The 122152-nt window shown below is 40.6% G+C and overlaps 1 protein-coding gene across 1 annotated transcript; it reads right to left on the bottom strand.

The window, feature by feature from the left end:
- Positions 1-524: 524 nt before the first annotated feature.
- Positions 525-85423, bottom strand: LOC124616392 (class E basic helix-loop-helix protein 22; the record flags this gene model as incomplete). Its single annotated transcript, XM_047144698.1, has 4 exons — positions 525-1338; positions 43181-43469; positions 85282-85381; position 85423. Coding segments are annotated over 4 exons (591 nt in total), but the record flags the coding sequence as incomplete, so codon positions are not given.
- Positions 85424-122152: the final 36729 nt, after the last annotated feature.

Here is a 122152-nt window from a genome sequence, read left to right as displayed (position 1 = left end):
TAACAGCAATCCATTATGCCTTTCCACAACACTAATTCAGTGATTGAATGGTATCATATTCTAATGCTGAAATAACATTGTGAACCCATGTAAGCACTTCATAATTTTATCTGCAGTTGAATTTGCATTATAATTGAATGTATAATTTTATATTGTATGGATGAAGAGAAGTTTTGCATTTAGAACTAAATCTCATTAATTAGAGATGTTTTAGCAGTGGTGAAGGCAATGAATAAACAACAATTTTTTCCTTTATTCTACTTACTTACTTAATGAACCATTACTAGTTTTGAGACATTTAATGGACTATTGGATAGTTCTATTTATCCACTAGATCATACAAGTATCTCTTTCACCAATCATAATCCACTTTCAGCCACCACCATTCCAAGAAATCAGTCTGTCATCAGACCATCATTTTTTGCATAAACAGGAAAATGCAGGCTATGGTTCATTAAATTAGCAGTAAATTAATTTAAAACTACAAAAGAGGTAACAGGTTGTTTTTTTATATTCTGGCTATATTTTTGCAATATTTACTGTACCAGGTACATTCATGACAGTGCCAGGCAGTTACAAAGACTTAAGCAGAGCATTACATTGTATAGAATACTGCAATTGAGTAGGTACTAAATATTTACATCTTATCTAAAACATGTGCGACAAAGTCACAGCCAGTGCCCTGACAGTAATTTTAGAAATTATCATAGTAATACACTACCAGCTTATAGATTGAAAATACTGCTTTCAGAATTTTCTGAGCACAGTTGTGGATTCATCAGAGTGATAACACAAAAATAGCTGTCCCATTCTTCACTCCTACAAAGTTATCAGATTTAAATGATGTCCCACGTAGGCTTCAGCAAAATATGAGTGTATCAACTGAACACTTCCTAATAAAAATATACCTACCACTATTTTATTGCCTCCTAGATGTATTCCATTTCCACAGTTTTAAAAATTATATTGAGAGCACCATTTCCTGTGGCCACTTACGATGGTACTTCATCATACAGCTATCACTGCTATTTGCCAACATTACACTAAATTCAAATTGTCCATTGTATGAGCCTTGAATCCAAAAAGAAAGTACTGTGCACCACCTATGAGTCCACTCAGATCCACTTATATTGGGTCCTATCCACTGACTGCTGGTCTAGGAGCAGGTGAGCCTGATGAGGTAGAGACGGCAGCTGCAGCAGCGGCAGCTGCTGCTGCTTGCCTCTGCAGTTTGTTGTCAGTGGGTGTTGTAGGGAATCCAGGAGGCAGCTCATACAGGCTCCCAGCCTGAGCCTGAAGCCATGCCACCAGCCGTCGAAGCTCATCAAGGGCATTTGCCTAAACACAAGAGGAGACACTTGATTACTCTACACTTTAGCTACTCTGAGTACTGTCCTTTCACTCTATGTGTGTGTGTGTGTGTGTGTGTGTGTGTGTGTGAGAGAGAGAGAGAGAGAGAGAGAGAGAGAGAGAGAGAGAGAGAGAGAGAGAGGAATGGATGCAGATGTAAATGTTGTTATCATGTGCAGATGTACAATGTATGCACTTGTGTAGCTTCAGACTGCACTGTGTATCTTCAGAACAACTATTTACATTTTTGATGCCAGTTCAGTAGTGAGACATTTGCAAGTAATATGTGCCGAATTTATGATTTCACATCCAACAACAATGTATGCAAAAAGCTATGACATCAAAAGTAAGCTATTAGTTACTGCTGATACAGTCCTGACAAATATGGGTAGGATTGTGAAAGTCTTACTCTTCTCTTGAAACTTCATTCACTCATTCATTCATTCAAGGAGAGGTATGCATTAACAAAAGACAAGGAAATCATAGAAACATAATCTTTCACCTTTGTTAACAATAAACTATCACTGAATTGCTCAATGTTATTTGTGGTTACGCCAGCTAAATGTAAGTAAACGCTATAAATAAATCTGCTACTTTGGGGAAAAAACTGGTGCTTCCCCAGTTATATTACACAGCTGCTGTTTATCCCCAATTGGTAGCTTTTGTATGTGCTTGATTACATTGATATTTTTCAAAGAAATACTTACATTCATAAATCCAGTGTCCAGTGTCCAGTGGCCTGTTCATAATATGTTACTTTACAATGAGTACTGCTACTTCCCATTTGGCTAACAGAACATTTCAGTCCTTGGATCAAGATAAACAAATAATTTGCAGAAGGGATGACTAATAAGGTATGTTTCTAGTTTTTAACTACGCGGGATTTCCAGTTTTTTGCTTTATGTTAGATGGAAGCCTGTTGAATACCTTGCATCAGAGTACACAACACTACTCTGAACCCTCCACAAGGAAGCAAAGTCTACATTAAAATTACTTATGGTGTCTTTTACTGTGTTTGTGCTGATCCAGTTGAGCTGAAACTGATTTTCACTGACAATAACAAAAATTAGTAGCACATTTATCTACTTTACTGCTCACTTCTGCTGGATAAAATACTTTATTTACTTTAGATACACTGCCCCAGACTTCCTTGAGATAAGAGGATCTGAAAGTATTATTAATGAGTCAAGACTTTTGTGTTTAGGTCAGTACAATGAGAGATATTTCTACAGGCAATACTTCAGCAAATGAGATTAGTTTATCTATGTATTGGTTCCATTTTAATGTGTTGGCAATTACACCCCAAAAATTTTACTCATAGTATTCCATTTTATATGTGATCTTAAATGTCTACTTCTGCAATTAACAGCTCATTATTGCTTATATGAGTCTTCTGGAGATTAAGGCTTAAACCATTATCTTTGAACCACTTGTAGGCCCAGCCAACTACCATATGAGCAATGCCTTCTAAGTTTCAGTTTGGGACTATAATTAATATGTTTGTGTCACCAGCAAGAAAACAAATGTAGTTTTTGAATTGCTCTTTTAAGTTGTTGGAAAACATTTTTGTAAGTCAGGAATAAGAGTGGGTTCAGTACTGACCCTTTTCGCATCCCACACATTATGTTCCCCTTCCTGAGGTTAGTTTCGCACCTATGACATACGCTGTTCACATGATCCTATACTTTCTTTTATGAAGGTAAGACTCCACCCATACAAGATACTATAAAACATTTTTTTCTAAGTAGAATTTTGTGATTCACACACTCAAAGGCTTTAGGAAGGTCACAAAAAAAAAAAAAAAACACCCTGAGAGGCAATCAACAAAGTCTTCTCAGATTAATTAATCCATATACAGCATGCTATATAGGTCACTTTCTCAAAATCTTTTGAATAGACTGAGAGACTTGAAGGAATGCAAAGGTTTGTAATTAGAGGTGTTCTATTTATAGGTAATTATTGCTATGGTTTGCTGAAATCTTTTGGGATATATTCTTTGACCCATTGATTACACAAAGAGCAAGTGTGGTCTTATCAAGCCAGCACAATATTTTAATTTTGTACTACAAACACAGTCATATGTAGCAGAATTACTACATTTTAGTGACCTTATGAATACTGTAATCTCCTTGAAGGTTATGTTTTTTGAAAATAATATATGTTGATAGTTCATGTAGTGTCTGTGTAAATAAATTTAGTGCAGTTGTATTCTATTTATTACTGGGTTTAATGTTTGCTGCCACTGAATTTGTTTGACAGTGTTTTAAATATATCAATACATAAAGTAAGGGAAAGGCCTTTTGCCTTTCTCCTATTTTATTTATTCTTCCATTCAGGAATCTCTATTATTGTTGCACATTGTCAATTTGGCTCTCTTCCATCCCATACTCTTTAACTTTTCTTTACCCATCTACAATCAATTTTTGCCTTTCCATTATTTTACATATTCTTCCACCCAGGAATTTCCATTATTTTTAAATGTGTCACCATTTCTACAAGAGCTATACTGTGAGTACTCAATTTCATTTGTACTGCTATTATAGGTTGTTTCTTTTTCAATAGTCTTCTGGTAGGTTTCTGTCTTACTTGTAGTGTTTTAATTTTTGACCGTCTTACATGTATTTCACCTTTCTTCAATAACAGATTGGAGGATTTTAGAACAATAAGGTTCTCTGAATTAAACAAAACTTGCTCATCCTAGGATTAGATACTATAATACTAGAAGTTGCGCATCCCTTATAATCGCTTCTATTCAATTTTACCCTTGTTTGTTTTAGGGGAACACAAGACAGTTCTCTAGAAACATGTCTAAGAAACAGAAAATTTTTCCATATACACTATCTGCTTTATGAATCTCTTGCCAGCATTATTCTTGTTATTTCTCTCTAAATTCTGTGGTGGCATTATTATTTACACTTTTGGGATAAAACACTTTTCTACTATGACCTGGGGCTAAAAGGTCATTAGTTTTTATTGTTAACTTTTGACCATCATTGACTACGATTTGACATTTGAATTACTGAAAATTGTCAGGGGAGAAACAAATTGTCAAAGACTGTTGTACTATGTCTTTCAGTCCTTGTGGTGAATTTTATTGTGGTAAATAATACAAAACTAAATTTAACCAACTTGAAGTGCCCTCAATGAGTACTATCTGATAGAAAATTGACATTAAAGATTCAACAAACAATGGTTTCTCAGTTTGATCTGCCTATGTCATTAAAATTACTTCTAATTCCTTTATGAAGGTTAAGATATTTCATGCTGGTGGCCTTCCAACTGTCTGATCTACAAGCATGTGTGTTTCATGAGCCAGTATTGTGTCACAGCATTCAAAGAGTTTTCAACACAATATTCATTGACCAGAAGGGTGTGGGACTTCACACAATTTTTTTTTTGCATGTACAACCACTCATCTTTTCTTTTACTGGTACTATAGTAGTCCAATATTAGCTTATGGCCATTAAGTTGGATATGTTCAGTTTCAGTAATTTCCTCATCAAGCTATGATATTCACTACGTATATGCTGACTTTACATTTGTCCTTTCATTCTTCTGTGAAGATTATGAGAGTCGAACTTTTATATCAATGAGCCTTCAAAAGTTGTAACTGAAGGCACCAAATATGTTTTCTTTAATATCTATGGTTTTGTCCAGGCAACAATAGTTTGTTTTGCAAGTATCTGTTTCAAGTGTACTGCATTTGTCGTGCAATTCTGTCTTAGAGGTAAATTTACCCACTGCTTTGGTTAGCCTGTTTCCTGCACCCCTACAATTGTTGCACGATCTTTTTTTTGAAGGGCCTTCCCCAAAGACCTAAATCACGAGTGACACTACTAAGCCCTCCACTTGGTTTAAAAATATTAGTTACCTGGTAATCATTTCCTAGAGACTTTTGTAACAGTTCTGTCATTCCCCTCCAGTGATTCTGGCTACACAATAAGACAATCTTAAGACTTTGGTTCCTAGCCTTAACTTACACTTCGAGTCCTGTACTTGTCAGACTGCTTCTAAATTTTTGAGTGTCTGGATGTTTTTGTCCACAGTATCCAAATCAAGGAAGCTATTAGTATTAGTAACCTGTAACTATCAGACTTCTCAGTCCCCTGGAACACTTCACTGATTTAAAAGATTTTACTGTTTATCCACACTTACGGTCTATGATTGACATTACTACTGCAACTTGCAGCTCACAGTCATGCTAATTCAACTTGTGCTACTGCCAAAGCAGTTCAAAGTTGCAAGATAAGGTGCTATTTTTCCTGTATTGCGTAGCAGTAGTGATGGTCTCTGGGTCTGTAGAAGTTGCTAGCGTCATTACTCATATTGATTGTAATACAATACCCTATACAAATAATATGCTGCCATTTATCACACTGATTGTCATTTCTAATGATTCTGTGGTGGTTCCTTAAAGCACAACTATATCCTGCCTGTCAAATGTCTACTCTCAGATATGTAAATTTGCAAGCTCTCTTTACCCTTACCTTTGCACTCCTAATCCCATGATGACCTCGTGCTATTAACGTCAAAAGTTTTAAGAGCACATTCTTTTCTTGCTTGGCTATGATTGGAACATATATCTTCTTCTCAGATATATAAATTGAAGTCACTTGCTCATGTTCATCCTTATATGATGCAGGCTAATTGGAGGAACTGTCATAGGGATTCCAATCCAGTTTTGACTAATAGATATGTTGACTCATGAGAAACATTTGTGTGTATAATGTATAAATATTTCACACAATTTGTCTGAATTATGATGGATTAAAGTGAAGTTGTTAAAATGACACCATTGCTACCATGTCGACAACCACCATAACTTGAGAGAGAAGCACTGCATTGAGAGAGCAGCAGGCATGGCCAAATTTTCATCTGGTGTTGTGGTCTAGTGGTGACTGGATCAAATCCCAGCTGGGTCCCTTTTTTTACTCTGTCTTTTAACCTAGCATTTACCTCTCAGTGATATGGAGATATGCATTTCAAAATAAGATGACAATTTCAGACTGCCAATTTCTACTTCTGTCAAATTAGCAATAACAACTTGCACTCTCTTAATGCACTGCAAATTCTTTGTAACAGTGGGCAGTAAGTTAATCAACTTTGAAGTATCATAATAAAAATAACCAATAACAAAAAGGTTATCACCTCATCATCAGGCTATGATACGAGATTTACAGTTTGAAAGAACAAAATATTTTTAACTAATAGTTTTCCTGCAATCATTTTAGAGCAGTTGCATAGTGAAAAAAACATGTGAATCCAAAATATGTGATGTTTTGTTTTTTATGCTATAAGCAAAAACATTTCAGCAACTTTACAAACTTTGCTTCATTTACATACAGTACATTCTTCTGGCAACAGCAGATGACTCAACATTCAGCTTTCTGCCTACCTTGAATCAAACCTAGGTGTAGATATGGTTTTTTGCATGGCACAGTGAAAACGTCCGCCATAAAGAGTCCTTGACAAAGAATTGTGACAATGAGTTTCAACAGTGCATCACAGTGTGTACTAAGCTTCGTAAGTGGAATGGTGTAACATGAGCTAAACATGTACATCATGCTTATTTTTTTCTTTTATCTCTGCCAGCTCTTCCAGCCTCTGATACATATCTCCTTCTCTATCTATATAAATAGAAGTCACTTGCTCACATCTGTCTGTATATGGAGGCTAATCTCAGAAACAGCTGTAGGGATTTTGATCTTGTCTTTACTAAAAGGTAGACTGATTTACAAGGAAGGTTTTGTATGCTGATACCCATTCTCTGTATATATACATTGAAATTGCCTGCTCACTTCTGGCTGTAGATCTGGGCTAATCTCAGAAACGAATGAAGGAATTCTAATTTAGTTTTTACTGCTAGATTGATTCATGAGGAAAGTTCATGTATATGATTTACAAATACTTCGTGGAAATTTGCTGAACTCTGATGAATAAAGTTCACCACTGCTGTGAAACTTTTGCTATGGCCATCTAGCGGTGAATGGTCAAACTTGGAAGTACAGCTCCATGTGCCTTGATGTAGCCACAGCCAAACAGCACCCATGAATGCTGCAGCTGCTTTGATGTACTGACAATAGGTGGTTCTTGTTTGGCATGATGCAGTACAGTCAGTGTGGATTTGACTTAATTGTTCACATAGTACATCTTTGGATACTTTGAAATTGTACATAAAACTGGTAAATGGATCTTCACAACTACAGGCTTATAAACATTGAGGGATTTGTGAGCTTCTTGAAGAAGGAAATAGACATTGGCCCGATCTTGACACCTTAAATTCATAGGATGAAATGGGATTCAGAAATTCCTTCTAGATGACAGCAGATGATTTTGAAAGACTTCTATGGATAGTTGGGGATGCATTTTGGAAAAAGATGACTATTTCATAATGTCAGTGTCAATTTACATTGTTATTGTTGTTGTTGTTGTTGTTGTTGTCTTCAGTCCTGAGACTGGTTTGATGCAGCTCTCCATGCTACTCTATCCTGTACAAGCTTCTTCATCTCCCAGTACTTACTGCAATCTACATCCTTCTGAATCTGCTTAGTGTATTCTGCATGCCCTCGGGAAAAATTACGGCTGTAGTTTCCCCTTGCTTTCAGCCGTTCACAGTACCAGCACATTAAGGCCGTTTTGGTTAGTGTTACAAGGCCAGATCAGTCAATCATCCAGACTGTTGCCCCTGCAACTACCGAAAAGGCTGCTGCTCCTCTTCAGGAGCCACACGTTTGTCTGGCCTCTCAACAGATACCCCTCCATTGTGGTTGCACCTATGGTACGGCCATCTGTATCACTGAGGCACGCAAGCCTCCCCACCAACAGCAAGATCCATGGTTCATGGGGGTAGGCAATTAGCAATCACAATTCACTCTCATAATTCACTGCACATCCTTCAAACAACAGGCAGTACCGTAACTTCGAAATGCTGCAAGCAATTCATCGTGAACAATTGCACAGCGAAAAAACTTGACATTTAGCAGCAGGGCATGGTGAAAAAGTCAGCCACTAAGAAGGAATTGTGACAATGAGTCTCAGAAATGAATCATTGTGCACTAAAGTTTACAAGAGGAGTGCTGTCATGGGCTATGTACCTAGATCAAGTGTGGTTTTTTCTTTTCATTTTCATTTTTTTCCTTTGTGGCCTTCAGACATGATCACTCAGCCAGCCTCAGATATATGATACACTACAAATTAAAAGATGTATACAATAACACATACACACACATACAGCCATGAGTCACACAGAAAACTTACATTGCTTGTAATGTATTAATTTCATCACATTATGTGTAAACGGACTGAACTACAATGAACTGAAGTCCCCTGCCATGTATATGAAGTCTGGTCCCTACTGTAGGGATTTTGACATGGTTTCCATTAGTAGATAGACTGAGACATGAGGAATGCTTCTGTACATCATTATTAACTCTACAATGGACAAGTCATCTGGCCATAGATACATAGTGTAACATGTGCAAAGCTGAGGTGGGTTGCTAGTATTCCATAAATTGGTGACCTAAATTGAAGCTTCACAGTTTCATATGCCACCGCTGACTTCATTGTAATTAGCACTAGTGAACCAGAAGGAGCAGGAAATTGGTTGTGGTCTTTTCGAAGACACCACTTCTGTATTACCATAACATGACTTCAGAGGACCAAATAATCTTGATCAAGATAGTCACATGAAAATTGGAGCTCAACTCCTCTGAATACCAGTTGGTAAGGAAGATAAAGCAGGGACAGAAATTTGCAGAGGTCAAAGTTTTGGAGTAGGGTAGGGTTGGACTGATATATTGTGAAGGAGTCAATGGGCTTTATGGACTAGTGAAGAAAAGTGAAGTGGAGTACTCCAGATTTTCGAAACAGAATTTTAAAAATACAGCATTTTTGAAACAGTTTAAGGAGATTGATTTTAAGCCATCATCATCATAATGTGCCCCCCCCCCTCTCCCCCATCTGCCTGTGCTATTCCCTTTTGGTTGTGGCTCTGTTTCCATTTTCCCACTGGCTTATGAGTATACAAGCATACTCCACTAGAAAAAGTGTGATATATACCACAGTCTACCTGATAAAACTGGCATTTATTATTCTTCTTGCTTCTGATTCTTCAGATGTACTAAGAGAAAAAAGGTTGCTTTTAAAATTATTAATTTGCCTCAATCTCTCAAATTTTAGTGTTTTGATAACTAAATAACAGATAAAACAATGGGGAATAACATATGTTTTGAATATTCTGTGATACAGAATCGTCCGCAGCTCGTGGTCGTGCGATAGCGTTCTCGCTTCCCGCGCCCGGGTTCCCGGGTTTGATTCCCGGCGGGGTCAGGGATTTTCTCTTCCTCGTGATGACCGGGTGTTGTGTGCTGTCCTTAGGTTAGTTACGTTTAAGTAGTTCTAAGTTCTAGGGGACTGATGACCATAGATGTTAAGTCCCATAGTGCTCAGAGCCATTTGAACCATTTTTGATACAGAATCTCAGACTTTTAGTGCAGTCATTCACATAATCCAAAACACTTTAGTTGCATCAACTGCCAGTACCTTTTGATAAGCATTTCAACAGATTTTTCACCTTGAACAAATGATCATATGAACAGCCATTTCATTTCTTTGAACCTGATTTTGAAGCATCTTTCCAGCCTGTTTTGAATAATAGACCGAAAGCAATGGGTTACACATATTTTTTGCAGGCAAACTTTTTAATAGATTTATCTGACATTCTATTAACTCCATCAATGAATCAAATAAATGAATGAACTCTGGCATTTGGCTCATTTATTAAACTCTGTAGAAAATTTTGGTCTGTACTCCAACATATACACTGAATGGGCAAAATGAGCTTAATAGTGCATTGGTCGACAGGCAATCAGTTTAAATTACAGACAAACAGTTTTTGTGTACAGAGGTGGTGCCTACTAACACCATACTAGATGTGTCATGTTGGGTTCAGATCAAGCGAATTTCGTGGCCATGACAACCTCATAAGTTCACTATCAAGCTCCTCAAACTGGCCTTGTGACATGGATAATTAGTGTTCTGAAATATGCCACTGCCATCAGGAAAGACATCAATTGTCAAGGGATGGAAGTGGTCTGCAATAATGTTTATGCAGTTCACAACTGTCAGTGTGCCTTCGGTTCCTGTCACGGGTCCCATGAAAGCCTAGGTGAATTGGGCAGTCATTTGCCTTGACAATAGTGTATCTAGACACAACCACTGATCTTATGTAACAAGAAATGTGATACATTTGTGCATTCAACACATCTGCATTGATTCACCATCCTGTACCCATTGCAATAATTACTGATAATGTCATTAGGAGAACATAGGGATTTTATGCTGTGGACCACCATATTTAACAAGTGCACTGAATGATGTGCTCTGAAGCACTTATGCTGGCAGCAGCACTATACTCTCTAGTCAGATCTGCCACAGATTGCCACTCTTCCTACTTTATGGAATGGGAAGCCTCTGACCTCAATATTCTTTGATAAGGCATGGACATCTACCACTACATCACCTACCTGGCCTTAACCACTTTCCCTTGATCCTCAAGACAACATAAAGTGAAAAGAAACTAGTTTCACCTTTTCCCAGACCCCTGTTCCAAGGTGCTGGGCCATAACAATCTGCTCTTTGTCAACGTCACTTATGTCAGTGTATTTCCCCATTTGCTAGAATGATTTCCCATTTGCCTCTGCTCTGTTTGTATACTTTCATTACTAAATCGCATGCCTGCAATGCTGCCAAAGAACATTCAAACTCTTGGTGGGCTGTGGTCCTAACATTTTGACTCATTGATATGTGTTGCCTTGATTAGGCAAGTAAAGATACATGGCTAACGAGCAGCCTCAAGTAGTTTTTGATTTATGCTTTACTCAGTTAATATTAAGGCTTTTTCCTATTTATGTACATTATGTTGTATTGCATCAGTTTTTGTACTATTTTAGTTACAATGTTTTATTTATGTATGCTTCCTGGATGCATTTTTTATTAGTAATATTTTGTTGTTTATACAACTCTTCTTGCATTGAATTTCACATTTTTAATTATGTTTATCATATCCAAAAATGAGTCAGACAAATCAGTAACTAAAAACTATTCTCATGGAAAGAAAAAACAGTGTAAAGCAGTATGTCAAAAATTGTAAAAGGCTACTAAATATTTCAGTGCACAGTGCATTTGAAAAGGCAGAAGAAGATGCACATGTAAAATTGAGGCTGTGTATCATAACAGAAATCCTGGCAACTCATGGACAGAGCAGGACTTTGTTTCAAGATTTTCTCAAGGTATATTACACTGAAAGATAATTTTTACTGATCATTTATGTTTTAAACGTAATAAAGGTCTATCATGAACAATTTCTAAAAATTCCCTAATTGTTGGCAAATAATTCCTGAACCAGTGCTAATCGAATAAAATGTTGTGTTCCTATACCAGTCAGTCACAAGTACCAGCAGTAGACTAAGCATGAACATGGAAACTACCAGTTTGAAGGGTTAAAACAGTGTACCAGACTGAGACTCAAATTCTGAACCTTAGTTTTTGCAGACAAGTTTCTTACCAACTTAGCAGTCCAGTCACAGCTTAACATACACTCCCTTAGTTTAAATTGTCCCATTCCATCTCTCCTACTTTCAAACTTCACACAGGCTTTCCTGCATACACTGCTGTACAAGCAATGTCTTCTAGTCAACACACTGATAGGTACTTCAGTCTTTGTGGGACTCTATATTTTATATTCTCCTGTTTCCCTTTTATGAGTGGTTGCATCAACAAGGCATAGCCTTTTGAAGAAATGAATGTGTTTAGTTTTCTCCCATGGTGCAGTTTGTTAATATTGACCATGTGTTATTTTCAGCAGGTAATACTCCATCTATGTAATGGAATATGATTAATACTATTAACATTTTCTTTTTCTGAGCAAAATTTTATAGTCCACATAATCAAAGGCAATAGTGCATACAAACAAATATTTTTTGTGGCTTATCTCTGCCAGAACTTCACATGTGAGGCATTTAATGATTTTCTATATGAAATATCAGACTAGGAGATACAGTAGTCCTGCTCTGAAAAATAAGACAGCATCATATTGAACCCAAAACTCTCAAGAATTTTTTATATAGCTGGATAGAGTCAGATGAGCCTGTAAGCGAAGATGAATTGCTGTATCTCAATTCTGATATATAATACCATGATAGCATATTCTCTCTCTCAGAAAGTGTGTTCTTAGACACTGACTGGTTACAAAGATTACTTTGTGATTGCCCTTTCAAGCAAGCACAAAGATTTTAAGGTCCTGATACAAACACTGACATAACCAGAAGTATTATCACTAGATAATCTCCTTATCTACAACTTCTGTCCCCTTGCATTCATCAGTAGCAGTATCAGAAACTTCATCTGCTGATGACTTTCCATCAGTGGCTCAAGACTTCTCATCAGTATTAGACCCTCCACAATCTTCAGCACTGCAAGCACCACCTGATGTGTCTTCACCATAATCAGTATTAACAGAGGTATGCAGAAGAAGCGCAAGAACCAGGAGACGCATAGCACTACAGGATTATTGGTACCCAGCCTCAATTACAGAACTAACTTAAGTCAGAAACCTGCAGGAAGACGTCCTATAATCTCTAATTGCAATTTACAACAATACAGTGGCATCAGAACAAAGAGTTTAGGACACAGAAAACTTTGTATTTTTCACCAAAAAGTAATGGGCCTAAGAAACAAACTGAACCAGTTGTCTGTCTGCTTTAATTACCATGATACAATAGACAATGCCCATATATTATGTTTTGCTGAACACCATTTGAAGGAAAGGACTGAAATTATGTAACTATACAAGTACAGATTAGCAGCTTATTACACTAGGAATACAATCAATAAAGATAGAGTAATAATGTGTGTTAAAAATAATATTGAAAAAAGTATTGTGTTGGTCAACCCTTTGAGGCTTGCTGCATTTAACTCTATGTTAATACCCTGGCTATTTATGTGATTACTGTTTACAGAGCTCCTTCAGGAAAACTTAGTATATTCATCAAGCAAGTAGAATCACTTATAACTCACGTGTTCTAAAAAACCAAGGAAATAATCATGCTTCATGACTTCAATGTAAATTTTTGTACTTTTAATAATGATAGAGCAGATTTTGAGAATGTAATGAGCTCTTTTAACATGAGGATTGTTGTTGACTTTTCCAAAAGAGTGACAAAGGACTGCACAGGTCTGATTGACAAGATTTTTGTAGCCAGTAACAAAACTGATAACATATGTTTCCATATGTGTTACAAAAATCTGAAATGGCCCTTCTGGCCATGGTGGGCAGCTGTTGAAAATTCAACATGTATGTCCTGCTAACAACAATAATTTTTATTAATAAATCTTTTAGACTAATCAACAGTGAGAATCTGGAAACCTTCAGCAGACATTTGCATCTGCTACAATGGGGCACAGCATATAAGGCTAAAAATGTCAACAACAAATTTAACCTATTCCTGAATGAATTTATTATCCTTTTTGAAGCTGTATTTCCTAAAAGAATGTCAAAAAATCCCAGCTTAAGTGATTACAGGAGACAATGGTTTACTAAGGGAATCAAAACAGACTGTAAAACAAAGAGAATGCTTTGTTTTTCACTCAGAAATTCTAACAAACCCCAGGATACGGAGCACCACAAATTATAGTGTCGTATCCTAAAGAATGTAATTTAAAAAAATCAAAGAGCATGTTTGTTAAATCTGAAACCGACAGTTCAAATGATAAATTAAAAACAGTATGGAAAGTGGTCGAAAGGGAGACAGGAAAATTTTCAGAAGATACAGTGTCGAAATATGTCATAATGGAAGTATGGTAGATGATGATGATATGACTGACAATATCTTCAACAACCATTTTTTGATAGAGTGGATCAAACTGGTTGTAAAGGGTCTATGCTTGAAGCCACTAACCCCCTACAAAAAGCAGTGCAGAATGAAATTAGTCAGATGTGTATACTCTATTTTACAATTAATGAGACTGAGAAGGTTGAAAGCCAAATGAAAAATAAAAATTCCATTGGTGTGGATAATATGTCTATGAAATTACTGTAGCACTGCTGCAAATTTATTCTTAATGTTCTCTGTCACATATATAATGAGTCTATAAATCAAAGTACTGATTCAAATATGCAATTGTTAAACCATTGTTCAAACAAGGTGATAAAGCTGAGGTTTCCAACTAACAGCCAATTTAAATGCTAACAAGTCTTTCCAAAATCCTAAAGAAATTTGTGTTCAAGAGAATCATAGATCATCTTAATAAACATAAATCCTCAGTACAAATCAGTTTGGATTCCAAAAGGGCATTTCACCTGAACTTGCCATTTTCTCACTTGTCAAACAACTCCTCAAATCCATAAATGATGAAATTTCAGCAGATGGAATTTTTTGTGATCTGTCTAAAGTATTTGACACCATAGATCACAAAATTCTACTTACAAGGCTGAGCATTATGGCTTAAATGGTAAAGTAAGGATGTGGCTCGAGTCAAATCTAGAGGTCACAAGGCAGAAGGTAATATTGAATAATACTGCAGTGCCACCTGTCTGCTTTGATTCAGATACAGTGACATGTGGAGTACCACAGGGCTCAGTGCTTGGTCCTGTATTTTGCTAATCTTCATCAATGATTTGCGATAGTATTTGACACAAAAAGCACACTTCTCCTTATTTGCAGATGACACACCCAGTGTGATTGACAAAGCACCCAACTGCACAAGATAACTCTGTGACCACTACATTCAAAGAAATTCTTCATTGGTTCATTTCAAATGATCTGTACCTCATTGTTAACAAGACTCAAACATTCAGATTCAAAGAGCAAACAAAAAGTTGGAAAATATTGAAACAAAATGTGGTGACAAAGAAATGTTATGAGCTGATTCTTCCGAATTCCTGGGATACACACTAATATCAATCTAAACTGGTCAGTTCATATCACTGGCCTATGTAAAAGACGGAATTCAGCAGCATTTGCCATTTGCTCAGTTTAATCTGTTTGTGACTTGGAAACAATCAAAGTTGCATACTTTGGATATTTCCATTCACTTATTGTGTTCTGGGGAAACCAATCATGAGCAAATAAAGTCTTTATTGCACAAAAGAGAGTCATCAGAGTACGGATAGAGTGCACTCTAGATGCTCTTGCAGAAAAACAGTTAGGGATCCTCCCCATGCCATGCTAGTACATTTTTTCACTAATGTGCTTTGTGAACAATAATCATACAATTTACAGAACAAATACTGAATACTATGATCATGATACAAGAAGTAAACATGATCTTCACAAAGATATAAAAAATCTCAGCATGTTAAAGAAAGCAGTACATTATTCATGTATAAAAGTATACAATAAACTTTGAGTTTGGTCTAACAGTCACTGGGGATAAGACTAAATACAAAAACAGCTAAAATGTTATCTTTTGAATAGTTCTTTCTATTCTTTACAGGAATTTTTGACAGTGTGTAATAACTAGTGGAATGTGTTTAACTTTAAGCATTCCTATAAGAAATGACTATTAGAAATTCCTATAAGAAATGTCACACTGGAATATCAATTGTTGAAAGAATGCTTTTTATATGAATACAGTGTAAGCCTATAATTTTTTTGTGTAACCATCTGTGTTCTTATTTGAACACTTGAACCTGATGTATCAATTTACATTTGATTTAGATTGTAAGCCTCATGACCATTTACATATGGTTATTACTGTAATAATGTGACAAAGTCTACATCCCAGTGATACAATCACATCAAGGATCCATGGAACTCATAAATAAATAATGAAATAAAAATAAGTCCTTATTCCTCATATTTTTGTAAGTAATGTCTGCCTGTGGTGTAAACTGAATTTTTCAAAGTATGTTTGAAACACTCCTACTTGGTTATTTATTAGCAAGGGCAATGTTTGCTGCTGCTCCTTTTCATGACTAATGACGTCCCCCTCCCCCTCCCCGTCCTTCTCTCTCAATACCTTTATCTTTCTTGTAATGTCCTTTTCCTTTTTTATTTATCACTTATTTCCTCTTTGTGCCAGCAATAAGGAATAAAACTATGAGCGGGTACAACACAAGGGAAGTTCTGGCCAAAACTTGTAGTGGTCTGGTTTGGCTGATGATTATAAACCAGCTGACACCAAATCTACAGAACAAGAGCTTCTTCTTCAATATTTAAATGATAATGGTGAAAAGAAGAGACAAAGCAGAAATTAAAACAGAAAGAGTATTGACACTGGGACAACAGAGCCTCAAAGTAGAGGAATCAAATAAAAATCATGCAATGAAACAGAAAGAAAGAGAATGTAACAATGTAAACTCTTAAGTAGGAGGCTACCACTCATTAAAAACATTAAGCATATAACAGTGGGCTAGATAAACATAATTTGGAACTAGTGACATGAAATGCAAGAATAGTTATTAAAACAACAAATATAAGGAATGAGAAAAAAATAAATCCATGATGAATGCATAAATAAGACGTTAGTAGCTGAAATAGTATTAGTACTGTATGATATCCATGGACCTGAATGAATTCATCAAAGATGAGTGTTCATTAAGGATTTGAGGATATTCACCAAAATATACAAATTTAGGAGGCACTTTAAGAAAATACTGAACACTATTTCTGGAAGAGGAGGAATTTTTCAGAACATTTACAGTTACTACCTCAAGCACATTGTCTTTGTTATTATTTGTATATCATTGACCATTTTTACCCTTTACAAACTTAATTATGTCCACAATGCATTAACTGTATACAATAACTGTGAATATCAGTTCAAGCTGATTTACAACTTTATCAGAACATGTAAGGTTCGTTGTTTCTTGTTTCAAACTAAAGAAAATTTTGCAAAACTTTTTTATATTTAATCAGTTTCATTATTGTACATTGGATCCACAATTTTTAATGGTTACAAGTAAATAACATGCATCAATATTTTTTGTTTTTCTGTGTAGTGATTCAGTAAAACTAAGAACACAAATCACAAAAAAAAAAAAAAACTAATTCTTCTTTGGAAAATAAGGCAACTCTCATGAATAACTGGTGTGAAAATGGGTTCTCAACTGCAAGAAGAGAACCAAAGTGTGTGAAAAACAACCAGTTTATGGCCAAAAACCAATTTGAGATTCTTTCCCTGAGTGAAGCAAATGGAGTGGAAAGTAAAAACAAACCTTTAAAACAATTATAAAGTAAGATCTCTAATAAACAAAGATTAAAACAACACTGGTTAGAAATTATGATGGGCAAGTACTTCATATGTCAAAAGATAGAAACAGCATCAAAAACACAAGCCCCCCCCCCCCCCCCCCACAGCAAAAGCAGTAGCTTCATCAGAGGCAATACCATCAACAACAAACAATACAGACATGGAAGCTTCATTGGCAAATTCAGTATCAACACTAGCAGCAGCTTCATAGTCATCAATAGCAGCGCAGCATCACAAATTAATGGAGTAGCACACATGGGAAAAGGGTGCCCCTTCCCATCTGCTGAATTCCTTAAATGCAGGTGTGAGGAAAAAGAAGCCACCAAGATAAGTAGCAGCGACTACAAGGTCAAGAAGGCAGGACACAAAGTAATACCAAAAATGTACAATCAATCGGGAAGGGGGGGGGGGGGGGGGGGGGGGATGGAGGAAGAAAAAAAGAAAATGAAATAGAATCAGAACTGAAACTAAATTTGATTTTTGGATATTTGATCAAAATGTTCAATATGCTAAAAAAGCAGAGGATGAAGAAGTCATATGTGCTGCTGAGGTAGAAAATATTTTCATAATGACAGAGCATGGACCGATTGAAAATGAAGTTGTTGTTGTTGTTGTGGTCTTCAGTTCTGAGACTGGTTTGATGCAGCTCTCCATGCAACTCTATCCTGTGCAAGCTTCTTCATCTCCAAGTACCTACTGCAACCTACATCCTTCTGTATCTATTTGGTGTGTTCATCTCTTGGTCTCCCTCTACGATTTTTACCCTCCACGCTACCCTCCAATACCAAATTGGTGATCCCTTGATGCCTCAGAACATGTCCTACCAACCGATCCCTTCTTCTAGTCAAGTTGTGCCACAAACTTCTCTTCTCCCCAATCCTATTCAGTACTTCCTCATTAGTTATGTGATCTACCCATCTAATCTTCAGCATTCTTCTGTAGCATCACATTTTGAAAGCTTCTATTCTCTTCTTGTCCAAACTATTTATCGTCCATGTTTCACTTCCATACATGGCTACACTCCATACAAATACTTTCAGAAACGACTTCCTGACACTTAAATCTATACTCGATGTTAACAAATTTCTCTTCTTCAGAAATGCTTTCCTTGCCATTGCCAGTCTACATTTTATATCCTCTCTACTTCGACCATCATCAGTTATTTTGCTCCCCAAATAGCAAAACTCCTTTACTACTTTAAGTGTCTCATTTCCTAGTCTAATTCCCTCAGCATCACCTGACTTAGTTCGACTACATTCCATTATCCTCATTTTGCTTTTGTTGATGTTCATCTTATACCCTCCTTTCAAGACACTGTCCATTCCGTTCAGCTGCTCTTCCAAGTCCTTTGCTGTCTCTGACAGAATTACAATGGCATCAGTGAACCTCAAAGTTTTTATTTTTTCTCCATGAATTTTAATACCTACTCCAAATTTTTCTTTTGATGCCTTCACTGTTTGCTCAATATAGAGATTGAATAACATCGGGGAGGAACTACAACCCTGTCTCACTCCCTTTCCAACCACTGCTTCCCTTTGATGTCCCTTGATTCTTATAAATGCCATCTGGTTTCTGTACAAATTCTAAATAGCTTTTCGCTCCCTGTATTTTACCCCTGCCACCTTCAGAATTTGAAAGAGAGTATTCCAGTCACTATCATCAAAAGATTTCTCTAAGTCTACAAATGCTAGAAACATAGGTTTGCCTTTCCTTAATCTAGCTTCTAAGATAAATTGTAGGGTCAGTATTGCCTCACGTGTTCTGATATTCCTATGGAATCCATACTGATCTTCCCCAAGGTCGGCTTCTGCTACTTTTTCCATTTGTCTGTAAAGAATTCGCGTTAGTATTTTGCAGCCGTGACTTATTAAACTGATAGTTCATTAATTTTCACATCTGTCAACATCTGCTTTCTTTGGGATTGGAATTATTATATTCTTCTTTAAGTCTGAGGGTATTTCGCCTGTTTCATACATCTTGCTCACCAGATGGTAGAGTTTTGTCAGGACTGGCTCTCCCAAGGCTGTCAGTAGTTCTAATGCAATGTTGTCTACTCCCAGGGCCTTGTTTCGACTCAGGTCTTTCAGTGCTCTGTCAAACTCTTCATGCAGTATCATATCTCCCATTTCATCTTCATCTACATGCTCTTCCATTTCCATAATATTGTCCTGAAGTACATTGCCCTTGTATAGACCCTCTATATACTCCTTCCACCTTTCTGCTTTCCCTTCTTTGCTTAGAACTGGTTTTCCATCTGAGCTCTTGATATTCATACAAGTGGTTCTCTTTCCTCCAAAGGTCTCTTTAATTTTCCTGTAGGCAGTATCTATCTTACCTCTAGTGAGATAAGCCTCTACATCCTTACATTTGTCCTCTAGCCATCCCTGCTTAGCCATTTTGCACTTCCTGTCGATCTCATTTTTGAGACGTTTGTATTCCTTTTTGCCTGCTTCATTTACTGCATTTTTATATTCTCTCCTTTCATCAATTAAATTCAATATTTCTTCTGTTACCCAAGGATTTCTAATAGCCCCATTTCTTTTTACCTACTTGATCCTCTGCTGCCTTCACTACTTCATCCCTCAAAGCTACCCATTCTTCTTCTACTGTATTTCTTTCCCCCATTCTTGTCAATTGTTCCCTTATGTTCTCCCTGAAACTCTGTACAACCTCTGGTTTGGTCAGTTTATCCATGCCCCATCTCTTTAAATTACCACCTTTTTGTAGTTTTTTCAGTTTTAATCTACAGTTCATAACCAACAGATTGTGGTCAGAGTCCACATCTGCCCCTGGAAATGTCTTACAATTTAAAACCTGGTTCCTAAATCTGTGTCTTACCATTATATAATCTATCTGAAACCTGTCAGTATCTCCAGGCTTCTTCCATGTATACAACCTTCTTTCATGATTCTTGAACCAAGTGTTAGCTATGATTAAGTTATGCTCTGTGCAAAATTCTACCAGGCGGCTTCCTCTTTCATTTCTTAGCCCCAATCCATATTCACCTACTACGTTTCCTTCTCTCCCTTTTCCTACTGACGAATTCCAGTCCCCCATGAGTATTAAATTTTCGTCTCCCTTCACTATCTGAATAATTTCTTTTATTTCATCATACATTTCTTCAATTTCTTCATCATCTGCAGAGCTAGTTGGCATATAAACTTGTACTACTGTCATAGGCATGGGCTTCGTATCTATCTTGGCCACAATAATGCGTTCAATATGCTGTTTGTAGTAGCTTACCCGCATTCCTATTTTCCTATTCATTATTAAACCTATTCCTTCTTTACCCCTATTTGATTTTGTGTTTATAACCCTGTAGTCACCTGACCAGAAGTCTTGTTCCTCCTGCCACCGAACTTCACTAATTCCCACTATATCTAACTTTAACCTATCCATTTCCCTTTTCAAATTTTCTAACCTACCTGCCCGATTAAGGGATCTGACATTCCACGCTCTGATCCGTAGAATGCCAGTTTTTTTTTTCATCTGATAATGACATCCTTTTGAGTAGTCCCCGCCCGGAGATCCGAATGGGGGACTACTTTACCTCCGGAATATTTTACCCAAGAGGATGCCATCATCATTTAACCATACAGTAAAGCTGCATGCCCTCAGAAAAAATTATGGCTGTAGTTTCCCCTTGCTTTCAGCCATTCGCAGTACCAGCACAGCAAGGCCATTTTGGTTAGTGTTACAAGGCCAGATCAGTCAATCATCCAGACTGTTGCCCCTGCAACTACTGAAAAGGCTGCTGCCCCTCTTCAGGAACCACACGTTTGTCTGGCCTCTCAACAGATACCCCTCCGTTGTGGTTGCACCTACGGTACGGCTATCTGTATCGCTGAGACACGCAAGCCTCCCCACCAATGGCAAGGTCCATGGTTCATAGGGGGGGGGGGGGGGGGGGGGGGGGGAGGGAATGAAGTAAAGATGTACATGTACAATTTACTGGGTTAGAAAAGTGTCATACTTTTGCAGAACTGAACACAAAAGTGGTTCACCACTGTAACTGAGGGATTAGGTTGTCTGACTGTCATGTCGAGGACCCATGCTAAATTCTTGGTACTGCCATGGATTTTTCCATGATGGGAGGACTGGAGCGATGGGCCCTCAGCATCATAATGCCAATTGATGAACTATGTGATTCAGAGGTAGTGGTTCCTGTGCCTGAAAGTTGACAACGGCTGAGAGAGCAGTGTGCTGACCCGTGTTCCTCCATACCACATCCATGTGATTCCACATGGCAGAGGGCAACAAGGTGGCCACCTAACATTATGTGGCCTTCAGGATTCGATCGTGGAGTTTAGTCTTTTTAGAACATAAAAGTGGTGAGTTAACATTTCATGGGGGTAGTGGCATTAAGTCAGTGTGTTCAATGGCTAATAAAAATTTGTAAAGAAATGTGTTGTTAAGTAGCAGTAATTCAAACAAATTTTCAGAAGGGAAGATCTAGGATAAAAGATTTTGTTACAGAACTTGAGAGTATTACTTGATAAAACTATTATAGAATGTCCATACTTAATAGTAGCTGATAATGTAAACAAAAATACCTGTACATTGAAAAGGAGCAGTGGTACAATATGTTTTCATCATATTGTAAATACACATAGTATGAAGCTGCATATAAACAGCTCACAAGGTGCACTGAATCATCAGACACATTAATAGAGTGTGTTTTTTACAAAACTTATTCTTAAATAAATCAAAATGTAATTAACACACTCATTTCAGATCACTATGATCAGTTAATTGAGCTACAGGATAAGAACATAGAAATTGGTGAAGTAGTTGTAGAGTGTAGGCTCACCTATGCTAGAAGTCTCAACATACTGAATATGTTATTCACATCAGAACACTGGAAGATTGTCTACAAAAATAATATAGAAGAAATCAGAAAAACTTTCATTTCACCTTTAAATAACCTTATAATTATAACTTGTACAAATGTCTAAAGAAACATAAATGTACGTCTTAGTAAGATTTGGACAGAGAACATAGATGATAGATTGGGACGGTAGAGAGACAGCTTGAAGGTGGTTCGTTGAACCCTCTGTCAAGCACTTTATTGTGAATAACAGAGTAATCATTTAGATGTAGATGTAGAACATTTAAATGATTTATATGGAAGATATCTGGAATTTAACAGTCAAGCAAACTGTGTGATGTACAAATGTAGGAAGGAAGAAAGTATCAGAATAAGGCAAGTAAAATCCAGACATTATAAACATCAAATTGGAATCTCTTCAAATTTGTTTATAAGACAGTTGGGTCATAGATAAATACAAACAATAATTAGTCTCTTGTAATGCCTCCTGAAATATCAGTGTATCAATCAATAAAAGTATGCATACGTCCAGTGGGGTCACCAATTGTGGCGTGAAGTGATATATCAACTGGTGCCAGGTCTTGTTGGTAAAAAACAGAGACAGATTTAAGGACTCGTCAAGGATAATCTTGGCTTCACTTGTCTTAATTGCTGATGTGCACTACATGCTTTCTGGTGGCTTTATTTATGATGATCTTGTGATAATTGGCTATTTTCTGGAGACTGATTTTTCAGTGTCCAAGAGTGATTCCTATTCTCTACCAAGCCCTTCTATATACCATGGCTTGATACTTGCCACTCAATTTCTTGCTAGTCTTTGAGGACGACTTTAGTAACTTGCCATTGAACAGTAGAGCTTTGACCTTGTCTGACTTACTTTTGTGATTTGAATTGCTCTCTGGTCTGCTGTACTCTAATATGCTTAAGATGACCCTATCAAGCTTTCCACTTTTAGAAAAATGGAAACAAGTACTTTCTCACAATGCATCTATTCCAGTAAAGCATGAATCCTGAGTTTCTAAAATTGTGGCAACAGCAACAACAACTGCAGCCACAGCAACAGTTACAATAACAGTGGGAACTCTAGCAACAGCAACAGCAGCTGTATGAATAGTAGTGGGATTTCCACCAACAAAAGCAGGAATTCCTGTTACAACTGTAAGAAAACCAACAACAGGCTGCAGCTGCAGTTTCCTCACCCATTCATTTGCTTTGACACAGAAAAGGAGAGATGAAAGATATATTTATGTCATTTTGTTCTTCACTGCAAGGCAAGTCAAGTAACTGACTGGAATGCTTGTGTGTGCTCTTACTGTTGTGTGGAAATGAACTGTATGAAGTGGTGCAAAAACTAGACAGACCCTTGAACCCCAGTGATTTGTGCTTTTCTGATGTTTATGGTTTCCTGTTTCTGATGTTTATGGTTTCCTGGCTGACTATTACGGTCACCAAATCCATGTAGTTATAACTAGGCTCAAGTTTAATCAATGTGCTAAGCAATGTTTAAGTCATACACAGCATGAGCTGCTTACTTGCAAGGTTTAGCATGCAAGTGTTGTTTTCTCTGTAAACAGTGTGGCACGTCATATGTGGAATCCTTAATGCCTGATATAATTATACATCTTGCTCCTGATAAAGAAGTTAGTGTGAAGGCTTTAGCATCATCTGATCCAATCATGAGTAATGTGCCAAAAATTTCCGGAGCTCATGAAGTAACTGCATCAGCACAAGCTATGTCTCATGGTTCCTCTGTGTCAGCATTTTTTGTAGTATTAGTTGCTGTTGTGCTCTATGATCCAGTCAACATCATCATCCAATTTCCTGAGCACATGTTTGTCGGGTAGTCCGATTTAACAGTCATTGCAGTAGTTAACTATCTAACATCCTTGTCATTGGTAAATGCACAAAAAACAGAAGTGTTATGTGCACTGTCAGTGTTCCCCAAAATGAGCAGAAGGTAATACACCAATTTTCTCCCTGTCATTGTTAACGTGTCCCAGGAAAGTTCATGCTGTCAAATTGTGTCCAGATAGTGTCTCACAATATCAGTGGCATCACTGCCTTTCTGTGACACCATCTGTTTTGCTTGTCTCAGACCAGTCCATCTAGCCAGTGTAACCCTCGGCTGGCATGCATCAATAACATCAGTCACCAGTGGGCTGCACACTGTCTTCCTGGTGCCTGTAGCAACAGGAGATGGGATGAAGAAGCCCATGTTGCAACTAGGGTAACAACAGGTTTTCATTTGGACACAGGTGTTGCTGTGTCTCTGATTTATGAGGACACATATGAGAACATTGGCTTACCACAGCTGAGGTTCCCTCAGTACAGAGTGATAACATACAATGACCAGTTGATTCTGCTGTGGGGTCAGATCATAGTCCGTGCTAAGTATAAAAAGGCAGCTTGGCAATTGACCCTGCGAGTAGTCAACTCTTGGATGACAACTAACATATTTGGCTAGACACTTGTGTGCTTTTTGGTTTTCAAATTAAGGGCCAAGTGAATACAGTTTCAATTGCAGTACCTTTCACAGAATTGATGTGTTATGTATGCAATATAACCAACTGTTTGAACCTACATTAGGTTGTACAATAGGGTTCCAGGCCCATGTGTCCTTAAAGCAACAGGCAGTCCCTGTGTTTTGTAGGGCTTTTCCAGTGTCTTTCACCATGCATGAGCAAGATAAAACAGGACCAGGTAAGTTGTGAAGTGTGGGAGTTATATTTCTAGTATTATCTAGCCAGTAGGCTATGCAGATAGTCATAGTTAAGAAACAAAGTGGGTCATTTAGAATTTGTGGTGATTTTAAGTCTACTGTTAATGCTAAAGCAAATGTCGATCTATGTCCAGTTTCTTGGCTGGAGGAATTGTTGGCAAAATTGGCTGGGGGTCATTATTTTTCAGAGAGAGTTCTCATTGATAGCTCCTTTCAATCATTATGTCAATTGGGATATATTGTTCGAGAAGGTTGGGGTTGCAAGGGCTCCCTTGGTATTTCTGAGATATCTTGAGCAACTGATTCAAAGTATCCTAAACTGTGTTAGTTATTTAGATGACTTGCTAATTACTGGGACCTTACGAGAACAGCAACAGTGCAACATTCAGATGATGTTTGTATGGCTCCAGGCCCATGGTCTACATTGTCACCTCAATAATTTAGTTTCTTTGAGCTAAGTGTCAAGTATCTCGGAAACATATTAAGAAAAGATTGCTCATGTCCACATAGGATTAAGTGGACGCAATCACTAACTTACCAGCTCCTAAGAACCTCAAAGGACTAGTCATTCCTTGACAAAGTAAATTTTTATGTGAAGTTCATTCCCAACATGGTCCAGATTTCCCAGCCACTTAATCAACTGTGTAAAAAAAGGTTTTAAATTTGCTTGATCAGAGGCATGCCAAAGGCTTTTGTTACATGTTAAATACATGTTTCGAGCTGATAAATAAATAAATTTAAAAAATGCCTTAGTTTGGCCCCTAGCTTAGCAACATTCCATCCTGGCAAATGTTTAATGCTTGCCACTGATGTTTCATATTATGATATCAGAGCCATACTGTCCCACAAATACTCTGACAGCACATAACTGCCCAATATATTTGCAACTAAAACATTAAATTTGGCACAGAGGAATTATTTGTAAACTGAGAAAAAGGTGATGCCTATCAATATGGTGTCAGGAAGTTTCAGAGGAATTATTTGTAAATTGAGAAAGAGGCAATGCCTATCAATATTCTGTAAGGAAGTTTTGTATGTATCTCTATGGTACCAAGTTCCACCTGATCACCGATCTCGAGCCCCTTATTTTACTGTTCAGTCCCCATTTGAAACTTCCCAATAAGAAAGTGCAGCAGCTGCAACAGTGGGCATTATTCCTAAGTAACTATATCTAAAACATCCATTATCAGCCCACCATACAGCATGCAAATGTTGATGCACTTTCTGGTATGGTCCGGATGCAGAGTTCGACATCCATGAAGTGCTATGTTTTGCCTTAGATGCAAACCAGTGACACACTGTTGAAGAATTCCTGACTATGGCATGCAAAGTAGCAGCAGCAACATGCTGTGATCTGTTACTCTGCTGTATGGTGGGGTTGGTCAGAACACCAGCATAAGAGCAACAACTGGAAATGGTGTACCTATTTTTCCTTACTGCACAGGCTTAAGGCCACTGAGTGTATTATTTAGTTAGCTAGATATGATTCTGAATGCTGGGTGGTAGTTTCTCCTGCTCTTTGGCTGCACATGCTGAAACTTCCCCGCACTGACATTGGGGAACGTGCAGAATGAAGGCAATGGTGCGGCATCAAGTTTATTGGCATAGCCTTGATGCTGCCATGGAACCCAAAATCCAGAACTACCAGGCCTGCAGCCATAATCAGTCAGCCCCAACACAATGTTTCGACTCTAAGCAGTGCCTTGATTACTGCTGCCAAAAGGCGCATGTTGATTTCACTGAACCATTCCAGGGAGCAATTTGGATGATGTGGCATGGGTGGCTATCATTATCACAGAAGCTACCATCTGTGCCCTATCCATCATGTTTGCAATAGAGGGTGCACCTTCCAACATGATTTCTGACAATGGCTTTCAATTCACAACATCAGCATTTCAGGATTTTTGTAAATGCAACAACAATGAACATCTGAGCACCGCTCATTTTCATCCTGCAACCAATTTAGAATCCTTGCCTATGGTCAGGCCTTAAGACACAGACGCACAACATAAAGATGGCACCCAACCATGGGAAAGCATTCACCAGCTTCCTCTTCACCTACTGATCCACCCCTGTAAATCGATGTAGTCCAGTTGAAATGACACATGGGTGCAGATCCTGCACATTCTTTGACCTGTTGTACCCAGCTCCATGACCCCACCACTTAAACACACAGCAGTATCATGGCATGGACCTCCATAACTGGCCTTGCACATTCAGTGAGGATCCTGAATGGACCAAAGGCTTTTTCATCAACACTAGGGGGTGGCCAGTCAGGAGCTCTATCAGTCATCAAAATCTGCAACAAGGCATCCCCCTTCCCCTCAGCCAGTATCTAGGCATGACTTAAACGCAACCACGTCAAGGATAAGCCTGCCACCTACCACTATAATGTCTGCCCTCATGTTCAGTGTCAACAGGGTGTCAATAATGAGCAACAATGAAAGCCAACAGAGGTGGAGCCATGTCCACTCCCTAAGCCACTTTCAGCTCCCACCAATACCACTGACACACTCAGCACATAACCAACAGAGGTGGGTCCTTTTTACCTCAGGTGCCCATGGAGGCTGAATTGTTGTCTCCATCACCTCTGCAGTTGGAAACGATTCCCCTGCAGGCAATCCCAAGCTGCACTCTTGAACCCATTGATCAGTGATCCCACTGATTGCGCCAGCATCTGACGCAGCGAATCATGTCGACCTTTCATGAGAGCCTTTGCCAGGCTTCCAGCATCTCTCTCTCTCACCCTTCCTTGATGAAGGACTTTAATCTGGTTTAGTGCCCAGCAGAGATTTGGATTTCCTGCCCAGTATAAGTATGGATATGGAGAACAGGTCAGAGACACTCGGGCTACGTACTTGAGTCGCAGGTTGCTCCTATGTGAGGTACTGCCATGGCAAGCATGTCATGTGGGATCATCCACTGACATGAAATTGCCTGTAAATATCCTGGCCCAACACTTGTCAATTAGTCTCTTGCTAGTCTTTGAAGTCATTATTTATACACCATTGAACAGTACAGTTTTGACCTTACCAGATTTATTTTTGTGATTTGTATTGCTCCCTGGACTTTTGTATATGCTTAAAATGGCCTTGCTATGCTTTTGAAATGTTTAGAAATGTGGCAATGAGCACTTTCTCACTGCCCAACTATCCCTGTGAAGCATGGATTCTGAGTTTCTAAAATTGTGGCAACAGCAGTTGCAGATGCGACAGCAACAACGACTGCAGCAGCAGTAACAGCTATAAAAACAAAGGGAGCTCCAGCAGCAGCAACAGCAACAGCAGCTGTACGAACACCAGTGGGACTTCCACCAGTAACTTTTCAAAAATTTCTGGAACAAACTATTGCAAATATTCCACAGCACATCAATTACCAATATGATGTAGTGGTGACAAGAAGAACTTAGGGCAAGGATATACTGAATATCTGGCAAGTATTTTCAGTTCTTTTGAAAACCACTTACCGTTGAACTTGTCAAAAAGCTCCTATTTCATCCTACTATTAAGCATATACAACAGCCAGGATTGTGTTAAACTGGTGTCATAGAATGTGGCAGTCATTTCCCATATTCCAGTTCCAAAGAACATAAATGATTTGCAGATTTTTAAGGGAAAGGTTGCATATTATGATTGATATGCCTCAATTTGTGACAATAACCCATCCACTGAATTAACTGTGGAGAAAAGAAATCCCTTTCCATTGAGAAAAGGAATCCCTTTCCAGTGGTCTGAGGATTGTCACCATACATTTCTTATGATGAAGCAATGCCTGCTCCATGCCTAACCTTGTATCGGTCTTATTTACCACTTGTGTTAGCCACAGATATGTCACCGAGATGTCTAGGAATGGCCTATCATGTTTTCCTTTAAGATGCTGACTACAGTACAAGAAAATTATTCACAGTTAGAGAAGGAGGCACTGGAAATCATATTTGGTATCCAGATGTTCTGCAGTTTCCTCTATGACAACAAATTTCAGTGGGTTACATATCATAAACTACTGTTGTCCATATTTGGCTTAAGTCAAAGTTGACAGGACAGACATTTCTGAGGTTACGATACTGGGCTCTTTTCTTATCAAATTACTTTTCTGATATTCTCCCTTGCTTCCTCATCATATTTATAAGTTTGTCGGTCTCCTTGCGGAGAGTGGTTTCTACTTTTATTAAAGTGATTCCTGTAGGTATTTCATGGGTTCCTAGCACTTTGTAATTTTATTGACACTTGACTAGCTTCAATACTCCCAGTTACTTGGGTTCTTCCATCTTTTGTCCAGCAGTATAAAAGGGTGGTGTCTCATTCCCAGTGGGATTACGTTCCGAAATTTCATTAAAATATTCTTGCCATCCAGCCAGACTACCTTGTTTAACTGTCAGCAAATTTCTCTCTTTAGTCTTACACACTGTTATTTTAGGTCCATATTCATGAGTTTCTGCTTTAATTTTCTTATAAAATTTCCTGTTTCATTCCTACAGTAATGTTCTTCCATCACTACCTTTCTCTCCTTATTATTCTCCTTTCATTGTGTATTAGTCTGCCTCCATAACTGAGTGGCCAGTGCACTGACTGCCATGCACTGGGCCCACATTTAACTCCCAGCCACGTCAGAGATTTTATATGCTCATGGATTGGGTGTTGTGGCATCTTCATCTTGCATTTGGTGGCCAAACAACCCTAGATGGGGCTCCTGGGCAATAATGCCATATGATCATTTCTGTTCTGTTCTTTTTTTTTTTCATTGTATATTGCTGTCCCATTACCTGTCTGCTGTATTCATCATCATACCAGTCTTCATTTCTGAATCTGCTTGATTCCCTCATTATTTCATGTGTCATTACCAGAACACCATTTTAACAGAGTTCCTTCTGTATCTAAAATGGCATGCTCTACTGAGAAACCATTACATAATTTCCGAAACTCAAACCTATCAGAATTAAACAAGAAAAATTACCCTTTGATTGTGCAGGCAGTAAAATTCTCCTATGGAAACTAAAATTATATGATTTTAATGCTTTCTCCTCGAATGGATGGAGTCTTCTTTTCACAATAGAAAATAGAGAGTTGCATTAGCACATGATATGGCATGAATAAGATTAAGTTCAGAATGGGGAGACATTAAATACTGGACTCTGCAAGCCTACATAAATGATTTATCTGGGACATTAGAGGACTTTTAAAATATGACCATGTTTACTGATGAGACAAGTATGTTGATAAAGTGCTCAAACACACCCATACCAGACACAGCTATGACAATAATAAAACAAGCTTATGACTGGTTAACATCTACCAAACTAACTCATAATCTTATAAAAATCTTATCATGCAATTCCAAACAAATCAAAATGACCTACAGCTACCAGAAGTAGAGATTAGTGAGCATAGAACACTGGTGGTGCAGGAAAAAAGAGGAGAGGCGAAAATGGCCCAGAATTCTTCTGGTAAAGTAGTTTAAGTTTTCAAAATGAAGATTCAATTTATATGAAATGGAAAGTTTACAGCAATGTGTGTTTTCATTTGTGACAATGAGACATTGACTTCACGTGGAATTCATTCAAAACCTGTGGTTTTCTCAGTGGATAAAAGAACCTTTTTAGGAACCTTGGCATTATCACTTGAGTGTGCTGCAGTCAGCTGCAGTAATGACAGGTCTAGAACAGAAGCCTGTATTAAAGTGATGCTTTACAAATCAGTGAAGAGATCCAGCAGATGTTGCAAGTTCAATCACTTCAGTCTTGCTGACTCCCGTATTTTCACTCCTTTGGAGACTGAGTGATAGAGTATTCAGACAACCCAAGAAGTTCCAACTCAGTCTGACAGTACAGGGAATAAGGTGCAAGCTAAGTGTTTGGAAGAAAAATTTTAAAAACCAAAGAAGTAGCAGTGATAGGAAGAGTATGTCAGCATTGGTTCAGAGCTCTTTGCGAACTGATCACCAGGTAAATATTATTTTTAAGCTAGGTTCAGGACTCAATGACATCACCTTTGACTTAGCCTCCTCGGCCAAGGATCTTGGAAAAAAAGATGATGTAATAATAGTAGGGGGTGCAAGTAATGGTGTAACAGTTTAGACTAATTTATTACCCCACACATCACTCTTTTGTTTACAGTTCCGTTCTTATTGCAACATTGCCACTTTGGCTTTCTGTATTATTGGTACCAACTGTGCTTCTGCATTGTGCAAGCACATGCTAAGCAGCAACCATTATTTCCATAGGTACAATCCAGTTGAGGTTGAAATCTACCCTATGAAAATATAAATGATACTTTTCTTATTTGTCATCATAAAGTGGTTTTCTTTGTTTTAGACAGAATGGAGCAACATTTGAAGGATGATCAGATTTTGGAGTTATTGTTAGCTAGTGAAGATTCTGATTCATTGGATACACCAGATTCTTTTCAAGTTGTGGCCAAGTCTAGTGACTACAAAACAGAAATATCTTATCACGAAACTGATGATGAAATACAGGACAATGAAGAGGCAGAGGAAGAGAATGTTCATTGAGAAAACCAAGAAATAGTAAGACAGTCTGGGTATCTTTATGGAAAAACCATTACAAATAAGAATAGCAAGATAGTGCATCAAGATGTATAAAAATTTTTGGCATAGCATTGACCAAAGCATATATCAAAGAGAGGAAAATGAATTCCAAGATTTTTTCTAGGGACACACAGATGAAAAAGAATAATGGCCTTTGCAAAAAATTTGAAAATGACAGCAGAGTTGACATATCTGTGGTGCAAGTTGAGGCTGGACCGAGTCAGCTAAAAAGTCATAAATGTCATACGTATGTGCACACATTAAAGACACAACAGCTACCAGAACATGTTCTAAATGTCAAAAATATGTTTTCCATTGACAGAAATGTATGTCTTAAGGATACAGGGTACTTTTCCGGCTCAATATTACGTAAAAATCAACACTTATTTCTTTCAGGCACTGTTTATAATGTATGTGTTTTACAGGTTTTTTGTTGATATCAGGTACTGCAGCACACTTTTTAAACAAATTAGAAGTATTTTGAATATTTTGGAACCTGCTTAGGGTTATTACAAAAATTACAAAGAAATTGATGCAATTTTTTTCCCAAAATGCTTCCTCAAATTGAGGTACCATTTAATCAAATGTTATACATTTGAAGGAGACCAAATTTTTATCAGATATGCATGACATGATGGCTGAGGTACTAGACCTATTTAATTCCACATATTATGTGTATTACAAGAATAAAAAATATTGCATCTTACATGTTAATTTTTATAATTTATTTCCTAATAAAAACGTTATTTTTTCTATAATTTACTTGATTCTGCAGTAAAGATCAGGTCTACTACATAAGTATGGACTATTGCAAGTTACAGAAAAAAATCAGAGCAATGCTTTATAAACTTTAGGAAATATTTGTACCCTGAGGTTAGGTTAGGTTACGTTGGGTTAGGTTAGGTTAGGTTTCGGAAAAATACAACTAGCAGGAAATTGTGAATGAAGATATGAGTCAAATTAAGCTGTGCCTCAGAACATTCCTAAAGCTTAGTCTTCATCTTGAAGCATTTTGTCATCTTCAAGCTTCCTCTTGACATTCCTTTTAGCACATCTTGCTTCTTTTGTAACTTGAAGAGCGAATCTTTCAGCTTCATGCACCCATTACTGAAACATATCACTGCATCTAGTACACAAACTTTAATTGCATTTAGTCCTACAAAAATGTTCTTGGGTAATCTTTCCCATATGCAATGGTTGAAACTTTCATTTGTATTCTGAGAGCCCCCATGAAGACACTTACTAAGAAAATTCATTCATAACAGGCTCAGGAAGAGAATGCTTATAATGGTATATATGACCACTTTCTTTTGCTTTTTGGTAAACACACCAAAAATCTCCTCCTTTAGGGCCAAGTCCATGAACAGGATGGTCATCTGTGGACAACATATGAAAGTAGGTGGCCCATACAGATTTTCTCATTGCTGTAACATCGTTCAGAGGTGCAGTTCATCTAATGGCCAGTCTGTAATAATGCTGAAGGAGGTCTATTTCAGTTTCTATCAGATAGACCAATGTCCCTGGTGCCTCTAATATTTACAGTTTCTTCTACTGCATGTTTCATAGATGCTTTATACACAACTGTCAAGGCACCTAAAAGTATTTTTATGTTCTTACTGAACTACTGGGAGGAGGAGGAAGGTCCATCAAACAACAAAACGTTTGAGCAGCCCCTTTTCCTTTTCCTATTGCATGCACTGCATAGACTAACTTCAAATTCACGTCATATGAACTATGCACAATGTTCCAAGTCATTTTTGAGGTAGATTTATTGCAGGATCTACACAGAACAACTAATTTTGACGCTAAACCCTTCCTGCTACTTTGTTGTTCAGTTATTTCCAGACAGCCTACACCATCCCATTGTTTACATTTCGCCACTTCCTTTATCAAAGAAGATAAGATGCCCACATCATCAACAACAAATCCACTACAAACAGTGTCACTGTTAGCACAAAAATTGAATAACTAGGTGGCGTGCCATGTGGGAGTTTCTTCCCTGAAGAACTGATACATAGGTTACTTTCAACAGTGTGGCTTGCTTGATTTGTGAACTGGTGACCATGGAATTTACTTTTATTGAATTTCTTGGTGAGTGGCATACTTCATATTTATTGCACACTAAAGGATACGTACTTCCACAAATATATGTAACACTTGGGCTACAAACATTCAGTAACACGTGAACAAACTGTTTCAGTGTAACAAAAGTAAATACAAGCAAAGATAATCATCTACAGACTCTAAAAACCTGCACTGTTACCAACATATACAATGTATCATATGTATAATTGCTGGAAACACAAAGTTCACAGTTCTTTTCGAAATAAAACTGGTTTTTGTAACAGAAATAAAGGAGAAATGGCGGCATACATGACCGTAACTTTAAAATCTGGCATATATAGGTCATTTTTCATTTGAAACCCTATAATATATTTATCAATGTAATCAGGAAAGACTATAGAATTTAATAAAGTCATAAAAAATTTTCGATTTTTCAACCATTTATAAGTATCCTGTATCCTTAACTGTGATGAATGAAAATAAGTGCTTGGATGATTTGTCATTTTTACTGAAAGTCATTGCTTGTTTTTTCTTTATAGTTTACTTAACTGATAACTATCTGATCTCAAAACATGCTTCTGAACATTGTTGAAGAAGATTTTCATACTTAAGTTAGTTCCAAAAACCCCGTTTAAGAAGCCAATGTTAATGTAAGAGCCTTAATTGTTGGTAAGATCATATCTTCTTTTTTTCATAAAGAGTGATTTTTCATAAATAGAAGCTTTTCTTTTATTGATCCCTTAACCAGCAGTTTATGGAAAAGCAGAAGTTAATAAGTTGATTGGTGACCCTTTTTTTTTTTTTTTTTTTTTTTTTTTTTTTTTTTTTTTTTTTTTTGTCAGGAACTTCACCATGACCTTAATAATGTCATTCTAAATAGTGAGAGTAGTTAAGGGTTAATTATATAGTTGAGGATTGCATGAGGCACATGAGGCAGATGAAAATACTCCTCACATTAAAATGAACATTGTCAGTTTTGAATGGAATGATAAGATTTGGGTGGTGCATGGGATGTGTTAATTCAGAACTTGGATTAAGCTTTATTTTTAATTTACTCAATCAAATTTAGACAGCATAAGTGTGAATAGCACCAAGCAATACAGGGATAATGCATTGCTAATACAGTGTATAGAATAGGTTTCTAAGATTTCTTTGTCTTTTGCTAATGTATACCTTGACTTATTCCACACCCCATAAAGTTCTCATGGTTGATGTGATCTACAGAGCATGATGAATGAATGAATTGGGATTATTACACTTATTACACATTTACTCTCTAGTGATATTTTTAGTTAACAATAAGAGTGAATTTAGGATGAACTGTGAAACTCAAAATCACAGCAATAGAAGTAAAAATAGTTCCCATCTAGATTGCATATGGTTCTGAATGGATTTTTATATTCTGCTACAGAAGTCGATTGCCAGTTGCTGACAGGCATCTGATAGCAAGTTGTTAACCCCCAGATATTCAAAAACAAAGCACAAGAGTACTTTATCGCTCAGTCATTCTATAATTTATCACACTATTTAGGTGTTACAACCATGCGTGGGTCTTAGCCTCTTCAACAAGTTTCCTCCACTCTGCCCCCTCCAGCACAGTTCTCTACCGTTCTCAAACTCTGAGAGATTTTATATCTTCTTCCACATTGTCTATCCCCTTCTTTTGTGGCCTTCCACTCTGTCTTCTTCCAGTTGGCTTCTATTCAAAACCTATTTAGTTGTTTATCCAGCACCCATCATAAGGACTTGTTCAAGCCAAGCTGTTCTCTTATTTCTTATCATTCTTACAATGTCAGCTCCTTGTATGAGGTGATCCACCTCAGTGTTCATTCTCGATCTCCAGAAACCATTGTTATCCAGAACTGTACCATAGATCTTGTGCAGAACCCTGCATTCAGGTATCTTGAGGTGCTGCTGATCAGCATGTTTCATATCTGTAGGTTACAACTGGCCTGACCATTAGCTCATAAATTTGAAGTTTCTGCTAGCTATTAATATTAGATCCCATGTAGTCAAAGTTCTGCACACGTTCAAGACTGATACCAGCTGCTTATAGTTTATCCAAGTTATTATTTTCCTTCCTGGTGATATTCACACTTTTAGTCCTCTTCTCACTAATAGCAAGGCCTCTAGGTAGGATGGCTTCTTTCAACTCACCTATTTTCTCTCTAGGGAAACTTTTCTTCTACTACAAGTTACTGCATCATCAGCATATGCACATATCTGGGCTGATTTTGCATGTATGTAACCAGATATTTGAAGCTTTTGATGGCTGCTTCAAGAGTTAGACTAAAAACCATTGTAAAGAGGGCTGTCTTGGCTTCTTTACTAATGCTAATTTACTGAGTTCTCCATCCATTTGCACTGCAGCCTTGCAGCCAGCCGATGTTGCTCAGTTAAGTGAAACATACTTAGATGGTATACCAAGCAGTAGCAAATCATCCAGCATTTCTTCCAAATCAAGACTATCTACAGCCTGGTTGAAGTCTACATAGAGGTTATGAAGCTTAATATTATGTTCAAATGCCTTTTCATGTATTTGCCTCAGCACAAATATCTGATCTGTTGTTGACCTATTAGGCCTTTCAGAAGCATGTTTGATAAGGCTACGTGATGAAACAAACGTAATAAAAGTATGAGGGTTGCACAGTTTGCTTCTGTGAATACGTTAAAAGACAGTAAGCACCTGTTTCCCAAGGAAAATATCTACAAAGGAACTGGAAAAAAGCAGGAACAAATGAAGCATACCAAACAGACCATATTCTGTTAATGAAGACGTGGGCATCTGGTATGTAAAATGTGCACATTTTTGGTTTGCTCCTTAGAAAAGGAGCTTGCTGCAATTCTGACCACTATCTAGTAGGAGCCAAAATGAGGCAGAAACTTGCTATGGCTGCCAAAGGGAGTAGTACCAGAATAAAGACATGGAATTGTAGAACAACTGAAAGATAGGTCTACTGTTCAAAGACTGTTAGAACTGATCGTGACTGGAGTTACAAATGAAAGACGGTGAACTATTAAAATTACCATTCTGACAATAGCACATGAAATACTGGGGAAAACAAGCAGATTAAGATACAAAGGCTAGTATGATGATTAATGCAGACAGGCAGTGGAAGAGAAAAATGGAAGCAAGACTGGAATGCTTAAACTGAAAGACTAGATCAAATCAGGCATTATACAGGGTGAGTCACTAACTATTGCCACCAAGAATAACTCCAAAAGTATGATAGGAGCTGAAACGTTTGTGGGACAAAAGGTGCATGGGACAATGGGGGCCATAGTATGATGTTGGTTTTTTGTTGCTAGGTGGGGTCGCTTCAGACATATGAAGGTCAACTTTTTTTTTTGTTTTTTGTTTTTTTTAATGAGATGCTATAGTTTGGTATTTATTTTTTGATAGCAGCTATCGAGACAAATCCAATGATGTGTACCAGTAAGGTCTTTGAAGGTCAACAAAGGTCAAAAAGGTGGCATGAATGTCCATTTACAGAAGGTGTTCGAAGTGATGACCATTGGTATCAACGCAGTGCTGCAATCTTTTTATAATGGATTGAGTTGTATTCCTTATCACATCGGCACTTATCGAAGCACATGCTCTGACAATTTTCTCTTCATATCTTCAGGTGTAGTTGGAGCGTCTTTATAAACAATGTCTTTTACGAATCCCCACAAGAAAAAAATCCAGAAGCATGAAGTCTGGCGAACAAGCCGGCCATGACACATCTCCTCTGTGTCCAATCCAATGATTTGGGAATTGTCTCTACAACTAATTTCTAGCCATCACGAAAAATGTGCTGGATACCCATCGTGTTGATACCACATTCTGTTCCTTGTTCCTAAAGGTATTTCTTCCAATAACAAACCTAATGCTTCTTGCTGGAATGTGGTGTACTTCTTACCATTAAGATTTCCTTCAATGAAATAGGGGTCTATTATTCTGTCCTCCAGAATCCCACATCATACATTCACCGACCATGGTTTTTGGTGTGCAACTTGCCACAGCCAACATGGATTTTCAGTTGCCCAATAATGCATGCTATGCAAATTAACATTTCCCTGGTTCATGAATGTAGCCTTGTCAGTAAATAAAATCAAATTAATAAATGTGTCATTCCTCTGAATCTTAAGTTGAGCCCATCAGCAGAATTCAATGTGATGCATACAATCTGTACCAATTAATTCTTGGTGGAGACTGATATGGTAAGGATGATATTTATGGCAATGCAGAACATGAACAACACTGCTCTGGTTCATGCCAGATTCCCTTGCGATTTGACGTGAACTAACACAAGGAGCTCGAACCACAGTGGCAAGAGTACCAATTTCTATTTCCTCATTAGTAACTTTCCTTTGCTGGATATGTTAAAGCTCCAATTGTTCTCAATTTATCATACACATATTTAAATGTATGACATGTAGAGTGAGTACATTGAGGATATCTTTCAGCATATATGAGAAGGATATTGACTTGTTCTTTGAAAGAATACTTCATGCACATTTTCTTGATTCAATGATACTAGTCTTACCATTCCTATTAGTGTTGTATTGCAAAACCATTGAATGACGTTTACATGTCAATGACATGTGAGATGGATATGCTGTATTCAGTGAATATTTACTATTTGCACAATATATTTACTATATTTACTATTTGCACTATATACGAGAGAGAACTGTCAGAGCATGTGCTTTGATAAGTGCTGAAGTGATAAGATTGCCACTCAATCCATGAAAGAAGATTGCAGCACTGCATTGATAACAATGGTCATCACTTTGAACACTTTCTGTAAATGGATGTTCATTCCACCTTTTTGACCTTTGTTGACCTTCAAAGACCTTACACATAATTGGATTTGTCTCGATAGCTGCTATCAGAAAATAAGTACCAAACTATAGCATCCCATTTAAAAACAAAGCCGACCTTCATATCTCTGACATGACCTCACCTAGCAACAAAAAAACCAATGTCATATTATGGCCCCCCATTGTCCCACGCAACATTTGTCCCACAAACTTTTCAGCAACTATCATACTTCCAGTGTTATTCTAGATAGCAATAGGTAGTGACTCACCTTGTATAATGAAAAGAGTACAGAGGCAGCAAGCATATGCAGGAGAAAAAAGGGAAGCATAAGGATAAAGATAGAGGAGCTGAAAGATCACTATCAAAGGAATGAGAGCAGAATGTTTTATAAGAAAGTTAAAGAAGGAACTCAAGAATACAGACTGAAAATAAAAGCATGTAAGGACAAAGAGTAGAATTTTCTGACAATAAGCAAGATGTTCTGGATAGGTGGAGAGCATAATTCAAGGGGATTCTGGAAGGGAATTCTACCAGGTCTGTGCAGCCACTCTGCTGCACTGCAGATCCAAAGATAGAAGAGTCCATATTAGAGGAGATACAGAAAGTTGTGCGCTGTCTAAAAAACTATAAAGCACCAGAAATGATGGACTAACAGCAGAATTGTTGAAAAATGAGTGAATTGGTCTCCATAAGCGAATACACAAATTTATCAAATTAATATGGGATCAGAGATGAATCCCAGACCTTAGGGATAATCCAACTGATTCATAAGAAATGAGACAACACTTCTTGCTGAATTACCAAGGAATTAACCTGTTGAATCTAACTTATAAGATTTTCTCTAGTATTATCAATAATAGGCTAGTTCCATATGCAGGAGAGATTCTGGAGGAATATCAGCATGGATTTTGGCCTAGTAGATCAACGCTATTTAAAACTCATCATTAAACAGGTTTCTAGCTTTTCCATTATTAGCTATAGTTGTCTTTGCAGTCAGTGGTTTCATGAATGCTTTACATGAATGTGACACATGAAGTAATAGATAAAAATGGCAGCTGTGTAGTTTTGGAGGAGGAACAGTGTCTCTTGTCTGAAGTAACCGCTTTACAGAAGTAGACTACAGTGGCAGCTTCTCCCTGTTCTGCAGACTTGACTCATTGTACAGCCTTGAATAATCTCTTTCATAATGGAATTAATACAACGTGATGTGAATAAATGAATGACTGAGATGTAGGTATGGAATTACTAGGCATGTCAGGAAAACAAACAAGAGAATGCAATGAAAATGAAGTACAAGCAGGCAGGATAACTAAACAGGAAAGTAGATGGAAGATGGACCTAGAACGTTTGAGAAGGTGACCTAGTGGAAAGAGGAAGATGACATTAAGCAGCATGCAGCAGCAGCATGAATGCATACCGCTGAAAACCTTTATCTAGGGAAAAACGTAGAGGAAGCCTTTACACAGAAGTGTATGTCAAATGGCATATAACCAACATAGAGACAGATTGAGAGGCCAGCACTTACCTCCAGGAGATGAAAATTCTGCTACTGGTGATAAAAATTTTCAAAATAGAAAATAGTAATTCTATATGCATGTCTTTTCAGCTATAGTAAGATTTTGTCCTCCTAAAAGTAAGTACCATACAACTCAGCCCCCTTATTATTTTAGCTATACAGCATCACAACCAAGCACATAGATCACACAAAACATATCAGTGAAAGCATGAGAAATTTCTCTAAGATGTGAATAAAAAGCAAATAAGAATAATGTTGTAGAAAGTTGTCAGAAGGGCAATGGAGACTTTTAATCACATTTTGTCTCCTATGTACTCGTAACTTAAGCAAACACAGAATATGAAAATTACATTATGAGATGAAGAATGAAATACATAACACATGTTGTGCATGAGAATATCCTAGGATTAGCAGAAAGAACAAAATAAAATATCACAGATAAGCAATTCTCGTGACTTAAATACATTATCATGTGAGTGGATTCTTCCAAATTTCAAATAAAATCAGGGTGTTTCTAAAAATATATTGGATTAAATTTAGACAAAATGTTTCATAGGGCATATGTTCTGCAGTGTGTCAGTAATTGTGAGGTATGGGTGCCGTAAAAATGTGGCACAGATATCCCTATTGCAACATACTGCAGTGACAGATTTTCTGTAACAACACCTGTACAACCTCATATGAAGTACAAAAAATGTGCCCCTGCAGTGTACCTCATCATTTGGTTCACAGCTGATGAGATCTTTGTCAACTTCAGTTTGAGTGTAATTTGCTTTTTTTAACTACACCTATCAAAGACAATACTGGTTCCCATGAGCTCACTGAAGTTAAGCACTGGCAAGCTTGGCTAGCACTCGGATGGGTCACCATCTGGGTCTGCTGAGTGCTGTTGGCAAGCAGGGTGTACTCAGCCCTTGTGAAACCAACTGAGGGGCTACTTGATTGAGAACTACTGGCGCCAGTCACGAAAACTGACAACGGCTGGGAGAGTGGTGTGCTGACCACATTCCCCTCTGTATCTGCATCTGGTGATGCCTAAGGGTTGAGGGTGACATGGTGGCCATTCAGTATCATTGGGCGTGCAAGGCCTTTTCAGACAGTGTTTGTTTGTTTTTATACAAGACAATGGGACCCAGAACTGAAATCTCATGCATTTATGTGTTTAGTCTCCTTATATTAACCTACAGGGTGTCTGGTTATGGAGTCACACAAAAAAATTAATGACATGAATGATCTGAAAAAGTTATGTTAATACCTGTAGAGCTGTTCAAGTGGATATGGGTATCATCAACCTGCACCAATTATAAAAGCATGTTTTAATGCAGAGTGAAGATTTTGTGATTTTGTTTATTAATATGGAATTAAAGCAAAGGTCAATATTGAGGTTAACTTTATAGCTGTTATTCGTCATAGTTCCGGTCAAAGAAAACCATCATAATGACCAGGAGAGCGGTGTGCTGACCACACGTCCCTCCTATCTGCGTCCTCATCTGAGGATGATACGGTGGTCGGATGGTCCCGTTGGACCACTTGTGGCCTGAAGATGGAGTGAGTGCTATTAGTCATAGTTTCACTGAAGTTGCTTTTGCCCTCCATTATCAAAATAAGCCAGTTCCAAAAGGACTAGTCTGATAAAGAATCTGTACAGTGGTGATTCTTGGCAATACTTCGCATACATGAAACATTGCCAACACTCACATCAAGCATAAAAATGTTAGGACTGACTGTGACTTTGAGCAGAACCCTTTGACTCTGTATGCCACATATGAAAATACCAAACAGGTAATTACATTGAAGAGAAAAAACTTCCATGAACACATACATGAGTTGTGTAAATATTTTTCCCAGAAACTAAGGTGTGGGGTTTTGTGTATGTGCTTGTGGGAACACTGTATACCAACACAGATGAAAGTTTCAGATTTACAAATTCCACCAGCCATCCAAAAAATTACGAGACAGATTTTATTCCTTGTGTATAAGTGATGTCACCATAGTAACTGTGGTGGCAGCTCTAACTAACAACTGTAAATAACAGATGTGCATTTGACTATTCAGTTTTTAAGTACATGTTGTGTGTTCACATTATGTCAACATTGCTGTATCACAAATCACAATGGAATAACACATCTAAATCAAGTGTTCAAGGCATTCTCCAGAATGTTTTGAAATAGAAGAAAGTGTGTGTACAAAGTTTGTCCTGCACTCCTTGACTCCTGAACAAAAACAGTGATGCATCGACACCTGCTGTGACTGACTGCAATGCAAAAAGCAGACAATTTTTTCTATAAAAAATCATCATGGGTGATGAGATGTGGTGCTATAAACACGAACTTACCATAAAAACATGAAGTGCAGAAATTCACATGGGGGATCAACACTTGGACAGCTTAAGAGACATTCAAGCCAGTGAGATGTGTAAGTTGAGCAATATGCCAAAGAAAGACTTTTCTCACATTTTCACGTTGTACAAATTTCCTACACATTATAGTCACATAGAGGGAGACTATGTTGAACACTTGAAGCATTAAAGTTACCATCTTAACTTTTCTCTATTTTTTATTAATCCAATCTGAAAACTTTTTAGACTTACAGGGTAGATCATAAATTATCGTATTATAAGCACAGTGCTGCCAGCAACATAGAATAACTAGGTACAGATCTTAGGCTATTAGGACTGAGGGCTTTTTTTAATTATAAATCTGAGAAGAACTTTTTTTGTGATATTTCTGGTCTCATCACAACCACTCATTTTATCATGGGAACAAGGGTTTTTAATTTATGGGGTAGGGTGCTTAATGAGACAGAACAAATTCTACTATCAAGAACAAAAAGAAATAACAAAAGTTATCTTGTTAATTTGTGTACACTAAAGCTATTGTTAGCATTGCTTATTGTTCTTCTACATGTGGAATGAATTCAAATCTGTGTGTAAACTGAATTGCTACATGTCTGTTTGCAAGACATCATTTGACCATTCATAAAAAATTTTTTGGTTGACTATGAAAACAGTTTTATTATGTCTGCAAGTCATGAATTATGGGTATGTACCACTAGGTATCTAAAGGCCTTATTTACAAGTCAATTAAACTTCTAATCACAGACCTGCATTAGTATATAGTTTTTAGCCAATAGTAGAGTGGCTATCTTGGACAGCTTCCGGACTGATGGTGAATGTGCATAGGGGATGACACTACGAAGTTCATCCAAGGCATCATTAAGATCATGCATCCGCCGTCGCTCACGTGCATTGATGTTCAGCCGCACCAGCTTTCCCTGGCGGGCTTTGGCTTTGTTGGCAGCCCCAGAGGAGACACCTACACCATTATTGGGGATCCCTGGAATGTTCCCACGTTGTTGCTGTTGATTTTGGTGTTGCTGATGGTGATGTGATCTACAAACATACAAATTTTAATGAAATAGTGTATTATTAAATTATCTTTGTGTTTCTAAACAGTGAACACTAAAATAGCTTAAAACTATGGAAGTGAAGTTTTCATTCTAAAGAAAGTCTATACTTCGTGGAAACTTTTATTTCATTTATGAGCTCTTTATAACAAGTTCACATGTTGCAAAGATAAAAATTAGAATGATATCCCACAGTTCAAATTTATATGTAAGATAAAATCACCAGATGTCAGTTCAGAGAAAATCAGCAGATGTCTCCTCAGGTTTAAATATTAACTGAAAACAGTATTATGCAAGAATATATGGCACTTATGCTGATTATATTCTAAGAACGTCTTTAAATAGTATAACAATGGAAATATTGGGGGTAATCACTCATTGTATAGTTCTGGGACTGAATGGCAGACATGCCCATGAATGAGACTGAGCTCACTGCAAAGTTTTCAGGCCAAGTCCTCCATCAGAGTTAAAAGACCAATAGTCACAAATACTCAGACACATAAACAGACACTGAAGGGAGAAGAGAGTGATTTCTTAATATAGGATACTAGGATACTAGGTATCTCCTAGATGGAGATGTCATAACTCCTGCATCGATTTTTTAAAAATGCAACAGTACACTTTTTTAACAAACTTTGAAAGGTCTTGAAATGAAGAGTATAGTGATACAAACCTTGTTAATGTTAGCCTTCAAACTTTTTCAAAATATCAGGGAAATTGTAAGGCAAGGTGACTGGAAGGAACTATTATGGTACAAACATCAACAAGAGGGGCACTCATGCTATAATCTGTCATTTTACCAAGCTTTTTGACTGCTATTTCCTTCCACAAAAGCTGCTCCCTAAAACATAAGGATGTACATACATTTGAAAGAGTTTTCCTAAACCCCTTCTAATCCTCAAGAAATTAGTTATAACTCCATTTACAATAATCTTAGCTGAATCTGTATTTAAATTGTATGAAGTAAGGCCAAGAGGAAATCTGTGTTACCTTAGTAGTGTAACTCTATCTTGTTGCTGACAGTAGCTGATGCGAGCTGCTGTGGCTTTTAGTTGTAGAACACCATCTGAGTCTTTTTGTGAAAGGATTAAATCCCAGATATAACAAGCACTGTAATGCTGTACCCATATTTTAAACAGCGTTTGAATGCCATTAGAAAGTATACCATTCCATTTTTTTAAAAACAAACCTACTTGTATAAATATTTCTGTTGCTAAGAAAATTACATAACCTGTGTGTACCATCATTTCTGAAAAACCTCATTTTGTTATCTGGCAATGGTCATGAAATAAAGGGTTGCTGCACCTGTTGCAACAACATGTGTTATTTCATATGTTGCACTGCCTTTCATGTTGCAGAATTTACCACCGGAGGAGCTGGAGTGGGTGGCAAAAAGACAAAAACCAAGAACAATGGAGGAAAAAAATCAAAATTTCATGAACAAAGCAAGGATTATTTGGAAAATTATTAGGTATTGAAGCAATAAGCTCAATAATGTACATGATATTCATTTCCATGATGACAATAGCTGCAAGAGAGATTGTGTGTAATAAAAATCATTGGCTGCTAAATTCAGTGAATTATTCCTAACAGTACTTGAAAACCCAGGAACAAGAAAGCACCTATCAAAGGCACATCTGATAAACTTGCTTTGTCAAGCATGCATACTCCACCACAGCAGATGCCAAATCCTCTGTCAGAGAGATGACAAAAATCAAGTCACTACAAAATAGTAGCTCTCTGGCAGACAAGATATTAAGATCATCTGATGACTTGGTAGTGCCATTAGCAACTTATCTATGAAAAACGACGAGTGAAGACTGTAAGTCTGAAATATGAAGTAGTAACACCAATTTATAAATGTGGAGCTAAGCAACTGATCTCTGATTATAAACCCATCTCCTTCCTCCCCTGTTCTCAAAAAGTGTCAATAAGGAAATTGACAGAAGAATACTGAACCATCTTTCTGAAAATAGTTTTCAACAATAACTCAGGTTGGCTACCATAAAGATTTCTCTACTGAGAAAAACAATATACAGGGTGAATCATCTAAAACCTGCTCCACAAATATTGTGGAAATTGGAAGTGCTATTGATGTACGTTTTTCACAGAATGAATTGGTAGCCAGGGGCTCATATTGTCAACCAGTCAACAGATAGCAATTATACTTAGAAAGTATTTTTTGTCCAGACATATACTTTTTTAAATGGAACTATGCCTATTGATTTAAAAATCTAAAAATTAGGCAAATTAAAATGTCAGTGGTGTTTGTCACAGGATTCTGGTACAATTCATTTTTGAGATATCATAGTTTGAAAAGTTTCCACAATGATACTTGTTTGTGCCATTCAACTGGCATAGCTGCTAAGTACAATGTTGTTATGTTTGCTTACAGCGTTCTTATGTGTTCCTTGAGAGCACTGCAACTTGCCAGTCAGTTACGGTGTGGTAGTCCAACCAGTACTTCATGAGTGGACGATGGGATTTACCAATGCAGAGAAAGCTGACATGCTCATGGTGTATGGGGAATGTAGGAAGAATGCAGTTCATTTTTGTACAGTGTATGTGGCAAGATATCCCAGTACATGTCAGCCATCTTGGCAATTATTTATCAGCCTCTTAAACAAATTATGTGAAAGCGATAGTGTAACACCTAGACAACATAACAGAAGGGGGGGAAAAAAAAATGTCGTGTGACTAGGGCCTCCTGTCAGGTAGACCGTTTGCCGGGTGCAAGTCTTTCGATTTGATGCCACTTCAGTGACTTGCGTGTTGATGGGGATGAAATGAATAACAGAAGGAAACAAGTGACAACAGAAGAAGGAGGCAATGAATGTTCTTGCTGCTGTAGCAGTTGATCCAGATGTTATCTCCTGTGCAATCGCACAAGGAAGTGGCATGAGTCAGGCAAGTGTCCTGTGCATTCTCCATTGACAAAGGTTGCATCTCTGTCACATCTCTCTCTATCAAGAGCTGCATGCAAATGACTGTGAGAATCATGGTAACTTCTGTGTATTGGCTTTAAGACAGGATACTTGAGATGTATCATGTATCTAGTTTAGCGATGAAGCCACATTTGTCAGTCATGAACAGGTAAACCATAGAAACATGCATTATTGGCCCATTAAGCTTCATCAAGTGGAATGTCAGTGTCCATGGAATGTAAATGTGTGGTGTGGGATAGTGAACCATCAACTCATAGGCCCATTTTTCATACACACAACACTGAACACACGTAAGTATCGCAGCCTCCTAACAGACCATCTTCTACAGTTACTAGAAGACATTTCTCTGCAGACTAGGAGGATCCTCTGGTACAAACATGATGGCTGTGCACCCCATAGTGCACAAAGTACTGCAGAATGTCTTCACAGATTGTTTCCAAATTGTTAGATTGGATGCAGAGGACCTGTAACTTGACTGGTACGTTCCCCAAATTTGACACCTGTAGACTTTTTTCTGTGGAGAAAGCTGAAAGACATTGTTTAGAAGGACATATACACTACACCCTATGATATACAATGACATATTACTGCAGCCTGCTTGGACATGACCACTGAAATGCTAGCACGTGTGCAACAATGGTTTCATACCAGAATGTTCAAATGTGTGTGAATTCCTAAGGGATCAAACTGCTCAGGTCATCGGGCCCTAGACTTACACACTACTTAAACTAACATATACTAAGAATGACACACGCACACCCATGCCTGAGGGAGGACTCGAACCTCCAGCGGGAGGGGCCGCATACCAGAATGGAAGCGTGTATTGCTGCTGCTGGTGGACAGTTTGAAAACAACCTGTAATGGTCAATTGATCCATTATTGGTCAGAATCCACACAACATTCTATGCACTTGTGGTTTTCTTTAGTGTGAGCTACCATGGGTATTGTACAAGTGTTGGTGTGACAATTTTTCAAAATAGTATATCTCCTAAATTACTTGCACTTGGGTCCTGCAACCAACACCTCTAACGTTCTAATTTACCCTACATTCAGTTTGTTAATGTCAATAGGTATTGTTCCATTTAAAAAGTGTATGTTTTCTCAAAAAATGCACTTCCTAAGTGTTATTACAATCTGTTGATTGGTTAACAATATGAGCCCCTGACTACCAATCCATTCTGTGAAAGCCGCACATTAACAGCACTTTCCATTTCCGCACTATTTTTGGTGGAAGTTTTACAATCTCATGAAGTAAATTCTAGCAGAACTAAAATAAACTGTTGGCATTTTCTGAGGCCATACCAAGGCCTTTGATTGGGCAGGTATGGCTAAAATGGTATGGCTAATGTGGTATTCTTTTATTTTGTTTTTGAATATTTTTGGATTTTCAGTTTCCTGCAAAATGTCTCCTGGCAACTTGTTATAATATTTTGGAGCAGAGTATAAAATTCTTATCTTATTAATAGAAAACAGAGGGTCACATTAACAAATGACACAACATGAATAAGATTAAATTCAGAGTGGAGCATTGCAACATGACTTCGAAGGGGTGAGAAACTGTTCTTGCATTGAACAGCAGATTGACATCATAGAGAGGGAAGTGGTTGTCAGCCTGAAGTTCAGGTACCGTAGAGCAAGAAGACATATTCCAAGTTCAAAACCACTTATTTAACATGCTGGCAAAGAGGAACATTCCAGCCAGCACTCCTGAAACCCAAAGTTGTCAAATCAGGGCTTCTGAAGAACCTTGTTAAACAAGAAAATTGGGACAAATGAAGTCTTTATCGCTCATTGGTGACACCCTGCCATTCCATTCTGCTGTGAGTTCTAGGATGAGAGCGCTTCTTTTAGAGAAATACTAACCAGCCAGCTCACATATATACACCCCTCTCCACCCCCTCCCCCAAGTCAGATTCTCATTTTCAGATGTTAATTGTATACAACAGTATCTAGGTGCAGTCTGTGCCAGCTGATGACCATGAGATAAAGACCACTCGCAGTACAATATGACGCAACTATTCGCCATCCTCAGACTTTGCTGCCAGTAGCTACAGGCCCCCACCTGAGCTGAAGTCTGCATGGTGTCAGATTGGTGCCCCTGCATCACTGGATCACATGCTGGGTGACTACCTTCTGTTGTCAGCCCCCTTTCTTGTGGACAGTGCATTCAAGCCTAGGCCAACTTGCTACTCAGCTACATGGTTGCTATCATCCAACCTGTAGGGGCCTCTGTTGGTGCAGATCACCACCTGGACAGACACACACCATCATATTCTGTCATGCTGGGCACCAAAGTTTAAACACTGTCTATCTTGTTGTGTTGTTGGCTGTGGCCATGGAGCAGCCAAGCTACAAGAAACTGCCATTGTCATCCCTCACTGATGGCACAGTGCTTCTGTCAAGCCTCTATGAATGTGCAGATGTCAGGAGCTGCAGCTTCCCATACATGTCACCTGACAGGTAGGCAAATCACTGATGCTGGCATGCTGCACACCTGTGGCCTCCTATGTTATGAGGTGAACTACCTTCTCTTCAGTTGTGGCTCCATCCTTGTAATTGACACGAATAAAAAACTATTATAAACAGGGATGTTTTGCTGGTGGTTCACCATATGATTCCAGTCACCACCATACCCGTAGCCAACATCCGCGCAGGGAATGGCACTCTATCCTGATTTGCCATAAGCTGATTAACTTTTTACTTTAGGGTCATGTCCCAACCCCTGCATTTTGGCATCAGAAGTGGCTACCAACCGTGGAGGAAAAATTGGGTTCGGAGAGCTCTACATTTGGATGTCAGAAGTATTTCGATGCCGACAGCTGCCATTCATTGTGAGAATTTTCCAGCTATGACATCACCTCAGCTCTGAGTTGCATCTTTGACAGTACTAATATGTTGACGGAACTTGTTATTTTTATTGCCTCTTATATTCCTGTGCTAAGACGTAGGAATCTGGAGGTACAGTTTTGAAAGCAGAAGGATGTGCGGATTTGCCTCAGTTCAAGAGTAGCACTAGAGAAGACTATTTATGGCCAGTGGGATGCAAGCAGTGTAATTCTCGGTCAGTACCTGTGACATGTAGTATGTGCTGCTGTTATGGGCTTGAGACACACCAATGTTCAGAGGTGAAATGGTTGCTCATTCATCATTTGAATTATTTCTATTCTTTTGTGTGTTCTTTGTTGTATCTTTTTTTTATGGATAAAGTTTTCACTGATGGCATGTGTCTAATTGTATTCGTATGTGCAGTGTGAAGAAAGATAGTGCTCTGAAAAGCATAAAAATGTGGGTTAGTTTAGAATGGGCAATGTATAACATGGTGAACAAGGAGTATGGCTCATCATTGTGAAGCTTGCAAAGTAGTAAGTATGAGCAGCCATTAAGGTGGAAAGATACCACAGGGGGCTACTCTGGACGAAATGTTACAAATTTTAGTGGCCCAAGTACCATGGTTACAAGCAGAAAGTGTAAGTATGTCTAGGAAAGTAAAGGCTGTGGGAGCAGACCAGGCAGCTATAAAAGAGAAAGTAAAAGTTGAGGAAAGGAACATAGTTTGCACAGTAGAATTACTCCAGAGTATGGGGAGAAAAAGCAGCAGGATTGGGACAATTGGTTGGTTGAAAACAGGCACATGTGTGGTTTAAGATGGCTCAGGGCCAATGTCTACTGCACAGTCTCTCTTAACTCAAGTGTCATTAAAATGTCAAGAAGTGTGTATGCCCTGACTAGTATCAATAATGCAGATAATAAGATTAAAACTATATGGGATGTTGTCAAATGGGAGACAGGACAGGTAGCTGCTGTAGAAGATACCACAACAATTCAACTAAATGACTAATGTTGTGACTGATAATTCACAAGTTGTGAGCACTTTTAACCATCACTTTCTAAATGTAGCAGCAAAAATGTGATTAAATAGTTCAGTTGAAGAAGCAAGGGAATATATTTAAAAAAGTTATTCTACAAAACTTTAAGCAACTACAAGTAGTGATAAAAATTCTAAAAAAACAAAAGCTCATATGATGTTGATGGAATTTCAAATGAATTATTAAAAGTTGTTCTAACATAATAAGTAACGTCCTTAGTGACAGGGTCAGTAGTAGAACGTTTTTGCACACTAACAAGTTATCATTTGGCATCCCACCCTCCTTCCCTATTTTCCCTTGTACACTTTCACCCATGTCAGTTTCCACCACCAATTGTGATATGCACTGTATACAAATCTTGCATTTCAGCACTGCTGATGCTCCTCTCAATTGGATGCCCCAAATGGCTGTTACTAATTGTGATACATCCTGTACAGAAATCTTACAGTAACAGCACCTCTGGCACACCTCTTGGCTTGGCACCCCTTGCCTTAAAACAGCCCTGCTTAGTGATATACACAATGAATCACTGGCATAGGGACATTTTTCACACTGGTTAAAATATGCAATTGTTAAATCTCTTCATAAGAAAGGTGGCAAGAAAGACTTAAATAATTGTCATTCAATCTCCTTATTTACATACTTTTCCAAAATCTTCAGAAAAGTAATGTACACAAGAGAAGTTGCACATTCAGGTTGAAACAATTTACTTAGAATATCACACTTCAATTCTAGAAGGTTTTCTCATCTGAGAATGCTATTTATACATTCACTCATCAAAAATTACACGCATTATATAATAAAATATCAACATTTGGAATTTTTTTGTTATCTTTCCAAGGGATCTAATTGGTTAGATCATGTTACACTCCTATAAAAACTCAAGTTTTATGGAATTGATGGATGTATGCACAGGTGGTTTTGAATCATACTTAACAAATGGAAAGCAAAATGTTGTGCTTAATAATTCAAATGAAGTTGGAAGTGTAAAAATGTTTAGTGTGATGGGAGAAACTACAAAGGGAGTTCCTTAGAATTCAATTTTAAGTCCACTCCTATTTCTTATATAATGTGTGGGGAAACAATGTAACCAAAAGTGTAGGGCAGAAAGGCAGCATCAAATGAAGGGATTTGAGTGTAGGAACTAGAGGTCACAGCTGCATATTTACGGCACTACATGCATCAACATCAGTTTCAGCTTTGTGACAGTCTTCAAGTCAGAAACTTGTTTGTTTGCCAGATGTAAACAAACTGCACTCTACACACTGTCGCCAGGTGGAACTGATGTACAATGCAGAACACTGGTTTTAAGTACCCTTTCAACATACTCATTTCATACAGTGGACCAAGTAGAGTAAGTGTTGTGAAGCAGGAACACGAAATATGGTTTCACATGGAATAGCTAAGTGACATGCACTAAGCCTATGGCACTGCTTATAGCAATGCAATGGCGGCTCATAGGATTTACCGGGAATGTTATCCACATCACAGAGTGCCTCAGAATCATAATTTTTTGTCAGTTGACAGATGTATGAGAGAGATCTTTGTGGGCTAATAAGTATGATACAGGCAGGAGATGCACTATTTGTACAACTGAGTTTGACAAAGATGTGTTACATTGCATACAGCAAGACCAAATGGCAAGAACCAGATGAATCGCTCATGAACTTGACATGGACTATCGTCATGTATGGCATGTCTTTCATGAGACTGGTCTACATCCTTTCCAGTGACAAAAGGTACAAGCCGTAGGTCCAGGTGACTTCCCTAGGTGTCTGCAATTTGTTGATTTGTCCCTACAATGAGTAGCACGACAGTCACATGTGATGTTTACTGACAAGGCCTGCTTCACCCATGAAGGCATTTACAATTCACAACAGCCACATCTGAGCACTGCAGAATCCTTATGCAACATATATCCTTGGTCACCAAGAGCAATTAACTGTAAACAAGCATGTGGGAATTGCGGATGACTTGCTCATTAGCTTCCATATGCTACCTCAAAGACTGAATGCTCACACACATGTACAGTCTGCCTCTTTGAGAAAAATGGTACTGTGTAGTACAGCCTTTAAACACAAAGATGTACATAAAATGACATGGACATCTCCAGATGGAAATACTTTTAAGCAAACTGATCATTCCTTAATACATAAAAGACATACATCCAACATAACTGGTGTTAGAAGCTATAGGGTCACTAATGTTCTCTCTGATCATTGCCTTGTTATAACAGCAATAAGAAGCTGAATATCTAATGCAAGGAAGATCTCTTTCAAGAAAATTTCATGTTGATAAGCTCAAGGAGTTCAAGATCATTCAAATATTTTCTGACCTTCTCAAGGAGAACATGGCATACATTCCTGACAGTGAGAGAATTGAGAAAATATGGAAGAACCTAGAAGACACTCTTACAAAATCTGCTGATGAGGGTATAGAAGAATAGATCAAGCCATACACAATGGCTGGTCTGATGAAAACTAGACACAAATAACAGCAATTAAAAATGAGATCTACAGGAGAATGCAAATGGTAAACCAAACCTGAAGATATGTAGAAGATTATAGAACTGCAAGAAGAGAAGAAAAGAGGTTACTCAAAAACAGAAAGAGAGAGAATGACAGGAAAGAACTGAAAGAAATGCAACAGCTATAAAGGATGACTGAGGTGAGAGCTTTTTATCAAAAGTCATATAAGAGCTGATAGGATTTCCAGTCTAGGACAAATTTATGTAGCACTTTAGGTGTGCAGTGAAGAAGAAATATTTATATAGCACTTCAGGTGTGTAGTGATGAAGAAATATATGAAAGATGAGCTCATCGTTTTGATGAACAGCTGAATGAGGGTTTAGCTGAGAACCAAGGAACCTTACCCTGTGTAAATACAAGGAACTCAGAAACAGAGAAACCAGCACAAACTGCTGAGAAAGTGGAGGCTGCCATCAGCAAGATACAGATAGTAAGACCCCAGGAATGGACCTAATACAAGCAGAACTCCTAAAAAATGCTGTAAAGGAATTTTTTAAACTTTTCCATGAGCTTGTAATTAAAATTTAGATAGATGAAAGTATTGCTGATAAATGGAACAAGAGTATCATATTCACAAGTCATAAGAAAGGCCACACCATGGAGTGTTCTAACAATAGGGAATTTGCTATTACCTATTGCATATAAAATATTCTCGAGCATTCTCTTTTGTAGGCTTGCACCCAATGTTGAAAATAATGTTAGTGACTGTCAAGGAAGATCTACTGTTGATCAGGTTTCACGATATGGCTGATACTAGAAAAGTGTAAAGAATTTGGGACAGATACACATCAACTCTTTATAGACTTCAGATTAGCCTATGGCAGTATTGACAGAAAGGAGCTGTATATAACAATGGAAGAGCGAGAGATTTATAATAAATTTATTTCCTTAGTAAAAAGCAGCTATGGAAAACACTTGGTGGACTCAGATTTAATTACATAATATGTTACAAAGTCCTGTGATCACAAAAAATGGAGCAAAGCAAAGAGGTACATTACCCTAGTTTCTATTTAATATAGCTTAAAAATGTTGCAAGAGATGCAGGCATCAGTACAAGACAGAGTGTTCTCTATAAATCCAATCAGGTGGTGGCATATGCAACTGATATTGATATAATTGTACAAATGCATAGGACAGTGAAAGAAGACTTAACAAGCCTACTGGGATGATAAATCTACAGGCACATGAAGTGAAAACTAAGTATAAGGCCGTAACTAAGAAAGATTATCATAATGAACATCATTTGTAAAACTGGTTCATGTAAGTTTAATGTTGTGTGTGGTAAACTATAAAAATGATATCAGCTGCAAAATCCAAAAATTAATATTGTCCATTGACAAGCACTACCATGCCCTCATAAATAAATAAAAAAAACTAAAGTTATAATGTATTAAGCTTTATTGTTAGTGAGGCCAGTGGTAACGTACAGTGTTCAAGTATGGACATTAACAGAATTTGATGAAAAGCAACTTCATATATCTGAAAGAAAGATATTGAGAAAAATTCATGGGCTAGTGGAAGAAAATGATTTCTGGAGTAGGAGATTCAGTTGTGAATTATATAAGGTATATAATGATACAGACATTTTCAGCTATGTTACGATTAAAAGGCTGGAATGGGCAGGGTATGTACTAGGAGCTAATGACAGACTGATTAAAAAGATACTCAACCCAGAGCCTGAAGGAAATGGGAGAGTTGATAGACCAAAGCTAAGGTGGGAGGAATGTGTCAGAGATGAGATAAGTAAAACTGGGATTCACAATTGGAAGTATTTGGCACTGAATAGGAAAGAATGCAATAATCTTCTACAGAAGGCCAAGGTTCACAAATGGTTGTCATGCCAATGATGATGATGATGATGGTGGTGGTGGTGGTGGTGATGGTGGTTGTGATGATGATGCTGGGTATGAACTAGACCACATGCTCATTTTCATTTTGTAGCTTTTAGAGTTGTGACATTAGAAGACCTAAAAGACTGTATACCAGGTCAGTAGGAAGGCAGTGGGGTTTCAGAACCAAAAAAATATGCATACTGACCATTCATTGGAATGTGGCAGATGGAGGTCTAGAATGTGAAAATGGGGGCCATGTCCCCTCACATCCTCTTCCCTTGTCTATACTGCTTTTATGTTTCCTATATTTAATTTCATGTCACACAAAAGAGAAAGTTATTAGCTAATAAGCAATAAAGAGTACAAATTTTCTGAAGAGTTCTTACTTTCCCGGTCCCAAATAATCCCACACACCATTAATTGTGAGTTCGTTTAAAAGGGGTTGGATGTCAAACCGGCCGAACGGATGCAGAAGAGGCACCACAGAATATTTTAATTCCCACTGTCCTGAATATAGGTTTGATGGCTTCCCCTACAAAATATGCATGCCTGAATTGTGAAATACAGTGTCGTGCAATAGAAGAATGCTGTGTGAAGAGGCGTGCCACTGCACTTTGGCACACTTAAGACCAAATAACATGACTTACTTTCCTCGAACATATATTTCTTATAGGCCTATATCAAACTCTTCAGAAAAATATATGCTACAAAATGAACACATTTTTGAAAAATCGATGTTTTTAAAATGTTTGACATCCTATCTCAAGCACTTGAGGGGGAAGGGCGGGACGCCACTATCAAGTTTTTGTCCTGGTTTGGAAACATCGTAGATGCCGGACTGCTTAAGGGTAGGCCCTACTCACCCATAAAAGTCTCACGGAGGAGTCTGGGAATTAATTAAATTAACATACTTTAATGGACTTGTGAAAATTATCAGTACTGAGGTAGGAGTTTATAATAAATAAATGAAGGAAAATCCACCACAAAAATTCCCTCTTATCACTTTGAAACTGCAGATCACATGTGCGTTTCTTTGTCTCTGTGTACAAATTGGAAAAAAATCACTGGTTGGACTGCACACGTTTTACGTTCGTCACCAGAAGAATAATGTGTGGTGGCGTAGGTATGGCATGAAAGGAGGGAAGAGGAGGGAGTGTCAGAATACTGCCTCTTCTCACATTAAGTTTATCACACTGTCTTCACATTCTTTAAATGTTGGATTTTTGTTACTATGGGGCAGAACGAAAGTTCGTCCATTGCTGTAGCACCAAGCCAGATCAGTCATGCTGGCAACTGTTGGGCATTGTGGGCCAGTGTGGGTGTATGTCATTGTCCAATGGACCGCATGTGGCTTGTGCTTACATAGCCATGAGACTAAACTGCTCACAGAAAGATTTGCATCACCTGCTTATTGATAAAAAAAATTATTGATAAAAAAAATTATTCAGATAGTTAAAGGGGATGAAACTTAATTTTAATGACGGACTGGAACTTGATAGTAGGAAAAGGAAGAGAAGGAAAAATAGTAGGTGAATATGGACTGGGGGAAAGGAATGAAAGAGGAAGCTGTCCGGTAGAATTTTGCACAGAGCATAACATTTAATCATCGCTAACACTTGATTTAAGAACCATAAAAGAAGGTTGTATATGTAGAAGAGACCTGGAGGTAGTGGAAGGTTTCATATTAATTATTTAATGGTTAGAAAGAGATTTAGGAACCATATTTTAAGTTGTAAGACATTTGCTGGGGCAGATGTGGACTCTGACCCCAATTTATTGGTTATGAACTATAGATTAAAACTGAAGAAATTACAAAAAGGTAGGAAATTAAGGAGATGGGATCTGGATAATTTGAAAGGACCAGAGATTGCTCATAGTTTTAGAGGGGATTAAAACTGAAGAAATTGAAAAAAGGTAGGAAATTAAGGAGATGGGACCTGGATAATTTGAAAGGAACAGAGGTTGCTAAGAGTTTCAGAGGGACCAGGTTGACTAGAACAGTGAAAAGGAATACAGTAGAAAAATAATGGATAGCTTTGAGAGATGAAATAGGGAAGGCAGCAGAGGATTACATAGGTAAAAAGACAAGGCCTGGAAGAAACCCTTGGCTAGTGCAAGATATTTTGAATTTAACTGATGAAATAAGAAAATTTAAAAATGCAGCAAACATAGCGTGCGAAAGGTAATACGCATGTTTTAAAAATGAGACTGACAGGAAGTGAAAAATGGCTAAGCACAAATGTCTAAAGGACAAATGTAAGGATGTAGAAGTGTATTTCACAAGGGAAAAGTTAGATACCACCTACAGGAAAATTAAAGTGCCCTCTGAGGAAAAGACAGGCAGCTGTATGAATATCAACAGCTCAGATGGAAAACCATTCTTAAGGAAAAATCGAAATTTTTTATGACTTTATTAAATTCCATAGTCTTTCCTGATTTATATATATATATATATATATATATATATAAGGAAACATTCCACGTGGGAAAAATTATATATAAAAACAAAGATGAGGTGACTTACCGAACAAAAGCGCTGGCAGGTCGATAGACACACAAACAAACACAAACATACACACAAAATTCAAGCTTTCGCAACAAACTGTTGCCTCATCAGGAAAGAGGGAAGGAGAGGGAAAGACGAAAGGAAGTGGGTTTTAAGGGAGAAGGTAAGGAGTCATTCCAATCCCGGGAGCGGAAAGACTTACCTTAGGGGGAAAAAAGGATGGGTATACACTCGCACACACGCACATATCCATCCACACATATACAGACACAAGCAGAGATATTTAAAGACAAAGAGTTTGGGCAGAGATGTCAGTCGAGGCAGAAGTGTAGAGGCAAAGAAGTTGTTGAAAGACAGGTGAGGTATGAGTGGCGGCAACTTGAAATTAGCGGAGATTGAGGCCTGGCGGATGACGAGAAGAGAGGATATACTGAAGGGCAAGTTCCCATATCCGGAGTTCGGATAGGTTGGTGTTGGTGGGAAGTATCCAGATAACCCGGACGGTGTAACACTGTGCCAAGATGTGCTGGCTGTGCACCAAGGCATGTTTAGCCACAGGGTGATCCTCATTACCAACAAACACTGTCTGCCTGTATTCATTCATGCGAATGGACAGTTTGTTGCTGGTCATTCCCACATAGAATGCATCACAGTGTAGGCAGGTCAGTTGGTAAATCACGTGGGTGCTTTCACACGTGGCTCTGCCTCTGATCGTGTACACCTTCCGGGTTACAGGACTGGAGTAGGTGGTGGTGGGAGGGTGCATGGGACAGGTTTTGCATCGGGGGCGGTTACAAGGATAGGAGCCAGAGGGTAGGGAAGGTGGTTTGGGGATTTCATAGGGATGAACTAACAGGTTACGAAGGTTAGGTGGACGGCGGAAAGACACTCTTGGTGGAGTGGGGAGGATTTCATGAAGGATGGATCTCATTTCAGGGCAGGATTTGAGGAAGTCGTATCCCTGCTGGAGAGCCACATTCAGAGTCTGGTCCAGTCCCGGAAAGTATCCTGTCACAAGTGGGGCACTTTTGTGGTTCTTCTGTGGGGGATTCTGGGTTTGAGGGGACGAGGAAGTGGCTCTGGTTATTTGCTTCTGTACCAGGTCGGGAGGTTAGTTGCGGGATGCGAAAGCTGTTTTCAGGTTGTTGGTGTAATGATTCAGGGATTCCGGACTGGAGCAGATTCGTTTGCCACGAAGACCTAGGCTGTAGGGAAGGGACCGTTTGATGTGGAATGGGTGGCAGCTGTCATAATGGAGGTACTGTTGCTTGTTGGTGGGTTTGATGTGGACGGACGTGTGAAGTTGGCCATTGGACAGTTGTATATATATATATATATATATATATATATATATATATATATATATATATATATATATATATATATATATATATATATATATATATATATATATATATATATTATAGAGTTTCAAATGAAAAATGACCTATATACACCAAATTTTAAAGCTCCACTCATGTATGCCACCATGCCCCCTTTATTTCTGTTACAGAAACCAGTATTATTTCAAAAAGAACTGGGACCTTATGTTTCCAGAGATTATATGTATGATACATCATATATTTTGGTAACAGTGCAGGTTTCAAGTGTCTGTAAATGATTATCTTTGCTAGTATTTACTTTTGTTTCACTGATGCACTTTTTCCACGTGTTAGTAAATGTTTGTTGCCCAAGGGCTACATACATTTGTGGATGTGTATATCCTTTAGTGTGCAATAAATACGAACTTTGCCACACATCTAGAAATTCAGTAAAAGGAAATTCCGTGGTAACCAGTTCACAAACAAAGCAAGCTACACAGTTGAAAGTAACCTATGTATTAGTTCTTCAGGGAAGAAACTCCCATGTGGCATGCTGCCTGGTGATTCAAATTTTTGTGTTAACAATAACGCTGTTTGTGGTGGATTTGTTATTGCTGATGTGGGCATCGTATCTTATTTGATAAACGAAGTGGTGAAACGTAATCAATGTGACAGTGTAGGCTGTCTGTAAATAACTGAACAACAAAGTAGCAGAAAGGGTTTAGCGTCAAAATTAATTGTTCTGTTCAGATCCTGCAATAAATCTACCTTGAAATTGACTTTGAGCATTGTGCATAATTCATATGATGTGAATTTGAAGTTAGTGTATGCAGTGAGTGCAATAAGAAAAGGATAAAAGGCTGTTCAAACATTTTGTGGTTTGATGGACCTTCCTCCTCCTCCCAGTAGGTACAGCAAGTACATAAAAATACTTTTAGGTGGCTTGACGTTTGTGTCTAAATCATCTATGAAACGTGCATTAGAAGAAACTGTAAATATTAGTGGAACCAGAGGCATTGCTGTTGCACTTGATGGGACATGGCAATGTCGAGGACATTGTTTGTTGAATGGTGTTGTAAGTGCTACTTCTCTGAAGAATGGAAAAGTTGTTGATGTTGAGTGCTTATCTAAGTATTGCCACATCTGCCGTGGTAACACTGAAGGAAATATTGAACATCAGTGTTCTAAGAATTATGATGGTTACAGTGGAGGTATGTAGTGTGATGGAGCTCTAAAAATATTTCAGAGGTCGGTGCCCGTTTATAACATTAGATATACGAAGTACCTAGGTGATGGGGACTCTAAGGCTTTCAATAAAATTAATGAGTTCAATGTTTATGGTAACAAAACTGGAGTGTTGTGGACATGTGCAAAAGAGGATGGGTGCTAGACTGAGGAAGCTATGAAGAGAAATGAAAGAAAAGTTGTTATCTGATGGAAAATCTCTGTCTGACTGAGGCAGATGGACAGAAATTGAAATAGACATTTTTCAGACTTATTATGGGCTGGCCATTAGACGAACTGCACCTCTGAATGATGTTACAGCAATGAGAAAAGCTGTATGGGCCACCTACTTTCATAAGTTGTCCACAGATGCCCACCCTGTTCACAGACTTTGCCCTAAAGGAGCAGCTTCTTGGTGTGGTTACCAAAAGCAAAAGAAAGTGGTCAAATTTACCATCATAAGCATTATCTTCCTGAGCCTGTTATGAATGAAATTTTTAGAGACCTGAGTGACCCTGTTTTGCTTAGTAAATGTCTTCATGGGGGCACTCAGAATATAAATGAAAGTTTCAACCACTTCATATGGGAAAGATTACCCAAGAATGTTTTTGTTGGACTAAATACATTAAAAGTTGGTGTACTAGATACAGTGATATGTGTTCAATGATGGAGTTACAGGAAGGTTGTAAGTCCTGACAAATTTAGGCATAGAATGTGGCTCTAATATGGGTAATCAATTGCATGTGTGTGACAGACAACGGGTGCATGAAGCTGAAAGATTCACTCTTCAAGTTAGCAAAGGAGCAAGAAGTGCCAAAAGGAATGCCAAGAGAAAGGTTGAAGATGAAGAAATGCTGCAGGATGAAAACTATGCTACAGGGATGTTCTGAGGTGCAGTTTAATTGGACTCATATCTTCATTCGCAATTTCCCGCAAGTTTTACTTTCCAGAAGTCAGGTACAAGTATTGCCTAAAGTTTATAAATCATTGCTCTAATTTTTTTCTATAGCTTGCAATAGTCCATACTTAAATAGTAGACCTAAGCTTAATTGCTGAATCAACTAAATTATAGAAAAATAACATTTTATTAGGAAAAAAATTATAAAAATTAAAATGTAAATTGTGATTATTTTTATCCTTGTAACATACATAATAGGTGGAATTAAATAGGTCTAGTACCTCAGCCATCAAGTCATGCATATCTGGTAAAAATTTGGTCTCCTTCTAACGTATAACACTGGATTAAATGGTACCTCAATGTGAGGAACCATTTTGGGGAAAAAATGCATCAATTTCTTTGTCATTTTTTTAAATAACCCTAAGCAGTTTCAGAAATATTCAAAATACTTCTAATTTGTTTAGAAAGTGTTCTGATTTATCTGATATCAACAAAACATCTGTAAGATTCAAATTAATGATATCAATATAATGGAAGGAAACATTCCACATGGGAAAAATTATATATAAAGACAAATATGAGGTGACTTACCGAACAAAAGCGCTGGCAGGTCGATAGACACACAAACAAACACAAACATACACACAAAATTCAAGCTTTCGCAACAAACTGTTGCCTCATCAGGAAAGAGGGAAGGAGAGGGGAAGACGAAAGGAAGTGGGTTTTAAAGGAGAGGGTAAGGAGTCATTCCAATCCCGGGAGCGGAAAGACTTACCTTAGGGGGAAAGAAGGACAGGTATACACTCGCACACACACACATATCCATCGACACATACAGACACAAGCAGACATATTTATATGTCTGCTTGTGTCTGTATGTGTCGATGGATATGTGTGTGTGTGCGAGTGTATACCTGTCCTTCTTTCCCCCTAAGGTAAGTCTTTCCGCTCCCGGGATTGGAATGACTCCTTACCCTCTCCTTTAAAACCCACTTCCTTTCGTCTTCCCCTCTCCTTCCCTCTTTCCTGATGAGGCAACAGTTTGTTGCGAAAGCTTGAATTTTGTGTGTATGTTTGTGTTTGTTTGTGTGTCTATCGACCTGCCAGCGCTTTTGTTCGGTAAGTCACCTCATATTTGTCTTTATATATAAACATCTGTAAGACATATATAAACATATTATAAACAGTTCCTGAAAGAAATAGGTGTTGATTTTTACATAATATTGAACTGGAAAAGTACCCTGTATCCTTAAGCAAAGAAAGGAAAGCTGAAAAGTGGAAGGAGTATATCAAGGGTATATACAAGGGATATGAACTTAAAGCCAATATGATACAAAAGAAAGTGGATGTAGATGACATGAGATTGGAGCTATGATACTGCGACAAAAATTTGACACAGCTGTGAAAGATCCAAGTCAAAACAAGTCCCTGTCAGTAGATGATATTCCATCAGAATTACTGATAGCCATGACAAAACTCTTCTTCCATCTGGTGTGCAATATGTATAGGACAAGCGAAATACCCTCGTACTTCAAGAAGAATATAGTAATTCCAGTTCCAAAGAAATCAACTGCTGATAGTTGTGAAAATTACCGAACTATTAGTTTAATAAGTCATGGTTGCAAAATACTAAGACAAATTCTTGATAGAAGAATGGAGAAAATGGCAGAAGCCAACCTCGGGGAAGATTAGATTGGTTTCCGGAGAAATGTAGGGACATGTGAGGCAACACCAACATCACGACTTATCTTAGAAAATAGGTTAAGGAAAGACAAAACTACATTTATATCATCTGTAGTCTCAGAGAAAGGTGTTGACAATGCTGACTGGAACACTCTCTTTGAAATTCTGAAGGTAACAGGGGTAAAATACAGGGAGCGAAGGGCTATTTACAACTTGTACAGAAACCAGACGGCAGTTGTAGAGTTGAGGGGCATGAAAGGGGAACACTGACTAAGAAGGCAGTGAGACAGGGTTGTGGCCTATCCCCGATGGTACTCAATCTGTACATTGAAGAAGCAGTAAAGGAAACCAAAGAAAAGTGTGGAGTAGGACTTAAGGTTCAGGGAAAATAAATAAAAACTTTTGAGATTTGCCAATGACATTGTAATTCTGTTAGAGGCTGTCAAGGACTTGGAAAAGCAGTTGAACAGAATGGGCAGTGTCTTGAAAGGAGGATAACGGATGAATATCAACAAAAGCAAAACAAGGATAATGGAATGTAGTCGAATTAAATCAGGTGATGCTAAGGGAGTTAGATTAGTAAACAAGACACTTAAAGCAGTGATGAATTTTGCTATTTTGGCAGCAAAATAACTGATGATGGGAGAAACAGAGAGAATATAAAATGTAGATTGGCAACTGCAAGAAAAAAGTTTCTGAAGAAGAGACATTTGTTAACATAGAATATAGATTTAAACGTTAGGAAGTGTTTTGTGAAGGTATTTGTTTGGAGTGTAGTAGTCATGTATGGAAGTGAAACATGGACGATAAACAGTTTAGACAAAAAGACAATAGAAGCTTTCCAAACGTGGTGCTACAGAAGAATATTGAAGATTAGGTGAGTCGATCAGATAACTAATGAGGAGGTACTGAATAGGACGGGGGTATTGGTCGATAGGACACAGACTTCAACGGACCACCAATTTAGTGGCTACTGAAGGGAAGTGTGGGAGTTAAAAATCGTAGATGGGACCAAGAGATGAATATAGTAAGCAGACGGAGAAGGAGCTGCATCAAACCAGTCTTCAACAACTGTAATAAACATTCTGATGGACATAGCTATTTTTTTTTTAACTGCAATGTGTAGGTTTTCTGCTAAAACTGACTGCTGCGAAAAAGAAAACGCTACGCTACACTGTGAAAATGTGCGGTTTCGTTTTCTGTGTCGCTGCCACTTTTAATTACTGGGTAAATTGTTTCTCCTACACATACTGTTTCTCCTTATACATATATATTTTTTTAAATGTATACACAACTATATGCTATTCTGTTTACTTCCTCACAGTTGCTTTTAACATAAAACAGGAAAGTTGCATTTATGGCTTACCGGCTTATGATTATAATACTACCACGAAATCTGAATCGTCTGAAACTTTGTAATGCTACCCCTTCTTAGATTAAAACTATGCAAAATACTGTCCTCAAAGAACCAGCAGTAAGAAAGGTCTCTCTCGTATCCAGTACACCAATGATCCCATCCGATGTACACATTCATGTTAAGTGACTTCAGTTCCGAATAAAAGTTCATTTGTAATAACAATAAACAAGGCTGAAGCTCAGAGGGAGAAAGGTGAAAAGCAGATTGACAAAGAGGGGCGAGAGAGGAAATGGACTTAGAGAGGGGGGAGGAGGGGAGTATCAGAGGTAGGGGGAGGAGGAGGTGGTGAGAGATTGAGGGGGTGGAGAGGAAGGAGATGGACAGAGAAATGGGGGAGGGGGATGTGGACAAAAAGAGAGGAGGGTGGAGGAGATGCGCAGAGGGAGGAGAGAGAAGGAGATTAGCATGTATGTCCAATTCCCACAAATATTCAGCAATTGTTAAGTGTTGCCGGGTTCGCTAGTGTAATTATAATCACACGGTTATTCAACAACACCTAGACAAAACCGTTACACTTCTTCGAAACACTAGAACTAGTGCGTTTATTTCGTTACAGTACTGATTGCACAGTGTGAGCCGAGCCGCTGCAATGTCGGTGTAGCTTAGCTGAACACATAGAAATAATAAGCGCATTATGTTCATCTACATCTACCTGATTATTCTGATATTCACAACAAAGTGCGTGTCAGAGGGTTCAATGAACCACCTTCAAGCTGTCTCTCTACCGTCCCATTCTCGAACGGCGCGCGGGAAGAACGAGCACTTAAATTTTTCTGTGCGAGCCCTGATTTCTCTTAGTTTATCGTGATGATCATGTCTCCCTATGTAGGTGGGTGCCAACATAATGTTTCCGCAATCGGAGGAGAAAATTGGTGATAGAAATTTTGTGAGAAGATCCCGTCGCAACGAAAATCGCCTTTGTTTTAATGATTGCCACTTCAATTCACGTATCATGTCTGTGGCACCATCTTCTCTATTTCGCGACAATACAAAACGGGCTGGCCTTCTTTGAACTTTTTCGATGTCATCCGTCAGTTCCACTTGATGCGGATCCCAACCGCACAGCAATACTCCAGAATATGGCGGGCAAGCATAGTGTAAGCAGTCTCTTTAGTAGACCTGTTGCACCATCTAAGTGTTCTTACAATGAATCGCAGTCTTTGTTTTGCTCTATCCACAACATTATCTATGTGATCGTTCCAATTTAGGTTATTTGTAATTGTAATACTTAAATATTTAGTTGAATTTACAGCCTTCAGATTTGTGTGACTTATCGCTTAATCGAAATTTAGCGGATATCTTTTAGTACTCATGTGAATAACTTCACACTTTTCTTTCTTTAAGGTTCATCGCCACTTTTCGCACCATACAGATATCTAAGTCATTTTGCAATTCGTTTTGGTCGTCTAACGACTTTACAAGACGGTAAACGACAGCATCATCTGCAAACAATCTAAGGGGGCTACTCAGATTGTCTCCTATGTCGTTAATATAGATCAGGAACAAAAGAGGACCTATAACACTTCCTTGGAGATACGCCGGATATTACTTCTCTTTTACTCGATGACTATCTATCTATTACAACGAACTGTGAGGTTTCTGACAGCAAAGCACGAATCCAGTCGCATAACTGAGGCGATATTCCATAGGCATGCGGTTTGATTAGAAGACGCTTGTGAGGAAGGGTGTCGAAAGTCTTCCAGAAATCTAAAAATATGGTATCAATTTGGCATCCCCTGTCGATAACACTCATTACTTCATGAGCATAAAGAGCTAATTGTGTTTCACAACAACGATATTTTCTGAATACGTGCTGTGTGTCAATAAATCGTTTTCTTCGAGGTAATTTATCAATAATGTTCGAACACAGTTTATGTTCCAAAACACCACTGCAAATCGACGTTAGTGATATGGGCCTGTAATTCAGCGAATTACTCCTATTTCCCTTTACTGGGTACTGGTGTGACAGAGCAATTTTCCAGTCTTTAGATACGGAACTTTCTATGAGCGAGCGGTTGTATGTAATTGCTAAATATGGAGATATTGTATCAACATACTCCAAAAGAAACCTGACTGGTATACAATCTGGACCGGAGGCCTTGCCTTATTTAAGTGATTTAAGCTGCTTTGGTATACCGAGGATATCTTCTTCTATGTTTCTCATCTTGGCAGTTGTTTTTGATTGAAATTTAGGAATATTTACGTCGTCTTCTTTGGTGCAGGCGTTTCGGAAAACCGTGTTTAATAACTCTGCTTTAGTGGCACTGTCATCAGTGTCTTCACCGTTGTTATCGCGCAGTGAAGATATTTATTGCCACTATTGTGCTTTATGTTTCACAAGAATCTCTTTGGGTTTCTACCAGATTCCGAGACTCAGTTTAGTTGTGGAAATTATTAAAGCATCTCCCATTGAAGTACGCGCTATATTTCTAACTTATGCTAAACTTTGCCAATCTTGGAGATTTTGGGTTCTGTTAAATTTGGGATGCTTCTGTCGTTGCTTCTGCAACAGCGATCTGACCCGTTTTGCGCACCATGGGGGATCAGTACCATCACTTATTAATTTATGTGGTATATATCTCTCGATTGCCGACAATACTGTCTCTCTGAAATTTAATCGGGCATTGTGAGCCCATCCGAACCAATGTGCGTGTAGCTTAGCTGAGCATAGAGGGACTTGAGCGTGCGCGGCTGTTGGTCACGGGTCGTGTGCGTGTTTTTCTGCAACAGATATAAAGTAGCTTCGGAGGGGTATGTAATAACAGAGAGTAACGGGGTGTATCAATAATAGTACGTTATTGTTTTACTCACACTACAGGAGTAGAAAGTGCGTGAAGTTTCCAGGTAGTATCTAAGTATAGTAATATAATATAGAGCTTTGTCTAGATGTTCCATAAAAGAGCCACTGTCCAAGCCGTTTTCTGCGAGTCATTTCTTAGAAAAAAAAGGAGATAATGAAAAATGGACGGCCAACTTGGGAACTACCGTCATGGTTCCCGCGCGGGGAGGCGTGCAGTCTAAGGGCGTCTTGTCACGGTTCGCGCGGCTCCCGCCGTCGGAGGTTCGAGTCCTCCCTCGGGCATAGGTATGTGTGTTGTCCTTAGCTTAAGTTAGTTTAAGTTAGATTACTTAGTGCGTAAGCCTAGGGACCAATGACCTCAACAGTTTGGTCCCATAGTCCTTACCACAAATTTCCAAATTTTTTCTGTCATGGTTGACGAAACGTCAACTGTGGCAAATGGAACACAGTTTTCTGTTGTCCGGCGTTATATGTATGAAGGAGGGATAAACAAAAGATTCTTTGACTTCTGTGATGTAAGTACTGAGGAACACACTAACGCTTCTGGAGAACTTACCCGGCACTTCTTATCAGAATTCGGATGTAATAAAAAACTGACTGCACAAACGTTTGACAGTGCGGCGGCTTTGGTGGGAAATCTAAAAGTGGTGAAGCAACAATCAGTCACACATGCTGAAGCCATACTTTTTCATTGTTACGCCCACGTACTAAACCTCTTTTGTCTCAAACCATCAGCAAAAAACCGGAGTGTGGAATATTTTCTAGTTCGCTTAATGAATATGCAGCTTGCTTTTCAAGATTAAATTTTGGAAATTCCTTCGACGCCATTTTATTGAAAAATTAGCTGACTAGCGTACAGTACAGAAGAGTTCAGAAATAAAACCATGAGCGAACTTGCAAAACTACTGAGCACTAATACCATGCTAAACAAAAGTTTTCAGCATCTTAATATGTTATAACCGCTGTGAGTATGTCTTCAGTAGAAAGGTCGTTTCAGCGCTGAAGGGAATCAAAAGCTACTGTAGAAATTCTGTTGATGATGCGAGATTGTCCCATTTTGGAATTATTTCAGTCGAAGCTCGCCTACTAGGAGAACTCAGAAGGTTCAAATGGTTCAAGTGGCTCTGAGCACTATGGGACTTAACATCTGAGGTCATCAGTCCCCTAGAACTTAGAACTACTTAAACCTAACTAACCTAAGGACATCACACACATCCATGCCCGAGGTAGGATTCGAACCGTAGCGGTCGCTCGGTTCCAGACTGTAGCGCCTAGAACCCCTCGGCCACTACGGCCGGCTATGTCTAATAATTTATATATATATATATATATATATATATATATATATATATAATGAATTTATATAATATGTAATATAACATTATATACACTGCTTCGGCTATCTGGTGGTCACCGCACGCCACTGACTAACCGCGTACTTGCTGACGTGAAGCATAACTTTTATCGCTCTCTAACTGTAGATCATGTACATTCTTAATTTGGGGGCAAGGGGAAGGCACGAACCATTGTGCGTAGTGGTGGACATTTAAAGCACTGTTGAAATTATTACAGAAATGCGTCATAACTGGTAGACAAAATACTACAAATAAGTACACATTATACCTGAATTCAAAATCAGTGTAAGGAACAGAAAATGGGACTGCACAAGCATATTAAATTAATTAGATTACCATATCACTAACTTTAATCTGAAGCGATCAGTGTCTGGGACAAGATATACCAAAAAATGACTTTTTGAAGAGTTTTGTTAACAAATTGGCGCAAATAATCTCACACTATAGTACTGGGGAATAATTTCGTATTAATGAGTTGCAGACCAAATTGGAACGGAGTGTGTAAGTAAAAGTCTTTTGTCAGTTTAGTGGATTTAGTAAATTAGAGTTATGTCGAATGTATTCTTCAAACATTCGAAAATACACACAATTTTATGCCAGTGATTATTCTTTCCAGTGTTTTAAAAACACTCCACAATCTTGCGCACATAATCCTTAACACTGTTAGCACTTTCATTTCGCATAAAAACTGGCAGTGCGAGGCGGGGCTTTTGGTAATGTGGGGACCATAGCATGTGTTACATGTGCTGATAGATAAACCGCATATGATGCCAGTGCTTGACTTGAGAATGTCAGTGCCATGATGGAGTGGTGTATTGTGGCTTTCGAGGCCTTTGTGATTTTGGGGACAAGTGTGGATAGATGCCCCTAAGGTTTTTAGAAGTGGGAGCTGCATAGTTTTTAGAAGTTGGAGCTGCGTATGTCAGAGACTAAGAGGAAGATACTGGAGAGAAGAGGATACTGCCCGGAAGATTTGTTCGTGCATAAGATCTGTAGCGTAGTCGTGGGAGAGGAATGTTTGGATGAGGTTGTCGGTGTAGACGTTGAAGGGTACAGTAGTGTAGCGGATACATTTGCCACAGATACCTAGGTTATATGGAAGGGAATGTTTGGTGTGGAAAGAGTGGCAGCTGTCAAAGTACAGGTATTGTGGCTCATTAATAAGTTTAATATAGAGTAAAGTTGGGCTGTAAGCTTTACTGAGGGGAAGGTCAACACCAAGGAAGTTGGCTTCGGATTTAGAAGAGGACCAGGTGGATTTTAGTAGGAAAAAGAAGTTACGCTGTTGCAGAAAGCGAAGGAGTTCTTCCTCATCTGAGTGCAGACCACAAAGATGCCCTCGATAAACCTGCAGCAGGCCAGGGGTCCAAATTCTCGATCTTGAGGCTGAGCTTCTAAGGCTGACTGTGGAGTGTTCACGCACCTCTGGGCACAAGGCGAATGCGGGAATAAATGTGCAATTCTTCTCTCCTGAACTTGTAACACATATGAACCAGCACGGTATGCTCGTCTGTTGGGCCAGTGGCTGATTTTCCTCTAAAGTCCGGAAAAGCACAGAGGGTAGCTATGTTAGTCTTTAGAAGCTCCAACGGTAGGCGGGTGTTGGGGCTTCTCTGGGTAATAGTAGGCGGATCAGGAAAGAAGGCCTACGTGCACTCAGTGTGCTTTCCAAGAGGTCTCGTCAGAGATGTGGAAGAGGATCTGCTGGCGACTATAGAATGTTCTGAGTGTAACCGGCTGCAAATCGTATCTCATGTCAGCACGAACGTCGCTTACCGCCAAGCTTGTTTCCTTTAGACCAGTTGCTCCCAATCTTTGTGAGAACATTACCTCTGAGCGTCATCAGATATTAGCTGTTACCCCCTTCAGCCCTTCCCCCTTCATCGACAACATTAGTGCCTAACTAAACTTTGGTATGAAAAATAATTTTCTTTGAATACTTTTTTTAATGACGAAATATTAATGATTTTCTTGTGTTCGTGTGAGTTTTATTAAACCACAAGCTTATGAATCAATGAGGCAATTGGTACTGTTTATTTATAGCAACCTTTGCGATTGATACTTACAATTCCTTCTCCGGAAAGAAGGCTAACTTTCCACACTGATCGCAGGCGCTTGTTACGAAACACGCTTCCTCTGCATTCCTCTCCCTAACATATTTTGTTTCACTCACACCCTAAACCATTATCTAAAATCAAGTTAAAGTGTATGCTGTATATATTCAAAATCAAGTTAAAATGTGTACACTATACTTATTGTTTGTAAATCACTTGGTTGCTAGACTCCCAATTTCTATTAGTCAGAAGTAACAAGACTTCAGGCTGCTAGTGATTGCGTCCTACCGCTGCCACTAAATAACAACAACAATAATAATAATGTGTTGGGCTCACACCAATTTAGTCGCTATTGCATAGTTATTTTTGTGTTGTGCTGTCAGTCAGTTTACGTATTCATTGTGAAATGAATAATGAAGCAATTCCTGATCCATTGTGAGATATTTAAGCACATGTGACGCATATGTCTCGATTTTACTGTCATAAGTGCATGGCATGAAGTACAAAGTATGTATGATGGGTTGACTATGTGAGGAAGACGTTGATCAAACGTTTCTTTCACAAGCTCCTGTTTCACAAGATACTGTTAGTATTTCGGGAAATCGGGGGGGGGGGGGGGGGTAGGGGGGGGGGCAGGGGGGTCGGGACAGTGGACAAGTATGGGTAGGATTCGCATTCTGAGGGTTCCATACAAACTTAATTATGTATATACACTCCTGGAAATGGAATAAAGAACACATTGACACCGGTGTGTCAGACCCACCATACTTGCTCCGGACACTGCGAGAGGGCTGTACAAGCAATGATCACATGCACGGCACAGCGGACACACCAGGAACCGCGGTGTTGGCCGTCGAATGGCGCTAGCTGCGCAGCATTTGTGCACCGCCGCCGTCAGTGTCAGCCAGTTTGCCGTGGCATACGGAGCTCCATCGCAGTCTTTAACACTGGTAGCATGCCGCGACAGCGTGGACGTGAACCGTATGTGCAGTTGACGGACTTTGAGCGAGGGCGTATAGTGGGCATGCGGGAGTCCGGGTGGATGTACCGCCGAATTGCTCAACACGTGGGGCGTGAGGTCTCCACAGTACATCGATGTTGTCGCCAGTGGTCGGCGGAAGGTGCACGTGCCCGTCGACCTGGGACCGGACCGCAGCGACGCACGGATGCACGCCAAGACCGTAGGATCCTACGCAGTGCCGTAGGGGACCGCACCGCCACTTCCCAGCAAATTAGGGACACTGTTGCTCCTAGGGTATCGGCGAGGACCATTCGCAACCGTCTCCATGAAGCTGGGCTACGGTCCCGCACACCGTTAGGCCGTCTTCCGCTCACGCCCCAACATCGTGCAGCCCGCCTCCAGTGGTGTCGCGACAGGCGTGAATGGAGGGACGAATGGAGACGTGTCGTCTTCAGCGATGAGAGTCGCTTCTGCCTTGGTGCCAATGATGGTCGTATGCGTGTTTGGCGCCGTGCAGGTGAGCGCCACAATCAGGACTGCATACGACCGAGGCACACAGGGCCAACACCCGGCATCATGGTGTGGGGGGCGATCTCCTACACTGGCCGTACACCACTGGTGATCGTCGAGGGGACACTGAATAGTGCACGGTACATCCAAACCGTCATCAAACCCATCGTTCTACCATTCCTAGACCGGCAAGGGAACTTGCTGCTCCAACAGGACAATGCACGTCCGCATGTATCCCGTGCCACCCAACGTGCTCTAGAAGGTGTAAGTCAACTACCCTGGCCAGCAAGATCTCCGGATCTGTCCCCCATTGAGCATGTTTGGGACTGGATGAAGCGTCGTCTCACGCGGTCTGCACGTCCAGCACGAACGCTGGTCCAACTGAGGCGCCAGGTGGAAATGGCATGGCAAGCCGTTCCACAGGACTACATCCAGCATCCCTACGATCGTCTCCATGGGAGAATAGCAGCCTGCATTGCTGCGAAAGGTGGATATACACTGTACTAGTGCCGACATTGTGCATGCTCTGTTGCCTGTGTCTATGTGCCTGTGGGTCTGTCAGTGTGATCATGTGATGTATCTGACCCCAGGAATGTGTCAATAAAGTTTCCCCTTCCTGGGACAATGAATTCACGGTGTTCTTATTTCAATTTCCAGGAGTGTAGATAATAATAATAATTTCGTGTGGGCCAATAGCCTGGCGCAAGTCTTTCTGTTGGATGCCACTTTGGCGATTTGCGTGTCCCTAAAATCCCCCGTGCTCCGACGAGGGAAAGGGGACCTACAGTTTAATGTGGAATCCGAACAACGCTTTTTTTTGTGACTTCTCACAATGGTGAGAGCTGCGGTTAGATTAAAACCGAAAAACTTTTGATCCGACCCAGATTCGATGCCAGGACGTATCGATTCCCAGGCATACGTTTTAACACTTTTGTTTCTCCAACGTGCAATTTTAAATTTACAGTGCACGAAGCACATCACTTTTTTTTTTTTTTTTTTTTTTTTTAAAAAAAAAGGCGCAACCGTCCTTTTTCCTCTAGTCCTGTTCCACTTCAGGCCTTGGCCTCCAACACCCACACTACCCCAAAATTTATCTAACCTACAAACAAAAACAGTATCTAATGACCGAGCGTGATAGAGCAGTGGTTAAGAAATGGTTCAAATGGCTCTGAGCACTATGAGACTTAACATCTGTGGTCATCAGTCCCCTAGAACTTAGAACTACTTAAACCTAACCAACCTAGGGACATCACACACATCCATGCCCGAGGTAGGATTCGAACCTGCGACCGTAGCAGTCCCGCGGTTCCGGACTGCACGGCCACCACGGCCGGCAGTGGTTAACACACTGGACCCGTATTCAGGAGGACGGCGGTTCAAACCCGCGTCCGACCATCCTGATTTAGGTTTTCCATGATTTCCCTAATCGCTTCAGGCAAATGCCGGAGGGAAACTTTGAAGCACGACCGACTTCCTTCCCCATCCTTACCTAATTTCGATGGAACCGATGACCTCTCTTTTTGGTCCCCTCCCACAAACCAACCAATCATCAACCAGCCAGTATCTAATGCCACTGCCACTTGCAGCCTAAAAGCTGTAACGGTCAAATTGGTGTCTGTTCCTTCAGACATGCAAGCACATAACGCGAAGATACAGACACTGTATAAACACAGACGGTGTAACCATCATTGACGTATCCATGCCTCGACCTGCTAAAATAACGATAAAATATTTGTCTCCCCCTATGCGGGAGTCATGAAATGTGAGAGAGTAATAGTTGTGAACTCCGCGAAATACGGCAGTTTGGATCTATCCTGGAGGTGTGCTCGGGTAGCCGTAGTTGTTAAAGCGACCGCTTGTGATAAATGGAAAATGTGGGTTCGAGTTCTGGGCAGATATAGACGTGCTTGTGTCGCAGACATCTGACGTCAATCCAGATTCGCAAAATGTGAATCCATTTCGTTAGATGATGTGAACGGGGGATGTTGCACTGTTAGTATTATTGACGATTCATGTGCGTGCGCGACGCGTACCGATACGCTACAATGGTATAAATCTTGAGGCGGAAGCAACATAGATTCCTGAATGTACATTACAGGAACGGTCATCGTCAAATATAGTGCACATTTGTTGCAAGGAATATGAAATTTAATTAAGTCTGTTGTAAAACAAAGTAATGTGTAGAACAAATGATCTTCGAAACATTTAGTAAAAGTTCCTGATCGTGTCTCATTTTCGATTTAAATACAAATGCAAATACTGTTCTTAATCAAACAATCACACTTCGTCGTGCAATTACAGTGTTATACTATTGAGGTTGCTGAGGGTGGCAGCACTTTGAAACAGAGAACGGCAGACAAGGAATATTCTGAATGGTGCCAGCTTTTAACCATCAGTACTTGGGGGTAGTCAGCCAACTTACAAGCCCTAGCTATAGCTACTAGCCTACTGTGGGGCTCGTAACACCCTGCTTGATGTAGGTTACCAATTAATAATAAGATCGGTACGTATGTGGCTCGAGGTGCCGCCACACAGTGTAAGTATTGGGTCTGGAGCAAAAAGGTTAGACGACCACTAACCTGTAACCTTAAATTATTTACACCGCCAAGGGACCGTAGACCATAGTATGTGACATAAATTCCACTTGATACCTATACCAGTTCCTGAGAAAAAGGGTCTTAACAGTCGGACAGATAGAGAGACAGAAGGACGACAAAGTGATCCTATAAGGGGTTTGTTTAAACCATAATAAACGTAACTGTTTGTAATCTATGTAATCAGTAGCGCAGTCTCATGATGTAGTGATAATAGCAATGGTACTTAAAAAATAATTTGGTTTCGTGGCCGAAACACAATCGAACACTTTCATTTTTATCGTTTATAAAATTTCATTCAACCCCTCAGGGAGTAAATTAACCGTGGGTTTGGAACCACTGATTTAGTAAGTGTTAGGTGAACTGATGATGTCAGCTAGCCTTGCACGAGTGGGAGCACGATCCACCATTTGCAGCATTATACACAAAATTGATCGCAGCCCTATGGTCTGGAGACAGTGGCGGATACATATGGGGGGGGGGGGGGGGGGGTGCACGCCTCCCCCTTGCGGGGCCGGCCGCATTTGCCACCCGCGCCGAATTGAGCGACATGTTGCTGTTATTCAATTCGCAGCTGATATCGGAACAGTTTGCAAAGTTCTTAAAGAAATGCAGTGTTGGAGGGATAGAACAACGGCTGCCAGAGCCAATATTCTCCTCCTTCGAGCTCTCTCTAATTGAGAGTTTATTATCACTCTGTTTACACTGAGTGACATTATGAGCATAACATATCCAGTCAGCAAAATCTTACTAGACACTAGCTTGGACGTCGCGATGGCAAAAACAAAATTAGATTCGACGCTGAAGGTGTACGACGGCATGAGAGCTAATGCTGATAGCCACTTTGCTCGTATTGTTGAAGAGGCGAAGGCAGTTATGGAAGAGTTGGACGTGGAGATGAGTGTTCTTCGTCTTACAGGCAGACAAAGACACAGGGAAAACTGCGATCATATTGGGAAAGAATTATTTTTATTCCAACACTGGACCATGTTACGACTGGCATGAGAGAACGTTTTGCTGAAGAAAATATTTATCATTTAAAATTCAACATACTTTTGCCGTCACAACTACTGAAACATGACGGTAATGATCTGGCACATAAATTGAATCAGTGCTTAACTGAAATACCGTTCTTTGAAGAAGAATCAATCTTTGTGATTAAAAAGAGACTAATGGGAGAGATTCTTCAATACAAGCAAACGAGCATAGACGCCCAGGATCGTGGTTCTGTTATGCAAGCGTTGTCTGTTTGTCCTACATCTGATTGTCCTACTTTACACACGCTGTACAAAATATTTGCTTGTTACCTGCGTCGGTTGCTGCAGTAGAAAGAAGTTTTCCCAACATAGCGGCGTTCAAAGACATGGCTGAGGTCGACAATGAAGGAGGATCGACTTAATGGTTTAGCTCTGTTGAACACTCACCCTGACACTGATTGCCCTATTGATGATGCAATTAACCAATTTGCCAGGAAGAATAGGCGCATATAATTCATCATTTACGGAAGAGAACCACAATTGTAACTTTTTTATATCATAAGATGGCATTTTCTTGTATATGTGTATAACCAGTTTAAATAAAACTTTCTTAAACTTTGCACGTGACTAGATTATTTTTTTATTACGGTAAAAGTAAAGGTAGCTCAACATATGTTTAGCGCCCCCCTTGAGGTTTTTCTGTATCCGCCACTGTCTGGAGATGAGTGGAAGGCCTAAACCACAGGCCCAAGAGATTTGTAAGCTGCTACACGGGTAGCAAAGTACATGTTCCGTGAATTGTTTTAAAAACTTCTTCATACTGTTAATGGTGTATCACCTGCCGTAATCGGAGAAATTCATCCGCGCTTACACTAAAAAGAGAACTTTCGTCCTTGTAGATAGGAATGAGAAAAATTAATGTGATACTGCTGCAGCAATCAGCATCCGTGGTAAGGTCACCAAATTAGTTTCGCTTATTAAAACTGATAACGCCACAATAAATTACGAACAGACAGCCGGCTCTAGCGGGAAGCGAACACCAGCGAAAGCCAAAGATGAGCTACACGCCAATGGTGGCGGCACATTTTTTTGCCGTAAATTACTCGAGTATGTCCAAGGAGGTTCCTAATCTGAAATAACATAGGTGAAGGTAAGCTCAAATGTGGGTCAAATATGGTAAGTGGACAGATACTTTTACAGATTATCTGGCTATGGAGCCTTAGGGAACAGAGCTTCAGAGAAAAACGTCGAGAATAAGTTTTCTGATCCTGCTATTGTAACTGGAAGAGATTTCAATCATGCAATTAAAACTGGTTGCAGAGACAGGGCTTTTGTGAGATTGTCGAAAATGTCTTATCTGAAAATTACTTCGGGTAGTTAGAAAAACGACTCGGGAGGACAACGTGTTCGATTTCCGAGTAACAGATCTGAACCTATGGAAAAAATTTAACACAGAGGTGGGCTTCAGCTATATAAGACTCTTACAGCATCAATTGGTTAAGTGTTGCAATAAATTTTAGGAAAGGTAAAAAAAACCACAGTAATCAATTTCAAGATTATGAATGGTCAGTACCAAATATTCAGCTATGGGGACAGCGACTTGAAACATAAATTGATTAAAAAAAACGTTGTACAACATATCGTAGACTTGTTATACCAAGCAAGGTTTGGTGGCTTCGAAAAACCCGTCTTGGTTCGACAGCTAAGTTATTAAGTTGCTCCGAAAGTTAACAGACCTCGATCACAGCTTTAACCGAAATCAGAACTTTGTTGACGAACAAAGGTTGAACGAAGCAAAAATGAGCGTACGGAGAGCAATGCGAGAAGCGTTCAATGAATTAGAAAGTAAATTTTGGTATTGCGTAAAATCAGTCAAATATTGTCAGCTCAGTCACTCAATGAGCGCAATGACACTGAAACGGAAGATCTACATCTACAACTACATGGATACTCCGAAAATCACATTTAAGTGCCTGGCAGAGAGCTTATCGAACCACTTTCACAATTCTCTATTATTCCAATCCCCTATAGCGCGCGGAAAGAAAGAAAACGTATATCTTTCCGTACGAGCTCTGATTTCCATTATTTTATCGTGATGATTGTTTCTCCCTATGTAGGTCGGCGTCAAAAAAAATTTTCGCATTCAGAGGAGAAAGGAGAGAATTTAGTGAGAAGATTCCTCCGCTGCTCTTCTCTGGACTTTCTCGATGTGCTCCGTCAATCCTATCTGGTAAGGATCCCACACTGCGCAGCAGTATTCTGAAAGAGGACAGACAAGCGTGGTGTAGGCAGTCTCCTTAGTAGACCTGTTACATTTTCTAAGAGTCCTGCCAATAAAACGCAATCTTTGGTTAGTCTTCTCCTCAGAATTTTCTATGTGTTCTTTCCAGTTAACATTGTTCATAATTGTAATTCCTAGGTATTTAATTGAATTTACAGCCTTTAGATTTGACTGATTTATCGTGTAACCGAAGTTAACGGATTCCTTTTAGCACTCATGTGGATGATCTCGCACTTTTCGTTATTTAGAGTCAATTGCCAATCTTCGCACCATACAGATATCTTTTCTAAATCGTTTTGCAATTTGCTTTGATCTTCTGATGACTTTATTAGTCGATAAACGAGAGCGTCATCTGTAAACAACCTAAGACGGCTGCTCAGATTGTTTCCCAAATCGTTTATATAGATACGGAGCAGAAAAAGGGCCTATAACACTACCTTGGGGAACGCTAGAAATCACTTCTGTTTTACTCGATGACTTTCCGTCAATTACTACTATCTGTGACCTCTCTGACAAGAAATCACGAATCCAGTCACATAACTGAGACGATATTCCATAAGCACGCAATTTCACTACAAACCGCTTGTGTAGCACAGTGTCAAAAGCCTTTCAGAAAACCAGAAATACGGAATCAATCTGAAATCCCTTGTCAATAGGACTCAACACATCGTGTGAGTAAAGAGCTAGTTGTGCTTCACAAGAACGATGTTTTCTAAATCGGTGTTGACAGTTTGTCAATAGACCGTTTTTTTCGAGGTAATTCACAATGTTCGAAAACTATATACGTTCCAAAATCCTGCTGCATATCGACGATAATGATATGGGCCTGTAACTAGTGGATTACCTTTCTTGAATATTGGTGTGACCTGTGCAACTTTTCAGTCGTTGGGTACGAATCTTTCGTCGAGCGAATGGTTGTATATGATTGTTAAGTATGGAGATATTGCATCAGCATACTCTCAAAAGAACCTACTTGATATACAGTCTGGTCAAGAAGACTTGCTTGTGTTAAGTGATGTAAGTTGCGTCACTACACCCAGAATATCTGCTTCTACGTTACTCATGTTGGCAGCTGTTGTTGATTCGAATTCTGGAATATTTACTTCGCCTTCTTTGGTGAAGGGATTTCGGAAGGCTGTGTTTAGTAACTATGCTTTGGCAGCACTGTCTTCATAGTATCTCCGCTGCTATCGCAGAGGGAAGGCATTGGTTGTGTCTTACTGCTAGCATACGAGCAGAATCTCTTTGGATTTTTTACCAGGTTTCGTTGTGAAAACTGTTATAAGCGTCTCGCCTTGAAGTCCGCGCTAAATTTCGAGCTTCTGTAAAAGATCGCCAATGTTGGAGATTTTGCGTCTGTTCAAATTTGACATGTTTTTTTCGTTGTTTCTGACAAAGAGGAGGTCGAAATATTGAATTCAGTTTTCAGAAGTTGTTTCGTTGCGGAAGATCTCAGTAGTGTTCCTATTTTCAGTCACCGGATAAATGCAGCAATAGCATATACTGAGATAAGCGATCACGCAATAGAAAATGAACTAAATTCGCTGAACAAAAGAAAGGAATATTGGTGTTTAACGTTATGTCTGCATCGAGGTCATTAGAGACGGAGCACAAGCTCGAAGTGAGAAAGGGTTGGGAAGGAAATTGGCTATGCCCTTTCAAGGCTTTTGCCGTAAGCCGTAAGCAGTTTAGGGAAATCATGGAAAACCTTAATATGGATGGCCAGGAATCGCTGTACAGTGAAAAAGCATGACTATGCATCACTATTTCCAGTTCAGAACGGAGCTTTATATTCTGATACAAAAATCTATAAAAGGTTAACGGTAGGTATCAGACATTAATCTAAAAACCTAGAGATATCAAACAACAACGTTAGACAATACTAGTACCTCATTACCCACTCTTACAATTTATCTAAAGATTTGGATTGAGGTACAGTCTTTGTCTTCTAGGGGTGTGCTATAGCTCCCTATATATCGCTCCCGTAGGGACAGCAAAGCACAAATTACACTAATTACAGTGCAGACTGAAGGATTTATTTAGTCGTTTCTCCCCTGTTCCTCTTTGCGAAAGGAACGGAAAAAATCCTAATATGTGGTTCAATGGAAATTATTCTCTGCCATGCAGTTCAAAATGGTTAGCAGAATATGGATGTAGAACTAATTGACAATGCTCTTATGATTAGGGAACGGTAAGGACTATAACGCACTAGGGAGCCATGCTGCAGTAGCCTGGCTAAGGCAGCCAAAATGTTGAGCAACCGGGTTAGTCAGCCAGCTTTAGCAGCCAGCTGACGGTCAGTCGTGAAAAGGCATGACTGTGTATCACTATTCCCAGTCCAAACTAGAGCTTTATATTCTGTTGCAAAAATGCTTTATATTCTGATACAAAAATCTGTCTTGGTTGATGGTGTGCGGGCAAGCTTTGAGAGACTGCGAGAAACTTTAAGGTAGTATCAATTGAACTGTTGGAAATTAAACTTTCGTGTGAAATGCAAATAATTGGTTGCCCCAGTCGTTTCGGTCTCGCCGGTTTTTGTGTGCTGCTCGCATTCTAAATTCCCGTAGCGCTTGGAGCATTAGAACTTTTCACCTTTAGGAGAGCAAATTGTCTTTTGAGTTATCCGAGCAGAGTGTGACACAGACGAACGAGCCTGCAGGTTGCGTTGTTGTATTCGACCACGAACGGCACCTGTGCAGTGCCCTCAGTACTTTGTGTCAGTCGTGATTCTAACAGCTGTGGGTGCATTATGTCAGCATGAAGTGAATTAAAACGTGGGCAAATTGTTGGGGTTCGTATGGTGGGTGTTCCCGTAACCAAGGTTGCCGAAGTGTTTGGTGCTTCAAAAGGCACCACACTGAAGATTTATACTGCATGCAGGGAAATCGAGAAAACATCATCTGGTAATTCACAAAGCGGATTATAGTGTGTGTTGAGTGATTGTGACAGACGGCCATTGAGGACGATTGAGACAGAAAATAAAGGACGAAAGCTGCAAAAGTCACTGCAGAACTGAATGTCGCGCTCGCAGACCCTCTTAGCACCAAAACAGCACGAAAGGAGCTCCATAAGCAGAAAATAACAGGGCCAGCTGGAAATCCAAAACAACTGATCAGTGATGCAAATTCCAATAACAGGAAAAGGTAGTGCCGAAGCCATAAAACCTGGACTATGAAGTAATGGAAGAAAGTCATTTGGTCGGATGAGTCTTGTTTCGCACTTTTCCAACTTCTGACCGAGTTCACGTCCCAAGAGTGAAACGTGGTGTGGTTTTGGTGATAATTTGGGCAGCCATATCGTGGTATTCGATGGGACCCATGGGTTCTATGGAGGGCAGCAATACTGCCAAGGATTATGTAACCATTTTGGCTGGCTGATCACGCTCATCACATTACAAACCTTTGTTCCCTAACGGTGATGCTGTGTTGCAAGGTGACAGCGCACATGTCCAGACAGCTCGCATTGTCGCATTTTCCCTGGTCACGAGTCACCAGATCTCAGTATTATTGAGTCTTTGTGATCTACTTCGGAAAGAAGGGTGATTGTTGCTATCCACTTCCATCATCGTGACATTATGCCATTATTTTGCAGGAAAACTGAGATAAGATTCCCTTGAAAACAATAAAGAACCTGTCTTTATCCATTCCGAGACGTCTGTAAGGTGCTTTGACTGCCAACGGCTTTCCTATACCGTATTAGGCATAGTGATGTGTTTCTGGTGTTTCGAAATTTCTGTTCACCCCAGGGTGACTTCCACAAACGTTCAAACAACCCCAAAGTGACGTTTATGATGCTGAGACAACTAATTTAATACGGTATATGATACCATATGAGGAAGTATTGAATAGAATTGGGGAGAAGAGGAGTTTGTGGCACAATTTGACAAAAAGAAGGGACCGGTTGGTAGGACATGTTCTGAGGCATCAAGGGATCACAAATTTAGCATTGGAGGGCAGCGTGGAGGGTAAAAATCGTAGAGGGAGACCAAGAGATGAATACACTAAGCAGATTCAGAAGGATGTAGGTTGCAGTAAGTACTGGGAGATGAAGAAGCTTGCACAGGATAGAGTAGCATGGAGAGCTGCATCAAACCAGTCTCAGGACTGAAGACCACAACAACAACAATCATACATAGGGCCGGAAATGTGAAATACCCCAAAAATTGATGACAAGTGTTGAATATGTGACATCACCAGATGAAGTAAATCGCGGCACGTGATGCGATTGGTCTTGTCGATCCTGCCATTGTCGAGAGGAGGCAGTGCTACACATCACTCCACTAGGCTACTCTGCTTTTCGAGCACCTTTTGTAAATGTTGGCTGTTGTAAACGTAGAAGTTACAATATTACTACCCTCGCTGTAACCAAGTAAAAACTGTTATTATTTTTTATTTCTCTCTTTTTGTCCCTTCTTTTTTATTTACATACTTTATTTCGTAAAGAAAACGTAGGTCATTTATTGGTGGCGGTGTAGTTCGGAAGCTTATACTTGTTAACTTACAACGCAATACAGTATGTTTTTGTTGTACTGTACTCTGCAATTAACCAGCGGAGACCGCGAGACAGGTACGCAAAATAATAAATCTTACATCAATATAAACACATAACTGTGTAACACTATACAAAAGAACACTGCCTGACAGACGCAAGTTTCGAAACCTGAGCCGCAAGCGCTAAACTCGCGGGCGGTGTCCCGGAGACACACCAACTTGAATATTTGACTTCAGTTGGGGTGATCAGGTGCGACAGACCGACAAGTTGCACCGCTTCACCTTCGGAGAGGTACGTCATCTAGTGACATGAGGTCTTGAACATTTGTCATCCACTTTTGCGGTATTTCCCGACATTTGAGGCCCCACGTCTCTATGGTAATTACTTGTCTCAGTGTCACCTACGTCGCTTCGGGGGTTTTCTAACGTTAATAAGAATCCAGTATATATAAAAACTGGTAGGGAAAAAATGAATACATCCTTTTAGAGGTTTACAATTAGCTCAAAATTTGTTGTTGCAACAGTGTGTGATGTTACAAAATAAAAGTGATGTTGTTACTCAATGGAAAGTTGGAAATTGAGATTTAGCTTACTGTTTTATCAATCGCAATTGGCGGAAGAATCATGGATTGACCATTGTCATAAAATATTGCATTATGAGATGTGAATAGTTTCTACTTGCAGTTTCGCGTGGCTTGAGGCAGTCTCAACTAGCGTGCTATTGATTAAGAAATTGCGTTATCGTCTTTCTAATTACTTCATGATCGTAGATACGATCATACCCGGTTGTGAAGTTATTGTTATGACAAAACAATTTCCTAAGGGACCAGAAAGTTCTTAAGGGCGAAAAAACAACTGTAACATCACACAAAAGGGAAATTCGATATTAAAGCTGATGCAAGAAGACGATAAAACAGTTTTCTTTTTATCAATGTAACACGCACATTAGACTGCTGATCTTGGTGTCTGTAATATTAGCAAAATGCATAATTAAAATGAAAATAATACTGAGGAGATAATAGGAATGAGCACTGCTAAATGATTCAGTATTCCCAGAACAAATATTTATTATAACTAAAACATATATCGTACCTTAAGCTTAATACTACAATGACGGTAGATTTTTATGTCCATATCATGTCCATTGAGCGCTCTTTTATATAGCCATTGTCCTCTTGAGTCGCTCGTGCTTCGTCACGGTAAGTTACAACAGTTCTTCTTCCTACACTTCACTCAAAACTTAGACGGAACACGTTTTTATTTATTTAGTAAAAATAATTAGATCAGACCGCCACAAATCTGCGTCCGTCTTACTCGAGAAAAACAGTAAAAGTCTTTTTAGCGCTCAAGGCTTCATTTGTTCTCCAGCGAACAAAATAGTGAAGGATCGCATATCCATCCGTACTTTTCTGTTTATATTGCCGCCCAAAGACGACGAATTACATTATCTAGAAAATTCCACCGTCGCCATGCGACGCCTTATTATATATTAATCATTCTTTATAAACAAGTATTTGCCTTCTGGCTGAATTTGCTGTTTTAATTAAGCCAAAAATAGCGAATATCACAAGTGCTCATGAAGTTCATTAGATAGTTACATTTACAGATCAACAGCACAAGTGGTTCTGAGGTACCGGGTATCGACCCATGCTGAAACACCCATATTAGTACGTGGTGTAGCCTCCATGGGCGGCAGTGCAAGTGCTGATTCTGGCGTCCAGTCGATCGTACAGATGGCGAATACTGCCCTGGGTTACGTTGTGCCACGCCTGCTACAACTGCTCACGTATGTCTTTGTTGGTTAATGAGTCACAGGAGTAACTTCTCGTGCCATCTTATCCCACACTTGCTCCATTGGAGACAGGTCCGGAGATCGTGTTGGCCAGGGAAGTTGTTGCACGTCTTGCAGAGCATGTTGTGGTTACCGAGCAGTATGTGGGCGAACATTATCCTGTTGGAACAACACATCACCTTTCTGTTGCAAGAACAGAAAAAGAACACGCCTAACAAAATTATGCATGTTCTTAGCGCTGGTTAGCGTCCCTTCCAGAAACACCAAAGGTGAACGAGAGTTGTAAATTACCGCACCCCAGACCAGAAGGCCTGGGATAGGGTTAGTGTATTTTGGACGAATGCAGTCTATGAGACAGCACTGACCAGATACACGTCGTATGCGCTAACGACAGTCACTTGCGTTAGGCAGAAGCTGCTTTCTTCGCTGGAGATCACGGCGCGGCATTCCACATCTTCCAAGTGCTCCTCTGACGGCACCAGTCGAAGTGCGCACGTCGGTGCTGTGGCGTAGTGGAAGACGGGCTAGAGGTGTTTGCGACCTAGTCCTACTGCTAATAACCGGTTCGCCACAGTTCGTGTTGACACGTCTGGGCTCACAAGCTCTCTTATCTGTGCTGTGGTAGCTGTACGATCTGCCATTACTGTACTTACAATACCACGATCCTGGCGGGCGTCTGTGCTGCGTGGACGTCCAGGACCTTGTCTACGGGTGTGAGAATGTTCACGTGATAACTGATACCAGCATCATTACACAACTGACGCAGCATGTCCTACTCGTGTGACAATTCTCCGAAAAGATCATCCCGACACTAGGAAGGCCACAGTCTGGCCCTTTCGTGGCTGTAGGAAACACGAGTGCGTCTTTGTGGCATGGGTGTCTGCTTGCTTCACACGTTTGCACCACACTGAGCCTTCCGGTTGTGAGCATCGTTTATTAAAGGGTAGACACAGATGGCGATCTAGTAGATTATCAGTAAACCTACTGTCCCCCAGGTGGCATATGCCATTCTCGGCTCACAATCGACGTCGTCTTTGCAGATGTACTACTTTTTCCGGCAGTGTATATGTAATAAATAGTGAACTTTTTATTTTCGCCGTACTCTCTCACTCCCTTAAAGTAGAAAGAGTTTGATTTTCAGCGACCACGAGTTGAAAGAGAACTGCAAATTGCGAGTATGTCGGTTAAAACTATTTCTAGGTTGCTCATGTCATAATTTATAGGCCTTGACAACAGCGCTGTAGGACCAATAAACCTCTGCCACCCCACAAGCCAAATGATTTCCAAATGAATATTATCCTTCACGACAAGTGCGCGACGCCAAGTTGCGAATCGAACGAAGGAAAACTCAGTGTTTTCGGCTGGGAGATTTTTCAACATCCTGTCTACAGTCCGGACTTAGCACGAAGCAACTCTCGTCTCCTCTTCAAGGAGAAGGCCTGGCTGGCTACTCAGCATTTCACAACTTACGATGAGCTCAAGGATGCTGTCAAGAACTGGCGGGAGCACTAGGTGATACTATTCTTTGATGAAGAGATGAGGAAGCTGGTGTCACTGTAGGAGAAATGTTTGTACTTGGGTGGCGATTATGTGGAGAGCTAATGTCAATATGTAGGCACGAACTATATATAAAAACTATCTTTTTTAAAATACCCAATTGGAAGTTAATTTATGAATAGCTCTGGTAATATTCCTCCCGCAACACCCTGTACAGTGATGGCTAGCTGTGGGGTACTACCCGCTCCTGTCTGCCTGTATCGTACCTGCGCGCCGCGGCGGGGCTGTTCTCGTCGGGCGCGCCGTGGTGAGAGGCGAGCAGCCCGTGCGCCAGCGGATGCTGCTGTGCTGGCGGCGGGTGGTGGGGCGGCACCACCGACGGCTGCGGCTGCGGGGGTGGCGGGGGCGGGAAGTAGAATCCGGGCACCGCGCCCAGCGGCGTGCGCCGGCCCGCGACCGCCCCCGCCACCGACACCGCGTCGCCGCCCTCGCCGCCGAAGCCGAACACGCCCGTCGCCTCCATGGACGCCTCGGCTCCCCTGGCCTGTCTGAAACAAGACGCCTTCTGTAACTGGCAGCCTGCCCGTAAAGCGCAACCCTGCTGCGAGTCACATCTCTACTTCTATATTCTCTGTATAAACTTTGTCCCAAGGGCACTTTTTTTGTATCTCATACATGCAGGTTTTTTTCACGTAACGGTTCACGAGTGGAGCCCGGAAACCGTGGCTGCTTATACGCCTATATGGGTGCATTAGTATGTGATTACAGATGCAGTATTCTTTGGTTTCCGAAAGATGTTTTACTTAGTACCGAAAATAGTCATCTTATTATTACCGAAAATAGTCATATGAGGTATCAAGCGATATTTGTAACTGAACTGAGGATTGCTTGGTACGGAGGACGCAGTATGTTCGATGAAGAGACATCGATAAATGAAGTAACTTCAGGTGTGCATTGGAACCCTTGCTATTCATGTTGTATATTAACGAACTCGCAGACAACACTGATAATAACCTCAGATTTTCCTCAGGTGATGTAGTTATCTATGAGGGCGTCCTGAAAAGTAACGCCTCAGAATTTTTAATGTGAAAACACTTTAGGGTTTCTAAATAAAAGAAACGCTATTAACATTCTACATCTTTATTCTTCATGTCCATATATCTGCAGCCCTATGCCGCGTGAGGCTTCGACTTGCAGCGTGCAACATGCCGATGTGTAACGCAACTGTGTCGTTGTGTGAGAAACAGCCTCCTGTAATAGAGTTCCGAATTCGAAGATTTCGTCCGCATATGGAGCACCCTCTCCTTCAGCATAACAATGGCAGACCATATACGAGCGCTGCTACATCTGCAACAATCCGACACCTTGGGTTCGCTGTCGTCGAACATCCTCCATAAAGTCCTGACTTGGCCCCATCCGATTTTCATGTTTCCAAAATTTCTAGAGCACCTCAGATTGCTCCACAATGTGATGAACAGGCGCAAGTAGAAGTGAGGTTGTGGCTCCGCCAACAACGTCAAACATTCCACAGTGACGGTATCAACAAACTGGTCTCAAGATTGGAGAAATGTCTTCGTCGACAGGGTGAATATGTTAAGAAATAAATATGCAGGCACGAAGGATAAAGATATAGAATTATAATAACGTTGTTGTATTTAAAAAGCTTTAATAGTTTATACACAAAAATTAGGAGTCATTACTTTTCAGCACGCTCAAATGTAATGGGCATTGTATGAAAAAACTGCACAGATATTCAGTCGAATCTTGATAAGATTTCAAAGTGGTGTAAAGATTAGCAACTCACTTTCAATGTTAAGAAACTTAAAATCGCGCACTTCACAAAAATGTAAATTATAATAAAAAAAGCGGACAAGTGCGAGTAGGAATCGCGCTTTGAGGGTTCCATAAAAACTTATATTTATAGACAGTTCATCTGCAGGTTCTGATGAGTGAGTTCGCGAGTATCAAAACCTGTCACATAAATGGCCTTTTCTTTTGATTGCGCAGGCATAGAAGCTTAAACCTTTTACACTGGCAGGGACCGTAGACCTTACCATTTGACATAAATTTCAACTTGATATCTCTACGAGTTTCTGAGAAAAAGCTCTTAACAGACGGACAGAGAGACGAACAACAAAGTGGTCATATAAGACTTGTGTTTTTACCAACTAATGTACGCAATCCAAAAATACTCTATGATTACAATATCAACGAGTAACAATAAATTGGAATCGGCCAACTCATACAAATACCTGGGTGTTAACAATTTGTAGGGATATGGAATGGAACTATAACAAAGACTCAGTCGTAGTTAAGCAGGTGATACTCTTCGGTTCATCGGTAGAATTCTAGGGACATGCAGTAAGGCTACAAAGGAAACTACTAATAAAACACTCCTGCGCCCCACCGTAGCATATTGCTTTACTGCATGAGACTCGTACCAGATAGAACTAACAGGGGGTAATGAACGTATACGAAGAAGGTCAGCACGAATGGTCACAGGTTTGTTTGGACCATGGGGCAGCGTCACGGAGAAGCTGAAGAAAATGGCAGGCGCTTGAAAATCAGCGCAAATTATCCTGAGAAGGCTTACTAACAAAATTTTCTGTGATCAGTTTAGTTGATGAATACCCTACTTCAAGCGCGCACAGAGGCGTTTAAAGAACAGCTTTTTCCGAGGTGTTTAAACAACAACTTTTGTCGCGCTCCATTCTTGAATGGAACGGGAAGAAATCCTGCTAACTGGAACAATGTGGAGTAACCTCTTCCATGCGCTTCACAGTGATTTACAGGGCTTGGTATTTGGTCCTATACTATTTTCATTGTGTGTCAATAATGTGTGTCACCTAGTGCAGATATCTCATGCAGGCTGATTAACTTCAGTTGTATGTAAGTGCAAAACCAATAAACCTGAAGACAGCTACCGAGAATTTCTATACCGACCTGTTTGCACTATCAAAATGGGTGCAGGATAGCCATACCAAACCCATTCTCGTCATTCTAGGCTCATTAGCCCGAAATATAGGGAATCCTTACCATCTTTAACCATAAATGGGACAAATATCAACTTCTCTCCCTCAGCAAAGAGTGTAGGAGTAATAATAGATGAAAATCTGAATTGAACTGTAAACGTAACTGAAATGTGCAAGAAGATAGCACCTCACCATGCTCCAGAGTAAAAGCTGTTCCCTCTTGACCTGAAAAAAGAAACCTTGCTCAAATACTTATACTTCCAATTATTGATTACAGCGATGTTATCGTGCAAGGTCTTTCTGAGGAAAGCTCAAGGTGCCCGAAACTGGTTATGAATGCCTGTATCCGTAATATCTGTGATGTTCAATCTCTGATTATGTTTCACCGTCGTATGCACAGCTATCCTGGCTGGGTGCATACAGTAGCACAGATTCCGGTACCCTCTGTGTTCTCTACTGTCTTATCAAATTCCATCATGTCTCTCCTCGACCTTCACGTCCTTGTCTGAACAACACGGCAGAAACACCCGTTCCCATCAGAGCAAAATCCTTTCAATCCCACTGCATCGCACAGCCACTTCCTTGAAGTCATTCTATCGAGAGGGAACCCGACTCTGCTATAACCACCGCATTATACTGGAGAGCTCAATAATATCTCAAGCTTCAGAAGACGATGTAAGACGCAGAATTCTAGAAACGATACAAAATAGGAGAATCACTTAAAATGAGCGAAGATGTATGGAAGACTTAACAGATTTTTCTAAGAAGGCTGTGCGGCCATTATGCAGCCACCATCGTATGTCTCGCGGTGAGATCATGAGAGTAAGGTGGGAGAGATTGGGGCAAGTACAGAGTCATTTTCTTCTCACTCAATACGCAAATGGAATAGGGAAGAAAATCGATAACATGTACCGTGCGCTACGTACTGTTTGGTGACTTGTGGAGTACATTTATACATTGCCGAAAAAAAATACAACACACTTTATCAGTAACAGTTTTCTGTTGCACCAGGATAGAATGTGTGCATACTGAGGAGTTGTAGCTGCAGTGGGTATGGATGTATTACCCAGCTGTGACGTATGAAAATTTGGCTGAAATGGTTAAGGTGACTGTTCGTAATAAACGGGCAATCCGGATTGAAGTCCGGTCTGGCACAAATTTTCGTATGCCAGTTGCGTAATACATCTATATCCAGTGCAGCTGATGTCATGGAATTCGCATGGATAATTTGGAGTATTATTTCATACAGCTGCTGATCGTCAGATGCTATGTATGTTGTGGTTAGTAATTCATTTGTCACGATCAAAGACGATCAGATGGCGCTCAGTAGACCTGTCTGTCCATCCTCTGTTTTGACTCTTCAGGCAATAACTGTGCAGAGTTTAGAGGTGAACAGTGTCTGCAATATTCATTTTAGGGTGCAGTCATGCCCCACGGAGGAGTACGTACTGCTGTTGAATAGCTTCAGCCGTTTGAACGGAGTCGGATTGTGGGCTTGCAGGACGTATTGACGGATTGCTTCTCATGTTGACTACAATGTATCGGCATGTGTCGCTGCCTTCAACAGCGGTCTGTGGAGCATGCCTACACCTGTAGACCGGGTTCTGCCACGTCCGAATAGTACAGACGCACGTCAAGATAGACGCATTGAGCAGTAGTGGCCGACCGAACATCATCCGGGGACGAAGTCCGTACACACGTTGTACCAGCTGTGCCATCATCTCTGTGTCATCAGTGATTTTTGTATATTGAACAACCAAACGTTTCGTTTGCAGATGACGAACTATCAGTGCAGACACCATACAGATGGTTCTGCGAAACTACAATGGAGAGAAGTCTTCCGAAGTAAGAGTGATTTCAGGTGTGCCGCAGGGGAGTGTCTTAGGACCGTTGCTATTCACAATATACATAAATGACCTTGTGGATGACATCGGAAGTTCACTGAGACTTTTTGCTGATGATGGTGTGGTATATCGAGAGGTTGTAACAATGGACAATTGTACTGAAGTGCAGGAGGATCTGCAGCGAATTGACGCATGGTGCAGGGTATGGCAATTGAATCTCAATGTAGACAAGTGTAATGTGCTGCGAATACATAGGAAGATAGATCCCTTATCATTTAGCTACAATATAGCAGGTCAGCAACTGGAAGCAGTTAATTCCATAAATTATCTGGGAGTACGCATTAGGAGTGATTTAAAATGGAATGTTCATATAGAGTTGATCGTTGGTAAAGCAGATGCCAGACTGAGATTCATTGGAAGAATCCTAAGGAAATGCAATCCGAAAACAAAGGAAGTAGGTTACAGTACGCTTGTTCGCCCACTGCTTGAATACTGCTCAGCAGTGTGGGATCCGTACCAGATAGGGTTGATAGAAGAGATAGAGAAGATCCAACGGAGAGCAGCGCGCTTCGTTACAGGATCATTTACTTATCGCGAAAGCGTTACGGAGATGATGGATAAACTCCAGTGGAAGACTCTGCAGGAGAGACGCTCAGTAGCTCGGTACGGGCTTTTGTTGAAGTTTCGTGAACACACGTTCACCGAAGAGTCAAGCAGTGTATTGCTCCCTCCTACGTATATCTCGCGAAGAGACCATGCGGATAAAATCAGAGAGATTAGAGCCCACACAGAAGCTTACCGACAATCCTTCTTTCCACGAACAATACGAGACTGGAATAGAAGGGAGAACCGATAGAGGTACTCAAATTACCCTCCTTGCGGAGTATGGATGTAGACGTAGATGTAGACAAGCTAAAATGTGTTCTTTTTTACAGTTTCAGTTAAAAGCCCACTGGTGATGTACAGGGGTGCCGAAACATGTTTGGGTAACAAGAAAATGTTTTGCATAAAAGGCGGAACCTATATCCAACAGTTTAAACTGCAAACACGGAAAAACATACAAGAGATGTAAATTCAAAAGATGAATAGTGCTATGCTGGATAATACTCGTAGATTCCACGCTGAAACCCGGGTTTGCAAATTCCTAAGCAGAGCAGGTTTTTAAGAAATGTGATGTCTTTCTTAGAGGGTCTGCTTTTTGATGATTACACTCTCTTTCAATCAAATAAAGCTGCGACCAACTGTGCCGCTCTTTCCTGTGGACCTATGTGCCCTGCTATATAGCCCACGCAATTGAGCACTATTCCAGCATCGGGCCAACACGTATTCTATTCTGCAAGCAGTCTCTTTTGCAGGCCAACTACAATTTCCTGAGATCGCACCAATCAACTGAGACCCACAATTTCCCTTCCTACAGCTGAACTTATGTGATCGTCGCACTTCTTATCTATCCACGTTTTACTTCCACATATTCGTAAAACATTATTAACTTATGACTCACTAGATTAATAATCAAAGGGCTGTTGCGTTTTGAGAAGTGCACAATGTTACATTTCTCTGTATCGTAGCTGGCTGATGTCTTGGTAAGATCTCACTTGATGTTACTACAAATTCTATCACGTGAACCTTCCTCACAAAATAACACAGTTCCTATCTGCGATAAAACTGTATTTACAAGTAACAGTCCTACCATCTGTTGCTAGAGGAGTAAAACTTTATGTTATATTGTGCTACGATCAAAAATGGCTCTGAGCACTATGGGACTCAACTGCTGAGGTCATTAGTCCCCTAGAACTTAGAACTAGTTAAACCTAACTAACCTAAGGACATCACAAACATCCATGCCCGAGGCAGGATTCGACCCTGCGACCGCAGCGGTCGTGCGGTTCCAGACTGCAGCGCCTTTAACCGCGCGGCCACTTCGGCAGGCTGTGCTATGATCACGGTTTGCTTTGGACGTGTTTCTATCAAGCAGTCAGTATCATCGGAGACCATGTTTCCACCCGAGCGGCAAAAGGAAGTGTCGAAAAAGAAAAGAAAAAAATTAAGTAGCTGAGCGCCCGCGTCAAAATATGTGTGCAGAGTTATGTCGTATGCATTAGAATTCACTGTGAAATTTAGGCTGTTGTTTTAGGTTCCTGCTTAACCAGCACGTCGGAAATCGGGTCTTTTTGAGAAAATAGAAAAATATTTTTGAAACCGTCATTTTAAAAGGCATTGCCGTAAGTGAATGAGCGCTCGGCTAGGTCTCCCCACCATTTTCCCAGCAGCATAAACATACAAGCTATAAATGTCGTACACATACTAGTGATATGGGTAGAATCAACGAAAAAACCGGAAGAAAGCTTCTGCTACATAACATGAAATAATCACTATTACAACATACATTAAATTCTTCTACAACCCGTCTTACAGTTAGTGCTGGTTCAGCTGTGCGACTTGCATTTTTGCTACATGTTATATTACAAAAATAAATATGTTAAGTCAATCAACTCTCTCTACGGGGTACATCCTTCTGTTCGTTAAGTAAAAAAGACGAAAGTCGCTAAAAATAATGTCTTTTTGGAGGCGATATCTGTTTTTCTGTCCGAGGTGTGCAACCCGCATACATAACATCAGAGAAGAGAGGAGATTCTAATCAACCGTTATTATCGTACTGCAACCAAAAGAATACTAACATAACAGAGTAAAGAGGTTTTTTTTTTAAAAAAAGACAGCTGGTGCCAGCGGAAGCAGACTGCCATTTGAACAAATATGGAAATAAGACATAAAACTGTCTGATAACGGTACACTATCGAAACATGTGTACTGAGAAGGGAAAAAAATGCGAAGAACCTGTTTTTCTCAAGACAGTAACCTCAAATAAAAATACCAAATAAGTTCGTTATTAAGAGAATTATGACAAAAAATACTGAACTTTAGTGTTCCAAAAGGATCGTCAAAGAAAAAAAATTTAATTATCTTAGTTATATGTTGGAATCTGTATAAAAATATTATCTTTAATTGTCCTATGATTCGTCCATTCCTGCTCAAGTAAGTGCCAGTTAGGAAAAAGACCTTCACGAGAAACTGAATAGTATCTCAGCATAAAATTCGGCATTTGTTGCAGACTGTACAAGATGTTCATATAATTAGCAGAACACAGGCTACTGCTTGTTTTGAAAATGACACGCATTATTTCAGATGAAAACAAACAGCGAAACGTTTCATAACGTATTAAAAAGCGTGCAAATCTCAATATCTCAGGATCTGTCACATGCCTACTTTACAGCAATAAAAAGAAAGTAACAGAGCCCAATATAGACGGAAAGCGGAACCTACAGATACCTCTTGCATCATATGAATGAATATATCATCAGCAAATTGCTAACTTTACCAATATGCGTTCCACAGCACATATTCATTAACGCTACGTTTTACCTAAAGACAAAACTGCCGTATACGCACAGCTACGTTTTTAACTCTTACCAAAAAACAAAGAGCCGTGACAGATGTGCTGAAGAGGTTGTAGAAGCACGACAGCCCTCAGAAAGCTCTGGCGCCGGTGAGTCACGTGCGTCCCCCAAAAGCAGCCAGCTGCGCTTCTCGTTCGAGATCGATGGATGCCGAACTCTTTGTTTGCATCATATGTTTTTCGTTCATCTCTCTTTGTTTAGATGGTGTCCTAACCCAAGGCGCACTTCCAAAAAAACTAACTTATTGATAGTGCCCAAGCATTTTTCAGCAAGACAAAAAAAATATTCATATGTAAACAGCAGGGCTAATTTACCACACAGTTTTTTTATTATTATTTTGCATATAACTTAGTGACAGTACTCACTTCGTATGTAGACTGATGTGTCACGTAGTCTGCTGTTTATTGACGTTAAGAGATAGCAGTGGTCGTTATTCACTGCATCATACCAACAATGATACAACAATAACAACTATGGCTGACAGCACTAACTGATGTTATGCTCAGAAGTTGTCACGCTGAATTTTCAACTCACAGACAGCACACCTTCCACCCGATACAGTGCAGTCAGCAGCATTTGCCGAAACAGAATAAGAAACAGCGCAAAATTCCGTATTTACAAAAATCGCGCACTTTCGACTTGTTGTCGGAACAGAATTTTTGTCACTCACCGATGCGGACGCGTCGAAGCGATCCTGCTAGACGCGTGCTGCAGCGTCACCTTCTTTGGTCCAAGCGCCCTCCGCGAGATTGTTCATGCACCCTCCGCCAGATGTCATACAAGTGGCATTAGGAACTGGTCGCAGGATACCAAAGGCTTTTATGGTAATTTGTCGCTTTATAATTTTCACATACTACATACTGTCTAGGAAGGTGTGTAAGAAATTGTTTGGGCTGCTCGTTGTCTGAAAAAAAAATGACTCTGTTCGGAAATAGGCTGTTGTGTTACAGTGTATACGCTAGATAGCAGCACCGTCGTTAATAGCGAGAACTCCCGATAGATGGCGACTGTCGTTGACGCCGCGGCGCTTGCGGAGGAAGAGAGGTCAAGGGTCGGGTTCTGGTAGCTGGGCGACACAATAGCAGCATTATCACTGGTACGGCGACGGCGCGGCCGCACAAAAGAGAGCGACGGGGAACAAAGGACCACCGACGGGATGGAGGGAGGGCGGTTGCCACGGTGACGCAGCATCCCGCAGCGTGCTGCCCTCTGCCAGTAGGGTGGTGGCTCCAGCGCTCTTCCAGTATTTATGCGCCTTATCTGTCTACTTCGTTCTGCGTCGCCAGACGAGACCGAAGCACAGAACGCAGGTTACGGAGAAAAATGTGTGTTGGGGGAATACTAAAGCGACCCCAGCAGGCTCGTAGGAGAGAAGTCCTAACATGTCATCCCGTAAACAGACGCCTCTTCTTCCACCGTTTGTATGCTGAATGGGCAATCTGTCATGTTCTCTTTCCCTCGTAGAGAAAGCGCGCGGCGCGCCGCATCCTCAATGATTCGTCCCCTCTTTTTCTTGTTTTAGCAAGGTACTTTGGTACTGACATGCAGTCTAGCTTATGAATTTATGAAAGGAAATTGGTTCAATTTTTTTCTTTTTCGACGTGTGTTTTCGGACATAAGATTCTTCCGTCGTAGCAATGAATCCAGCGAGAAGCAGCATCCTACTCCATAAAATACCATTCAGAAAGGTGTAACAAAGAAAATCGATACCAATCTATGGATCCTACCATGTCTCGATCGCAACTGGTAGTTTTATAAAATAGCTAACCTGCAGTCAATTAGTTCTTTTTTACATGACCACTAATAACTGTAACACAGAATAAATACGTGAACAACAGCTGTGAATATTAATTTCAGAAGCTTTTCTATTGCGCAAGAAATGAAAATACACATGTCAAAAAAAGTTTTGCGTCACCTCGGTTCCGAGAGTTCCGGAACCTGTACAGACAATTGGAATAGAGATTAACATAAACAACATTTCCGCCCTTTTTATTGCTTATGAAAACCACACACTGCACGTTGTACCACCAGACAGCGAGACCTTCAGAGGTGGTGGTCCATATTGCTACACACACCGGTACCTCAGATACCCAGTAACACGTCCTCTTGCATTGATGCATGCCTGTATTCGTCGTGGCATACTATCCACATGTTCATCAAGGCACTGTTGATCCAGATTGTCCCACTCCTCAACGGTAATCCGGCGTAGATCCCTCAGAGAGATTGGTGGGTCCCGTCGTTCATAAACCGCCCTTTTCAATCTATCCCAGGCATGTTCGATAGGGTTCATTGTCTGGGAAATTGCTGGCCACTCTAGTGTAGCGATGTCGTTATCCTGAAGGAAGTCATTCACAAGATGTGCACGATGGGAGCGCAAATTGTCGTCCATGAAGACGATTGCCTCGCCAATATACTGTAGATATGGTTGCACTACCGGTCGGAGGATGGCATTAATGTATCGTACAGCCGTTACGGCGCCTTCCGTGACCACCAGTGGCATACGTCGGCCCCACAAAATGCCACTCCAAAACAGTAGGGAACCTCCCCTGCTGCAATCGCTGGACAGTGTGTCTATGGCGTTCAGTCTGACCGGTTTGCCTCGAAACACGCCTTCGACGATTGTCTGGTTGAGGCATAACGTGATGCCAATCCTGAGCGGTCCATTTGGCATGTTGTTGGGCCAAACTGTACCGCGCTGTACGGTGTCGTGATTGCAAAGATGGGCCTCGCCATGGGCGTCGGGAGTGGAGTTGCGCACCATGCAGCCTATTGCGCACTGTTTCAGTCGTAACACGACGTCCTCTGGCTGCACGAAAAGCATTATTCAACATGTTGGTGCTGCTGTCAACGTTCCTCCGAGCCATAATCCGTAGGTAGCAGTCATCCACTGCAGTAGTAGCCCTTGTGCGGCCTGAGCGACAGTTCCCGTCTCTCTGTATCTCCTCCATGTCCGAACAACGTCGCTTTGGTTCTCTCCGAGACGTCTGGACACTTCCCTTTTTGAGAGCCCTTCCTGGCACAAAGTAACAGTGCGGACGCGATCGAACCGCGGTATTGACCGTCTAGGCATTTCTGAACTACAGAAAACGCGAGCCGTGTACCTCCTTCCTGGTGGAATGACTGGAACTGGTCGGCTGTCGGACCCCCTCTGTCTAGTAGGCGCAGCACGTGCATGGTTGTTTACATCTTTGGGCGAGTTTAGTGACACCTCTGAACTGTCAAAGGGACTGCGTCTGTGATACAACATCCACAGTCAACGTCTATTTTCAGGAGTCCTGTGTAAATATGATGTCATGAATAGCAGTACAGTTAATCCCTTGTGAGAGACATCGAAGTACCCCATTGTTAAGCGCATTGGATCAGCAGCTCATGATCACAGCGATTTTCGTGGATACAGTTTTTGTATCATCTCTATCTCAAGTTCACCCACTTGTGCTAAGGTCGTTCGTACGTGTTTTTGCACTTTTGTACCCTTAATCAGCGGCTAGAATCGTATTAATGCAATTATCAATTAACTGAATAGTTATAATGACATTTAGTTTCATTTAATATTTTGATGGAAACCTTTGTCAGTACACCTATGTGAGTTCCGGTACCCATATTTCATCCTTAATTGGGTCACACCTGTCTAAGTCAGATATTTGATTAGTTATCCGTTGCGCGACTTTGCTCCCCGTGGCATCATATGAAATGGAAAACAATCTATTCACTGTACACGTCATGCTAAACAGACACCTCACAAAATGTCAATAAAAGTACTTAAAAGCTTGGTTTGGACAACACGTTCAATGAGGAGCTGCAAGTATATTTACGTAAAGAGTTGGAAAGTCATCGCAATTTGAAATAATATTGATGCATGGGAATACGGATTCATTAGTACGTTTGATTAAGGAGGCGAATACGCGGAAGTACCCAGGTCAAAACCGTAGGGCAATGCTCTTAATCAGTAGTGATGAAAATGTTTGTGGATAATGTGGTAATCGCTAATGTTTCTAAACGGACAAACTACAGCTTCAAGGTGTGTACTGGTAAGCTATTCTTCTGACAAATGAGCTGACTTGTCATCGTCTTGCATGCTCTGTAAAAGTCATCGGCAAGTGGCTGGAAGCAGACGATGTCGTACATCTACGCACGGTCTATCAACTTCCGTAAATTTCGAGGAGATTTGTGATGTGGCTAACCATGACATGTGCTCGATAGCGTTGGTACCTGGAGGCCATGACGCTCGATGCTCACTATTATGTTCGTCAAAAGCAGTACAGGAGAATGAGTGCGTCAGGAGAGATCAGTGTCTTTGAACGTGGACAAGTCGTTGGAAGTCACCTGAGTAACAAATCCACGGGGACATTTCATCCATTCCAAAGCTGCCCGAATCTGCTGTTGGTGATGTGACTGTGAAGTGGAAACGGGAAGGAACAACCAGAGCTAAAACAAGACCAGGGAGACCTCATGTACTGACGAACGGGGACCGCCGAGCGTTACAGAGGCTGTTTGTAAAGAATAACTTGTGAATTCTACAGTGCTACCAGCAGTCTAGCTAGCGCAATGACTGTACGCAGGGAATTAAAAAGAATGGGGTGTAATGGTCCAGCAGCTGCTCAGAAACCCACATGTTTCTGCAGTCAGTGTTAAGTGATTTCTGAGGTGGTGTTTAGGAGCGAAGCCACTGGACAGTGGAAGAGAAGGAACGAGTAGTTCACAGTGACGAATCGAGCTATGCCCTGTAGTAATCCGATGGAAGGGGGTGAGTTTGGCGGGTGCCTGGAGAAGATGATGGTGATGTTTGGTTTGTGGGGCGCTCAACTGCGCTGTCATTAGCGCCCATACAAAGTCCCAATTTTTTCACAGTCCAATTTTTTTCACAGTCCAATTTAGCCACTGTCACGAATGATGAGTATGATCATGAAATGATGCCGGCCGTTGTGGCCAAGCGGTTCTTGGCGCTTCAGTCTGGAACCGCGCGACCGCTACGGTCGCAGGTTCGAATCCTGTCTCGGGCGTGGATGTGTGTGATGTCATTAGGTTAGTTAGGTTTAATTAGTTCTAAGTTCTAGGCGACTGATGACTTCAGAAGTTAAGTCCCATAGTGCTCAGAGCCATTTGAACCATTTTTTGATGAAATGATGAGGACAACACAAACAACCAGTCCCCGAGCGTGCCTGGAGAACGTTACCTGCCATCATGTGTACGGCCCACACTGAAGCACGGAAGAGCTGGTATTACAGTATGGCGGTGATTTTTGTGGTTACAGTATGATTCTCTTATTGCGCTTAAGCAAAGGTTAAATGCGGAAGGATATGGACAGATTTTACAGCATTATGTACTGCGTACAGTAGCGGAACAGTTCAGAGATGATGAATGTTTGTATCAGCATTACACGGCACCCTGAATACGGTCTGCTTGAAGTAGGTGTACATACTTTACAACATTAATGCAAAGCTGGGAATAGCACTAATTAGAATTCAAGAAGCTTGCGAGACCGAAACTAATTCCGATTGACAAGTCCATTACGCCCTACCGAATTAGCTACTCGCACATATAACGACAGTCACTACGCTGCTCTCCCACGCAGGATTAGACACGAACCGCCAGCATAGTTTTGGATCTGCCGGGAATAGGTTACACGATTTCTGCAAGACAAAAATAAGGCTAATATCACAGTCAGACCAGTTGACCACAAGCGACAATTTATCGCAACACTGAGACAGTACACAACTATATAATCAACATCATCAACTTACCGACGTTTGGTTGAACGATGGTGTATGACGCCCCATAAGCTTTGTGCAACTCACTCATCTTTGTCTAAGTCTGTAGACATTGTCACCATCAAAATATGCTTTGAAGTACCAATTAAAAGCACTGCTTACGCGACTGTACGTATTCAGAATGAGTCAACATCAAATGAACAAATACACTGCTTATGATGTAACTAAGATGGACATACATTCTACCACGATCAAGGCCCGATGCGTTCTCTTCTACAAAATGGTCTATCGGCTCTGTTTATAACTTTGTGGACTTCTGTGACGTCAGAGAACCAACTTTACTAATAATTTTCCTGTAAAAATTGTAGTGTCCTACATCGATTTCTCCAGAGAAAACTCGTCCGGAACACTATCTGAAATAAATCTTCCTTAATTCATACAATTTTGTGTTTTTTCGGGTGAACTAACTTTATTTTCCCAGCTACCCATACCTTGAACTCATCCATGTGTTTGTTGCCAAGAGGTTTCCGCTCCCGCAAATTGCGTCAACCATTTAGCTTTTCCCCTTCGTATTCTTACGCCGGTTTCCCGAAAACTTTCCGAAGCTGCGTTCTAAATCCACCATGATGACTTGGCGTCCTTGGGCACTCATTCGGCTCACCACGCGACAATGGATGTCTCCGGTCTCCACGCACTATCACCAATTCTGATTTCAGTATGTAAAACTGAAATATCTCGTGATCCACAAATCTGTTCACCGTGCGGTTTTCACCAACCGCTCTTAAATAATCGACCGCATCCATTACGCCTCCTGTTATAACCTCTACTCCTATTGCTAAATTCTTATGCTTCCAGAACCAAGTACGTTGGGAATGAGTGAGGTCAGTAATTGCACCCATCACTGCCACACCTCAACCTTGTCATAAAGTATGATCTGTGAGGCAATGGTTGTGGAGAATAACACTCCTGAAATGGACTGGCCTGCGCAGATTTCTGACCTGATTCCAATGGAACGAACACCTTTGGGATGAATTAAAACGTCCATTTCGCTCCAGACCCCACGGTACAACATCAATACTTTCCCTGATTTCGGATCTTGAGAAAGAGTACGCTGCAATTCTTCCACAGACATTCAGAGGTCTCATTGATAGTGTACCCAGTAGAGCTCAAGCTGTCATAAAGGTGAAGCATGTACATGCCTCATATTAATGTCTATTAATAAGTTCCAGATAATTGTCGTCAGACTGTGTACATCATTGTCATATGCCTCAATATTGTCACATCTGGTGCTGTTCGCTGTTTCTGAGTACTCATTCCTAGCCAGTTTGATTTCTTTATCTTTGCTGCTGTATCAGCAGTTCCCCCTATTAGCAGCTCCTGTTGTCAACAATTTACTTATCTACTTTTTCCCATATTTGTGTTTCATTCCATTCACCTCGCATGGGCAGGGAGAGGCCTTCATTCAGCGAGGTTTAAAATACGTACAGTTATTAAAACAATTAAAAGGAATCAACCTGGGATGAGTCGTTGTCGCTCAGAGCTATTTGGAGTGTAATGGGCCATTGCTAGCCATCTGCAACATTAATATATTTGTTTCGGGAAGAGAATCTAACCAGCCTCATTCACTTCAACTTCAGAAGGTAGTCTACAAAAGGTACCCCTTTCAAGCCACGCAACTCAGTGGAAGGCAGGGTAACCAATCCCAGTGGAAGTTGGGTCAATCTGTGCCGGGGGCTCTAAGGATTACGAGCTTGGCAGTATCTTTGTCAGTGTGAAACATCACGGACCCAATACAGCAATGTTTCAACTGGGGGACATGGAGGAAAGTTCAGCAAATGCTATTACTGCAGGAGGTAATCAAACTACCACCACTTTCAACGATGCAAGGAGGATCTTGGATTCTGGGGACCCCGAACAAACATGCTTGGAGATATTGGAGACTCCCAGATAAAAGATCGACCACAAACAGGAGTACTTTCAACGTGAACGGCTCCTGAAAGTTGCCATACTGACACGCCTCACCGAAATACTTTCAGAACATCTGATCACATTATCAGCTGTTCGGGAAAGAAGATTAACTGATGGATACGCTTGTGAGTCTCAGAATTACAGGATCGTCAAAGGTAAACTTGGCAAGCGTGTAGTGAGAACTACCCATTATCTTGGCACTAGGTTTGTTGTCGACAAAATATTCCTAGATTACGTCATAAAATTTTCCTCCCCTAACTGCCGAATCTCAACCCACGCTTTCCGAAGTATGAACCAAATTTACACCATCGTAAATTTGCGTGTTCCAGTCAATGAGACACACAAGAAAGACCCAGACGGAACAAATGAATTCTGGGAGGAACTGGAAAACCTCATATGTAAGATTCCTGAGAAGCATACTGTCATCTTGCTCGGTGATTTCGGGGCACAAAACTCTACAGAAAGAAAATTCCAAAACATTGTTGGGGAATAGAAAGACTCATAGAACTTTTCAAGGCATTCAATACAGACCTGAAACCAACGGCCTTCAAGCACTTGCTCAGTAAATAAAAAAAAGTGGGCGTCCCCAAACCACAACACTTTGTTGAGTACAAAATAGATAATGTGTCTGTCGCAAAGAAAGCACAAAGGGAGATTCAGAACATCAAAGTTTTGAGACGTGCAAACCTCGAATCAGATCATTAACTCTCAAAGACCAAGGTTATGCTTCACCCAACTAACACTAAGAGAGCCAATCAGCCAGTTCGACACAGAGAAATTCAGATATAACAACGAGGTCGCTCAAAAGCTGCAGTTCCAAGAGCCAGACAACGCAGCAATACGCAAGAAGCACCAGTGAAGACAACTAACAAAACAGCTCCACGAACAATACCGAAGAAACATTCGGGGGTGGACCTGCGCATGTGATGTGGTTTTGAGACAAATGCAGCTTGCATGGCAAAAATAGGAGTCACAGAAGAACGAAGAAAAATGGACGAAATTCCTGGATGCGAGAAAACACGCTGCTAAAACTGTCCGCAGGGTAAAACGTATTTTTGACAAGAAGCACCTAGTGCAGATTGAGGATGACTTTTAGAAGGGCAACATCTGAGGCTCCTACAAGACTTCCAAACGACATCTCAGTGAATGCAACAGCCTAAGTCTGTGCCTCAAAGGCCCCGTTGGTGAAGTTGCCTCCAGAATCAAGTTTCAAGTACGAAAACAGCACACACATCTATCCTGATTCATCACCTCCTACGAGAGAAAAACTAAACAGACCATATTTTCATTCGAGAACAACAAGGCATTAAGCGAAGACTCGATAATTGCCGAAACGAGGAAGAACGCATGAAACAAGACTACAGATAAACCAGCTGAGAGAATCCGCAACATCTGGGAAACTGAGGGACTTACATGTGGTTCATCCATTTCGCGTAGATAATTACCATGGCATCGCTCTTCTCTTAATAACTTACAAGATTCTTGCTAAATAACTTTCGACAAGGGCAGAAAGAAGTTGCACTTACAACTTGGTGAATACCAAGGAGAGTAGCAAGGAAGATTCACGAAAGGACGTTCATGTACGGAACAGATCATGTATTTTAAATGTGTTCTTCTTAATGAAAATATTTTAATGCCATTCTTGTAACTACAAGAAAGTGCGTGTCTTTGTCACCAAACGCGTTTCGTTGCGAAGACGGTATTAAAGTACCTTCAATAATTAAAAAGCCACTACGGACAATATAGTCTCCATAAACGAAATGTTCTTTATTATTTGAAACGTAGAAGTAAGAACTTCATAATTATCTACTTATATTTCAGAAAGGCATTGGATTCGACTGATCGAATAACTCTTCTCGAAGTCGTCAAAGAATTTGGCTTAGATGACAAAACAAGGGCTGTCATCCAAAGTCCCTTATTGTCACCACCTCCAATGTCTATAGTTGAAGTTTCAGATACTTTTGAAGTCAGGTCGAGAATGAAGAGCAAGAGGTGAAATATACCTCTAATTTTCAACGGAGTACCTGAAAAAGTGATTCGTGAGTGGAGAAAAGGATTGAGTGGCAAAGGTGTTGAAAACGAAGTCAATCTAGGCTATAGAAACTTGAATTTTACCGTTGACTTTCTGCCTTTCTAGATGACCTAGTAATTTCTTTCTGATTTGCTGGACACAGCTGCAGAACAAACCAATGAACCGGAGGCACAAGTAGCAAAGGCGGGACTCCAGATCCTCTTAGAGCAAGGTGAATTTATTACAAATCACAAATTACCACCTGGAGTACTAGGTGTAGAAAAATGGGGAAATTTAAACATCTCGGGCAGTGGACGGAGCCAAACACCTCTGAGAAAGAAGCCTTTGTATCACGGATGAGAGCAATGGAAATAACGCATCAACTAATCAAATATGTCTACAAGAAAAACTAATATCGACTGACGCCAATATAAGACATTACAGTAAAATAGTAAGACCGAAGGCCCTATTTGCCGCAGATTCCATGTTATGAGCAGAAAGGGTCTGATAGAGAAATTGCAAATAAGAAAATGGTAGATCTTGAGGAAAATCCTAAGCTCGATCAAAGGAAGTGTTGATTTCAGGAGATGGCACAACCAAGAACTCTTCAGACATGTAAAAAAGATCACAGACCCATTCGCAGGAGGAGGATTGTTTTCAATGACGACGTTGCACTTATGAGTCCTACGAGGTTGAGCAGCCGGATATTCCATTACTTTCTCAACAAGAAAACCAAGGAGGCGAGGTTCACCGAGATGGAAAAAGACTTGGGGATAAGACTGGAGGATATCCATAAACGCATTCCGCACGAGAGTAAAATCAAAGAGCACTTTGGTTTCCAAGAAAAGCCAAAACTAAAACTTAGTATCATCACCGAATGCGCACGTCGATATCGGGATGAACGCTCCAGTTTTGGCTGTTCAGAGCTGTTTGGTTTTACGGCCGAGCTGTGAGCGACGAGGACTCCGCATCAGTTGGCAAGACCGTCTGGTGGCCCAAGCTAGGAGGATAGTGCATACGGTTTCCCCGTCCAGTTGTGGTGACGTAGACGAAGCTGTTCGGTGGCCTGCGTTACTATTCGCACATAGTTACACGCTTTCTCTTGGTTCTTTCCATCGATTTACTATTGTGGTGTTGTTTGTACGTTGTTGACGATTCTCTTTCCTTTCAAGTTTGGATTCTTCTACATTTGTCATTTCGGGTTTGTGCGCGGTTGGCTGTCGTCGACTCGGCCCGATCGGCCACTCGCCGTTTTCTCAGAATCCACCTCGTGGCACTCTTACACCAGGGTAGTGCGTTACAAGGTAAAAATTGGCAAGAAATGGATTGAGGCGAGGAATGAATACTGGGCTAAATTCGAAGCCCAGGTGCAAATAAAAGGAAAAGTGCAGTTGAAATAGAATGGTCCTGAGAGAGCCAATACCAAAAGAAAAAGAAAAAGTGTTAAATACATGTGATTTGTAAGCTAAATTAATCCTGAATTTCTTGGGGTTTTTCTTAAAGTATGAGAATCATTTTTTGATTAGTGCATAAATAAAATTGCTATAGCATCTCCCACTGGTCATTGGCGTTATTGATGGTACTAGCACGCCACGGGGCTCTTAGAAAGTAGGAACGGATTAGCAACGGGATGTGCTGATTTGAGAAAGAAGTGAGTAAAAAGTGATTAGTATTACCGTGGGAGATTGTTTTCGGCAAGATGTGGGGGACAGAGGGGGAAATGATAGATAAGAGGATAAGAGAACCCCTAACCAAGCTGTTGGAAAGGGAGGGAGCAGAGTGTCGAGAAGAGGAGCACTGTCATGGAGACGACAACAAGTATTCTCCTCAATCTGGAAGAAAGGATGGATCTCTGGCCGGATTACATGGTCAGGTACGGGATGGTAGCTAAAATTTTATTGGGATAAGATGCAGGGAGCATATAAGGCAAAGGTTGAGAGGGAACTGCTTTTACACGGGGCTCGCAAGACTGGATTTCGTAAACCAATTTCCCAGTACCGCTTCAGGGTGGTGATATAAATACTTCAAAATCGATTCCGGAAACCCGCTTCTAGTTGCCGGTTTCCCAATTCCGCAATCGATTTTCGCTTCCACATAAACGCAACCTGTTTTGGAATGTGCTTGGGTTGTTAAGTAACCTCTTGTTTTCGGAATATTCAGTTAATATGTGCAGTGATAGAGAAGCAGAAATATCAGACTAAGCTTGAAGCTGTCTACCTGCAATATTTAAGCGAAGAGGCCGGCCGTGGTGGCCAAGCGGTTAAAGGCGCTACAGTCTGGAACCGCGCGACCGCTACGGTCGCAGGTTCGAATCCTGCCTCGGGCATGGATGTGTGTGATGTCCTTAGGTTGGTTAGGTTTAATTAGTTCTAAGTTCTAGGCGACTGATGACCTTAGAAGTTAAGTCGCATAGTGCTCAGAGCCATTTGAACCATTAAGCGAAGAGAAATAACGGTTGTGTTGACTGAATCAGGATCTGGATGAGCTGTTTTTCAACTGGGCTAACAAACCTGCTCCAAACTTTAACATGTAGATACGACAGTGAAAAACGGTTTCCAAAATTCGGTTTTCGTCTTTCGGAGGATGTGTCGTACGTAAACGTAGTGAATGTCGCGTCCAGCAGTAGTGAAATGGTGGCAGTAATTTGACGAAGGCCTCACAGATATACGATATGCTGACCAGGAAGTCCAGATCTTGTACCATGCAATTTTCATCTTGTCGGTAAGCTGGAAGAACATCTGGGAGAAATAGATATTCCCGCAATTAAAACGTTCAGACAGCGGTTCTCAAATGATCCCGTGACCAAGGAGCGGATTTCTATCGTTGATGAACAGAACGATGGGCACAACGCCTCGGCCTTTGTTAATTAATGACTATGCTGAAAAATAGTGTCGTGTATCTGAGTCACCAAAAAGTGTTGTGCAGCGGTCAAAAAACTTACTTGGCACGGCATCATGTATGTAACTTACTTTTTGAAGTACCTTCGTGTATCAAGTTTATGAACCAACGTCCAAGTAAAGCTATGAGGTAGTTATAGTGGATGGAGAGAATGGAAGGTTCAGAACTGCAAAAAGGATCAAGCAAGGAGAATCCATTTTAACAACACTAATTTCTGCAGCCTTGGAAGAGGTTTTCGTTTTAAGAATGGAATGGTTAAAATAGTTACACATCAACGGATGTTATCTGAATTACCTTCAATTCGCGGATAGTGTGGCTTCATGTAGACAGGAACAAAGAAGGAATGAAACCTTAACCTCGTGTCGACGGCAAGGTCATTACAGACTAGCACATCCTCTGACTGGGAAAGGCTGGTGAAGAAATTACCGTGTACTTGTGAGGATCCTGTGTTGCTACATGTCAAGTTATTTTTCATTGTGTGCAACATTCAAGAGTAAACTATGAAAGGGTGCTGTAGCCACCTTTCATTAGTCCGGTAGCCCATTTTCATTACCATTTCTCTTTCTTTTCCTTGTTTCTCTATTCTCTTTACTCTCATAGTAGTGTGATTGAATGAATGTGGTTGTGTGTCATGTTGCTAGACGGTGGCATAGTCTGCTGCAGAAAGTCTGCGATAGTCGTACAGATTCAGCAGAAGTTGCACATAATAGCCAACTCTCGTAGTGGTCAAGTCGGCAAAGAGGTTTCCGCTACTTGTGAGAAATCCACCTGCGTTAGGTTGGTGGCGGAAATGGCATCTTGGGGTTTGCCGGTCCACGCGGAGCGTGGAAGAGGCTGGAGAAGCGGGAGGCAGTCTGCCGCCGGTACGGGAAGCGTCCACAGATGTGCTCCAGTCGAAGAAGGGTGAGTTAGACTGACCGCGTGGCGCGTTGTTACTTGGCGAGGGGAGAGCTGTTAGCCTTTGGTCTCGCTTTTCAAATCTGGAAGATTGCGTTGCCTTGTCGCAGCAAGGAATGCAAAACTTTGGCAGATTTTTCTTTTAGCAAATTTATGTAGCAGACTTGGAGCCGCCGGAAGAGCGCCACACAAAGGCGTCGATAAGAAGTGAGCACTCGCTTCTGTATGAATGTCTGTTTGCCTTCAGCTGTGCCTGTATAAGCTTTCACCTTTCTAAATATTTAGAGCCTTGCCTTCTCGTAAATTTTCCTTACTTTCCGTGTCTTTCGTCCGTGGGGAGCCAACCACGTGGTAGAACATTATAGTTGTTGGACTACCGGCATCACTAACTGTCCGATCGCATGTTTGTTTTAGAAAATGTTAACATGATTGTATGATGTGATATTGTTGCAACTTGCCCACGATACCTCACGATTAGTTACACATGGCTTACCCTGTTCACGGATTTCGGTAAACCAGAGATCTTCTGATGCGCAGTGAGGATTAGTTATCTTCAGTTGGATGTGCTAATTGGTATATTGTTTTTCTGTAATACAGAATTTACGTGAATTTATGATATAGGCATGCATTTTCTTACATGTTTTATCTTGTATATGTATTACTGTATAGACATTGTGATTTAGTATTCAATTGTGTTACAAGTTTGGGTTGATTCTTGTCCTGTGGCGTGTACCGGCGTCATATAGTAGATCTTGGGTGCTTTGTGGGGACTGTGAGTCCATTAGGAGACTTTGGCATTATTCTTATTGTATTTTGGAGCACGGAGTAACTATCCTTATGATGGAGACGCGTAGCTGTTCAGGGAGCCGCGATCGGAAAAACCTGCCAGACAATAACCCTGAACAAGGACGAGGTCAAAACGTCGAGTCCGACCAGGAACGAAACGCGGAAAACGCAAGTACAAGTGTCGTCCATCCTGAGCCCGCTGTAGTGATTTCGAATCATTCGATAGATGCAAATTCATTACAGGCTATGCTACGACAATTACTAGACAGTAATAGGAGACATATCGAGGAAGTGAATAAAAAACAAGCAGAAGAAAATAGGAGGCATATCGAGGAAGCGAATAAAAGATTGACTAGTGAAATAGTACAGGGTGTTGGGGAGAAACTGGCGATCATTGACCAACGCATCTCCGCCTTAGAAGAGGGGCAGCAAGTCATTAGCAAGCAGGTGATGGAGCAAGAAGAAAGGTTCGCTGGGAATATACGTATACTAGCAGAACAATGCAGAGTGAACAAGCTCTTGAGTCCCGAGTAGGACAAAATTCCGCCAGGGATCTCCGGGCGTTAGCAGAACAATGCCAGAGTGACCACGCGGCTCTTGTGTCCCGAATAGAGGACACTGCGGCTAAGTGCCCGGTCCACCTTAGCGCGCAGGTAGAAACCCTCAGCCAGGCGATAATAGCTCTCGAGCGAGAGCAAGGCTTACGCAAACAAAACAAGACAAGGCCCACCGAGAGATGCGAGAAGAAATAGCCAGGATCTCAGACGCAGTGGCGCCTAAGTATGACAATAATAGGGAAACGATTACCTCGTCATCAGCGGATGCAGACGAAATACGGTCGATAACGAAATGTCCGCGTAGCAGTGTGAAATAAAAATACAACAAAGAGGGGATACCGAGGGAATATGTGAGCGCATTGCCCGTTTAGAACTTCACCTAAAAGGGTTAAAGGCCCATGAAGTTGAAAGAAATGAACGAAAGGGCCATTATTCCGACGATGATTCCGGGAACGATGGCGAATTTGATCATCGTCATGATCACGGATCTCGTACCTGGTGGGAACGGCGCGGATCCCCTCAGGAACGTTCGCCAAGGGAAACTCACGAATTTGACTTTAAACATTTTCTGACGGTGAGGAAGTTTGAAGTCTTCCGTAACTCGGCTACGGGGATTCACCCGCGGGCCTGGTTACAGCAGTTCGAGTTCTCCCTTCCTCCTACGTGGCCCAGTGCGCACAAGATGGAGGATATGTGCGGCTACCTCGAAGGTGAGCCAGCGGCGCGGATGAGGTCAATTGCACGCAATTGCTACACTGTCGGGGAGTTTCGTCTACACTTCCTGTCGATCTATTGGTCAGTGGCAGCGCAGAGTCGTGTAAAACACGGACTAATTATGCTACCAGAGTTAAACCAGTCGAAATTCTCCAGCCCTGTGCAGATGTTCGAGCATATGCTGCAGGCGAATGAACATCTTGACGATCCTTATGGACCTGCGGCAATTATTCGTATTTGCCTGGGAAAGTTTCCAATGCAGTTGCGGCACGTTATCCTTGCAGGACGATGTAAGGATGACGTAGAGGGTTTTCGCAATCTCCTTCTAGAGCTTGAGTGCGATGCGAATGGCACCACGCAGAATTACGGTCAGAGCGCCTACGAGCAGCGGCAGCGCAAGCGAAGCCGCAGCCGTAGATACAGGTGGAAATCCAGACGTAACGGGTCGCCTGAGAGTTACAGAGCGCGCGAGCGTTGGCAGCGTCGCGACTCCTCACGGAACACGGACGGAACAAAATATGCCAATGGTCATCATTCTCCGAGAGGAAATCAAAGACACCCCAGGGAGTTTACAAGATTTGGTAATGAGCAGAGATTTAGGCGCAATTATAGCGGACCTAGGAACGGTAGTGGTAACCGACCACAAAATAATTATCGAACAAGCAACAACAGGGGTGCCGTAAACAGTACGGGTGGTCCGCCAGAGGGTGTTGAAATTCGTCCCGCAAACCCGCGGCACAATCCGACAAATGCCCCTAATCAAAGGGATCAATGACTATTGGATGACTCGGTTGGCGCAACTTAATGAGGACCCGTGCTATTGAAGATATTGATGTGCATTTGATAAAGGAAGACGTTATTATGGAAGATTTGTTGACATTCTCCGAGAGGAAATCAAAGACACCCCAGGGAGTTTACAAGATTTGGTAATGAGCAGAGATTTAGGCGCAATTATAGCGGACCTAGGAACGGTAGTGGTAACCGACCACAAAATAATTATCGAACAAGCAACAACAAGAGTGCCGTAAACAGTACGGGTGGTCCGTCAGAGGGTGTTGAAATTCGTCCCGCAAACCCGCGGCACAATCCGACAAATGCCCCTAATCAAAGGGATCAATGACTATTGGATGACTCGGTTGGCGCAACTTAATGAGGACCCGTGCTATTGAAGATATTGATGTGCATTTGATAAAGGAAGACGTTATTATGGAAGATTTGTGGAGGGAGGGCCACAGTATTGGTGTGTCTGCGGTAAACCCAGTCGCTTCTGTTTCGTAAAATTACAGTGCGTATTTTCCAATGTTTTGATTCACTCTGGTGTGATTAAAATTAACGTGTATATTTTCTATGAATTGTAAAGGGTCCCCCAATATGTGTGTAGTTATTTCTTCTTGTCAGCAGAAAGGAGTAGTGTTGTGCAGCTTCAAAACATCTGAATGTGAATGATTATGAGGCTCATATGAAGCGTTTCCTATTACAGTAAGATGGCTTTCGTTCTTTGATGACTAAAAAGGTATCGGGTGTGTTGGCGTGGCGAGTCAATGGTCGTAAGGCAATTCTTGATGATAAATTACACTTTTAGTGTTCTTATTCCCCTTAGGTGAGCATGATTCAGTGAGATTTTTCAAATGTACTGCGATGTTAATGAAGCAACTTGGTGACTTGTAGGTGAAGGACTTGTGTATGAAGGGAGATTAATAGTGTTTGATTTTCAGAGTTGCCATCTTATAAGATATTTGGAAAGTGTAACTTGCCGTCACATACTACTAGGTACGGTTGAGGACACCAGGATGTGAAACCCCAGAAGATGTATATGGAAACAGCTTATAAACTCAAGCAGCTTGATATTTAATAGAGAATCAATGCGACTACCTCCAAGCTAAAATAACATGACGGTAGGTGAGGACCCCTGGGGACATGTGGTGAGTAAGTGTGTAATCATTATGAGTATCTTATGATAACAGTAAGTTGGGTACTCATGGCCCTGGACAACGGATTTCTTTTGACAGTATTTTTTTATGTACTTATAGGACGAAGTGTTTATGTGTTTGCTAATAGGATAGGATGATTTTTATTTCCATTTTTATGCCCACTGACCTTTTGCATTAGTCTGATGAATAGATGTTGAAACATTTACCATTCCAGATGTGACTTGAATGAACCTTCTGTGTCTCATTAATCATAACTTTTATTATGCAATATCCATAGAAAAGAAGTCTCGGAAATTTTTCACAGATCAGCAAACATGTTCTGCAAACCTTGGAGGAGCAGTCAATGAACAACGATATGGGTATTGGTGTTGAAAGGAATATTTTGTTTATATGTGGGAATTGTAGTCGAGCTATATGGTGATGGTGACTAGTACGAGCTGTGTAGATTGTGTGTGAGAGCGTAGTTAGGAGTAGGTAGAGTTTTGTGTTTGTAGCTAGCAGCGGCGCCAAATCCTATCCAAATCCTGACCAAACCTTGTACAAGATCTACCCTGAATGATTGACAGCAGATGTAATGCTCGAACTATATTTTATAAAAAGGATTTTTAGTTTGTTTGAATATTGGTTATTTAATTTTCTTCATTGGTTTTTTTATTAGTGATGTTAAGAAGGCCCTTTTTGTCAAGTTAATTTTGGGCACTATTCCATGTATTGATAAGGAGTGACAAACTCCGAAGATTTTGTGGTAATCTGTACACATGATATTTTGTAACGATCTCTGCGAGCGCAGTTCTTAAGTGGGTGCAAGGCCGCCTAGGGAGCCTCCGCATCAGAAAGCACAGGGCTTGGTCCACCGGCAGGCGTTGCAGAATCCTGGTATCAACGGCGAAGCAGTGGTGCGGCGAGCGGTCACAGCTGTTTCCCCATCAGACGGGAGGGGATGCTGGTCTTCCCCCAGGCGCAGGCTCACACCGGAGCCCGCAGGCGTGTCACCACGGCAGCGCCAGCTGATGGCCGGCGTTCCACCCCATGCGCTAGTCATCTGACAAGCGAAAGGGAAAGTATGACGCACACCAGGCGAGGCCGCCGATCCCTGAGGGCCGCTAGTCCAGACGGCTGCTGCGGTGAGGTAACGCCCACTGCCCGGAGGGACACGGGTCCCACCACCGACGCATCAGCTGAGACGGTGCAAAGAGGTGATAAGCGGGTCTCAAGCCCGACACCCGCACGAGTTTACGTCGACCTCGATGCGACGCAGAAGAGCGCATGTCTCCCCATTGACACGACAGGAGACGGGGGCGTGTGTCGGTAAAACACATTCCTCCACAACACACGGACGACGACCGCCAAGCCGCCTTCTCGATGATGAGGCAGGGCCCACAAGTGGCGATGTCCTGCAAATCTGCAACGCCGAACCATCCCACAGTATGGACGCAGAGGGTGGAAACGGGCACGAGGCAACGTCGCGGGGTGCTGTATAGGATGAACAACCTGGGTTACAACGGACGTTACAATCAACGCCGCTGCGAACTCCCCAGTTCAGTGTTGTGGTCCCCTAGTAGCTTATTCTCCAAGTCGCCTTTAGAAGAGACGCCCACCCCAGCACCTAAAGAGAATACCCAGTGAAAATACCATGTGACGAAACTGCAAAATGACAGCGTGTCAACGAGCTGGTTTATGGGTGTCTTTTTGTACTCATGTCTTATTTTCCATAGGTGGTTATTTACCAGCTGTCATTCCATTGGGTTCATTAATGATTTTGTATCACTGTATTTGTTGTGAAAATTGTATTTTGCACTTTCACTTACATGTTTTTATTTATGTCAGCACCAGCTGATACTGCTTTGGTTCGTGATAATGATTTTGCAACATTGAATTTGTTTATATATGTATATATTTTGTGTACCTGTTCATCTATGTCTCTATGTTAACTTTTGATAATAGGTTTAAGCAATTTTAAGATAATATCTCATGTTTGTTGTCGTTGTAGGTCAGATGACATGATGTTAGCGTACAGTATCACACTTAATTTAATTTGTTTTGTTAGCCTTGCGGACCGCATGAGGTCACAATTATTGACTAAGGTCAGATAAAACTCATTTGGATCTAAGAGATCAATCAATTCTTTTGTGCTGCTGTTTGCCTGTAGCAATTGTTGCTCGTTAGGGTATGTTTGTTTTGAAGACTGTTGGCGAATCTCCTAGCATGGCGAGAAAATTCGCGGCACAGTCTTCTCCAGGACGTTTGGGGTGATGAAAGGGTCCTGTAGCCACCTTTCATTAGTCCGGTAGCCCATTTTCATTACCATTTCTCTTTCTTTTCCTTGTTTCTCTATTCTCTTTACTCTCATAGTAGTGTGATTGAATGAATGTGGTTGTGTGTCACGTTGCTAGACGGTGGCGTAGTCTGCTGCAGAAAGTCTGCGATAGTCGTACAGATTCAGCAGAAGTTGCACATAATAGCCAACTCTCGTAGTGGTCAAGTCGGCAAAGAGGTTTCCGGTACTTGTGAGAAATCCACCTGCGTTAGGTTGGTGGCGGAAATGGCATCTTGGGGTTTTCCGGTCCACGCGGAGCGTGGAAGAGGCTGGAGAAGCGGGAGGCAGTCTGCCGCCGGTACGGGAAGCGTCCACAGATGTGCTCCAGTCGAAGAAGGGTGAGTTAGACTGACCGCGTGGCGCGTTGTTACTTGGCGAGGGGAGAGCTGTTAGCCTTTGGTCTCGCTTTTCAAATCTGGAAGATTGCGTTGCCTTGTCGCAGCAAGGAATGCAAAACTTTGGCGGATTTTTCTTTTAGCAAATTTATGTAGCAGACTTGGAGCCGCCGGAAGAGCGCCACACAAAGGTGTCGATAAGAAGTGAGCACTCGCTTCTGTATGAATGTCTGTTTGCCTTCAGCTGTGCCTGTATAAGCTTTCACCTTTCTAAATATTTAGAGCCTTGCCTTCTCGTAAATTTTCCTTACTTTCCGTGTCTTTCGTCCGTGGGGAGCCAACCACGTGGTAGAACATTATAGTTGTTGGACTACCGGCATCACTAACTGTCCGATCGCATGTTTGTTTTAGAAAATGTTAACATGAATGTATGATGTGATATTGTTGGAATTTGGCACTATACCTAGAAATTGTGCCTCCACAAACCACGTGTTATCAGGAATCGCGTACATGCCTCACATCCTTAGTTTAGGAATAAATGATTTTATCTGCAATTTTCTCTTGTGTTCCGAGATTACGTTTTTGCGCCTAAGCCACTCACCTCGTAGCTTTCCCATTAGCACATCCAATGCGTTTCCTTATGCACAGGTCCAGTGATTAGTCTCCTCTTGTATTTTGTAACAAATGCTTTAGATTAAATCATATTTTCAGGTGTGTTGTTGGGAGCTGATCTTATGCAGTGTTCATGCATTTTCTATTTTATTTTAAATGTTTGATTGTCGTGAACAGCGCACGGGCAATACTATTAATTACATCGTATCCGCTGTGAGCGAGCTCACAACGTATGCATTTTTGTGAGTTTTTGGTCTGTGATCAAATTAATTTATTTTCCGATTCGACCAAATCTTTGATTAGTTGTATGGTTTGAGTCGGTGGCGACCCTATTCTTCTCACGTTGATTTCATAAGCAATAAGTATTTCCATTCCCAATAATAAGGAATAACCCGTAGTAACGTGGTTAGTTACAACTAATCGATCGGTTTCGTCACAGTGACTGTGTTGCAGCTAGCTCTGGTTTAGCCGGGCAGAATTCCGAAGTAATGGCTGCCCGCTGACAATGTTTTGAATAGTGTCTGATTGTTGTTGATGGGTGAGAGCCCTTAGAGCGGCAGTCGAGCAAGGATTTAGTCTAAGGGACCGAGGCTAGCGGGTGAGCTGAGACGACGAGCGGGCTGGCACTGTGCGTATGAAATTGGTAATTCGTTTGGAATATGATTATCCGCGCCGCGTTTGTTCACTTTAGACTTTCAGTGTGAGAAAATTGATGTCGTATGCTGGCATGTGGATTGCTGCTAAACTGCGCATATTTAAAAGTTTTTTTGCTTCCGTGGGGATCCACAGCCTCTACGTGTTTAATTAAAGTACGCGTTGTCCTTTGTAGGCAGTATTGAGCTATACTAAAATCGTGTTATTTGCTAATTTCGTCCGTGAGCCATTATGAAGCACCTGAAATAAACGAACGTGGAAGAGCGTCATAGGTCTGCATAGATCGTCATGTGTAAATAAAGCGTTCTGTAGCTCTTATTAACGAAGCCAGATTTACAGTGCAATAACGTTACTTACATTTGTTATGTCATGTATTACATACCGTGCTCATCACATTCTTTTATGTTGCATACGTGAAACCAGAAGTCAAACTCCATCGTAACATACTCTAAGTGCTGCAGCATGACAACCAAAACAGTTGTCAAAAATGCACTTATTTCCAAACATTGTAAACCTGTTGACAGCCATGTGCAATTATATTACATTTACTGCTGCGTGGCAGACTTTGTTGGAGTATTGTGTACTCGGTAATCAGCTGCCAAAGGTCACTTAAGGCATGTACATTCTTTACAGTACATTAAAATCATGTATGAAAGTATTAATATCATGAAACACGTTGCAAAAATATTGTAAAGTAAGTCATCAGTTACTTAAGGTTACCTACAGATATACAGAGACCAGCATATTGTACAGTCGGATCAGATAGATGATTCATATATACAAGGTGTCTCACCTAACTCTGCCACCTCAAAATCTCTGGAACAACAACAGATGTACACCGAAGGTAGAGCGTGCTGTGGTGATATTGGTATGTTTACGGCGGGATACAGGCGCCAGTGCAGGAAGCCCCTACTCTGAGCACAGTACTACATGCGATGCATTACGTCAGAAGCTGTGACGCCGTTGCTATCTTTTACAAGCCACATACTTCAGAACTTATGAGGTTTATAAACATGAAACCAAGTGTGTTACCACTAATTGTACCTCTAGTTGTCATTTACCAACAATAAACATTATGCGCAGGACACCCATCATTCTGATACCGCATTATTTGACACATCATAAAGAGGAGGACCGGTTCAAGTAAGGTACAGCTCAAGAAAGGGCAAAACTTTCCCCCTTTAGGAGTGCCATCAATGATATATGGGCCGATGATGTGTTGTCATACAATAACCACACCATACATTAACACTCCACAGACGTTGTACGTCAGCCACATCACGGTTACCGGCAGAGCGAGAGGTGCACGCTTGAGTCACGGGACGTGCGTTAGCTGTGCGCTTCGTTTATTTCAAGCGTCAACTTTGCTTCGCAATATCTCTGGACTTAATTGACGTATTGCGATGCAACCAACGCCATTATTTTTGTAATTTTTCATGCTACTGATTGCATACGAAATAATAGGCGTTGGCCATTTAGAAATACGAAAGTTTGTGTTGAAAATAATATTTGTTCACGTTTTAAAATTTCTTATAGTATTTGGTTTCCTAAGCCCCTGCCGTACGTTGACGCTGGTAGAAACCGTTTCTGAACATCTATTGTTGTTCCAGAGATATCTGAGGTGGCAGAGTTAGGTGAGACACCCTGTATATGTGGTTAACTGTATAAGTAGTGTTTTCAGCAATAAACAGTAAAGTTCTTAATATGCCAACAATAACCATTCTTAATCGAAGCCGTTGTTATCTGGTTTCTTAAATAATAAATCATTGGAATATGTGTCTTTTAATCATTGGAGTTGGGAGAGGCAGCAGAAAAAGTCTTCAGAACCGGAGCCAGACTGCCAGCATCAACGTATGGTGAGGGAATTTGGATTTTTCAGCAACGCCTCGATTTTAAAGCAACATTGGATGGAAAAAGGAATATAGACAATAACAGTTACTTTGATTATAAATTGAGTGCGCAGTATGTATTTGAATAATGATGTCTAGTGAAACTTAGAATAGTGATGTAATTATTGGAGAGGACAGATTTAATCAGAAGAATGTTTCTGTGGATCTTATTAATGAATCTGAACTAATTAACAGTATACAATATTTAGATGAAGACGAAAATGAAAAAGTAAGTTTGGTCGTAAATATTGAATCGCGTGAAGCAGGAGCAGACAACAGTCATGTTAATACTGTAGGAGGGAGTGATACGATATTGCAATTGTTAAAACAAATAAGAGATGATAGTGAAAAAAACTGATAATAATAAAAAATTGGCTAAAATATTGGATCAAAATATAGCAGATCTTTGTAATGAGTTTCAGGGTCAGTTCATCAGATTTGCGCAGGAATAGGATAAAATGTTGGACCAAAATGTAGTAAATCTTCGTAATGAGTTGCACGGTTACTTCAACAAATTTGCGCAGGAATGTAGAAAATCGCTCTACAAGAAACATGATTTCATGCGAGAGATCATGACACGTTATCATCTGGTGGGAGCAGAGGTAATTAAGGTACATCAGACCCTAGTAAACACACAGAAGGAAGTCGTGAAACAAGCTCTGCTGGACAAGCGTTAACAAATAACGAGATAAATCGTGCTATAGATCAGTGCGAAAAAAATAAAAAGTCCGATATCAGAGTAGTATCGATTGTGCAACAACAATGTTCCAATTTACAATCAAAAGTGCAGTAACTAGAAGAAACAATGAAGACGGTCAAAATTTACAATTCAGCATTTTATACGAATATTATTCGGCAAGAAATACACTCCTGGAAATTGAAATAAGAACACCGTGAATTCATTGTCCCAGGAAGGGGAAACTTTATTGACACATTCCTGGGGTCAGATACATCACATGATCACACTGACAGAACCACAGGCACATAGACACAGGCAACAGAGCATGCACAATGTCGGCACTAGTACAGTGTATATCCACCTTTCGCAGCAATGCAGGCTGCTATTCTCCCATGGAGACGATCGTAGAGATGCTGGATGTAGTCCTGTGGAACGGCTTGCCATGCCATTTCCACCTGGCGCCTCAGTTGGACCAGCGTTCGTGCTGGACGTGCAGACCGCGTGAGACGACGCTTCATCCAGTCCCAAACATGCTCAAAGGGGGACAGATCCGGAGATCTTGCTGGCCAGGGTAGTTGACTTACACCTTCTAGAGCACGTTGGGTGGCACGGGATACATGCGGACGTGCATTGTCCTGTTGGAACAGCAAGTTCCCTTGCCGGTCTAGGAATGGTTGAACGATGGGTTCGATGACGGTTTGGATGTACCGTGCACTATTCAGTGTCCCCTCGACGATCACCAGTGGTGTACGGCCAGTGTAGGAGATCGCTCCCCACACCATGATGCCGGGTGTTGGCCCTGTGTGCCTCGGTCGTATGCAGTCCTGATTGTGGCGCTCACCTGCACGGCGCCAAACACGCATACGACCATCATTGGCACCAAGGCAGAAGCGACTCTCATCGCTGAAGACGACACGTCTCCATTCGTCCCTCCATTCACGCCTGTCGCGACACCACTGGAGGCGGGCTGCACGATGTTGGGGCGTGAGCGGAAGACGGCCTAACGGTGTGCGGGACCGTAGCCCAGCTTCATGGAGACGGTTGCGAATGGTCCTCGCCGATACCCCAGGAGCAACAGTGTCCCTAATTTGCTGGGAAGTGGCGGTGCGGTCCCCTACGGCACTGCGTAGGATCCTACGGTCTTGGCGTGCATCCGTGCGTCGCTGCGGTCCGGTCCCAGGTCGATGGGCACGTGCACCTTCCGCCGACCACTGGCGACAACATCGATGTACTGTGGAGACCTCACGCCCCACGTGTTGAGCAATTCGGCGGTACGTCCAACCGGCCTCCCGCATGCCCACTATACGCCCTCGCTCAAAGTCCGTCAACTGCACATACAGTTCACGTCCACGCTGTCGCGGCATGCTACCAGTGTTAAAGACTGCGATGGAGCTCCGTATGCCACGGCAAACTGGCTGACACTGACGGCGGCGGTGCACAAATGCTGCGCAGCTAGCGCCATTCGACGGCCAACACCGCGGTTCCTGGTGTGCCCGCTGTGCCGTGCGTGTGATCATTGCTTGTACAGTCCTCTCGCAGTGTCCGGAGCAAGTATGGTGGGTCTGACACACCGGTGTCAATGTGTTCTTTTTTCCATTTCCAGGAGTGTAGAAATGCTAATGCAAGGAAATAGTGGTGCAGGTTGTTGTACGAATATTATGCTCGGCAAGGACTATTTAAGGTATTTGGTTGACACAAACAATTATATTCACGGATTGTATGAAACTGTTTAAAGTTGTGTTTGCACAAATTCAGAATGAATCAGTAAAAATCAACATTTGTGTGTAACACACAGTGCAGGTGCTAAGGCGTGAGGGTAATGTGTGCCTGGTCATTACTCACATTTACGGAGTTCGAAACAGCATTCCTCCACTAATATTGGTCGCGTGAGAAACAATTATGTATCAAAGAAAAACTATTTTCGTAGCACAATTACCATCGTCACGAAGGGCCAGTGCATCAACTTTCTTCAGAAACATTGGAAACGAACAAGTTATGTGGAAGATCCTATTAGCGACGATAATTTGTATGTCAAATTCGACGAAATTTGATATTTTCTGTTTTCTATTCCTTGACGTGCCTTAGATTGTCCTGAATATTTTGGTATATCGCACACTAAGAACTAAAAATTTTAAGACTTTCAAATAATGTTTTTAAACCTGACATGCAACTAACAATTTCACCACCTCGTATACACTGCCAGTGTTGAACAGCCATATCTCGGCAACCACATAGTCTAAAATGCTGTGAATTGCCCATTTTGATACTTGTGTTGCGTCTCAAAAAATTGGCATTTCGAAAAACGAAATCAGTCCTCTTTTTGTGGCGCTAGTTTGTTAGAAAATAGTGTGTTAGCCAGCAATTTCTGTAGTGAACTTGAATATAACGTTGTTTCATACGGAATAAATCGACTAAGCTTAAAATAAGCTCAAATTTGCGGTTTCAAAAATGTGAGCTCTTAATTTGCGCTTGAAGTTGTAGAAGAAACATGCGCAAACAATGAATGGAGCGTAAATAAACAAAGTTTCTGAAGTGAGCATGCCCTGTAATGGAGGGAAGCTGAAATTTCTGGTAATGTAAATGCATGTACAAATTAACTTTCTCTTCCTTTGATAGTAATGGAGGCAATAAAACCTATATTCAAAGGTTTGACAAATTCAGAGGTACTGGACAAACGTTTGCATGAGAACACCCAAAATATGAAGGTTTCATCAACGATGATGTGAGGTGCCTTGTGCCGGCCGAATAATGTTTTTGTTGGCCCTGAGATTCTAATGTTAGTAGTGTCTGATGCTGTAACAACGTTTAACAGTAGGATCTGTAAGTCTAAAGGTTTCAGAGAAGTTATGGTTGAGATTAGGGCAAAACACAACTAGAGGACTGTGAGATCTGGATGTGCTTCTTGTGCGCTGAGGAGAGTTTGCTACTCGGCAAATAACGCCTGCCTTGGAATCAACAAAACTACAATCAACTGTGGTACAGTGACATGCGAAGGGATGAACACTCGCGAAATTATGTGAGCGATGATGATCCGTTTCGAAATGACGAAAGGAACGAATATGATTTTGGTAGACAGAACCAACAGGTAGTAGACGATAGAATAGCTCGGTATCGTCAACCGCTCTGAGATATGGACAGCAGACACCGACACAAGAGCGATTACTGGTAAACTAAAATTAATTTCGATGGGATCCTCTCCGGAACACTCGAATAGTGTAGAGGGTCAAATGTGAGAGTACAAATGATTAGATGCGAAACTGAAGACATTAAAGCTGAACTACTAAGAGAAGATGTGCAAATTATAGATGAGGCTTTGAATCCAGTGACTGAACTCACTGTAAATGGTCGGAAAATTACAGCAGTTTTAGATTCTGCCATTTCCTGCCTTACCTACATTAATAAAGAATAGCTCAGTTTGGTCAAGGGGAACCGATCAACAAGAAGCGTTTGATGTGTGCGGACAGACCATGAGGCACCGTCTTTTCTTCTTCTTTTTCACTGTAAATTATTGCATAATCATTATGATAGATGGGCTCTCAGGAATTCAATTTTTAGATACAATACATGCCAGGGAAACAAAAGTAATAGCTGATGCTTTGTCACGTCTTCTGCAACATTTGAAATATATTTATACCGAAACACAATGTGGAAAGGAAATCGAGATTAATTTCACAAGAAGAGTAGAGGGAGACTAAAAAGTTCGTAAATTTTTATATAATATCAGAGCAGAGCAAGAAGCAGATGAGATATTAAAAATGATAAAGACAATATATAAAGATGAAGTGAAGATTAAAATTCGACAATATTACTTAACTGATAATGATGTCGTTTATCAAAGAACAAACTCAGATTCATGGAGGCATTCCATACCAGAATATGTTGTCGATGATCTGTTCAAATATATTCATAACAGTTTCGCACAGTTTCATCCAAGGAAATGTATACAATAACTTCTAAAACAAGTGATTTTTGATAACATGTCTTGATGAGTGCAAAGAACTATTAAAGAATGTGAGTTATGTCAGCGTACCAAATGTTCTCAATATTTTCCCTCAGATGATGTCATTGGTTTTGATCCTTTTGATCCCTTCCAACGTATCATAGGCTTTCTCGCTAATCTTGGTTGTGTTGGAATTATTTTTAAAATCTGTTCGCTTCTTTTCATTGTGAAAAGCTAACAGGAAGGTCATAGTTAAAAAATCAAAGGAGACTACGCTGACGAAAAATAAATCGCAACACCAAGAGGGAGTTGTGCAACATAAACGAAAGTTGGTAGCTGTGTTTCTACATCTAAAATATGATGACTATTCAAATTTCGCTCCTGTCGCATAAGAGTGGCGCTAGTAAAGCTACTATGAGGATCCAAATCATTTTTGCTTTAAATACAGTCACTATCCGACGGGGGCGTTAGTTACCTTTAAGATTGGACGTTGTGGGTTTATGTTAGTCAAGAATGCCTTTAAGGCGACAAAGATGCCGTTTAAACACCTCACTGAGTTTGAACGACTTCATGTAATATGGCTACGAGAAGCTGGATGTTGCTTCTGCGATACTGCAGAAAGACTTGCCAGGAATATAGCCACTATACATGACTGCTGGCAGCGGCGGTCACAAGAATGTACGGTCGCAAGAAGGCCGGGCTCCGGATGTGCACAAGGCACTGCCGAGAGGGAAGATGCCCATCTTGTTTGGCGTAGGGCTTTGGAACATTTCATTGACCCTAAACCACCACCATTTGCGACTTCAGTGGTGTCAAGTGAGAGCTCATTGGAGGGCAGGGTGGAGGTCTGTTGTGTTTTCTTAGGAAAGCTGGTTCTGTTCGGTGCCAGTGATAGCTGTGGGCTGGTTACAAGGAAGCCAACTGAGGGCCCACAGCCAACCAGTCTGCGTTCTAGACACATTGGAGCTAT

This window comes from Schistocerca americana, chromosome 5 (assembly GCF_021461395.2).
Source record: "Schistocerca americana isolate TAMUIC-IGC-003095 chromosome 5, iqSchAmer2.1, whole genome shotgun sequence".
NCBI classification, from domain to species: domain Eukaryota; kingdom Metazoa; phylum Arthropoda; class Insecta; order Orthoptera; family Acrididae; genus Schistocerca; species Schistocerca americana.
The sequence above is the reverse complement of the archived record's forward strand: the minus strand, read 5'-3'. Positions and strand labels throughout refer to the sequence as shown.